Source organism: Tursiops truncatus, chromosome 4 (assembly GCF_011762595.2).
Source record: "Tursiops truncatus isolate mTurTru1 chromosome 4, mTurTru1.mat.Y, whole genome shotgun sequence".
NCBI classification, from domain to species: domain Eukaryota; kingdom Metazoa; phylum Chordata; class Mammalia; order Artiodactyla; family Delphinidae; genus Tursiops; species Tursiops truncatus.
The window spans coordinates 123958104-124102282 of record NC_047037.1 but is presented as its reverse complement, the minus strand read 5'-3'; the positions used below and the strand labels follow the sequence as shown (position 1 = coordinate 124102282).

General features: G+C 34.5%; 1 non-coding gene and 1 pseudogene across 1 annotated transcript; both read left to right on the top strand.

Annotated features, from left to right (window-relative positions):
• The first annotated feature begins 27132 nt into the window (after positions 1-27132).
• On the top strand, positions 27133-75858 carry LOC101328152 (large ribosomal subunit protein uL1m pseudogene; annotated as a pseudogene).
• On the top strand, positions 29775-29938 carry LOC117312314 (U1 spliceosomal RNA). Its single transcript, XR_004526568.1, has one exon. It is a non-coding gene; the product is annotated as a U1 spliceosomal RNA (small nuclear RNA).
• Positions 75859-144179: the final 68321 nt, after the last annotated feature.

Sequence of the window (144179 nt, the reverse complement as noted above, 5' to 3'; positions counted from 1 at the left end):
TTACTAATTACTGCTATTGAAATTCTAGAGTTCTAAAAGCACAACCTAAGAAACTTACACATCATACATTGTATCATCTAATTCAGCTTTTATTTCTATGTATATTATTCCTAGTGCAAACACAATAGAATTATACCCCATTGTAAAAATAATTATTAATAACAAAGCACCATGGCCGTATCTGTATAATAGGCATAACTAATACCTAAATTCTGTTATCCAGGAGTTTATAATCTAGTACAAGAGATAACACAGATACACAGTTAACAAGGACAACTATATGTACATGTATATGGTACAGTGTTATAAAGGAGAGGTTACAACTGTGAGGATAGTGATTGAAAAAAATATTTTAAATCCTCTAAAGGAGAGATAGTTTAGATTAATGTTGAAATTTTGATATTCAGTGAAAACATGTATTATTTGTTGAGAAGAAAAGTTAGAATAAGAAATTAGAAAAATCATCTTTTGATATTTCCATCTGTAAAATTATTACAAATGATATGCTTATAAGTTATTCCCATACTAATCATTCAGTGAAGTAGCTACTAAATTACACTAAATTTACACTCTCTAAGAGTTTTTTGTTTTTGTTTTACATGTAGTGAAGGAATTTTCATCATTAAAAAGTTCAAGGTGTTTTTCAGTCTTGGACATACATAATTAGGAGGCTAAACTAATGTCAAATTTCATTTTCCTTATTAAGCAGACTTTTAGGGATACATGTTTGTCACATAGTAAATATATATAAAGAAACTCAAAAATTCTGGCATTTTATTCTTACCACAAGTGACTTTTTAACAGGCAAACACTGCCTTGAAAAGATCCTATATTTTGTGAAATAATTCACCATACTAATTGGACAGAAACAAATCTATTCTCTTTGTATTTTTTTGTACACCGTGGAAGAAGATCCTTTACACTTTGCAGGTTTAATGGCATTTTAAAATACCAACCTTAACAAGTGTAGTTAGCTAGGCATATTTGTCACATTCAGAAAATGAAATAAGCGTTAAAAGAAGACTTCCCTCTGAAGCCTGGGAGCATTCTAACTTTAGTGCTAAGACAGAAGAGTACAGAGTATGACACCAGCATGTGCCTCTCTGACTTCATGTTTGGATGAATAATCTTAAAAAGAAAACTGAGCATTAGAACCATATCTCCTATGACCCAACCTCACTTCCCAGTCATGGGTGGATAGCATTTGTGAAATTGAGGTGATAACCCAGGAAAAAACTAAAGAAACAATAATAGAAGTCCTGAAAGCTATAATCAGAAATCTCCTCCTTCACTTTAAAGTTGCTTGCCTTTAAAGAGTGAAATATTGTGTTGTTTTGATTTCTGATTTAAGTACAGTACATAATCATTGTACAGAGCTTGAATAATATTGATAATATAAGGAAAATATAACATTCATCCATAAATCTATTATATGGTAAGTAACAATACATTCTGTTCATTTATTTCCTTCAGTTAAATCTAGAGGTACTAAGTATGGGCAAAAACTCTTCTAGTTTAAACTTATGTGCAAATGACATTCAACTCTCGTGTTCACTTTTTCTTTTGGTGGGAAACAGAAGAATTGAGATGAGTGAGAGGGTGTTAAATTGGGAATTTCTATTAAATAGCTGAGACAGCATAGATTAAAAACTGTGATTATTTGTCAGATGGAGTAGGTGAAAGAGACGATTGAGGGATAGAGACAGTCTGAGAAAGAATCGATACTGCCTTTGTAAATAACTCCAAATTTCTCCATAACCTGTGAAAGAATCACAGAATTCAAGGACCACATATAGACCCAAGGCAGCAGTGTTCCAGTACTTTAAAACGGGGCCTGCCTAAGAAGACCTGCTAGATAAAAACTAGATCAAAACAGTGGGAGTTTACAATGGGTTAAAATGTCTGCAAATCAGAAGTTGAAAGGACGGTAGGAAGAACCCACTGAGGGCAAGGGACTGCCTGTGAATAGGAGTCATATATGGAAGGGCTCAGCTGGAAGGAGGTGATGAAGCCCTGCAAATACCCACGGGAGAATAATTGTGTATTGTTAAAGCAGCGGTCAAAGAGGAACTTATCGTAAATGCAGAGAGTTCTAATATCAAAGCTATGGGAGAGGAAAGAGGTCAGGAGGAAAGAATGAAGAAGGGCTAGAGCATGGGTCCCTGACCCCCGGGCTGCGGACCAGTCCATGGCCTGTTAGGAACAGGGTGGCACAGCAGGAGGTGAGAGGCAGGCACACAAGAAAAACTTCATCTGCCGCTCCCCATCTCTCCCCATCATTCGCATTACCGCCTCAACCATTCGCCCCCACCAACAGTCCGTGGAAAATTGTCTTCCAGGAAACTGGTTCCTGGTGCCAACAATTTTGGGGACCGCTGGGCTAGAGAGTCCTCTACTGCCAGGCCCTTGAGTGTGGGGTGAGAGATGTCTTACTTTTCAATGAGGATTGAAGTTCTGATAAACATAACTGGATGAGCATTCTAATTTCTGAACTCAGCATTTGTTCCAAAGTTTAAAGCAACTGAGAGATTGTCCTACCTATCAGTGATCAGAAATATCTTGAGCCTGCTGGAATTTTCACTCAATTGCAGAAAAAATATAATACTCCATTGAATACTATCGCGAATTTGAGAGATGAAACTTAAACTATGATTTAATTATTTGCATTATTTGTATCATACTTACTCAACATATTATTTACTATTTCTATAATAATTTGGCACTATAGCTTTGTTTAACTTACTTAAATTGTTTTAATTTACAAAGAAGAGAGAAAATATTTTTATTTATAATTACAATTATTAGAAGTTAACAATATCCCTGAAATACTTAATGACATTTTAAATTATTGTTTAATTTCTTCCTTGCTCTAACTTTTCAAATTCATCTAAGGAAAATACCAATTGGACTCAGTTTTAAGCATGATTATGAATTGGGAGATATATATATATATATGTTCTGTATATAGAGTTGAAAAATGGCATTGTGGTAAAATAGAAAATCAATTGATACAATATGGGAATATTAACATTAAAAGAATATGCTTTTATATTAAATGTACTTATAACAGGGCTTTGGTTAATGACTAGTAGTGGAACTGCTTTATTAAAAATAAATAATAAATAAATAATATAAATAAATATATTTATTATAATATATTTATATAAATATAATAAATAAACATTTTAATAATTATTAAAAAATAAAATCTATTATTATAAATTATATTATTAATTATTAATAAATAATATTATTAATTATTAATAATAAATTAATTATTAAATAATAATATCTCCTATTATTATGAAATAATAGGAGATATAGAGATAACATAGACCTTTTACATCTGAAATAAAGGAGGCAGAGCAAAACCTCCCAATGTTGAGCCACCCACTGGGACTCTACAATGGCCCCCCATTCAAGCTTCTTGCATGATTCCCTATATTCTGTAGAATTTTTAAACATAGGGTATTATAAAATATTACACTCTTATGCATGGCTTTTTGGAAAGAGTGAGGGGCAAAATAAATATATAGAGGTGAGTAGAATTTATAATATTTTTAAAGATTTTCAATGTGCTAGACGCTTTTGTTTTACTTTTCTATTGCTTCATAACAATTTACCACAAAATTAGCAGCTTAAAACAACACGTTTATTCTGTCAAAATGTGCACGGGTCAGAATTTGTGAGGGCTTAGCTGAATCCTGTGCTCAGGGTCTCACAAAGTTGCAATTAAGGTGTCAGTTGGGTCTGTGTTCTCATCTGAGATTTGGGGTACTCTTCCCAACTTATGCAGTTGTTGGAAAATGCATTTCCTTGCATTGGTAGAACCTGTGGCAGTGTGTTTCTTCAAAGTCAGCAAAAAAGCAGATGAATAAGAGAGAGAAGAATGGGAAAAAGTGGAGAGAGAGTTTAGATCCTATTTTAAAAGGCTCACCTGATTAGGTCAGATCCCCCAAGTGCACTCTACTTTTTGATTGAGGACCTTAATTACCTCTGCAAAGTCCTTTTATCATGCAATAAAGTGTAGTCATAGAAGTGATAAACCACTAACTCAGGGGTTCTGCTCACACTCAAGGGGGAAGGATTATATACGGTGTGTACATCAGGGAGTAGAAATTTGGGAGCCATCTTAGAATTCTGTCTCCCAGAATCTGCTTCTTGTTTTCCAGCAGAGTTTAATGTTTTTACTTACTATGATTGACAAGAAGCTAGTAATCTGTATCCTCTAGGTTTTGCTTCTGAAAGTGAAGTTTATGTAACATCAGGGTGTACAATTCCTAATAAGGTGCTTGGACAACAATAAAATTGATGCCTCTTATTTAAGTATCAATTTTGGAAGAAAACTGGGGAGCTGCTAACTATATATAAGACAAAAAGTAGAATATGATAGCTTAAAACAATTTTCACATGAGTTGTAAGGTATGAGGAAATTCTAAATCCTTTATGTTCTACAAGAGCTTAAATGATGCCCCTCTCCAAGTACCCCATGGCTGAACATTTATTGGTCTTTGCCTTTATATCTATCTTGATAGAGAAGGGTTGGACACATTGTACTATGTGGGTAGAATAATCATTGGAGAGATATGAGGCTATGGTATCTGAAAATCATCAAATGACAAAGTTTAATTGGGAAGCAATTTTATTAGGGAAAATAACCATAAAATTATCTATAATCTTCAGGAAAACTAAAAAATAAAATCATTTGGGCAAACTTTTTCTAAAAACATTTAACAAGCAAAAAAAATGAAAAGACACTTATGCTACAATAAGTAAATTTAAATCTTAAGAAAATAAAACAGCAAATAATAACCATCTTTTTATAATAAAATATTGATTTATTCAAAATTAAGAAATAAAAATTCTAATTCTAATGCTCACTTCACTCTTAAGTCTCATGAGCCTTCCCCCTAGAGATGGCTTCTCAGATATCATCAGGAGGCAAAGCAATAATGTTCGAGCCTGAGTCTTAAGCATTGTTATGTTCAATAATTCTGTTGATGGTATTCATATATATCCCTTCAAATATGAGTATTTACACAAGAAATACAGTATGAAATAGCTTTATTCCCAATGCTTATGTTTACAGGCAAGAGTAGTCATAAAAAAAAAATACTTTAAAAATGTCTGAAATCTGCTTGCTGATTCCTGTCTCTGCAGTCCATATGTGCTAAGTTGCTAGCTTTCTTAAGCTACACTATGACATCTGTGGTGCTCAGAGCTAAAGTCAGTGCTTTTTTTTAATTAACAGATTTAGTTAGTTTGTTTATTTTAATGCAGCTCTACAATATGTCAAAAAATCCTATCAGGCAACTTCTGAATGAAAAGTTTACATATAAATCCATGAGTTGAAATATATTGTTGGCCAAACACTATTGGAGAGCTGAACATAATCATTTATCAAAATTAACAACCCAAAGAAATAATCTAAACTTTTTAACATAAAAGATGATTCACTATTAGGCTCTGATGTTGTGCTTATTGGAAATTTAAGAAAATAAAGTTGAGAAAAGTAAAGTCATTTTTACTCCCACTAAACCAATATGACTATAACCTCTGATACATACTAATATGTAATATATTCCTTATGTAATCTCAAAATTTTATAAATTAACATATTTTATAAACTGCAAATAAAATATATATTAATATGAAATTAATATATATATATTCTTACTTTTAAATCACATTTTTATATTTCATTCTAAATGAAATTTTTTTTTTTTTTTTTGCGGTAAGCAGGCCTCTCTCACTGTTGTGGCCTCTCCCGTTGTGGAGCAGGCTCCGGACGCGCAGGCTCAGTGGCCATGGCTCACGGGCCCAGCCGCTGCGCGGCATGTGGGATCTTCCTGGACCGGGGCACGAACCCATGTCCCCTGCATCGGCAGGCGGACTCTCAACCACTGCGCCACCAGGGAAGCCCTAAATGAAATTTTTAATCATGTTACATATTTCAAATATCAGAAATTAGATACAATGATATATTAATATGAAACAAATTCTGAAATATTTGAAATATTGTCATATAATAGCTTCAATTTGTGGCTTTATTAAAGAAAATTGGAGAAAGCATCCACAAATATACTTCATTACAGTTTATAGTGGATATTGTCAATCATCTTAAGGCTGAGTGACTCTGTCACTTTTCATTTGGAAAAATAAAACAGTTTTCTTAATATCCATATGATAGTTGCCATCCATTCAAAATACCCAGAGACAAATTCACTAAGAAACAGACACACACATACTGTAAGCATGTCTTCATAGTGCATGTTTCATAAGATTCTAATTCAAAAACAAATTTTTGACTGTTTGCAGTGATCTGCAAATAGGGAATATTTTTATATGTTCAATTAAAGTTTCATGGATTGTTGAAAACCTCTGGATTTTTTTTTTTGGGGATCTTAATTAATGAAAATAAATTAAGGAAATCTATTAAGAACTTAGTAGACTTCTACTGAACTTTTTATATGAAATTATACTTCTTGATCTAGGCTATGTTATTAATGTGGTTGATATTTTATGTATTTAGGAAAAAATAATTTTTATCAAATATATTATCATATTCATTGTTAAATAATAGCCTTATATAATAATGGTGGCATTTTGCAAAAATTTCTATTAGAAATATTCCCTTGATGTGAAACGTATATTTTTAAAATTTTAATTAAAGATATTTTAGATAATTTACACATTGGTATATGATGCATACTTATAGAGTCAGTTTCCCCCAATAAATGTTTGCAAATAGGCTATAGTAAGAAGTGAGAAAAGTATGAAGGAAACCATTACATTTAAATGTATGAAGTAACTAGAAATTGGTAAAATTAGATGACAGTCTCTGCTTATTAGAGTGTATGGTGTAAATATATAATTTTATAATTTGTTTTCTATTTGCTTGCTCTTATAAAATCTTTTCTTTCCTCTCTACCTTTTTACTTTTTTGCATTTTACGAATATTTTAAAATATATTCCCTAATGTTATACTGTGTTTGAAACTTTAGATCTCTGTAAAGGATTTACATCATAGAAATATTTTTCCAATACTCACATAAATAAATGACATTTCAATCTCTGAAAAAAAATAATTTAATACATTTTTTAACAGTTTTAGACTTATGGATTATTTGCATTGGTAGTACAGAGAGTTCTCATACACCCTGCAGTTTCCTTTCTTGTTCATATCTAACATGAGTATAGTATTGTTACAATTAACAAACTAATGTTGACTAAAGTACATACTTTTTTTAGATTTCCTTAGTTTTTACCTACTTTGCTTTTCTGTTTCAGCTTCTCATCCAGGGTACCATACTGCATTTAGTTGTCATGTCTCTTTGGGTTCCTCTTGTCTGTGGTAGTTTCTCATACTTTGGTTGTTTCTGATGATCCTGATGGTTTTGAAGAGTACTGGTCAGGTAATTAATAAAATGCCTCACTATTAACATTTGTCTGTGTTTTTTCTCATGATTAGAGTGGGGTTACAGATATTTTGGGAAAAAAAAAATACTACAGAGGTGAAGTGCCATTTTACTCATATCTTAAAAAGGAAGCATGGTATCCACACTACTTATCACTGTTGATGATGACTTTGATTATCAAAGTTAGGGTTTGTCGGGTTTACTTATTGTAAAGTTATTCTATTTTCAACCTTCCATACTGTACTCTTTGGAAGAAAGTCACTAAGCCCATGTTTAAGGAGTGATCTCTTCGAGGACAAAGTACCTATATAAATTATTTGGACATTTTCTCCATGGGAGATTTTCTCTCTGCTCCTAGGTATTGATTTAGTCAATCATTAATTGACATCAGTATGAACTCTTGTATATGTATTTTTACTCTTTAGATTGTAATACAATGTCGCTTTATTTTCCTGCCCACATTTTTACAGATTTGGCTATCAGGAGCTCTGTCAGTTGGCATCTGTGTCCCTTTAGCATACCCAAATGGTGTGACTGGCTTTTTTAAAATAACATTTCCTTACTTTCTCACACTAAAAGATGCTCCAGGCTCATCTTGTATATTTCCTTTCATTGCTGCAAGGATCCCTGGTTCCTTTCATTGGAGGAATGGTATTAGAAACTGAGTACTACCAGTTATCTTGCTTCTAAGCTCTCTTAACTTAGAAGGAAATATATGCATGTATTCTAACCAATGGATATACAAACATCTAAAAACATGATATATGTAACCATCTGTATCTATATTAAGTTAAACATCAGTTTATGCAGATGTATCTAATTCTAACCCATTGTTCTATGGATCATTCTAGCCTCCTCCCCTTGTTTGTAAATTCCCCTTCCAACAGTGAGAAACCAGGCTCCTACCACCTGCCATCAATTTACTTGTTTCCATTCCAGTATACATGTGTAGCAGAATCAGAATTTTTAACCAATACTCTCATGGAAAACAACTTTAACAACTAGTTGCCCTTTAGTTTTACAAATTTCACTCATTTCTGAAGTTGCTTAGGTTAGGACATTTTCTTCTACCTCCTTCAGTGAGGTTGTCTCATACATTTGCAATACAGTACGATTATACAATTTCACATCCAATCCTGTGATTTCCCCAACTTCGTAAAATTTTTTTTCGGTGTATTAAGATACGTTTGACGTGTAACATTGTGTAAATTTAAGGTGTATATAAGTGTATTAAATCATCCTATTGTTAAAAAGCATTTTAAATTGCATGCATTAAAGTTCTCTCTTTTCTTATGTTGTAAATTTCCATGTTTTGACAAATGCATAGTGTCACATCCATAATTATAGTATCATACAAATAGAAACACATAAAATATTCCTTATGTTTCATATATTCAACTTTCCCTTCCTCCCCCCAAACCCTTAGCAGCCACCCATTATTTGATGTTTCTGTAGTTTTGCCTTTTTCCAGATCATGGTATAATTCCTTCTCAGATTGGCTTTTTTTTTTTTTCACTCCATAACATGCATTTAAGATGCAACCATATCATTTTATGCTTGATAGCTAATTTTTTAATCTCTGAATATTATTCTGTTGCATGGATGCATCACACTTTGATTATACATTCACCTATTGAAAGAAATTTTGGTTTCATCTAGTAGGTTTTGACAATTATAAATAAAGTTGTATAAAATTTCAAGTGCAGGTTTTGTGTAGACATAGCTTCCAAATTAGTTGGCAAATAAATAGCAGCACAATACTGGGTCTTATGGCCAGACCATTTTTAGCTTTGTAAGAAACTGCCACACTCTCTTCCAAAGTTGCAGCACCATTTTGTATTCCCACCAGCAATGAAGGAGGGTTCTTTTTCTTCTTCATCCTTGTTGACAATTGGTGATATCAGTTTTTTGGTTTTCCTTTTTTTTTTCAATTTTAGCCTTCCTAAAAGGTGTGTAGTGGTATCACATTGTTGTTTTGATGTTGGGAATATCCTCACATTCTTGTTTGCCTATTGTGTTTTCTCTGTTGAGGTGTTAGTTAAGATCTTTGCTCATTTTTGTTTGTTTATCATTTATTTTTCTTACAGACTTTATTTTGGAGCGGTTTTATGTTCACAGAAAAAATGAGTAAAAATTAGAGGAAGTTCCTATATATACCATGTCCCCACACGCTCATAGACTCCCCCACTTTTGACTGTGTTCAACTGTGTTGTTTGTTTTTTTATTGTTGGATTTTAAGAATTCTTTGTGTATTTTGGATACAAATCCTTTTGCCCTTTCTTTTTGCAAATACTTTGAGTCATGGCACATCTTCTCATTCTCATCAGTGTGTCTTTCATAGAATAGAAGTTTTAACTTTAAGAAAGTCCAACTTATCGGATTTTTCTTTCTTGGATCATTCTTTTGGTGTTGTATCTAAAAATTCATTGTCAAATGCAAGGCCAGCTAGATCTTCTATGATGATTTCTTATAGAAGTTTTTTTTAGTTTTGTGTTTTACATTTAGGTCTCTGATCTATTTTGAGTTAATTTATCTGAAATGTGTAAGGCGTATGTGTAGATTATTTTTTAAACATGTGGGCATTCAGTGTTTCAGTACCATGTGTTGTAAAGACTCCTTTCTTCATTGAATTGCCTTTGCTCCTTTGTAAAAGATAAGTTGATTATATTAGTGTGGGTATGTTTTTGGTTCTCTATTCTGATTACTTGATCTATGTGTATATTCTTTTGCCAATATCATGCTGTCTTCATTACTGTAGCTTTATAACAAATCTTGAATCAAGTAGAATCATCCCTCTGACATTGTTTTTCTGCAGTATTATGTTGGCTTTACTAGGTCTTCTGCTTTTCCATATAAACTTTTTAATCACTTTGTCAATATCTACAAAACAGCTCAATGATATTGGTTGGGGTAGCACTGAATCTAGAGATCCAGTTGGGAACAATTGGTATCTTAACAATATTTGTCTTATCTATACACATAGGCTATTACTCTATATGTTTAGATTCTCTTTGATTTCTTTCATCTGAGTTTTCTAGTTTTTTTGCATTCATATCCTGCACATATTTTGCTTTATACCTAAATAGTTTACTTTTGGTTCTATTATAAATTGCTTTGATTTTAACTTCAAATTCCAATTATATGTTGCTCTTGAAAAGGGAAATAATTGACTTTTGTATCTAAACCTGTGTATTAGTTTCCTACGCTGCCATAACAAGTAACTACAAACTGAATGGCTTAAAATAACCAAAATTTATTCTCTCACAGTTCTGGATAATAGCAGTCCAGATTCAAGGTGTCAGCAGAGTCATGGTCCCTGTATAAGACTCTGGGTAGAATCATTTATTGTTTCTTCCTAACTGCAGTTGTTAACTTTCCATTCTTCGTGTTCCTTGGCATGTAGTAGCATTGCTCCAGCCTCTGTCTCTGTTGTCATATGATGTTCTTCCTATTTGTCTGTACAAATTTCCCTCTTTCTATAAGGAGATATATCAGATTTACATCTACACTAATGACCTCATTTTTACTTGATCATATCTACACAGAACCTATTTTCAAACAAGGTCACTTTCACATGTATGTGACTTAGGATTACAACATATCTTTTGGAGAACACTAATCAACCCATAACCCTATGTACCCTGTGACACTGGTATACTAGCTAGTTAGTTCCAGGAATTTTCTGGTTCTTTGAAATTTTCTACATAGATAGTCATGTCATCTGCAAACAAAGATGATAGTGTTTTTTTTCCCCTTTTCCTAATAGATATATATTTTGTTTCCATTTTTTATCTTGTTACACTAGGTAGGACTTCAGATAGGCTGTTAAATAGTAATGGTAAGAACACAACATCATTTTGTTCCCAATCTTATGAGGAAAAGTATTTATTTTTGGTTTGATGTTAGCTGTGGGTTGTTTGTAGATGTTCTTTATGATGTTGAGAAAGTCCCCCTCTATTCTTAGCTTGAATTGAAATTCATCATGACTGAATGTTTCATTTTGTCAAATTCCCTTTTTTCACAGCAATTCACATAATCATATGATGTTTATTTGATAGGGTGGTTTATCTTGATAAATATTAGAATGTTGAACCAGCCTTGAATACCGAGATATTTCCCATTTGGTCATGGTATAAAATTACTTTTATATATTGTTAGATGTAACATTATTACACCTACATTCATGAGAGTTGATGGTATATAGCAGTGATCCCCAGCTTTTTTGGCACCAGGGACAGGTTTTGTGGAAGACAATTTTTCAAGGGACTGGGGCAGAGATTGTTTTGGGATGATTCAAGCGCATTATTGTGCACTTTATTTCTATTATTATTACACTGTAATATATAATGAAATAATTATACAACTCACCATAATGCAGAATCAGTGGAAGCCCTAAGCTTGTTTTCCTGCAACTAGATCATCCCTTCTGGGAGTGATGAGAGACAGTGACCCCTGAAGTTCGTGGCTTATGTCCAGTCTACTCTGTAATCTCGTTATCATTGCTGTCACTGCAGAAAACACTGCTTCACAAAGATAGGATGTTGGAAATGGAAGTAAGTTTCTCAGTGCTTCTGTGGCAATATCAGGATACTCCACCTTGACTTTAATCTAGAAGGCATGGAGATTTGAAGTTGTCTCAAACATACTTTTATGGCCACCATCATTTGTGATCTCAAGCAGTTGATCTTCTTCTAGCATGGACGATGTTGATTCACCTGGCTTATTCACAAATGGGTCACGGATCCATTCCTTCCCAGTTCATGGGGTCTTTTGTGGTTGGGAAGTAATGATCAAACTCTTCTGAAAGCTGAGATAGGTGATCATGTACCAGCTGGGAGAAAGAAGGCCCTGTCTCAGTCTCTTTCAAAATATCTGCTAATGTTTGAAACATGTCAAAAATCCCAATGTTCTCTCGTCGCCCCCTTAATTCCAGTTTGGCTTTGAATGCAGCCACTTTATCTGCCGACTTGAATACAGTTGTCATTCTCCCCTGAAGTGAAAGCTTGAGTTCATTGAGCAGGTTGAATATGTCACACAAGTAAGTAAGTTTTGAGACCCATTCTGTATCACTGAAATGTGCTGCCAGTGGTGACTGTTTTACTGAAAGAAATCATCTCTGGAGTGGCTGTCATAACTCAAAAGCTCTGGCCAGTGATCTCCCTTTAGAAAGCCATCTCACTTCTGTGTATAAGAGAAGACATGTGTGCTCTGCGTCCATCTCCTCACAGAGCTGCGCAAACAGACTTAAGGGCATGCATTTTAATGAGGTTGATAATTTTGATCACATCCTACAAAACGTTAAGTTCTGGTGACATTTTTTGGCTAACCAGCATTTCTTTATGGATGACACAGCACATAGACTCACATTCAGAAGTGACCTTTTGACCTGAGTAGTGAAACCAAAAAGCCATCCAGTCATGGAAGCTGCTCCACCCGTGCATATACTGACACAAAGTGACAAGTTCGATTTTCCTGATATGTAATCATTCAAAGACTTGGATAGTTCTGCAGCTGTGTGTGTTGGTTGGTAATAAAAGTGTACATAACATAACCTCATCACATCCTCCTGAAAAATATGTCACACAAAACAAGCATTGTTGCCTTGTTGTCAACATCAGTAGACTCATCAACCTGGATTGATTAATGAGTCAACGGTGACTCATTAGTCCTCTCTAACAATTGTACCTCAATATCCTCTGCTATTTTATCAATTTGTCTAGTTATGGTGATAGCCGAAAGAGGAACATGTGCCACCTTTTGAACTACAGCCTTTCTTAAAAGTTCACGACAACTGTCCTTAGCATCAGGCAGGATCAACTTTTCACCAATAGTAAAGGGCTTCTTAGCTTTAGCCATGAGGTCAGCCACTAAGAGTGATGCTCTATGTGCAGGTACATTTGATGAATGGTGGCATTCAATAATTGCTTCTATTCTTGCTGTTCACGTTTTTTTTTCCTTTGAAAAACTCCAAAGGCTTGTCTTTAAATGCAGGGTGCTTGGTCTCCATGTGGTGAAGCAGTTTTGAAGGTTTCATGGCTTTGTTGGATAGCCAGTTGCCACATATTATACAAAGCAGGCTTGGAGAATGTGAATCACCTGTTACAATGAACCCATAATTTAAGTAGGACTCTTGGTATTTTCTTTTAAATGCAACTTTCTTCTTGTTGGCAGTCTTAGAGTCTTCTGCTGTCTCACGATTGGGTCTTTTCCCCTTTTCAAAGAAGCTCTCCAGTGATGCTTGTTTTTTAGTCATTTCAGCTAGGGTTAGCTTGTGGGCTTACCAAAACTGTGACTGAGACAAGTGCACAGTGTGGGAAAGAGGCACAGACAGAAGTGGTAAATAAAATAATGGGCAGGCCACGTGTGGACTAAAATGTGTCAGATTCTGACTTAAAGCCTGCCACAAGATGTGGTTGTACAATTGAAGTGCATCAACTCACTTGCCACTAAAAAGCCTGCCACCAGATGCAGCTTAACTGTCATTTGCAACTCACTGATAGGGTTTTGTTATGAGTCTGCAAGCAATTGATTTATTACGGTCTCTGTGCGGTCAAACCTCTCTGCTAATGATAATCTGTATTTGCAGCCGCTCCCCCAGTGCTAGCATCACCGCCCCAGCTCCACCTCAGATCATCAGGCATTACATTCTCATAAGGAGCGCACAACCTAGACCCCTCGCATGTGCAATTCACAGTAGGGTTCACACTCCAATGACAATCTATTGCCGCCACTGATCTGACAGGAGGTGGAACTCAGGTGGTATTGCAAGTGATGGGGAGCAGCTCTAAATACAAATGAAGCTTCACTCACTTGCCTGCTGCTCACCTCTTGCTGTGTGGCCTGGTTCCTAATAGGCCAAGGACTGGTATCGATATGTGGTCCAGGGGTTGGGGACCCCTGGTATATAGTTTTCCCTCCCTGCTGCAATGTTTTTATCTGATTTTGGTATGAGAGTAATTCTGGCCTCATAAAATACAATAGTTGTGTTTATTCTCCTATTTTAGTTTGTGAAGAATATAAAGTATCATTTCTTTCTTAAATGTTTGGTAGAATTTATTAGTGAAATCTTTAGTGCTTAGTGCTTTCTTTAGGAAGGTTATTAACTATTAATTCTGCTCTTTAATAGATCTAAGACTATTCAAATTATCTATTTCTCATTGTTTGAGTTTTTGTGTTCTTCAAGAAATTGGTCTATTTCATTTAAGTTATAAAATTAGTTGTCACAGTGTTTCTCATAATATCCCTTTATTTTTCTAATAACTTGTATCATATCAAGCTTCTACACTACTTTTTCTAAATTTATAAAGACTTCTAATTTCAGGCCATTTATCACATATTAAAGAAAATAAAGGGACTATTATCCTTGCTATCTGGGGTCTATCTTGTTTTATATATTTGGCTGTCTTAAAAATGCAAGAAATAGAAGATGATATAAAAGTTGATGACAACCATAGACTTCATTTCAGATTTCAGTGAATGGATGAACTATTACTGCCACAGTATTACACTAAGTTTGAAATGTGATGGGGTCTTCTATGAAAAACATTATTTGAGCACACCACTGCATCCAAGGCTGAAGAACAATGCACATAATTTGTATTATATAGGGTCACTATTGCTCTGTAAAGGTGAAAACATAATAGAATAGTAATAAGAATAATAGTAACAATAATTTACATTGATGAGGTAATATATATTTTTACATATTTTCACATCCATTATCTCATTTGATGCAGTTTATTTTTTTTTTTAGAGATCCACATTCTATGAGAAATGAGAGTATCATATAAATACTTACTTGAAAATTTCCACATTCTCAGCTTGAAATTCTCTTATAAAACACACATTTTTAAGTGGTAAAAGGTATCTTGTTTAAGGGGTTGATTATTTTCGGACTATTCTTTAGTTATCTTTCATAGAATTACAGGGAGACTATAAAGATGCAGTAGCCTAAAGTAAACTTATCAAGTTTTACCATTTCTAATTTACAAGAAGGAATTCACTTTTTTGAATATTTTACAGTTATTGCTATTCAGTGTACATAAAGCAAGCTTGCTTACCAGATGCAGAAAATCCTAAGGCATGGGCTGAAACAATAAATATATAAAGCTAATTATTGCATACTTTTTAAAAATACACCAAAATCAAATATCTTCACATGGATAAATCTGAATAAAACTTTTTTTTATAAAGTATAGTATAAATTTTAAAAAACACTTTGTATATGCCTGGGTTTAGGAATATAAATTCAGCATATTGAGGTCATTTTAAGTGAAAATTATAGCATTTAAAATAATTTTGAGTATATTAAAACATCTATAGAAATATTGTTAAAGAAATAGATCGTATTTAATTAACCTAAAATTGCAAAGCTTTTAAAGTCAATTTAAGTGTGTGTTCGTATATTTTAGTCTTCTTCAGTTCCAATAGAGTAATTCCCTGATGTTTTTAAATATCCCTTTCTAAGCCAATATTTAGCAGAAAGTCAAATCTATTTGGTGATTTAGATGTATTCATTCATTAGTTCAATAAACATTCAGAGATGACAAGGATTATTAGATGTTACTAGAGTTATTATGCACTAAAAATTATCTAGGGTGGTGGATTCTGTCCTGACTGGATTAAAAAGGATGTCTGATGGAATTATGAGGGCAGACCATTAAAATTAGACCAAAACAAAGCATAAAGGGAAACTGAGTCAGGTAGCAGAAACTACAACTCCAAATCAATAAATAGGAGAGACAGAACACATCTGTGCCCTGTGATCTTCTATATAAATACCTTTCTCCATTTAGCATCATTTGTCTCAACTAAAAAGCAAGAGGTTTGAATTACATGTTTTATAATCTCATGTCAATGATTAAGAATGCTTGGAATCACAGGTTTGAAGTGAAGCAATGATTTAAAATATATCTTATCTTCATTTAAAAGATCAATCAGAGGCAAGGCACTGAGTTCTACTTGAAAGATGAAAAAATACTCAACAAAATACTAGCAAGCTGAATCCAACAATACATTAAAAAGACGATACACCATGATCAAGTGGGATTTATCCCAGAAATGCAAGGATTTTTTTAACATATGTAAATTAAAAATGTGATATACCACATTAACAAATTGAAGAATAAAAGCCATATGATCAATTCAATAAATACAGAAAAAGCTTTTGGTAAAATTCAACATCCATTTATGATAAAAGCTCTTCAGAAAGTGGGCATAGAGGAAACATACCTCAACATAATAAAGGCCATATATGACAAACCTACAGCAAATATTATACTCAGTGGTGACAGGTTGAAGACATTTCCTCTAAGATCAGGAATAAGACAAGGATGCCTACTCTCGCCACTTTTATTCAACAAAGTTTTGGAAGTCCTAACCACAGCAATAAGAGAAGAAAAAGAACTAAAAGGAATCCAAACTAGAAACAAAGTAAAACTGTCACTGTTTGCAGATGACATGATGCTATACATAGAAAATTTTAAAGATGCTACCAGAAAACTACTAGAACTAATCAATGAATTGGATAAAGTTACTGGATACTAAATTAATATACAGAAATCTGTTTAATTTATACACACTAACAACAAAATATCAGGAAGAGAAATTAGAGAAACAATTCCATTTACAGTTGCATCAAAAAGAATAAAATACTTAGGAATAAACTGGTCTAAGGAGGAAAAAGACCTGTACTCAGAAAACTATAAAATACTGATGAAAGAAATAAAAGATGACACAAACAGATGGAAAGATATACTATGTTCTTGGATTGGAAGAATCAATATTGTTAAAATGACCACACTACCAAAGGCAATTTACAGATTCAATACAATCCCTATCAAATTACCAAAGGCATTTTTCACAGAACTGGAACCAAAAAAGAAATAAATTTCTATGGAAACACAAAAGACCCTGAATAACAAAAACAATCCTGAGAAAGAAGAATGAAGCTGGAGGAATCATGCTCCCTGACTTCAGACTATACTACAAAACTATACTCATCAAAAGAGTATGGTACTGGCACAAAAGCAGATATATAGATCAATGGAACAGATAGAAAGCCCAGAAATAAATTCACACACTTATGGTCAATTAATTTATGACAAAGGAGGCAAGAATATACAATGGAGAAAAGACAATAAGTCTCTTCAATAAGTGATGTTGGGAAAACTGGACAGTTATATGTAAAATAATGAAAATAGAATGTTCTCTAACACCATATACAAAAATAAACTCAAAATATATTAAAGACCTGAATGTACGATTGGATACTATAAAACACCTGGAGGACAACGTAGGCAGAACACTCTTTTACATAAATCATAGCAATATTTTTTGGGATTTGTTTAATTTTGTTTTTAAAGACAACCCTTTATGACTGTTTGTTTCTTGTGTTTTGAAATTTGGGCAAGTAGATATTTGGATAATTTTAAATGAATTCCTAAGGCCTGGGTTGATAGGGACCTTCTGTTAATAGAAAATTTCTTTGTTGCTGCCAAGTGCTCCAGGGTGCTACCAATCTGAAAACACTTTAAAGCCATTAGTGGGCCTAGATTTCCAGTAAAATTTTTAAAGCTCAAATATGAGTAAGAGTATGGCTAAAGTTTCATATTCTCTTGGGAAGGTAGCCTCCCCTGCCCCCAGCTAAAACTAGTAAAGATCTTATTTGATCTTCTTAGTAGTGGGTGGATTTTTAACATTTACCCTTTCATTGCCTGTGTATCCTTTTGCAGTCCACAAATTCTTAAGGGCTATTGTTCTGACTTTTCACCTTATGATACCGTCATAGGAAACTTATAAAGTCATAGGGCTTTGTCTCCTTTCCACTGGGCTGCTGTTAAGATGCTGATATTGGCAAATTTCTTCAGGAGGGTTTCTATTTTAGTCTACGTTTATGCAACTTTCTTCGGTTTGCACTTTTCTTTTGGTTCCTGAGGATTTTCTTGATTTTATTGCAAGCTTCAAAAAAAAATTTGCTGTTTTCAGTGTCTAGTAGTTTTAGCGAAGAATGTTTTTAGGTTATGTAAATATCCATGAAATCAGAAGCAGAATATATTAAGTGAATTGATAACACTTATATTCCACCTCTGATATAGCATCTTGCAATCAGCCAGTGTTAAAGTTAGGCATTATTTTATGTTCCCCAGTTTCAGATATTACAATAATAGGAATAATGATTTGAACTTATGTAAGTATTCATAATTTATAAAACACTTTTCCTTTATTTTTAATTTATCTTCATAATCTCAAAGGGATACAAATTATGTGCTTTACATATCTCATGATTTTGAACAAAAGAGCTTAGATTTAAATTGGAACTTCTTAATCTGGTCAACCATTGTTATTGTTCTAATTTGGATTTTTAATGGAACTAAGAATAACTCAAAGAGCCTATTTTTAATACAGAATGCCAACATTATATATATATATATATATATATATATATATATATATAGTGTGTGTGTGTGTGTGTGTGTGTGTGTGTGTGTCTGTGTCTGTGTGTGTGTGTGTGTGTCTGCGTGTGTCTGTGTACATATATATGATGTATTTCAAGCAGTCAGGCAGTTTGGGCTACCTGAGTTAAAAATACTTGCTTTAAAAAAAAAAATACTTGCTTTAGCTTTAACAATACAGCCTATTTACAGAACTGTTCTGATAAGGGATATTTCAACAACACAATAATAATCCATTTCAGTGTGCTTTGCTTGTAAAGATTTTAGCTGCACTTTATCTTTTCTACAGACATGTGGTTCTTATAGAAAGAAATAATTCTCAAATAAAATGTCAGGGTGTTTGATATTTCTTTTGTCCTCTTTAAAATTGTGTCAGGTGTTTCAGTAACACAATGTAAATGATGGAAAATTTGGATTTCATTTTCTTGATCTGATTTTTTATTCCAATGTGCCTGCTCACACAGTAACCACCTCAGGTGGTGATACAGCAGTCTTCTGGTGAGGAAAGTTTACAGAGAACATTCATCCTACTTTAGTAAGAGATCTGGGCAAATGAACACCTTAAAAGCCACATGCAAAAGCCTTAACCACAAACACTTACACAATCACTGGACAGAGACATCCAACAATTTTTTAAAGGTATGTGACAAGAGCATTTATGTCTTAAGGAAAAGTAACTCTGTGAGGAAAGTCTTATGAATAGTGACTCAGTAGTTCTATAAGATGACCTTGTCAATCAATTCAAAGGTGATCCAGCAGCCTTGGGATAACCTGAGAACTTGTTAGAAATTCAGGATCTTGGGTCTTACCAGAGATCTATCAAATCAGAATCTTCATTTTAGCCTATGCCCATTAATGATTGAGAGCATTGCTACTGGCTGATTTGGGCCATGGATTTCACTATTAGTAAGTAGTTTTCAAACACTCTCCTTAATATATGTTGAATAAGTTAATTTGCTAAAAGAAACAGTTTATTATTTTACCTTGTCCATATCCTGTTTAATTCAATCATTTTTTTCTGATAATGGGTCATGATCACTGAAATGGGATCTAAGTTGAAATGAATTTGCTGTGTGCGATCCCCCTTCCTTAAGCAGAAACAACAATTCATCACTTTTATTGTCTCCTGAATGTCCAGTTCTGTGAGCAAAGACTCTCAGGTTTACGAATGCATCCCAACTGAGTAGCACATTAACTGTTTCAAAGTATATGGTCAGTAAATATTAGTAAAATAGGTGAATGAAAGACTTGAAATAAATATAATACCATTGAATAAAATAATTATTTCTCATAAGGAGTTCATATAATGCCATAGACTTTTCAATTTTTTTCTTCATAAAACTTGTATGTTTAAATTTTTATATTAAAGAAGTTGTATAAAATTTGTAGGGTACTTTTCCCTACACAGGTATTGACAATTAACTATTGTGTATATATAAACCTGTTTGAACACACTGTTATCTTAAATATTTATATTGTTCCTTCATATAGATTAAAAATCTATTTTTAACTTCATTTTCAAATGAAATTCACATTTAATTACTAGGGAATATGGAGGAGAATGCAATGATATGGTACCCTTCCTGTGAAGTCTCATGTGGTTCCAGTTTGGTAATTGCTTGTTGAAAGGCAGTGTGTTTTGGGATCTTGGGGTCTAACTCTTTGGGGAATACTTGTCTGTAAAAGTTCTACTCAAAAGAACCAGAGCTTCCAATCCAACTGTCTGTTACTTGCAGAAGGGTTTGTCTTTATGGGGCTCTTAATGCACACTCTGATGGAACTTTGAACCACATTTTCCCTCCTGGGTCTCTGGTTTATGTTATTCAAAATGACTTGGCTTTTCAGATGTAAGAATTAAGACAGCTAAAAACTGTATTTACCCCAAAGACAAAACTCAAGTTTGTCTCATATTAGATCCAATGAGGTGCTCTTTGTAAGATTATTTTCTTAGAAATAAGTTGCTTAACAATGGATGTCTTCAGATCATAAGCTGATTATTTGAGCATTAATATAAGTTGTCATAAGTCATTGCCAAAAATGTCTCCTCCTTTAAGTATGCAGGCATGTGTACATCAAGGCAGTTTAGAGTAATGTAAATTTCACCTAGAGATGCTGTCAAAATACAGATTCTGGGGCAAGTCCTAAGATTGTCAGGTGCTGCAATTCTCCAGAAGAAACTTTGGAAAGATTTTAGAGGATATTAAAACAAAACACTGACATAGAACTTATTTTTCAGTCTTATTTACTTTAGGCTCTTGATTTTTTTAGGATCATACACCCTACTGCATGCCTCCACTAATATGCTGTCCCTTCTTCTCTGCCACTTAATTATTCAAAATATTTAATTGCAGGAACGTGGATTGACCTAATGATTATAATACTAAGTGAAGTAAGCCAGACAGAGAAAGACAAATATCATATGATATCACTTATATGTGGAATCTGAAAAAAATAGATACAAATGAGCTCATTTACAAAACAGAAATAGACTCACAGACATAGAGAACAATCTTATGGTTACCAAAGGGGGGGGGTGGTGGATGGATAAATTAAGAGGATGGGATTAACATATACACACTCCCATATATAAAATAGATAACGAACAAGGACCTACTGTATAGCACATGGAACTATACTCAACATTTTGTAATAGCCTATAAGATAAAAGAATATGAAAAAAGAATATACATATATAACTGAATCACTGTGCTGTACACCTGAAACTAACATGACATTGTAAATCAAATATACTTCAATAAAAAATATTTAATATCATTACTGCTTTACTTACCTAATCTCAAACTAAATGTGGATCATCCACATTGACTTTTAAGATGTTACAAAATGACTTCTATCTTCAAATATTTTCCCAAAATGGTCTTTTAAAATGTATTTACTCTTACATGTAAAATTCAATAGGTAATCTTATATTGTTCCAGTGATTGATTTTTTTTCCCTTCCAACATCCATATTTGACATGTTGAAGACCGCTTCCTTCATGAAACTGCCTTGGCCCCTTATTCAGTACTCAGCTATTTCCTTGTTCTCCACCTCACATTTTGATAATTACCTCTCAGGGGCTTTCCCTGCAATTCTAAAAGTGGTTTTTGAATATAAACTCTTCCTTTAGAAAAAGATATTCATTCATATGGCTTCAGCTATCTTCTGCATGTTGATGATTTCCCAATATCAAACACAAAATATCCAAACTTGAATTTTTTGCCTTGCTCTGCAACCTTCACCAAACATCACCTCTTATATTCCTATTTCAAATATTTTCTGCACAATTTGCCCAACTGATGTTATTCCAAATCAATATTTAGTCCTTGACATCCTCGTTTTTAAATTGTGTATCATATTCTATCGATAACTCCTTCTTAATATTCTAGAAGGTATTTCCTCTTTCTTATAATTCCTAAAATTTCCCAGTTCATACTTTTCACTATTTATTTTGGTATATTTCAATAATCTCTTAACTGCTGTTCCTATGTCTTATCCTTTAAGCCTAATCATTTTATATTGTCACCACTATTATATTTCTAATTCAAAAACTGATTTTGGATACCATTTGAAGTGTAATCCTGCATAACTCCTAACTACTTCAGAATAGAATATCCTTAATGTAGCATGCAAAACTCTTTATACTTTGCACCATTCCTACTCAAAATCTATTCTTTTGATTCACTCTTTTTTCCCCCTACATCCAACCTAAGTATTACATGCTTTGATAAAACACACCTTGATATTCTCTTCCTTCTGATCTGAGGCATATTTACAAAAACTTCAAATCATGATATTATATCTGTTTCCTTCTTTTACTTATAATTGTATTCAGGGCTTATCTTTAGTTTCAAGAATAATATTGGACATAAAGAAGGTTATTTAAAAATTTTATTGACTAAAAGATATAAATCCTTTCTTATGGCAAAGTTAACATTTCTAAAATGACTATTGAATGGAAGGGACATTAAGACACTTCATTTGGTGAGGAAATGGCCTTCTTAATCTTTTATGTCAATTTAACTAGGACTTTTGTGATTTATTTCTTATTTCTGTCTAACAATAATAATGATATAGCTGCCATTTAATGTTCAGTTACTATTTAAAACATTTTATTGATATAGGACTATGATTCCCAATTGGCAGAATTTACTAGTAACAGAAACCAAACTCAAACTGTATTACTCAAAGCAAAAGAAGATCAAAAACTTAGAGTTTAATGGCCATAGAATAAAGCAGCACAACATGTATACACATACATTGATATGGTTAAATTGGCATTAGTCTCATTGCCCCCCACAATACCTAAACGTATTTACTTCTATCTCACTCTTCTCTTTCTCTCTCTCACACACACAAGCTCCATTTACACACACACACACACACACACATATTTCTCTCTGCTCTTACGTTTGTTTTCCAAAATTTCTCTGTCACAAAAACATTCTTAAGGTGCCCCCCACCCCATGGTCACTCCCTCCTAGTTTTTGCTCCTTTTTATCATCCTCTTTTCTTGAGCAGACATGGCATATGACTTGCTTCTAACCAACAGAATAAGGCACAAATGATGAGACATAGAGATTAATGTACATGATTACATTCTATAAGACTGTATTGCTCATTTTAGGAAGAGACTCTTCCTTGCTGGCTTGATGAAGCAAACAGCTATGTTGGGGGCACAAGACAAAAATCACTGAGAGTGTGCTCTGGGAACTGAGGGTGGTCTCCACCCAATAGACAGCAAGAAAATAAGGTCCTTCTTCCTATAACCATAAGGAATTAAATTCTATCAACAATTACAGAAGCTTGAAGCAGATCCCTCTATAGTCAAGTTTCCATATTCAAATGCAGCCATGGTGGATATGTTGATTATAGCTTTGCAAAGGACCCAGATAAGCCATGTTAGACTCCTGGATCTTAGAAACTGTGACCTAGTAAATGAATGCTGCTTTAAGCTGTTAAGTTTGTGACAATATTTTTATGTAACAATAGAAAGCTAATACATCCCTTTCCACAAACATTTTCCATCTGTGCCAGTGATGATTCTAAAATGGCTACCTTAAGATTCCAGCTGTAATTTCCAGGACTGTGAATATGGTGAGATATTCAGCCATATTATATTATGTTACATGACAAAGAGATTTTGAAAATGTAATAAAGTTTACTAACCAGTGGACTTTAATTAGTAAACTCTCAAAAAGAAAACTGAGTGGGCAGAAATTACTCTCTGCTTTTTCAAAGCAGAGTTTGTTGTTGTTGTTTTTATAATGACCAACAGAAGAAAATAAAGTCATAGCTATTCCTAGTATGAGGACAATTTGATATCACAGGATTGACTTGAAGATGAAGGGGTATAACATGTCAAGGAATGCAGATGGACCTCTAGAAAATGATAGTGACTCCTTTCTGACAGCCAACAAGGAAATGAGGACATCAGTCCTACAACCACAAGGAGCTGAATTCTGTCAATGACCTGAAAGAACTTAGAAACAAATTCTTCTCAAAGTCTTCAGATATGAACTCAGCCTGATTGACACTTTGATTTCACCTTTGTGAGATCATAGGCAGAAAGCACAGTTGAGCTTACCCAGACAGAAGTCATTCAATGAAATTATATAAAACATTTCTGCCTGTTGTAAGAATTGGCTATTAGATGTGAATGAGATGGACGTACATTGGAGTGATTTTGGAAAAGCAGTGACATGACTAAACTCATGCAGAAGAAGGAAATCTCTAGGTGCTGTGCAGTGTATTACTTTGAAGAGAAGATAGGATTGGAAACAAGAAGATCAACTTGGCTTTCATTACAATAACCAGGTAAGAGAAGATAATGTCTTACAGTAAATTAATAACATTGAAGATGGTGAGAAACAGAGATGATATGCAAAATCCTAATGCCTGGTATAGCATGGATAATGAAAATTCACAATGGATACCATAGAAATTAGCATAGTTATTAGGTAACATACCATATTGGAAAATACAAGATGAATAGAAAAGTTCAGTGTCAGAAAATATTTTGAAAATATATCTCATACATTTTGCTTATAGATTGGATAGAAGATGTATTTTCATGTTAAATGATATTTAAAGGACAATTTTAACAAACATGTCCTGCTAAGGGCAAGGCAACTTAAAAATAAAAATCCAGGTAACTTCACCAGGAAAGGTATTTATACAAGGTAACATGAGATATCTAAAATATATGATGGAAGGAAATGGTAAATATCAGTTAACAATCATGCTCAGCGAGAACTGCAGGGGTTCTTAATCATTTTTGATCCATGCACCTCTTTTTTAGAGTGGATTTATGAATTCATGAAAAATTTCCTATGAAAAATTTCATAGAAAATATACAGTTATACAAAGGTTTACAACATAATATATTAATGTAAGTATTTCTTCATTAACACATTAAGTAATAAGAAATAGTAGCACTTCTAAAACCTACCATAATATCAAAGTAGTGGTTAATTTATTATTTTGAGATATCTGCAACAACTGTAAGTTTACATGGAAATATATGTGTTATATTGGTGACAAGTAATAGTTAATCATAATACATGTATAATTTGTTACCTACATTCATTTAGGAAATGTGAAATTTCAATTAGAGGATAGTGAACAAAAATATTTTTTTTTTCTGCAGACAAATTTATGATCCCTCTGAATTCCATCCACGATCAACTACTGATACTCTAGTGATTGCTCTGCTGATCACCTTTATGATGTTTGGCTGCCCTTTCTCACCTTATCATGCTTCAACAAACCTTAACATTGAAGATTGTGCAAAAACAAAGGCACACATCCCTGACCTAAGAATGTTGGAACTTAAAGGGAGAAAGAAGTCAGGAAACATAATGAAGGAGCTAATTTTTCCAAAGACATGAGCTGAGGGTTTATATGTGTTGCAGCCTCTAAGTGGCAATAATTAATTTATTCACAATTAAGTCTTCTCTGAACCATTATTTTAAAATTCACCTAAAGATGCTTTTATTTGCAAAAGACAGAAGAGTTTTGTTAACATTCCCTCTGCCATTGACTTTATTTTGAGAGAGATGAAGATTTAAGAGCACTGATAGTGCATACAATAGGCATATATTTGTATTTGTCTAGAAATAAAAACTTCTTGGCAACTTTATGAAATTACATTCATCTGAGAAAAAATTTTCATAGAGCAGAATATGTCTCAACCATACGTCTCATCCTTGGAAAGTTATTCAGTCAGTGTGCCAAGAAAAGTATTGAATAAAATTGATGTTTTTTTATGGTTAATGAACCTGTAAAATGAAGTGAATTAAACACAAAACGCTAGGAATTACTTCTACTGAATACAGCAAGAATTCTTCAGTTGATCCGTTGCCCTAGTATTTATGGTTCATTGATTTAATTAGAACCTACCAAAATGATTTCGTTATGAAAGAAAAAAAATGTTTGAAAAGCAAGAGACATTTATGTGAATGTGTTTTATATGCTTATAAGACCATAAAGAACAATATTTTTAAAGAGCTTTATAAACATATAAAGGAAAATAAATAGATGTTCAAAATTGGGAAATTTAATTGCTCTTGAACTATTGAAGCAATTGAGACGTTCTTAAAAGTTTTGTTTTGTTTTGTTTTGTTTTTGTTTTTTCATGGAACGTGGGCCTCTCACTGTTGTGGCCTCTCCCATTGTGGAGCCCAGGCTCCAGACGTGCAGGCTTAGCGGCCATGGCTCACGGGCCCAGCCGCTCCGCAGCATGTGGGATCTTCCCAGACCGGGACATGAACCCGTGTTCCCTGCATTGGCAGGCGGACTCTCAACAACTGCACCACCAGGGAAGCCCTTAAAAGTTTTAATTTTGCTTTTATTTTGTAGATTTTTTCTAAATTAAAATGTTAACATTCATTAACAGTTAAGCTTTATTGTTTTATTTGAAAGTGAATTTTAAAAATCCCCAAATATTGAAAAACAGCTATAATAAGAACCTAATTTATTTTTAAAATGTTTATTCAAAAATTTTTTTCTTCTATGCTAAATTCTCAAAAGCTAACCTAGCTATACAGCACAAGTAAGATCCTGGTAAATACTTTTCAATGAAATTAAGCCAGATAACTTTCAGGTTTTCACAAAATTAAACAAATGAATAATAGATGAAAATTCTGGTTTGGGATTTGCAAATTAGTCCCAAAAGAATTTGCCCAATGACACCTCCTCTACTGTGCACATGCTCTGTACCTAGTTCAAGACCCAAAGCTTACTTTTTCCTCATGTCGAATATGGACCATCTTTGTGGCTGCCTTGGACCGCTGGACCATATTACAAGTGAAAATTTGGGATTTCTGAGCTCAGGCACTGAGAGTGTAGCAAGCTTCATTCCTGCCGTGTGGAATCAAGTTGCCATGCTGTACGAAGCCCACATAGCGATAGTGGAGAAACCACCTAGAGAAGAACTGAGCAGATGTTGAGAAAGGTTCCGGAAATATGGCCTAAATCAAAGCATTCCATCTAGACTCAAGGCCTTCCAGTCACCCAATCTAATACACTAGGCACATGAGGGAAGTCATATTGAATGTTGTAGCCAAGCAGACACTTGGCTACAAGAGGTGAGCTGTCACCACTGGACCCACAGAATTGTAAGACATAATAAAATGGTGGTGTTCTAAGCTACTGAATTTTGGAGTAGCTTATTCTGAAGCAATTGACAACTGAAGAGTGAAACACCAACAATTGCAGCCTTATCCAAAGATTAAGCTTTTATACTCTACTTTTCTTGTGTGTGATTTAAGTGAGGAACTTGTAAACCTTGGAAAGCATTGACTGAAATCAATCCCCTTTCTCCAAAATGAAACTTTCAGCAAATAACTTATTAGCATCTACCAACATACACTGCAATCTAGTAAGAGAGATGAGAAAGAATTTGAATAACTTCTGTTTATCCTGCCCCAATGGTTGCCTGAAAGCTACAAGTTTTAATAAATTATCATGAACACCTGGGAGATGTAGAGCACTGAATAGTACTTGAATAATAAACTTGAGAGATGTAAAGTTATTTTTGCTTAACTTTGTTTCAGCAGGAAATAGTCATATTTACTAAGCCGAGAAGAATATATTTTTTAATAATTTAATAAGTAAATCATCAATCATTTAAAATATTATATTTATACAATCAATGTTATTTCCATTCTACTAACATTTCTTATGTGGAGACCACATTTGTTTCATTTCTATTATGTCACCATGTAAAAACTACAGATAAAACCACTGCTAACATGGTTGGATAAAACAGACCTCATCTGTTTTTTTTTTTTTTTTTTCTTGTAATAGTTTAGTCTTTATTTGCCCTTATATGTCATTCAAAATATTGCATTAGTTGGTCGCATATGAAGTATCAGACATGAATTACTTAGCCTTATAAACAACAGCACAAGAAATTTACATAAGCTAAACGCAATAAGTAGTATTTTATGACACCTTTCATAAAGCGATATTAGAATTGTGTTTCATCAATATAACTAGGGAGAGGAGCTTCAAGATGGCAGAAGAGCAAGATGTGGAGATCACCTTCCTTCCCACAAATACACCAGAAATACATCTACATGTGGAAAAATTTCTACAGAACACCTACTGAACACTGGCAGAAGACCTCAGATTTCCCTAAAGGCAAGAAACTCCCCCACATACCTGGGTAAGGCAAAAGAAAAAAGAAAAAAAGGAGACAAAGAATAGGGACGGGACCTGCACCTCTGGGAGGGAGCTGTGAAGGAGGAAAGGTTTCCACACACTAGAAGCCCCTTCGCGGGCGGAGACTGCTAGTGGCGGAGGGGGGAGCTTCGGGACCACGGAGGAGAGTTCAGCCACAGGGGTGTGGAGGGCAAAGCAGATCGATTCCTGCACAGGGGATCGGTGCCGACCAGCACTCACCAGCCCGAGAGGCTTGTCTGCTCACCCGCCGGGGCGGGCGGGGGCTGGGAGCTGAGGCTCGGGCTTCGGAGGTCGGATCCCAGGGAGAGGACTGGGGTTGGCGGCGTGAACACAGCCTGAAGGGGGCTAGGGCGCCATGGCTAGCCGGGAAGGAGTCCGGGAAAAGTCTGGAACTGCCTAAGAGACAACAGACTTTTTCTTGCCTCTTTGTTTCCTGGTGCGCAAGGAGAGAGGATTCAGAGCGCTGCTTAAAGGAGCTCCAGAGACGGGCACGAGCCGCGGCTAACAGCATGGACCCCAGAGACGGGCATAAAACGCTAAGGCTGCTGCTGCCGCCACCAAGAAGCCTGTGTGCAAGCACATGTCACTATCCACACACCCTGCTTCCGGGGAGCCTGTGCAGCCCACCACAGCTAGGGTCCTGTGATCCAGAGACTTTCCGAGGAAACACACTGCGCACCTCAGTCTTTTGCAATGTCACGCTGGCCTCTGCTGCCGCAGGCTCACCCCGCATCCGTACCCCTCCCTCCCCCCGGCCTGAGTGAGCCAGAGCCCCCAAATCAGCTGCGCCTTTAACCCCGTCCTGTCTGAGTGAAGAAAAGATGCCCTCAGGCGACCTACAGGCCGAGGCGTGTACAAATCCAAAGCTGAACCCCAGGAGCTGTGCGAACAAGGAAGAGAAAGGGAAATCTCTCCCAGCAGCCTCAGGAGCAGAAGATTAAATCTCCACAATCAACCTGATGTACCTGCATCTGTGGAATACCTGAATAGACAACGAATCATCCCAAATTGAGGATGTGGACTTTGGGAGCAATGATATATGGGGTTTTTTTTTTCCCCTTTTTCTCTATTTGTGAGTATGTATGTGCATGCTTCTGTGTGTGATTTTGTCTGTATAGCTTTGCTTTAACCATTTGTCCTAGGGTTCTGTTTGTCCGTTTTTTTTGTTTGTTTGTTTTTGTTTCAGTTTTTTTTTAATTAAAAAATTTTATTTTCTATACTTACCTGGCAGGGGAGATACCATGATCACAAAGGTGGTTTTCCGAGGGAGGGGCTTATCCATTGCACTCCAGATGTGCTGACCCCTGCGAATTCCCCAAATGTGGGAAACTCGACTGCATAATTTGTGGTAGTGGGGGACTGCGTTCACGCTTTCCCCTGAAAAAAGAAAAAAAAAATGTTTTCTTAATAACTATTATTTATGTTTTATTTTAGTAACTTTATTTTCTTTTATTTTACTTTATTTTATTTTATTCTATCTTCTTCTTTCTTTCTTTTTTTTTTCTCCTTTTTATTCTGAGCTTGTCTGTGTGGAGGACAGGCTGTTGGTGCTCCAGCCAGGCATCAGGGCTGTGCCACTGAGGTGGGAGAGCCCAGTTCAGGACACTGGTCCACAAGAAACCTCCCAGCTCCACATAATATCAAATGGTGAAAATCTCCTAGAGACCTCCATCTCAACGGCAAGACCCAGCTCCACTCAACGACCAGCAAGCTACCGTGCAGGACACCGTATGCCAAACAACTATCAAGACAGGAACACAACCCCATCCATTAGCACAGAGGCTGCCTAAAATCATAATAAGGCCACAGACACCCCAATACACACCACCAGACGTAGACCTGCCCACCATAAAGACAAGAAACAGCCTCATCCACCAGAACACAGGCACTAGTTCCCTCCACCAGGAAGCCTACACAACCCACTGAACAAACTTTAGCCACTGGGGACAGACACCAAAAACAATGGGAACTACGAACCTGCAGCCTGTGAAAAGGAGACTCCAAACACAGTAAGTTAAGCAAAATGAGAAGACAGGGAAACACACAGCAGATGAAGGAGCAAGGGAAAAACCCACCAGACCTAACAAATGAAGAGGAAATAGGCAGTCTACATGAAAAAGAATTCAGAATAATGATAGTAAAGATGAAATCTTGGGAATACAATGGAGAATATACAAGAAACATTTAACAAGGACTTAGAAGAACTAAACAGCAAACAAACAGAGATGAACAACACAATAAATGAAATTAAAAATTCTCTAGAAGGGATCAATAACAGAATAACTGAGGCAGAAGAATGGATAAGTGACCTGGAGGATAAAATAGTGGAAATAACTACTGCCAAGCAGAATAAAGAAAAAAGAATGAAAATAATTGAGGACAGTCTCAGAGACTTCTGGGACAACATTAAACACACCAATATTAGAACTATAGGGGTCCCAGAAGAAGAAGAGAAAAAGAAAGGGACTGAGAAAATATTTGAAGAGATTATAGTTGAAAATTTCCCTAACGTGGGAAAGGAAATAGTAAATCAAATCCAGGAAGCACAGAGAGTCCTATACAGGATAAATCCAAGGGGAAACATGCCAAGACACATATTAATCAAACTGTCAAAAATTAAATACAAAGAACAAATATTAAACGCAGCAAGGGAAAAACAAAAAGTAACACATAAGTGAATCCCCATAAGGTTAACGGCTGATCTTTCATCAAAAATTCTGCAAGCCAGAAGGGAGTGGCAGGACATATTTAAAATGATGAAAGAGAAAAACCTACAACCAAGATTACTTTGCCCAGCAAGGATCTCATTCAGATTTGACAGATAAATTAAAAGCTTTACAGACAAGCAAAAGCTAAGAGAATTCAGCACCACCAAACCAGCTTTACAACAAATGCTAAAGGAACTTCTCTAGGCAGGAAACACAAGAGAAGGAAAAGACCTACAATAATAAACCCAAAACAATTAAGAAAATGGTAATAGGAACATACATATCCATAATTACCTTAAATGTAAATGGATTAAATGCTCCAACCAAAAGACATAGACTGGCTGAATGGATACAAAAACAAGACCTGTATACATGCAGTGTAGAAGAGACCCACTTCAGACCTAAGGACACATACAGGCTGAAAGTAAGGGGATGGAAAAAGATATTCCATGCAAATGGAAGCCAAAAGAAAGCTGGAGTAGCAATTCTCATATCAGAAAATATAGACTTTAAAACAGACTATTACAAGAGACAAAGAAGGACACTACATAATGATCAAGGGATCAATCCAAGAAGAAGATATAACAATTGTAAATATTTATGCACCCAACAGAGGAGCACCTCAATACATAAGGCAAATGCTAACAACCATAAAAGTGGAAATCGACAGTAACACAATCATAGTAGGGGACTTTAACACCACACTTTTCACCAATGGACAGATCATCCAAAATGAAAATAAATAAGGAAACACAAGCTTTAAATGATACATTAAACAAGATGGACTTAATTGATATTTATAGGACATTCCATCCAAAAACAACAGAATACACTTTCTTCTCAAGTGCTTATGGAACATTCTCCAGGATAGAGCATATCTTGGGTCACAAATCAAGCCTTGGTAAATTTAAGAAAGTTGAAATTGTATCAAGTATCTTTTCCAACCACAACACTGTGAGACTAGATATCAATTACAGGAAAAACTCTGTAAGAAATACAAACACATGGAGGCTAAACAACACATTACTTAATAACCAAGAGATCACTGAAGAAATCAAAGAGGAAATCAAAAAATACCTTGAAACAAATGACAATGAAAACATAATGACCAAAAACCTATGGGATGCAGCAAAAGCAGTTCTAAGAGGGAAGTTTATAGCTATACAAGCCTACCTTAAGAAACCAGAAACATCTCAAATAAACAACCTAACCTTACACCAAATGTATCTCATTCTCTTTCTCCAGGATATTTTAGTTGGCACATCAATAACTGATAATTTGACAAAGAGTTAGTGGGTACATTTTGTAGCATCACCTTTCTAGGTCATATATTTGCTATTAAATTCTTGAATCTATCTCTAGTTAGAAAAGTGTAATAGATAAAAATAATTTGTGGTTTTTAATTGTTCTTCACCTGCATTTGCCACCAACAGTGAAAATAGAAAATGGATTGACTGTATTTCCTTTCCTACCACTTATTTACAATGTGCTAAATATCTAAGGCTATTAGATATAAACATAAGCAAATGCAGTTATTTGACTATTATGAGCATATAATCTCTAAGTGATACCAGATATTGATTAGCTGTATACTTATTTAAAGCAAAGGATCCTTTAGTCTTAGAACAGTAGTGGCTAATACTTTCTAGAATGCTGTGTTCAACACTGTTCTAATGAATTAATATAATGAAACCTTCATTAGTTAAAACTAAGGTACTTAGAATTATCCTATGAAGAGACTATTATACACCCATTTTAAAGATGAAGAAATGGAGACAAGGGGTTTAAAATAACTTTTCCAAAATCAAATCGTGAAAAATAAGTGGTATAGACAGGGTTCAAACCAAAAGTTGCCGTTGCACTATTTATAAGAAATTATGAAACGTAAATAGGAGATAATCATAAATCAGGAATTGCAATACTAAATCTCCCATGATTATCTATATGACTTTGGTGACTTTAGATGGGTGTGTTTTGAGAATAGTTTTGAAAAGTTTTTGGGTTTCATAAATATTCTCAAAACACACCCATCTAAAGCCTCAAATTTCTACTCAATAGAGAATATTTGTCTACTCAAGATAGTTTTCTCAGTGGCCATTAGACATCATGTCTTCAAATATGTTATGGCTTTCATCCAAATAATAATAATTGTCACAATCATTGTGAATGAATAACAAGTAATAAAGAATGCAAATTCAGCATAATTCTTTGCCAGAGTGAACCCTTAATAAATCATAACTAATATTACCACTACTACCTTTATCATTAATAGTCCCATCCCTAATACTATTATTGCTAGTATTCATAAAACTACAACTAAAATTAAACTCTGACATTTTAAAAGAGCAATTAATATTAAGATTTTGATAAAATATTGTATTGTGATTTAAAGATTAGTAGGGAACTTAAAATACCTAAAATTCTATAATCCTGAAAACAACATGGTTTATGCAAAGATACCAAAGAAGTGATGAGATAGCACCAAGAGGTGAGTGATGAGATAGCACCAAGAGGATGAGGTGAGTGTGTTACACTGTCTGGTTGTCATCCTCACAAATTTTCTCTCCACCTCATTTATTCAGCCAGTACTATTAACTTCTTTCATTTTATTTTACCCACTCCTACCCCCCAATGGTAAAATATCCCTCAACCCAGGTGGAACATGAGGAAGTCTGGGAAATTACTTAGGTTATTCATTACATATCAAACTGGAAAAAAACAATTTGGAATTTTAAGAATTTCTTTATGCAACAAATTATATTGACTTCTAGAGAAGAATTAGAGAAAATAATCTTACCCAGGGTTATACATCAGGACTATATATTTTTTAATATCATAAAGTAAAGAATTGTGAATATTGCAGTAGCTATTAATGATTATTTATTACTAGTGTTATTTGTACATTTTACTTCTTTTTTAAAATAATAATGATGATAAGAAGAGTAAAAAAACAGTATTGGGATTTAGTACTTAGTTGAAATTTAATAATATTTCTGAAAAGAGCTTCAGTATTAATCCACATATTGTTTAGTTAGCTTTTAAATTGTTTCATTATTTTATAGAGGCAAATCAACAAGAAAATGGAAGGGAAGCCCTTAGAATGCTAGCTTTTTACAAGTAAAACTCAAGTCTCTCATTCTTCATTGTGTTCTAGTCCTGGGCACCATGATTGACACATAATTGGTGCCTACCACATGCAGGTTGAATCAATTCAGGAGCATTTTATTTGAAATCACATAATGTTTGTTACATGTATTTAATGTCTATTTAAGTGCAGTTGATCTTTGAACAACATAAGTTTGAACTACACGGGTGCACTTACACTTGTTTTTTGTTTTGTTTTGTTTTGTTTTAAATACTACAGCACTACATGATCTGTAGTTGGTTGAATCCACAGATGTGGAACTGTGGGTTGCGAGGGCCAACTATGGGACTTGAGCATCCTAAAATTTTGGTATCTGAGGAGGGTCTTGGAACCAGTCCCCAGGGAATAGCAAACGACAACTCTATTCGCAATTAAATAAGTCACTTCAAATAAGTTAATTTGTGTTAATAATCAGTTTTCCTATAATTAATTCAAAATCAAATATTAAGGGAGATTTTCATTTTCCACAGACTCTTTAATGTAAGAGCTTTCTGATTTACTAGTTCATGAAATATTCACCATTAATAGCAAATTCAGAGACCATTCTAGAAGGTTAAACACTTCATTTGATTATTGGTAGCAGTCAGTACAGCAAGCATTAAGTTAAGCCTGGGTTCAACATCATTACTTTTATTTCCACAACATTAAAGAGTCAATTATTGAAAATACCTTGAAAATAATGTTACTTGTGGATAAAAATTCCTCATTGAATAGGCAAAGGACTTTGAAAGAGAAACTCTAAAAGCCAGGTATGCAACTATAATTTAAATTTAATTGAAAGAATATGCTAGTGCAGTCCTAGATGATATAGAATGTCTCATTATGTTTGAACCAAATATGAAACCCAGCTGGGGAAGAAAGTGAATGGGGGAAGTTAAAGTGTGAATCACCTACAAGCAGGCCTGATGTTTTTTTAGACAACCTGTATCTTTTCCTAGATATCCCTTCTATCTGCTGACAGGTTTCTGTCTTGCTAAATCTGAGATGTAAACTGGGTTTCCTATTAACAGAGTTTTTCCAAGACATTATTCTATCACGAAATAGTAATGAATATGGTGTTTAGGAAATCTATTAGTAGGACATGCAAATAGAGTAGATATTTTCTTGTTTATATAGCTAATAATTTAGGAAAGAAACTGAAATTTGTATCCAAATTTCACCCTGTTATTTTCCTAATTCCCTACCTTGCTCTCTTACATTTGTAAAGAGCCAGTGAGTTGATTTGCAGTGTGATGGCATCATAGTGTTCTCCTGTGTTTGAAGATGGCAGTCTTGCATCAAGTTTGAAGCACACTTTGATCTCATTAGCGATAGGATTTTTGTAGCCTTGTTGGAAATATTAATAAAAACTGCACAGATTGCTTAAAGTTAATTGGTGAAACACTTCAAAATGCTGTGCTGTCTCTATAGAATGACTAGATCAAACTTGGAAAGCCAAAATTGGAACTTTCAATTCACTCTAACGGAGTCTAGCTATATATGTATTCTGACTTCAGAATTCATTGCAAACTGATTTTTCAAATGTCTTAAAAATACTGTCCAACTTAGGTCCCTTTTTGTTACCTCTTTATGTATATTTTCACCAAAAGCCTTGCAAATGCTTTCAAAAACTCACAGAAGTGCCTGGATAAAAAATAACTTTATTTTCAGCTCAGTTACTCATTTTTATTGGGCACATTTCCACTTCCAACTTATCTCTAAGCACTATCTACCTGAGGATTCAACTACTTCACCTCAGACAAAAAAACAAAAATACCCTTGATAAGAAACTAAAGCATACAAGAAAACTAATTCATTCAATCTAGCCAACAAATTTGCAATGAGAACCTGTCCTGTAATAGGCCCTGTATGTGAGCCAAGGATGCGGGAATGAACAGAGGAGAGAAATTACTTGCTCCTGCGGAGTTGTCTTGTTTTTTCAGTTCAATCATCTGAGTTGGAAGTGATCTCAATAGGGGCAGGTGTGAGAAACTGCTACCCATTAAAAAAAAAAATCCATGGGGAAGATCCAATTTAAAAGATAAAATTGTTCATTTTTCCACTCTTCCTTTAATTTAAGTTCATATTACTTCTGTGAAATAATCCATTTTCATTAATTCAAAGAGTAACACAGAGATCATCTAATTAATATGAATTATTAATTGCATGTGATTTATATTTATATATGAATATATAATGTAAATATGTATGCTATGTAATATAAATATGCTTTTTACTATATATAATAAAATATATATTATGTACTATTTATATTTAATATTTATACAATATGTTTATAATATATTATGTAGTTATTATATATTTAATATATACTATTTACAATATAAATTTATATGCATATTTATTTATATGTTTTATATTTAGACTCTGCTTTGCCTCAGGGGTCAAGCCAAGAAGACAATTAGACAAATGTTCTAAGATACAAATGCAACAATTTTTGAAATTTAGCTCTTTCACAGATTCTTGAAACACAGGAAGTGAATACTTGTTCAAAACAAACATGTGGAACAAACTATCTACCATATTTAAAGTAGGATGGCTTGTAGATGACAACAAATAGGAAAAGATCAGCTTTGGGGCTAAACCTGCCAATTCAGATTCTTCTAGAGTTTGTAAAATGTATTTCCCTATAGGCATTGCCTGTTCTATCAAATACTCCAAAGATAGTGCTGTAATGATTAAAAATTAAAAAGCAGTCTACCAACTTCAGTGTATTTATTCAAAAGAATTAAAGTCAGGATCTCGAAGAGGTATCTGCACTCCCATGTTCATTGCAGCATTATTTACTATAGCCAAAACGTGAAAACAATCCAGATGTCCATCAACAGATAAATGGATTTTTAAAAGGTGGTTATACATACAGTGGAATATTATTCAGTCTTAAAATAAAAAGAAAAAAATCCTGTGCTACATGACAACATGAATGAACCTAGAGGATACTACCCTAAGTGATATAAGCCAGTCACAGAAGAACAAACACTGCTAAGTGGAAGGTGGAATGGTGGTTGCCAGGGCCTGGAGGAATGGGGGATATGAGGACATGTTGTTCAATGGGTAAAAAAAATCCTGTAATGCAGGATGAATAAGTTCTAGAGACCAGCTAAACAACGTAGTGCCTGTAGTTAACAGTACTGTATTGTGAACTTACAAATTTAAGAGGATACATCTCATGCTGTACTCTTACCACTACATCAATCAAAGGGTCACAAGGAAACTTTTAGAGGTGTTACCTCTGGCTATCACTTTGTAGTAATGGTTTTACTGGCATTTACTTGTTTATATGTCTAAACTCATCAAATGGTGAATACTAAATGTGCAGTTTTTAATATATCAATTATACCTCAATAAAGCTCTTCAAATTTTTAAAGGAAAAATAGGTAATCTTCACTAAGGTTTTAATAGTGAATCACTTTACATATGTTTGTAATGAACAACAAAGCAATACATCCTGTGCTCATTTTAATAGAGAGCATGAATATCAATTTATTAAAAAAAAACAAAAATTCTGTTAGAAATGTCATGCTTATTTTAGCCTGAGACTAGGAACTCAACTCAATGTGAACAAATCTAGCTATAGACCCATGGCTGCTGTCAGCCAGCACAGCAGTGTTGTCTCTCCTTGACCCTGAGTAGCATAATCAATCACCCACTCAAATGGACAAGCTCAAAAATCAACAGATGCTCTATCCAAAAAGTCAAGATCACACTAGGATTCAGCCTGTTGTTCTTCTTTTTTTCTGATGCTTAGGGGAATTAAAAAAAAAAAAAAACAATGAAAAAGAAAACAAGAAAAGGAAAGAAAATCTAAGTGAACAGTATCTAGTACCATTTATTCTCTGCAATTTACTCAATTTTGGAAACAGCTGCAGGCTTCTAACTTTGTTAGTGTTAACTGTATTTCACAGTTTCACTACTCATTTATTGTCTACTTGCCCCTTTGGAATTAACAAATTTTCTACTTCCTTTAAAAAAGCCCAATGTATTATTGATGGAGTACTCTCTCTCTAATGTGGTAAAAAATACCCCAGACACAAAGATATATTTAACAGTATATTTACTCTCATGGGGAAGACAATTATTTTGATTTTGTATTCATTGCATACATTTTCCAACTAAATCTAAAAGGCTGTATAGCTTTTCTACACAAGCAGTATCTAAAGTTCTTCTAAAGCTACGTGTGTTTCAATGTTGAAACTTTTTTGCAGAATATTCACATTTCAAAAGGCAAATGTGAGTTCTATTCTATTAGGTTTAAATACTGGTAGTTGTGGTGAAGTCCCACTACACACTAGTTACTGTGCTCTTGGGGTCAGGAATCTACAAAACTCTTCAATGCCACATGCAACTTGAATGATCTTAGGCAAGTCTTTAATTTGTCTAAGCTCCAGTTATATAACGTATAAAATGATTTTAAATTCTTGGTGTTAGCTCGCTAAAGTTGCTGCCAGTAAAGTCTAAGCAAAGTGCCATATAATTAATAAACATTAGCTAACATTCTTTATTCACTGCTATTATTATTCCACTTATTGTGGTGATAACTTGTTGTTTGGTTTGAAATAAAATTTAAATAAGATTGCTCCCTGGTGAATATGTAAATTTAACATTTTATTCTCCATTAAGGAAATAGCTAAGTAACTTCCTGCCTTCACATTTCTACAAATAAGTGGCAAAAGACGATATTGGAAGTTGGTGGTGTTCTTTTTGGTAACTGTAGATTTATGAGCAAAGATCTCTACTCTTTCTTTCTAGAAGCATCCCCTTCTGGTTCCCTCCATTCCTCCTCTCTATGTAGAGGTTGTCTAAGATCTTGGTCCTGACAGGCTTAGACACTTCTCATAGAGTCTCTGAAAGAAAATAAGATAAGCCTGTAAAAGCTGACCTAAGAAAAAACATACACTGATCTTCTCTTGACGTAGTTTGCTTTATTTCCTGCACATAAAAAAAACTGAAAAGAGCATTTGTAACTCATTGTGAATTAAAATTTTCTAATAGTTTCTGTGACATTGTTCAGTTTTTATATAGCAATTACATCATAACATGGCAATAAAATATTTAATGGTATATAATATGAAGAAAATATTTAATAAATGTTAAAAAGAGCAACATAGGACCTAATCTATTTAAGGGTAGTATAACAAAGGACTTTATAGAATAGTGAGGTTTCTGACACCACAATTACAAAACAAGATGTTTTGTTGTTGTTTCATGACTTAGTCAGAAATGACATTCAGATATCTGTCAGTGAATGAAAAGGATGAATGAAAGTAAAATTTTAATTGTGTTTTTTTAAATTCTAATCTTTATTTTATTGTGGTAGGAACACTTGAGATGAGATCTCTACCCTCTTAACAAAGTTTTAAGTGTACAAAGCAAGATCGTTAACTACAGGCCCAATGTTGTACAGCAGAGTTTCACATTTATCTTGCATTAAAGAAATTTACACCCACTGAGTAACACCCTCCCCTTCCCCTAATTCCTGCTCCTGGAAACCACAGTTCTGCTCTCTGCTTCTAAAAAATTGACTATTTTAGATACCTTATATCAGTGAAATCAAACAGGATCTGTCCTTCTGTGACTGGCTTATTTCACTTAGGATAATGTCTTCCAGGTTCATTCATGTTGTCATATTTCACAGGATTTTCTTCTTTATATAAGCCTTAAAAATATTTCATTGTATGTATATACCACATTTTCTTTTCTTTTTTTTTTTTTAAAGAAGATGTTGGAGGTAGGAGTTTATTAATTAATTTATTTATTTTTGCTGTGTTGGGTCTTCGTTTCTGTGCGAGGGCTTTCTCTAGTTGTGGCAAGCGGGAGCCACTCTTCATGGTGGTGCACGGGTCTCTCACTATCGCGGCCTCTCTTGTTGCGGAGCACAGGCTCCAGACGCGCAGGCTCAGTAGTTGTGGCTCATGGGCCTAGTTGTTCCACGGCATGTGGGATCCTCCCAGACCAGGGCTCGAACCCGTGTCCCCTGCATTATCAGGCAGATTCTCAACCACTACGCCACCAGGGAAGCCCTATCACATTTTCTTTATCCCTTCATCTGTCGATGGACATTTTAGTTGTTTCCATGGCTTGGTTATTGTGAACAGTGCAGAAATAACCACAGAAGTGCAGATATTTCTTCAAGATCTTGATTTCAATTCTTCTGGACAAATACCCAGAAGCTAGATTGCTGGATCATATAATAATTGTATTTCGAATTTACTGAGGAACTTCCATATTGTATTCTGTAGCAGCTGCACCATTTTGCATTCTGAACCAACAGTAAGCAAGGGTTCCAATTGCTCCACCTTGCCAGAAACTTGTTCTCTCTCTCTTTCTTTTTCTTTTTTTTAATATATGGAGATTTTGTTAAAAACAAGAATTTCATATGAGACAGAGAGAGAGAGAAAGAAAGAAGGAAGGAAAGAAAAAGAAAGAAAGGAAGGAAGGAAGAAAGAAAAAAGAGAAAGAAAGAAAAAAAGAAAGAAAGAAAGAAAGAAAGAAAGAAAGAAAGAAAGAAAGAAAGAAAGAAAGAAAGAAAGAAAGAAAGAAAGAAAGAAAGAAAAAGGGGAAAAAAGGAAGAAAGAAATCCAAATTCAGTCTGTGGTGGTGTACCTGGGGGCACTAAGTTAGAGTTCTGTCACCAAGTGATGAAGGGGGGTGAAGTCGTGAGTGTCTTCTCCATCGCTACCACTTATTATTCTGTAAAAATAGCTTGAACATCTGAGTTTAACTGTAAAACAATAGCCTCCAAAATCCTAGTTGTTCAAGCAGACAAAAATGTTTTTAATTACACTTTATACCATTCCCCTTCAGACTTAATCAATATGCATTTTGACATAAATATGTTATTCTCCTTATATAAAGTAATATATTTTTATTAAATTAATATATTTTGTATACAACATTATACATGACATTACGATGTCACTTGTGTATCACAAACCAGTGACAGAGCAATGAATGTTTCTGCTGAACACAACTCTGTAAAAGATAAAAACACAAAAATCTTTCTGTATCAAGGCAACTTAGCACTGCTGAGGCAAAGAAAATTGGAGGAGGTAAATGAAAAGAAAAAGCAAATCCCATGGACCTGTGAGCTAATATTTTTATGTATATTTTCCTTCAGGGCCTTGGCTGATTCTAGACTCAGGACAAGCATCTGAGGATCAGGTCAGTGACGGAATAGTAAGAAACTACTAGTGAGATACCCAAACTCTGTCGGATTTCGTCAAGACATCTGCTGAATTCTGAACCTGCACAAGCCAGAAGGCTAATTATCCAAGCAATTAGGAGTTTTGGGCAACTGTATGCTACTGAGAAGATAAAGATTAAGATTTTGGAACGGCCAAGAGGAGAGGCCATGGTGAACACTTAAAACTCTGGTTGAGCATCCCTGCAGGACGGTGCCCTCAGAGCATAATGGTGGAACTGCAAACCAGCTGCTCTTCTGCCCCATTGCTAATTGGTTTTAAGTAATCAGGTCCCCCTCTATCAGTTTACTAAAGGAAAGTGTAAGTCTTCTGTAATAGTTCTCAATTGCTTCATAACAAATTACCACGCATTTACTGTTTTGAAACATTATCACAGTTCTGTTCTGTAGATCAGAAGTCTGAAATGGCATGGCTGGGCTCTCTGCTTGTGTCAAAAGCCTGAAGGCATAGTGTCAGCCTGCCTGAGTTCTTTTCTGGAGGCTCATTCTTATTGGCAGAATTTAGTTCCTTGCATTTTTAAGACTGAGATGCCAGTTTTCCAGTTTTCTTACTGGCTGACCACCAGGGTCCACTCTCAGCTGCGAGAGGCCAGGTTCATGGTACTTGTCCCACTTCGTTCAAGTCAACAATGGTATATTTAGTCCTTCTTATGCTTTGAAACTCTGACTTTCTTATCTGCAACCAGCCTGGTAAATTCTGTTTTTAAAGGGTTCATGTGATTATGTCAGACTTACCTAGAGAATCTCCCTGTCTTAAGGTCAATTATGCCATCTAACAAAATCTAATGAATGGAAGTAAAATCCATTATATCTATTGTTCCAAGGATTATGCAAGGCATGTACACCAGGAACATGAATCTTGGAGACATCTTAGAATTCTGCCTAACACAGGCCACATTCTGGCCTGCAATGATACTTGTCCCTCCCAAATGCAAAATACTTTTACCACAAAACCTCTTCCTATTACAACAATAGTTCAAAGTCCTAAATCTTTTCATCTCAACAGTCTAAAATTTCATCATCTAAATCACTTAAATCAGAGTACATCAGACTTCTGGGTAGAATCCATTGTGTATAACTCTTGGGACACAAGTCTTCTCCATCTATGTATCTATGAAACTAAACAGACAACTTATCTGTCCCCTGGCATCTTCTCTCTGAAAAGAAATCTCATGCAAAATTTTTCTATGCTTTTTGTACAGGGTTGCAACATTTCATCAAAAATAATCTGTTATGATAAGAAAAAGGATCATATGATCAAAAACCAGTCCTCAGATGATCAAATATGAGTTATCTGGCAAGAACTTTGAAATATTTATAATATATGTTATGTATAATGCATAATCATATATATGCCAAATGAGAGAAAATGGTTAAAATAAACAAAACATGGGAAATTTTCATCAGAGAATTGAAATATACTTGACAAATCAAATGAAATAATAGTAATGTAATGAATAAAATATTGGGAATTCAGATCTCAATAGATGAGTTTAACAATGAGCTAAAGTCATCACAACAGAGAATTTTTCGATTGGAAATAGCAATTGAAAATATTCAGATAGAATCACAAAGATCTGTGTATTTGAACAGTTTCTGCTTAGTGACTATTAGGAATGGTTCTGCACATGCTTTTTTGGAACTATGTGCACATCTCTGTTGACTACAGAGACGTTAGTGGAATTTCTTGTTCAGGCTTAGAAAATATTGCCAACAGTTTTGCAAAGTGGTTGTACAAGTTGACACGCTCATTAGGAAGGTATGGAAGGTCCATTTACTCCATATCCTCTCCCTCACTTGGCATTGTCAGGCTCTCCCCAGTCAGACACATGCCAAGATTTTCTTTCTCTCTCTCTCTTTCTTCCTTCCTTCCTTTCTCTCTCTCTCTTTCTTTCTTTCTTTTTCTTTCTTTCTTTCTTTCTTTCTTTCTTTCTTTCTTTCTTTCTTTCTTTCTTTCTTTCTTTCTTTCTTTCTTTCTTTCTTTCTTTCTTTCTTTCATTTTGACAGTGGTGTGGCCTTGTACTTTTATCCCATTGTGAATTTAATTAGAATTTCTTTGATGAGTCATGACCTTATCTTTCACATAATTATGAAAATGTTCATTTCTTATAACTTTTTAAGAAATAGAATCCCTTTATCACATTGAGAAAGTTCTTTTCTCTTCGTATTTTACCTGTCTTTAAGCAACAGTGCTGTTAACTGTTAGTTTTATCATCATAAAAATGATTTTCTCCATTATTATGTGAATGCAGTGAACGACATTGACTTTTGAATGTCAAACCACCCTTACTTTCATGATATATTTTCTTAACTCCACATATATGTGTATTTGAAATATTATGTACATTATATATGTATATGATATCATATGTATACATGTATATCATATTTATATATGATGTAGACACACACATATGTACGGGTTAGATTTGCTAATATTTTTAGGATTTTCATACCTAATTGAAGTTAAACACATTATTTAGATTTACGGAGGAAATTGTCAGAAGAACTACAGCCAGAAAGGGTTAAAATATCTTCTGGGCATGGCGGGATTGAAATGAGGGAAAGCTGCTAGTTTCCATGACAAGTACTTATAAAGTCCTTTATAAAATAAATGTTAACACCTATTAGAAACATTTTTGAATAAGCTTTAATCAAATCACATATTTAAACTTTTGTCTGGATTCAAATGCACAGTTAGGTAATATCTTCTTGATTAACTAAGAGTCTTCTTGATTCTTAAACTGAAATTAAGAATGATCAGAGTTATAAGCTGCTTGGTTTTTACTGTGTAAAAGCCAATTATATAGTGCATTTTCTATTAAAATTTCTAATAAAATTAATACATTTTAAACCCAATGTTTTTGCTACAGAAAGAAAAAGAGTGTTTCCAAGAACAATAAACCTTCATGACTCCATGCTGTATTGGAAAGTATACTGGATTAATATTCTATGTCCCGAATCTGGTACTTATTATCTGTAAGTTGTTTTGGAAATAACAACATTCCAGATCCTCAGTCCACCTAAAAAATAAAACAGTAATGCTTTACCTACTTATCTTTATAGTACAGTTGACAATAAGTTAAACACAGCATCTGGCATATAATATAGATTCAATAATTACTTATATTTGAAAACAATCAGTGAACGAAGAGGTGATTTAAATGAAAGTAACCAGGTTAACAGTAAAATGTTATAAAAGGTTAAGATATTTCTAATGTCAGCTATGAAGTAACAAAAGTTATTTACATATTAGTAAATGATCAGCCATAATTTTTTTCTCAACAAATGGGATAAAAAGGTAAATATATATAAATCCAACCTTAAATATTTTGAGACTAGAGCTAAAATGTATTCACATATAAAATTCAACCAACAAATATTTCTTTAAAATTTTGGTTACAGTGTTTCTAACTTTAGAAAAGAAAATCAAATCTGTTGTTTATTTATAAATGAGCTTTCATGCATAGATAAAAACAAATTCAATATTAAAATACTTGGGGAGAAAAAAAATAGCATAAGTTAAGCTATGTATTTTCTAAATACTTCCATATACCTATAACTGAAATTTATTCTTATAACAGTCCCATGATATAAAGTCAGTGAATTATGTTTTAAATTTTATAATGGGTCAGGTGAGAAAATAAATGAAGTTATCTCACTAATTGGTACTGAGATCAGCTAGGCTGACTACTTCCTAAAGTGTGAAGGTGTAACAAAATATAATAATAATTGACACTTTAGAGTGTTTTAGAGCTCCCAGTCTTTTTCAAGTGTGTTATTCCATTTATATAAATATAATGACTAGTTAATCTGCTGGGTTTTTTAGCAGAGAAATCATTTAACCACCAATTCTATATTGTGTAAAGGAAAAATTGGGTCAAAATAAACTCAGTGGGAAGTGGGTACTATTAGTCTAAATAAGTCCCCCATTAATGGATATAATTCTTATAAACTCTCACACACTGAGTAGTATTAATACATTATACCTTTCAAATTATTAAAGGAAACATGTTTAAAAAGTGTGTTACACTGTCATAAGCTCTCATGCTTAGAAACAAAGACAACATCTTGCATGAATGCCAGGCAAAACTAAGATAACCTAAGAAATTTTGATTTGAAAATAATCATATAGCCTAGGGGGAAAAATATTGAATGGGAGGAGGGAGTTGGGGAACTTCACCAGTCTCAGTTATGATAAACTCCCAGAATCAATTAAATTAACTTCTGTGACTTGTGATCTATTGACTTCTCTTGGAACAAATGTCATTAATTTCAAATCATTTCTTTCAGGCTTGGAAATATAAACATTTTCTGTGTTGTTTTATGAAGGGCAGAGTATGTCTTTCCTATTGGGCAGAATTTTTTAAAATTTTCACAAAATAGCAAATTGTCACAAAATAGCAAAATCATGAAGAAACAGGCCAAAAGAAACAAGTTTTGCATATGTAATGACAAAATTAAGAGGGCAGAAATATATTTGCAAAGACATTTCAATCAAGGCTTTTCAGACAATTTTTATTTAAAATATACATGCATGCTTCATTTATGCATGTATGGCATGGAGAAATGACCATCTCTTGATTTTCTTTCATCATACTTAAGCCTTTTAAGAACTAAACAGATTCATAAATATTATGCTAAGTGAGAGAATGCTAAGAGTGAGCATGACTGCCAACTCTTTGTCACCAATGATGATAGATTTAATTTAGTTATGATCGGTAAGTTCTAGATCATTTTAGCATGCTAGTTCCTTTCCTCTTATTGCTTGAAAATTCTTTTTCCTGTGTTTGAGCCAACTCCCTAGTTTTGAACAGAGTGAAGATATTTGCTAGAATCAGCCATGCTCATGGACTCTAATTGTACTACTTACTCATCAGTTACTAAAACCTTAATTTTGAATTGTTCAATGTAATCATCTGAAACTTGGATTTTCTGTTAAATTTTATGCTTTTGAAAAAACACTTTAAATACTTCGAGCTATGTTTGATTAATTACATTTTGATATGAAGAAATAAAAATTTTGTGCTTAATAAACTATATATTTTGGTTCATCAAGATCTGAAATCATCACCAATACTTCCTTTACTATTATCAGTTACAGATATGTAAACCACTGCTAATACAATGTGTGTATAGATTGCCATGTATATTCAACTTTGTGAAAAATGTGAATTAATAGCATTATTAATATATAAAATAATCCACTTAGTTAAAATTAATAATAAGATATTTCAGAGGCGAGTTCCAGGATTTAATAATATGATGTCTCTCTAGGAAAAAAATTACTCATTTTGTACATAAAAATAAGTGACTGAAATGTATACATAACTAACAATATCTTTTTTAGTTGTATTAGGCTGAGTTTCCCTTTGTATCCAGTTTATTAGTTACCTCTCTCACAACACTGGTAACTACACTGAAGGAATTTGTAAGGATCTTAAAAATTCTCAGAGAAAGTTTCTCAGAATGATATGTTAGACACTGTCTAAAGGAAGGTAATTTATTAGTTCTTTCAGACTTAAAGCATTTATTATTATTGTCCTTTTTATCTGTAGTTAGTTTTTATCTATTATTCTAAATGAGTAGGGTTTCTTCCTATTTCTTTTTAATAATAGAACTGAAAATTGACTATATAATATGTTTAGCATTATCAAAATAAATGGCAGAATAAATGGAGAACTATAGAGATGGATGGATGGATGGATGGATGGATGTGATAGGGACAGAGTAAAGGGACAAAGTAAGTGATTAAATAGATAATCCCACTAAGGGACTGTAAGTAAAGAAAAAAATATGGGAGACCACTGTAAGTTAATGATCACTCAAGAAAGCAAGTTTGCTTAACCACAAAACCAAGCAAGCTTGCTTACCAATAAAAGCATGCAATAGAAACATGAGACATGATCCAAAACAATAAAAAAGAAATCATGGAACAAGACCCACATCCTGCCTTTTGAGTTCAGTAAGTTAATGATTCCTAGGACATGCTCCTCTGCACACACTAAAAATAAAAAATATATATATAGGGAAAAGATAATATTATACTAAGTTTACCATTTTTAGCATATGTTGCTGCCTTTTTGATCATTTCCATTGCACTATGAAAGTCCAGGCTTGACCATGTAGGGACAAGAAAACTCCTCCGCCTGACATGGAGGAAGACGTGATAATGGAAGCTTGACATGTACTCCAGAATGAGGAAGAATATGGTCTTCTCCTCCTCCCTATTTTTCCTTTGATTATAAAACTGTAGCCCACTAAGCACTCTCAGCATGGCATCCTCTCACCCACCTGTTTATAAACCTCACAAGCATCATATTCTAATAAATCACTTCTTATCTATCACCTTGCCTCTCGCTGCATTTTTTCTGTGCTGAGACAAAAAGAACCAGAGCTTCTTGGAGCCCCTCAAGATGCATTTCTGCAGTTTCAGATGGATGGAGGGAATGAGAAAGAGACCTCTCTAGGGAGGGAGAGAGAGATAGAGAAAGAAAGAATTAATAAAGGAGTTTCCATAATACCCATAATTTTCTCTTTTGCAGATTAAAGTGTATTTAATTATTTTTCCTCATAAAACCTCTGTTGTTTTGTAACTTTGGGAGATTCCCAGGTGAAATCTGAAACTGGCCCTCATAAGAAGACTACAGAAAGAGACCAAAGAAGGAGGCAGACCACCCCAGATTGGTAGGTGGCAGTTTTACTAAGCAAGAGATTTCACACATGAGCCTTGTCTTGGGGGACTGCAAGAGGATTAGATCTCTGCACCCATCCTCTAAAATTTAAAAAAAAAATTATAGAGACCTTTATGAGGATTATATTCTGCACAGCCCAGATGGCCTCAACAACACCTTGTTCTCTCAAGGCTACACATCTTTGGAACCGCTCCGGCTACAGGAATGTGGGCAAATACACACCCGAAGAACAGGGGAGTAGGTGAGGAGTCTCTGATTGCCCAGGTCAACTGGTGGTCATGATCATATACTCCCTGATGACCTCTTCCAACACCATCCTTATGGTATATTTTTAAGATACTTTTGAAAACCTATTTGGAAATTGTGGCTAAAGTACAAGGGTAGAAATTATTTTTAAAAGGTTTTAAGCTAAGCAAAGTTACAAATGAAAGCTACAAACAAAGTCCCTTCTGTCTCTAGCAATGCCCAAATTTCCTATGCCAGGATGGACCTGAGAATAACAAATAAAAGACCAATATCAGACAGCATCTCTGCAGGCCTTATTCCATGGAGGAACTCTCAGCGGGCCTCAAAAATTATTGGGGTTTAATTTTAAATGTAGCCAGATCAGGCTACACTTAGCAGGATCATCCACACTAGATGCAGTGTTGACATCTCTATGGAGTGGTTAGTACTCCTGTTATTTCTCACTGTAACTTGACCCCATGGATCTCATTCTGTTTGATCATCTGAACTTTCTGAGCAACTCCATACCTGTCTCCGCCGGATATGAACTCTGCCATAGCTAGACCTGGAATTTCCATTCTTTTCTTCTCTGGGTCTTAATCTGTTTACAGAAATCAGAGAGAAGAAGATATAAATAGATGTAAAAAGACACACACATAAAAAAATTTTAAGGATAGAAGTGTTTCCAAACACAAGTCCATGTGCCTGACACACAGTGAGCTAAACCAATGAAGAAACATTGGAGTTTGGAGCAGAGAAAGGGCCATGCACGGAGATATGGGTGGCTTGTGCTCAAAAAAAACCAGAACTCCCTGAAGGGTTTCAGCAAAGTATTTTTAATGGTCAGGTGAGGGAGGAGGTCACAGGGTATGTGACCAGCTCCTGCATAATTCTCTGATTGGTTGATGGTGAGGTAACAGGGTGGTTAACATCTTAGGTGCCAGAAGTTCTGGGGGCTACATGTTCATGATCATCAGGTAGTTAATTTCTTCCATTTGGTGGTGGTTTTAGCACCTGAAAAACTCAGGAAATATGTATCAGATACTATTATCTCAGTACTTCAGAGAGGAGCTGCAGCAGAGGATATAGGGTGGCGTCTGTCCCGGGAAGGCCCCATGGGGTCCTGCTTGGTTGCAGGAGTAGTGTGTTCAAACATAAATCGGAGATGACATGGGATAAATTCAAGGTAAATAGCAATAGTATGGTAATTTGGATTAACAATTTCTTCAGAACTAGCAACCAATCCTTTTTCACTCTTTCCACCCCCATCAACAAATTTGTGTTCCTGAGAACAGCATGAATACTGAAATTCTAATGTTTTGGCCCCTGAATATTCACTGCTTCCTGGCTTACCAAACTCATCATGCTGCCCCTTCTGATTGCCCCTAAATCTGTGGCCACTTAAATAATAGTCTAGGCTTATGTCAGCGTTCAAGAGGCAGGAACCATTTCTATGCTGTTTCATTAGGGAGTAGTGAAGCACACATATATATTTTAAATATTTTCTTATTTTAAGAGCATTCTTAAATCATGTCAAAACTTTATTGAATGCCTTATGTAAGTCAGACACTGTGAAAATCACTTTCACTTTTATTATCTTTTATTCCTTATAGCAAACCTCTTACAAAGGTTTTTATTATCCTTGTTTTATGGATGGGGAAACAGAGAGGCATAGAATTTATTTAACACAGGAAGTATTTTACCTATGAACTCTGACTTTAAATACAATTCTTGAAGACATTCCATCCATAATATGTCAGTGACATTCAATCATAATTTTATAGTACATAAAGTTTGTAACCTGTATTAAGCAAAATGAAAATGCAGACTTTTAGTGCTTTATTAAATTATTTTCCTGAGTCCCATGAAAATAATCTAGTTTGCCTTAATTTTTAAATTTTTGGTGTTGAAGTTAATATAGCCATGTGATAAATAGATGAATAATTCAAATTCCAATGATGACGATTATCCATTAGACATTATCTTATCTGCATTGCTGTGGATACTTTTTATTATGTACAATTACAAAATTTTTAAACCTTTCCAATTTTCTTTCAAATGCATGAAATTTGTCCTTGCTTCAAATTTCAGTTTTCATTTTCATTGTTCCTATGACTAGAATTTTGATTATATTAACCTATTTGTAGTCTACAATTGAATGCAAACATTAAAATTAATAAGAAGAGTTTGAGAAAAATTAATGGTTATCAATGTGCCTGCCAACCAGCTTAAGAAATATAACATTTCCAATCCACTGAATATTTTCTATATGTTCTCTATATATTTTCTATATATTCTATATTCTTATACAACCCCAATTGCCTAAATAGCCACTCCTCTGAATTTATGTTAACCTTAAATTGCTTTTATTTATATTTTTTCCATATATATATATACATATTTCCATGTATATGAAAATATATATATTATGTTTATATTATATATAAATAATATATGTGTACTACACACACATATACATGCATACATACACACACATACCAAGACAATACTGAAAGTTTTATTACTCATAATGAGGTTTTCTGAAGAGAATAAATAGGTCTGAAAATGACTTGAGGACACAAAGAGCAGGGAATGGTTTTAGCTATTATTATGGTTGGGGTGGAGCCAGGGTGAGACTTCCTGTTCAGACCAGCAGCTTACATGATTTGAACCTCTTATCAGTGCTGAAGGAGGAAGCAATTGGTCTTTATTTTGAGGTTGCCCAAAAATAAGAAGTTGAAAAGTAAAACAAATGTGTGCCTTGGTCATGACCAATGATATCTTGAACTCCAAAGCAGATAAGGGGTGTCTTGATGAAACCTTGTATTGTGACTTTAGTGTAGGCAGAGATATGTATGATTGTGCTTTATATTTTGGGTATGTGTGAAATAAGATATTTCCAATGTTCTTTATTCCAGATGGGGCAACCCTGGATAAGGAATTGCTGTTTTGGCTATTGGCCAGATCAGATGGCCATACCATTGGAAATGGTCCAAGAGTCTGTAAAATTGTGCAGATGGGGCTGTTGTTGCTCAAGCCATCCATTACTAAGAATGGCTATCCAAAGTTTGGCCAATTGTGCTGACCCATCTGTCTTGCTCTCAATCAGAAATACCATGGTTAATCAGAGGATGGGAGAAATTGCCCTTTTAGGGCCCTAGCACATGTAATGGTGGTGCTACCATTCATAAATTATATGAATTCCCTTTGCTGTTCTGTTAGCTAATCCCAAAGGACTCTCATGTAGCCAAGAGATTTGGTAGAGGAATGACTTCATCCAGCAACATGGCATCTAAAAGGGACTAAGGATGGGCAGGCCATCCCTCTTGCATAGCAGATATACTAAAGGGCTCAGTGTTGGTTCTATCCTATTAACACTGTTCTCATTTAGCAAGAGGCCAAGTTTATGGAGTGCTTCCTCCATGACCTAAGTTACAATGGACAGCTGGATATAGAAGTTTCCATGTCTAGTGCCTGTGAAAACTTCTATTTCAATAATACCCACGTGTATGTCCAGCAATTATTGCCCTAAAGGCAGGTAACATGCAGCCAAGAAGAGCAGTTTCTTGCATTAGGAAGCCCATGGATATTTTCTGGCCATAATAGGTGGCTCAAGGAGTCTAGGAGGTATGCAAGTAACTTCCTATATGCTGTAGAGTGAAAGAGTCTCTGGGGGGGCACTGTTTGAAGTATCTATTATATTGTAATTTGGACAGACTCTAGAGTTTTTGTTGGAAGGAGGGCCATTCAAAGATGGTCAAATTATGAATAAGGGCATTTCTGGGCTTTAGCAAAATTTTAAATAAGGAATATGTTTCTTTTAAAACCCCAGAAGCCCTAAAAGATATTGAGTTCATTTTAATACTGTGGGTGCCAGTTCAGCAGTTATTTCTTAACAAGTCAGGATGAAATGTCTCATCAACTGACCAAATGATGTCACAAAATTTATTGAAGTAGTGGGGACCAGTACATTATGTGTGACAGTAGCCTGTTCTTTTTTAGAGCTCCTTTGTGAGTATTTGGATGTCCTGACTTTGTATGTCAAATGAACGTACTCACAGAAAAATGTTACTGTTGTGATGATATATCTGTGTTCCTGGAGAAAGTTGGATGCAGTTGAGCCTTTGTCTGCAAATATTGTGTGTGATGGAACAGCTATTACACCCCATGGGTTGACAGATAAAGGTGTACCATGTCTTTTTGAAGGTGAAGGCACACTATACTTGAAAGGCATAGGTCCTGAAAGGAATATAGCTGAATCTATGATGGCAAGGTATCCACCAGTTGCTGATTAAATGGTGTCAGTAATTCCTTTTTTTTTTTTTTTAACATCTTTATTGAAGTATAACTGCTTTAAAATGGTGTGTTAGTTTCTCCTGTATAACAAAGTGAATCAGCTATATGCATACATACATCCCCATATCTCATTCCTCTTGCATCTCCCTTCCACACTCCCTATCCCACCCTTCTAGATGGTCACAAAGCACTGAGCTGATCTCCCTGAGCTATGCGGCTGCTTCCCAATAGTTATCTATTTTACATTTGGTAGTGTGTATATATGTCCATGCCACTCTCTCATTTTGTCCCAGCTTAGCCTTCCCCCTCCCCGTGCCCTCAAGTCCATTCTGTATGTCTGCATCTTGATTCCTGTCCTGCCCTAGGTTCTTCAGAACAATGTCTTTTTTTATTAGATTCCATATATATGTGTTAGCATACAGTATTTGTTTTTCTCTTCCTCACTTACTTCACTCTGTATGACAGTCTCTATGTCCATCCACCTCACTACAAATAACTCCATTTCATTTATTTTATGGCTGAGTAATATTCCATTGTATATATGTGCCACATCTTCTTTATCCATTCATCTGTTGATGGACACGTAGGTTGCTTCCATGCCCTGGATATTGTAAATAGTGCTGCAATGAACATTGTGGTATATGACTCTTTTTGAATTATGGTTTTCTCATGGTATATGTCCAGTTGTGGGAGTGCTGGGTCATATGGTAGCTCTATTTTTAGGTTTCTGAGGAACCTCCATACTGTTCTCCACAGTGGCTGTATCAATTTACATCCCCACCAACAGTGCAAGAGTGTTTGCTTTTCTCCACACCCTCTCCAGCACTTATAGTTTGTAGAGCTTTTGATAATGGACATTCTGACCAGTGTGAGGGGATACCTCATTGTAGTTTTGATTTGCATTTCTGTAATGATTAGTGATGTTGAGCATCCTTGCATGTGTTTGTTGGCAATCTGTATATCTTCTTTGGAGAATAATCTGTTTCGGTCTTTTGCCCATTTTTGGATTGGGTGTTTTTTTTTGTTTTTTTTTTTTTTTGATATTGAGCTGCATGAGCTGCTTATGTATTTTGGAGATTAATGCTTTCTCAGTTGCTTTATTTGCAAATATTTTCTCCCATTCTGAGGGCTGTCTTTTTGTCTTTTTTATAGTTTCCTTTGCTGTGCAAAAGCTTTTAAGTTTCATTAGGTCCCATTAGTTTATTTTTGTTTTTATTTCCATTTCCCTAGGAGGTGGATGAAAAAGGATCTTGCTGTGATTTATGCCATGGAATGTTGTGCCTATGCTTTCCTCTAAGAGTTTTATGGTGTGTGGCCTTACATTTAGGTCTTTAATCCATTTTGAGTTTATTTTTCTATATGGTGTTAGGGAGTGTTCTAGTTTCATTCTTTTATGTGTAGCTGTCCAGTTTTTCCAGCACCACTTATTTAAGAGGCTGTCTTTTCTCCACTGTATATTCTTGCCTCCTTTTTCAAAGATAAGGTGACCATATGTGCGTGGGTTTATCTCCAGGCTTTCTATCCTCTTCCATTGATCTATGTTTCTGTTTTTTGTGCCAGTACCATACTGTCTTGATTATTGTAGCTTTGTAGTACAGTCTGAAGTCAGGGAGCCTGATTCCTCCAGCTCTGTTTTGCATTCTCAAGATTGATTTGGCTATTCGGGGTCTTTTGTGTTTTCATACAAATTGTAAATTTTTTTTTCTTGTAGTCCTGTGAAAAATGCCATTGGTCGTTTGATAGGGATTGCATTGAATCTGTAGATGGTTTTGGGTAGTATAATCATTTTCACAATGTTGATTCTTCCAATCCAAGAACATTGTATATCTCTCTATCTCTTTGTATCATCTTTAATTTCTTCATCAGTGTCTTATAGTTTTCTGCATACAGGTCTTTTGTTTCCTTAGCTAGGTTATTCCTAGGTTTGTTTTTTTTTTTTTTTTTTTTCTTTTGGTTGCAATGGTAAATGGAAGTGTTTCCTTAATTTCTCTTTCAGATTTTTATCATTAGTGTGTAGGAATGCAAGAGATTTCTGAGCATTAATTTCATATCCTGCTACTTTACCAAATTCACTGATTAGCTCTAGTAGTTTTCTGGTAGCATGTTTAGGATTCTCTATGTATAGTATCATGTCATCTGCAAACAGTGACAGTTTTACTTCTTCTTTTCCAATTTGGATACTTTTATTTCTTTTTCTTTTCTGAATGCTGTGGCCAAAACTTCCAAAACTATGTTGAATAATAGTGGTGAGAGTGGGCAACCTTGTCTTGTTCCTTATCTTAGTGGAAATGGTTTCAATTTGTCACCATTGAGAATGATATTGTCTGTGGGTTTGTCATATATGGCCTTGGTAATGTTGAGGTAAGTTCTCTCTATGCCTACTTTCTGGAAGGTTTTTTATCATAAATGGGTGTTGAATTTTGTTGAAAACTTTTTCTGCATCTATTGATATTATCATATGTTTTTTGTCCTTCAATTTGTTAATATGGCTTATCACATTGATTGATTTGCATATATTTAAGAACCCTTGCCTTCCTGGGATAAACCCCACTTAATCATGGTATATGATCCTTTTAATGTGCTGTTGGGTTCTGTTTGCTAGTATTTTGTTGAGCATTTTTTGCATCTACGTTCATCAGTGATATTGGCCTGTAGTTTTCTTTCTTTGTGACATTTTTGTCTGGTTTTGGTATGAGGGTAATGGTGGCCTCATAGGGTTTGGGAGTGTTCCTCCCTCTGCTATATTTTGGAAAACTTTGAGAGGGATAGGTGTTAGCTCTTCTCTAAATGTTTGAGAGAATTTGCCTGTGAAGCCATCTGGTCCTGGGCTTTTGTTTGTTGGAAGATTTTAAATCACAGTTTCAATTTCAGTGCTTGTGATTGGTCTGTTTATATTTTCTATGTTTTCCTGGTTCAGTCTCAGAAGGTTGTGTTTTTCTAAGAATTTGTCCATTTCTTCCAGATTGTCCATTTTATTGGCATTTAGTTGCTTGTAGTAATCTCTCATGATCCTTTGCATTTCTACTGTGTCATTGTTACTTCTCCTTTTTCATTTCTAATTCTATTGATTTGAGTCTTCTCCCTTTTCTTCTTGATGAGTCTGGCTAATGGTTTATCAATTTTGTTTATCTTCTCAAAGAACCAGCTTTCAGTTTTATTGATTTTTGCTCTTGTTTCCTTCCTTTCTTTTTCATTTATTTCTGATCTGATCTTTATGATTTCTTACCATCTGCTAACTTTGGGGTTTTTTAATGCACTTCTTTCTCTAATTGCTTTAATTTTAAGGTAATTCTTAATTCTAGTTTAATTTAATGTAATCTATTACTACTTAGTTACTCTTCATAACTGTTTGATTTAATTTTTTGCTTGGTGAGTCAGAGTGCCTTTGTCTATGACAGAATATTTTATGACTATGATGAATTTGGGCAAAACAAGAGTTCTCATGGTTAAGGTGGAGTATACCTGTTTTCCTCTATTTTACCTTTGGTAACTCCTCTCAGGTTAAAGAGGAAACTTTGTTTAAAACCATTGGGATTCAGGGACTTCCCTGGTGGCACAGTGGTTAAGAATCTGCTTGCCAATGCATGGGACATGGGTTCGATCCTTGGTCTGGGAAGATCTCACATGCCACGGAGCAACTAAGACTGTGTGCCACACCTACTGAGCAACAAGAGAAGCTACCACAATCAGAAGCCGGCACACTGTAATGAAGACCCAATGCAGCCTAAATAAAGAAATTATTTATTTTTAAAATTTTTGAGATTCACAGAATAAACTATAATTTATGCCCTAATATTAATTAAGGCCATGAAGTTTTGCAACCTGGTAAATTTCAACACAATTTAAAATTAATTCACGGGCTTCTCTGGTGGCGCAGTGGTTGAGAGCCCGCCTGCCGATGCAGGGGATGAGGGTTCGTGCCCCAGTCCGGGAGGATCCCACATGCCGTGGAGCGGCTGGGCCTGTGAGCCATGGCTGCTGAGCCTGCGCGTCCGGAGCCTGTGCTCCGCAACGGGAGAGACCGCAGCAGTGGGAGGCCCGTGTACCACAAAAAAAAAAAAAATTAATTCACAACCTATGTTTGTGAACTATGTTGTAGAGGCAGCAAAACCATCAGTGCCATTTTATTTTTCTTTTTATATAAATTCTTTTAGTAAATTTTGAATCTCGCATCGAAATTAGAAAATTGCAGACATATGACTCAGTTTTCTGTTTCTTCACCCTGTATCTAGTTTCTTTATATATATTTTTAATAGTTCTGTATATAATGCAGGGGGTTTAGATGAGTTCTCTTCACTCTGCTTATATGTATATCTTTCCTCCTCCAGAGAATTTCAAGTAATTATTATAAAATTTAAGAGCTTCTCCTATAGTAATTGTAGCTTTACTGAGTTTAGGGACTTAGGATTAAGTCAATTTTGAATTCATACTTTGGCTGTGCCAGGATGGTGTCTTGGATTTCTTTCTTGTAACCAGAAGGATCATGATCTTCTGGTAAAAGAGGAATAGGTAACACTGACAGAAAAGACATTTTTAAAATTTATTTATTTATTTATTTATTTTAGTGTCTTAGCAAGCCACCTGCTTTTAGGAATGTAAAAATTAGTACACCACATAGTGACTACCCTTCCTCCATAGGAGTTGGCACCCAGTGGGTCTTGCAGGGTTGTCAGTCTTCCTGTGTGCTCTACAGGATGGAAGTCTTAACCTAGCTGGGACATCAATCCAACAGTCACATGGATAGAGTATTTCTCTGGAGCCTAGTTTCAGTCACTGCTTATGATGGAATTGAGAAATGTTTCAGTCTGAGATATTAATAAATCCACATTGAGGCACTTGCCCCAGGGTCAGTGTAAAGAGAGCCCTAATCCTTTAATGCTGTTCTTAAAAACTAGTATCAAGGGCTTCCCTGGTGGCACAGTGGTTGAGCTTCCGCCTGCCGATGCAGAGGACACGGGTTTGTGCCCCGGTCCGGGAAGATCCCACATGTTGCGGAGTGGCTGGGCCCGTGAGCCATGGCCGCTGAGCCTGTGCATCCAGAGCCTGTGCTCCACAACGGGAGAGGCCACAACAGTGAGAGTCCCGTGTACCACAAAAACAAAACAAAACAAAACGAAACTAGCATCAAGACTTCTGATTTAGATAAGCTACATCTGTAACAGAAGCTTGATGGACCTAAGTAAATTCAGCACAAAGCAGCATAGTTCAAAGTGCAAAACAACTCAAAAATAAAATACTCTAGACAGCAGGAAATACAGCCAGCTAGCAAACCAAAGCAAGAGAAGAGAGACTCCCAGTGGTGGTGATCATCTATACATGGCTGTCTGAGGCAATTATCTTGTAGTTGTCACATGGCAAGATGGAATTTCCCACCTAAAATCTAGTACAGATATTGAGATGCCACACTTGGACTAAGAGGTTTGAAAAGGTTTATACTCAAATAAGGTTTTCTGAAAGAGTAAGGCAGCTAACACACGGGTCCAGAAATATGTTGAAAGAACAAGGAGGGAGAACTGGCTTTGTCTGTTACTATGGTTAAAGGCTGGATTTGCCTGTATGAGGCAAATGAGTGTTTCCATGACTGATCTGGGGTTTGCAGGTTCTAGTACCATTTTCAATATTTGTGTCCCCCCTGCTCCCCTCCCAACCACCACCAAGAAATTCTCAGACACTATCTAGGGGTCCTACAATTCAACTCAATTCTGATACTATCTGCCCAGAGATAGCATCAGATTCCACAGATTGAGGGCTTAATCCCACAAGACAGCTCCCCCCCATTCAGAGCCCATCACAAGTTTAGTTTGTGACCTTTCTTCTGACCAATGAGCTGTAAGTCAGAGGTCCCCACCACCCCCTCCTTTGGTTTGATTCACTTGCTAGTGCGCCTCACAGAATTCAGGAAGATGGTTTACTCATTAGATTCCTGATTCATTACAAAGGATATCAAAAGATGTGAATCAACCGCCAGATGAAGAGGTATATAAGGTGAGGTCCTGAACAGAGGAGCTTCTGTCTTCATGGAATTTGGGGCCTGGTATGGTAGCACGTGGAAGCAGTCTGCTTTTCCGACCTGGAAACTCTTTGAACCCCATTCTTTTCTGTTTTTACAGAGGCTTCATTACATAAGCATGATTGATTGAATCATAAACCCTGGCAGTTGATTCAGCCTCCAGACCCTCCTCTGTCCCCAGAGGTTAAGGGGATGAGATTAAAAGTTCAAATCCTCTAATCACATGATTGGTTCTCCTGATAACAAGCCGAAATATTTAATTGTGGTTCCAAAGTCGCTTCATTAACATAACAAAAGACACCTTAATTATTCTCACCACTGGAGATTCCAAGGGTTTTAGGAGCTGTGTGCCATAAGACAAAATATATATTTCCTATTATAAATTACAGTATTACAAATCTGAACTTCCCACTGGCACCAAAGGAGGGAGAACCTGGGCTTTTTTTTTGATTTGTTCAGATTTGGTCAAGAAGGGTGAGGGAGGAGGTGTCAGCACTCAAATGTCAAAAATGGAATCAGACTCCTCAATAACTTTTTAAAAATTATCAGGTTTAGGGCTTCCCTGGTGGCACAGTGGTTAAGAATCTGCCTGCCAAGGCAGGGGACACGGGTTTGAGCCCTGGTCCAGGAAGATCCCACAAGCTGCAGAGCAACTAGGCCTGTGTACCACAACTACTGAGCCTGCGTTCTACAGCCTGCACTCTAGAGCTTGTGATCCACAACTACTGAAGCCCTCGTGACTGGAGCCCGTGCTCCGCAACAAGAGAGGCCACCACAATGAGAAGCCTGCACACTACAATGAAGAGTAGCCCCCGCTCGCTGCAACTAGAGGAAGCCCACACTCATCAACAAAGACCCAACACAGCCAAAAATATACAAATAAAATAGATAAATTTATAAAAAAAGAATTATCAGGTTTATTAATTTATTTTAATTGCCATATAACATTCTTTTGAACAAATGTAACATGATTTATCCATTCTATTATTGATATAAGTTAGAGTTGTTTCACTTTTCTTAAGAAAATCAGCTGCTGTATGAATTTCTGAAATGCTGCTCCTCCAGCTCTCTAGGCAATCACGTTCCAGCAACTTTGCATATGCTCTTTCCTCTGCCTGGAATCCTGGTTCACAGACATGCATAGCTGCCTCATTCACCTCATTCAGATCTTTTCTCAAACTGCCATTTCTAAAGAAAATGTCTCATCAATTTCCACTATTGAGGTACCCTTTTTTGCTTTATTTTTCTTATCAACATCAGAATTATTTTACTTACTTGGTTTAATATTTGTCTCTTCCCACTTGAATGTAGGCTCCATGAATGCAGGGAACTTTGTTTTGTTCACTGTTATATCTTCAATATCTTGATCAGTGCCTGGTGCAATGTAGAAATTCAAACAATTTTCAGGGAATGAAAATGCATTTTTTGTGTAAATGAGCAAGAGTTTCTCAAGACATATACCTAACAAAGAAGTTTCTGGGTAGTAGTGTATAGTCGTGTTTACCTTAATAGGTAATGCTAGTTTTAAAAAGTGTACCAAATAAGAGCTCTGAACGCTCACAAATACAGGTTAATGACCATTTTTCCCCTTTTTTCTCCTCTTTTTCTCCTCCTCCTCTTCTTTCTTCTCACTCTTTCTTTCTCTTTTTCTTGTTGTCATTTGTCAATCTGAAGATTGCAAAATTATATCTTTGTGGTTTTAATTTGTATTTTCCTAAAAATCAATATGGTTCCTTGCTAATAAAAGTATAGTTCATATGTTTTGCCTCTTTTTTTTTCCAGATATTTTTCATCTCAGTGCATTATAATTGTTATATATTCTGGACATTAAATTTGTAGCTATCATTATTATTGGAAATATGTATTATACATTTGTTTTGTCTTATAATTTTCACCTTAAAGATTTTATATAACTTCAGATTTATTTCTAAATATATCACATTCTATCAATATTTTAAATGGAATATTTTTAAAAGGACATTTTACATATTCATTGTTAGTATATAATATGCACTTTTTTACACTGATTTTATATAAAACATTGATAAACATTTTTATTATAATAAATTAATATAGCTATATTAGTACATTAACTTTGGATATGGCAGTCTGATTTTCTTCCTTGCAAAGCATATGTTCTATTCTTTAACTTTCTGATATTAATGCACTGGTTACTATCTCTGGTTCAGTGTTGGATAGAAGTCATAATAGTAGGCAACATACCACTGAGTATAATGTCTATTGTGCTTTTGGTTTATTATTTTTATTGTTCAACAGATTTAGGAAATTCCTCTCTATTTCTGTTTCATAGGAACTTTAATCAGATGTGTCTAATTAGGTACATCAGATTATTTTTTCTACATGCATTTTTATGATCGTATAACATTCAATAAAGTAAATATAAAAATGTAAACCATAATAGAATATCATCAAATCTGAATCAGAAACTTTGTTGTCCATTTTTTTCATTTCTAATAATCTTCCCTCTTCAACAACCCTTCATGACATGTGTTCATCAGGACTCCTGGCTTCATTGAGAGATACTGATACCTTCTTGGGAGCATTAAACCTTCTTTTGTTAGCTTATTACATCTGACTTTCCTTGATGTAATGATGATTGTCTTTGGTTATTTAGTTTTCTATTACTTGTTTTTCAAGACCTTCTGTGCCTTCTGTGACAGTGTGAAAGGTTGTTTGGATGAAGCTGGTATTTTTAGAGTATTTCTGTAGGTAATACTTGAGGCATATTGTAATAGTAGTGTACACATCTATATTTGTGTCTACGTGAAAACTTTCTATGAAATATTTTTCCCAAACAATATTATATTATTGACAACAAGGAAAACATGATGAGTGAATGATTATTAAATCCTTTACTTCACTGTATTCTTAATAGAGGAGTTTCCTGAAATATAATTACTGATAGGCAGAGTCTGTTCACTGAATGTGTGGAATGTGCTAACAGACAATCTGATAATTATGTCTTCAATCATTTGTCTCCCTCCATGGCCTTTCACATATTTTATCAGAATTCCCTTTTCCATCCCTTGTCTATAGATCTCACACATTACATGTTTTCATAGTTTTCTAGTACCTTTTAGCTTAAGTTCAATGTCATTTTCAGGTATGTGAAAGACAGTCCAATCTAAACTGATGCTTTAATCTTGTATTCAATTTTAAGTTTCTTCCATCCTCTAGGTTAAGCCTGGCCCATGACCTGTATGGGGAGGTCATCAAGGAGATGTGGTCACTGCTCATCTTTGGTTTACCCTCTCTCCTTCCTATCCTGCTACTCTGGATACTCAAGGCTTGAGGAAAGGAAAGGGATTGGTAGAGAAAAGTAACAGTGTCCTTTACTTGGTTGTAGGTTCTCTGATCTGTCAGAGGACTCCCTCAGAGAATAGGCTCAAATTTGAATCCTTTGTTATGAGCTCTTTGGAGAAGAAGGTGAAAAGTAGACACTAGTCTCTACTTTCTCTGAATTCCTGAAGACTCATGATGGTTTCCCAAAGTTTTTGAGTACCCTGCTAAATGCCTGGGTTCATATAACCGTACAGACAACACCTGTCGTGTTTAACTCAGCAACTTCCAGATAGGGAAAGAGAGAGATGCTTTTCCCATTTTCTTGTAAAAATCTGCAAACATGTCTCCTCAAGGACTAAAAATGGGAGGATTCTTCACAAAATCTTCCATTGTAATGAACGTTTACCTTTCTTTTTGTAAAGGCTAAACATAAGTGACTAATGTGGTCACTTCTTAATAAGACCTTAATTGTAGTTCTGGGTTTTTTGTTTGTTTTTCTGTTTTGTTTTTGTTTTTTCGTGGTACGTGGGCCTCTCACTGTTGTGGCCTCTCCCGTTGTGGAGCCCAGGCTCCGGACATGCAGGCTCAGCGGCCATGGCTCACGGGCGCAGCCGCTCCACGGCCTGTGGGATCTTCCCAGACCGGAACACGAACCCATGTCCCCTGCATTGGCAGGTGGACTTTCAACCACTGTGCCACCAGGGAAGCTCTGTTTTTTTGTTTAATAATATGGGAGTTACTTGTTTCCTTTCTCCTCTGCTTTAGGATTTAGGCAAAATCCTAGAAGACCAAAAAGCAAAACAAAACAAAACAGCAACAACAGATTTCTATTCCAAATTCTGTTTTATAGCTATGGAGGGTGTGTGTAGACTAGTTTTGCTGGTATTTAATTTCTTTAGTAATTCAAGTGTCTGCCTCAAGGATGCTCTTTAAAAAAAAACAAAAAAAAACCTTTTCTTTTCCAGGTGCTGGTACAAATGAAAAAGAAAGGTAAGATAAACAAAGTTCATGAAAATTTCATTTTTACTATCCCAAACATATAATGAAAATTATAACTTATAAAGAGTAAAGCACTGTGAGAAATATTGCATTTGTATTGCTTATTTTTTAACCTGATGGCCAAAAATAAAATGCTAGGATTTGTTTCCACAAGAAAATAGTAACCTTACCAAAATGAACTGTACTATAAGTTATGTAAATACTGAGATATAGAGGCAAACAAATAGATATAATTTTATATTATTGAGTAACTTGCAAAGATGAATGTGGTCATATTATACTTGTGTTGTACAACTGGGGATTTTTTGGAACTCCAGAGAAAAAACTTTGATTGTTATTGATCATTCCTATTATCCTCCAGCCATTATTGGAAAATTTTAACTATTAAGTGCTGGGGCCATAAAGTTAGTTATCACTAAGCTCGAAAGTATTATGTTTTATATTTGTGAGTTACTTTCTCAAATTAGGACAAAAACTCTGCAACAGATTTCACGAACACATGCTCTTTTCCCCTTCCTTCTTCTAGCATCAATGCTTCTGTGTTGCAGTTAATTTAATTAGTGCTTTAGTGAATTGCTCTCCATGTCAACTTGGACAATTTCTTCCCTATATGTTTTTATTTCTAAATGTAATTTGGCTTAGACTTTATAGACATTATATGGAAATTTCCAGCTAACTACATGACACCATGTTTTTTGGGGAAGGAAGAAAACAACAAATGAAAGAAAAAAAATCATTAATCCCTGTAGATAATTTACTTTATATAAAAGTTTTTTTTTAAATGGTTTTACCACTGCCTATGTGTGAAACTAGCATCATTACATCAGTCTGTTTCAGTCATTGTGTCTGTGTCTGTGAATCAATAATTATTCAATTACTTTAAATAATTTTGAAAGAATCTCTCATTTGGGACTATCAGGAAGCTAATTTTATAGAAATTGAACTGACAAAATATTTTGTCCCTTCCTACCTGATGTATAAGTAAAAAAAAAAAAAAAATCAATAAAAATCAATTGAAATGTGTTTTCAATTCAAACAGTCATATTATTATTCCAGCTGCTGCAGTACAGAAGATTATTTTACATAGAAGCAACTGTGCCTGTATGTGTGTTTGTATACTGCATCCATATGTAAATAGGAAGGAAACAATGACTAACACAGATCCTACAAGTTGATGATGTCTTTCCTCCATAAGCTCTTTGGTTGCAAATACTATTTATCATTTTGTTTTACAAAAATCAAGGAACATTTGGAAATCTTAAAATGAATAGTAAATTTGGATTTAACAGATTTGCAACATATGTAATGTATGCACATCTACCATCACCCATATAACATTGACTAAGAAGTTAATGGGCAATACTGACCAAACCTAATGCTTCAGGGAGAACCTTTTAAAGTTTAACAGGCATTGTCATGGCACTTCACACAAGGAGATATATTTTCAGCTCTGTCTTTAGTCAGGAGGTTACTCTTCCTGCTCAAGAAATTTAGAATATCTTTACCATCACCTCATCCTATAGAGTGAAGACACATACAGAGTCTTCTTGCATGCAACAACCATCCCCAAGTTTAATGAACAAAGACTGAGCATCATTTGTAACTGAGCAGAGCAGACTGCTTTATGTGACAACCTGGCCAAGTCAGAATATATACTTACCCACAAGTTAAAACGTATCAGGTTTCATTTAATAAAAAGGACCTGGGACATTAATTAGAGCTCATCGGTGTTTTGTAGTTCTGAGGACCCAGTTGTGAAGATCACATAATGGATCTGAAGTCACACTGACTAGATAAGGATATGATAGTCAAGATGGAAACAGAGGGGCAAAGGAATAGGAGGAGAAGAGGAATTGACATATGATTGCAGAGATTCTAATTTTATTTTTATTTCAAGGATTAATACATTATGAAAAATAACTAATGAAAAAAAATAAGGTCATGATTGAGCTGTTGTGATTCATGGCAAAACAATCATGACAATCTAAAAGTAGAAGAAATATCATTGGTAATAAGATATTATTATTATATTACTATAATAAGAAGTACATGGTAAAATGAAAAATCTTAGCATAGTTGGAGCATAGATACCTACAAGCAATTATTTCCTAGGGTATTAGGTCATTAAAAGAAAGGGGATGTGATTAAGCTAATAAACACATATCATTAAAAAAAAAGTCAAAGCCTCTCTCTTTTTTTTTTTTTTAAGTTTAATGAATTTTACTAAAATTTCATGATTTGGCAGGTGAGAAAAATCCAAACTCACCATTAAGGGCCTACTGAAAAACACACCTGCCTCATCCTTTCATCAAAGGTACATCATTATCACATGGCTCCTATGCAAATTTTGAACCTGGAGAGGGGTAATAACCTTATTAGTATATCAAAATCTTGAAGCCATTCAAAGTTCTGGAATTAGAGACAAAGGAAATACTAAATAAGTTTTTTAATACTTTTTTTACATGCACTATAAAATAGAAAATATATGACAGAATATCCTGGATAGACAGAAAAGTCTGTTTTATCTGAAAATTCAACAACATAAACATTCTGTAAAACATGAAAATAATATGAATTTGTTTTATTTATCTCTTGATTTATCCTGAGTTAATTGTAATCAACAAGTATTGTACTTTACATAATTACAAATAAACATTTTGTCTTCCTCTTCCTAAGAAAGATTGGAAGACTGTTTCAGTTCCTTAGTGGAAAAAGCATACAGACATTGCAGGCCAGTGTATGTTGATGTGCCTATGAAAGACATGGGATGACTTGTTCAGTCTTTTCATACATACAAGTTATACTACCTCTATTAGGCTTTAGTTAGAGAATTTATGTACAAATATATGGCATATACATAATGCATATAATCATATCTATGTATTAAAATAAATGCAGATCCTACTACATATGAAACACTAGGATTAGTGTTTTAAATACTATATTAAAAAGTCTAATCTGCATAGCAATCTAAGCAGTCTAAGATGAATGATATTATACTACTGGTTTATGTTTTTCAAAATGTCTCTAGAAGTTTGGACATGGTAGAAAATATCACAGGTATCAGAACATAAACTTAATGGGAATCAAACCCAGCAATTTATGAGTTCAATTTTATATTTTCCCTAGTATTATTTAGAATATCTATAGGTATTATTGTTCTTTCTCATTGTCAATATCCTTAAGTGTTAAAATATGATTTTATCAGTTTATGAATAACATATAATTATAACCCCATTGTTTTAGATATTTAATGTAAAATCTGGCATTGAACAATCCATTCCATCATTTGCTAAGAGGCTATTGTATTTCAGGATTACAGCAAAAGAAAAATATATACATGTGTTCATATGTAATATATAATAAATATACATTATATAAAGATAAAGCCAAAAGTTAAGTCAAAAATTGTCTAGTCCAATAGTAAAATGCATGTAATCAATAAAATTACTACATGTATGACTTACATATAATGTGTCTCTCTCTATATATGTATCTATCTATCTATCTATCTATATATATATGTCTTTAATATTTTTTTAAGAAAAATATTGTTTAGCAGTTATAGAAAAAATTTGCTTGTCTGGAAATATATTCTGGGGGAATACCTTTGATGTTCTTTCAAAGTAGACCCTCAAAAAATTGACAACATACTATAAAAATTCTGAGCTGTAAAGTTCATTTTACAATACTTTGAAATGTATCACCACTTATCTTCATGCCAAGTGACCATTTAGAAATTACAAGTTTCATTCTTTTTCTCCAAAATAAATAAATAGAATTATAGAACATTACATAGAATTATTCTACTTATTCAGATAAGTAGAGATTCATCAGAGTGGGAACTAAGATTTTAAATTTATATACATAATTATTCTACTGGGCTTACTGACATTGTCAATAGCTTTAAAAAATCCATTGAAAAACTAGTGTTCAGTAGAAATACTGACAACAAAGAATACTTTTTTTAAATTTTATTTATTTATTTTTGGTTGTGCTGGGTCTTCATTACTGCACGTGGGCTTTCTTTAATTGTGGCGAGCCGGGGCTACTCTTTGTTGCGGTGTGCAGGTTTCTTATTGCAGTGGCTTCTCTTGTTGTGGAGCACAGGATCTAGGTGTGCGGGCTTCAGTAGTTGTGGCTTGCAGCTCAGTAGGTGTGGCTCGTGGGCTCTAGAGCACAGGCTCAGTAGTTGTGGCACACAGGCTTAGTTGCTCTGTGGCATGTGGGATCTTCCCGGACCAGGGCTTGAACCCATGTCCACTGTACTGGCAGGTGGATTCCTAACCACTGTGCCACCAAGGGAGTCCCAAGAATAATTATTTTAAAGAATACATTCATGAACAATTTGAATGTTATGAAACAAGATAGAGAACTAAATAATGTAAAAGCACTTCTGAAAATCATTAAAATGAAGAGGTTTCCTAGTGAAATTTGTTGGAACCAAGATTGAGTAAAATTCTTAATGTAATTTATTTTCATTTTATTATTACAAAATATTAACTTGTTTTTTGTCTACTAAAAACAATATTGGTCTCTAAACTACTGTTAAGAGATGGTCTACCCTAACATGATAAAGGCTGAAGCTTCATTAAAGCTCTGAAATTTCATAATTTAGAGAAAGAGATATTTTTGTTGGGGTGAATAGGATATGACTATATTTTTCCAAAACCTTTATAATACTGTTAATCTCAATGAAAAAAGTAATACTATATACTTCATTTTAAAACGTTTTACATTAAAGTTAAATTTAGTACTAGTCACAAGAAGAATCAAATATTTATACTAAAGAGAATTTAATATGGTAAAATAAATTGAATTTTAAATTGTATCCAGTTATAATATGGAACATTATTCATTTTTAGAGATTCTTATAAAAATCAATTAAGAAATGAAAATATAAAATGCTAATGCACTTAGATGTAATATCTCATTTCAACTCAAATATTTGACTCTGTGAATATTGTATACATACACACAAAATTTGTGTTTTCATTTTTCTGAGGGTATTGCAATTATGAAATTATATATATATATTACACACACACAAATACACATATCTATGTGTGTATATTTAATATAAATATGTGTGTATAAATGTAACCACAGAAAAATTATCTTAAGTATATTATATACAGAATAGATGTGAGGATGAAATCCACATATAATTCTTAAATATTTTTGTCTGTTGCTTTAAATTTTCTCTGCAAGTAAATTTTTAAAAACTTATTTTATCTTTAATAATTACCACCATTTTATTACAGTATGAACTTGTTTGAATAAGACATCTCAATAGCCTTTCTTGAATGTGTGTATTCCTATGAGCAGACAGCCACTTTTACATCACCCCCAATAAGTTTCTGCTCATGTGGAATATTCAGACATCTCTCCAATTTTTTTATGAGTTCCCAAATGGCAACTACTATAATCATATTCCCCCAGATCCAGTTGTCACCTGCCATATTTTTTTTCTCTGCCTCAAGACTCCCCTTAGTCAATGCATCACTTGTAAAACTATGCAAAGGAACCTCACCATTGCTAAGGCCAGTAGACAATTTTCCCTGACACTTCTGATTTGAAATCACTAAGAACTTTCTTTCAAAACCCTGCAAGCAAAAACTGGATAACTTGATATAAACATTAGAAAAATCACCACAACAGATCATGTATGGACAGCCTCAGTGCCTACTATTTATGGGTCGCTCATAAAATTCACTGGAATACTGGATGCCATTGCCAGACATTTGATCTGTAAACCAGGAAATTTATCAGATTGCCACTACTATCCTCAGTCCACCACTGAAAGATGCTTAGAGTCCAATATCTAAAAATTTTCTAGGCTGACTGCCATGTGAACTAAAAACTGAGTTTTCTACAACCATGAATTTTAATTTTTTCTTTTGTTTCCATAGAAATGGCCCTCATTAAATGCCTGATTGGTAGCACCATAAAAAGGCCTAATTTAGATACCCTCACCCTACTTTCATTTACAACACTGCCCCTTGAAATAAGACACTACTGTTTAACTCAACTGAGCTATTCTCAAGACTAAGACTGTTTCAGTGAGGTTTGGAACAATCCATCAACTCTGTTTCTGGATGGCAAAATTTCTTGGGGAAATTTCAAAAGTGGAGTGGGGGGCAGGAATGAAGGATAGCAGAGTATGCCACCCTCAGAAATGCTACTTTGGCATGAAGATTATTTTGAGCTAAAGGTACATGAAAAACAGCAGATAAAAGAAGAATGTTTTGACCTCCCCTTTCCCTTCTGAAAACAGAAGACAAAACTCCCATGTGAAAGAAATCTTCCCTATACCAGGAGGAAAGAAACATCCATAGTATCAGAGATGGAACTCAAATCCCAGAGAATTTTTCTGGTGAATTAGAAGCTAAGATGAGCATAGGATAATCTGATATTATCATCTTCTGTACCATAGGAAACTGTGAGCCTGATTATTGAAGTAGTTTATGAACTTCCATATGAAACATCCTTACAGTATCGATTTACTTACCTCTCTCCTGTTCTCTCTCTCTGTTGCTCACTATTTAAAAAAAAAAAAAAAACTTATCTTAAGTTATCCATGTCAGTGTTGCATGCTGAGATCATCAGTGGGAAGTACCCAGAAGTTTCTCAGTTTCCCAGCACCATCTAGTAGAGTTTTTAAGGCTCATCCCTTCAGTGCTACAATCTAAAAACATCTTTTTGTCTGTAGGATCCTTGCTTCACTAATGACTGTGTGTCCCTCTCTTTTCTTCTATTAAAGCCTTTCATACTACAATAAATAGGAGTTCTACTTTCTTGTCTAATCTCTAATAAATGCCCGAGGCTATTCAATTGTTTCAGTAAGAAATAAATGGCAGCTGAATGTATGGAAGTGATGCTAACTAAAATATAACAGCATAAATTTGAAGATAGAAAATTGAATTGACAAGAATTGCTGGTTTATTTCTATAACCAGAATACTTTCTCTGGGCCTATGCTTGGTTTACCCATTTTTCTTCTTATGTGGTTAATGCATAACAAAGCAGAGTTAATGGGACTATTTTTCTGCATTTTTAAAAAAATATGCTCAGAGGTTTAACAGTTTTTTAAACTTACTGTCTCGTTTGACAATGCTCTAGTCATTCAAACTAATTGCTTTTAGTCTCTATGAACATTTTGACAATTGAATCAAACATGGAGTGGAGTTTGCCACTGAGAATTTCTTGGGTTTCCATTATCTACACTTTTTTTTTCCTTCTTCTCCTCTACTTCTTCTACACCAACCCCAAAAGAAAACTAAGCTAAAAAAAAATGTAAACAAAGAAAACAACACAACCAACCCCCCCCCCAAAAAAAAACACACACACCAAAAAAATCAAAGGGATAACTCTCATGAATACTTAAATATTATTTACAGGGATAAGGATGTGGCTTAGTCCACCCAGGCTGCTATAACAAAATACCACAGACTGGGAATCTTATAAACAGCAGAAATTTATTTCTCCCAGTTCTGGAGACTGGAATTCCAAGAGTAGGATTCCAGTACAGTCTGGGGAGGGCCCCTGTCCAGGTTGCAAATTTCTTGTTGTATTTTCACGTGGTAAAAAGGTCTAGGGAGCTCCCTCAGACTTTTTGTAATCTCATTTATGAGGGCAGGGCCCTCATGACCTAATCACTTTCCAGAAGTTTCACCTCCTAATGTCATTACATTGGGCATTAGGATTTCAACATGTGAATTTGAGACAAACATTCAGACCATAATAGAACTAATCCTTGAACATCAGTGTTCTAAAGGAAAGTATGTGAATTGGGAAGAAAAGATAATCTATTTGGCACAGCAAAGATGCAGTTTTAGCAGATACAAAAATAATGTCAATGGGGAATGTCTGAAACCATTCTTGCTTGTCATCACTGGGACTATGAAGGTGCTACTGGTATCTAGTGGGTAGAGGCCAGGGCTACTGCTAAACATTCTACAGTACACAGGACAGCTTCCACAACAACAAAAACAACAAAATTCTATTGTCCAAGATGTTGACTATAAATGTTGAGAAAGATTAGATCACTCCCTAACACCATACACACAGAAATCTCTGGCATTCCTATACACTAAGGATGAAAAATCTGAAAGTGAAAACAAGAAAACACTCCCATTTACCATTGCAACAAAAAGAATAAAATACCTAGGAATAAACCTACCTAAGGAGACAAAAGACCTGTATGCAGAAAATTATAAGACACTGATGAAAGAAATTAAAAATGATACAAATAGATGGAGAGATATACCATGTTCTTGGATTGGAAGAATCAACATTGTGAAAATGACTCTACTACCCAAAGCAATCTACAGATTCAATGCAATCCCTATGAAACTACCACTGGCATTTTTCACAGAACTAGAAAAAAAAATTTTGCAATTTGTATGGAAACACAAAAGACCCCGAATAGCCAAAGCAATCTTGAGAACGAAAAATGGAGCTGCAGGAATCAGGCTCCCTGACTTCAGACTATACTACAAAGCTACAGTAATCAAGACAGTATGGTACTGGCACAAAAACAGAAATATAGATCAATGGAACAGGATAGAAAGCCCAGAGATAAACCCACGCACATATGGTCACGTTATCTTTGACAAAGGAGGCAGAAATGTACAGTGGAGAAAAGACAGCCTATTCAATAAGTGGTGCTGGGAAAACTAGACAGCTACATGTAAAAGTATGAGATTAGATCACTCCCTAACACCATACACAAAAATAAGCTCAAAATGGATTAAAGACCTAAATATAAGGCCAGAAACTATCAAACTCTTAGAGGAAAACATAGGCAGAACACTCTATGACATAAATCACAGCAAGATCCTTTTTGACCCACCTCCTAGAGAAATGGAAATAAAAACAAAAGTAAACAAATGGGACCTAATGAAACTTAAAAGCTTTTGCGCAGCAAAGGAAACCATAAAGAAGACCAAAAGACAACCCTCAGAATGGGAGAAAATATTTGCAAATGAAGCAACTGACAAAGGATTAATCTCCAAAATTTATAAGCAGCTCATGCAGCTTAATAACAAAAGAACAAACAACCCAATCCAAAAATGGGCAGAAGACCTAAATAGACATTTCTACAAAGAAGATATACAGACTGCCAACAAACACATGAAAGAATGCTCAACATCACTAATGATTAGAGAAATGCAAATCAAAACTACAATGAGATATCATCTCACACCAGTCAGAATGGCCATCATCAAAAAATCTAGAAACAATAAATGCTGGAGAGGGTGTGGAGAAAAGGGAACCCTCTTACACTGTTGGTGGGAATGTAAATTGATACAGCCACTGTGGAGAACAGTATGGAGGTTCCTTAAAAAGCTACAAATAGAACTACCATATGACCCAGCAATCCCACTACTGGGCATATACCCTGAGAAAACCATAATTCAAAAAGAGTCATGTACCAAAATGTTCATTGCAGCTCTATTTACAATAGCCCAGAGATGGAAACAACCTAAGTGTCCATCATCGGATGAATGGATAAAGAAGATGTGGCACATATATACAATGGAATATTACTCAGCCATAAAAAGAGACGAAATTGAGCTATTTGTAATGAGGTGGATAGACCTAGAGTCTGTCATACAGAGTGAAGTAAGTCAGAAAGAGAGAGACAAATACCGTATGCTAACACATATATATGGAATTTAAGAAAAAAAAATGTCATGAAAAACCTAGGGGTGAAACAGGAATAAAGACACAGACTTACTAGAGAATGGACTTGAGGCTATGGGGAGGGGGAAGGGTAAACGGTGACAAAGCAATAAAGAGGCTTGGACATGTATACACTACCAAACGTAAGGTAGATAGCTAGTGGGAAGCAGCCGCATAGCACAGGGAGATCAGCTCGGTGCTGTGTGACCGCCTGGAGGGGTGGGATAGGGAGGGTGGGAGGGAGGGTGACGCAAGCGGGAAGAGATATGGGAACATATGTATATATATTACTGATTCATTTTGTTGTGAAGCTGAAACTAACATACCATTGTAAAGCAATTATGCTCCAATAAAGATGTTTAAAAAATATATATATAAAATAAATAAATAAAATGGAGAATTCTAACCCTTGGGTTAGAATATGAAAAATACCTGTCTATGAAATCATACGTTCTTTAACTGGACCAAGGAAAGTAAAAGAATCTCCTTGGATAAAGTGATTTTTTTTTCTTAGGTTTTCAAGCCAATACACCTCACAAAAACCTCTAAAACAGTATTAGAAACAGGCTTAATGACATGCAGACTATAAATCTGATAGGTGGATTTAAGAGATTTTTCTGTCTAGAGGAAAAGGTGTTTTATATGTTAAGGCATTTCTAGTGCTCTGAAAACCATATAAAGAGGCACCTCTGGGGACCTTCTCTACCCTTTCAGCTGACAGTAATAATTATGTATGTGCTGAATGCTTAGTCACCAATGGCTTGATATTAATGACTGGAGTGCAGGTTTATTTGTGGCCTTAACCATTACACTGTGTATTCCCCTCCTCATTCTAATCATCAAACACCAAAATGCAGTAAGCTTAATGGGGAAAAGACAAATTACCAGATCTTAACAATTTAAATGATTTTGCATTCCTGGTATGCTATTAAGTCAGTTAATTGTGCTTAGAGATACTACATAGAATTCTTGCTCATTGGTTTCTTGTTATTATAGTGGGAAGTTCCACTGATATGACCAGAATCAGTGTTATTATGGACAATGAATTTAAATTCTACACTTAAATGGAGACAATGGTATATAACATAGAAAAGCGAAAGAAAAAAAAATAAAATATATTTATAGGAAGCAAAATGATTTTTAATATATATGTGCAAAAGTCAAAATGTGAAACGGATTTGGGGCAACCAAGAAGAATTTAATTGTTCATATGAGGTAACAAAGAGAAAAACCTTCTGTGAGCTGATCATTATAAATCCATTGTAAGTTAAAGGAGTAGAAAAGATTAACTTAGGGATTTTGGGGCAATTTCTCAAATAAAATTAGGAGAAAAGAAGGAAACTTTAATTTTAGTGTTGAATGAAACCAATAAATCCTTTAAAGAGTGTGTGTGTGTGTGTGTGTGTGTGTGTGTGTGTACATATATAATTCCCCCCCTGAGAAACAGCGCTATGGTTTCATGCTTCACCAAAACAACAAATTTGAATATATATATATATATATATATATATGTGTATATATATATATATATATATATATATATATATATATATATATTTGAATTTTAAACAGGTCAGGTACCAGATTACTTTCCAATAATACATAGTATCCAATTAAATGTTATGTCCCCTTTCAGTGCACTCCACTCTCACCATCCTCTTGGCATAACACTAGTCTATTCCTTGCTTATTAAAATGTACCATATCAAACTCACAGAATATGAAGTTCAAGAAAAATTACAGTAGCAAATGTAACATATAAAATAAAAGAAAGCACCATTCCATGGCAATGTGAGAAAGAAGTCCAATTATTTTTCTGTTATCTTGTAGAGTTTAGATGTCTACATAGTGTTGCTGATAGAGAGAACAGTAGCAGAGTAACTAATATTAGCCATACTTTTTTTAGCCTCAAAATCTTCTTAAAGATGTGCTTCTAAGGATGGCTAGAGAACTGAGAAAAGTGGTGTCATTTCTGATAGGAATTATTGGAATGGTCAAGTTATGTAAAATTCATCAAATCAGCCACATCCTCGTTCTATTTCATCAATATAAAGAGAAGAACATAAATTGTTTTTAACCTGGAGTTTTTCATATAGCAATATCCCCATAATAATAGTAAAAAACTCTAAAAGTTAAAATTATAATGCATAATAAAGTGATCTTTGCTTTGGCAAATTTGAAAATAAAAAGGTTATAGGTCAACATAATTCAAAATGGTCAACATGATGATATCCCTATGACACCTCAGCAGAATCTTGATACATCATCAAAGCCATAGTCTTTTCAAAGATGGTTTATCAGTTATCTCTTTATTCTTGTCCTGTAAACATTCACATACTCAACAGACCTTGTGTTGCTACTATAAAGTCTGCAAATTTTTTTTAAAGGTTAAAAAACATAAAAATGGTGCCAAAGGAAAAGCATCAGATTGAAAAAAAGAAAAGAGTTAAAAAAAAAGTCATACCACTATATGAAAATAAATCCTGAGTGTATGCATTTAAAACACTTGTACACACAGCAAATATACAAGGTTAATAAAGCTATTCACTTACTTAAGAAATTTCAAATTCTGGACTCTATTAATCCAAAACAAGGTGTTTATCTTGATTTGACACTGGTTACAGTACATGAGGAAAAGAAAAAAGTGGAGTCATTTGCCAGTGTTCTTTGTTTTCCATATCCATTGGTTTCAGAAACCAATAAAGTTGCTATATTTACAAGGAATGCATCAAAGATTAAAATAGCAGAAGAAAATGCAGCTGCATTTGCAGAAGGAACTAATCTGATTCAGAAGATTTTGAATTATAAAATTCATGCAGATTTTTAAGTGGCTGTTCCTGAAGGAATGCCTGAGATTATTCCATTAAAGAAGAAACTGAAAAAAAAGATTTTCCAAGCTTATTCAAAATTCCATTGGCCATTACATCCCCCAAATTTGAGTTACTTAAAAATGGGCATAAAATTAAGGTAGATGAAGAAAGAGAGAACTTTCTGGAGACCATAATAGCAACATTGGATCAAATGACCAGATAGCTGCAGTGTGCAAACAATTATCAGTGAAGTTTGTAGGACAGACCTCTGAGTTGGGGATCCTCTGTGGTACACGATTTACTTCATAGTCCAAGTGAAGACTTTTACTAAAGATGGAGTCTTTGATGTCTAAACAAGCAAAAATCAACGAAAGAAAAATAAATGTTGCCTAGAAGTGTTGGTTTATGAAATTACTTTCAGTAGATTAAGGAGCAAGAGAGAAAATAATAAAACTATGAAATTTCTATATTTGGTGCCTTGTTATTTCTTGATGTGCACAGTTGAAAGTGAATTTTAACACCAATAAAGAAAGTCTTATAATTGCAAAAATAAGAAAATAAAAATTTCTGTGTCCAAACCTTAATAAAAAGAAGTCAGGATATTGAAAAGGACCCAAATGTCAACACTTATTTTGTTGATGTTTTGAAATTGTGAGAAAAATCATTATACACTACATGCAGCCCCTGCGGAATCCATATGCATTTAAATTTTAATTCCCATTTTTTATTGAGAATCTATAAACTATGTCCTGCAACATAACAACGTAATCCCTCCAACAACTGCCCTGCTCAGACTTTGTCCTACTCTCACAGGTCACCATGAACCTTTGTGTATAATTTAGCAGGCATAACATTTCACACTTATATTATCAATGTTTGGCAAGCAGTGATTTTGCCTTGTCATTTTTAGTCCCCAGCAAATAATTTTGAGGAAATTGATTAATTTGTCCCCAAATAAGTTCTAGGAGTCAGTAGGTTTCAACACAGCTTTTTATTGTTAACATCATATATTTCTGAGAAATTTCAGCATCACTTGTCACTTGGTATATTCTATTTGTATTGGAATTTAAACTACATCCTTTTTAGAAACAGTATCTTCATTTTATGTCTCTGCACCACAGCTGATAAAGTAAAAATGTTTTGTTAATATCTTGCATCTTAGTCTGCTCTGGCTGCCATAACAAAATACCATAGACTAGGTAGCTTAAATGACAGAAATTTATTTTCTAACAGTTTTGGAGGCTGGTAATCTGATATCAGGGCGTCAGCATGACTGGGTTCTGGTGAAAGCACTCTTTCTGGCTTTCAGGTGGCCACTTTCTAGGTGTTTGCTAGAAGAAAGAAAAAAGATATCTCTCTCTTTCTCTTCTTATAAGACTACCAACCCTATTAGAATAGGACCCTGCCCTTGCAATCTCATTTAACATTATATACCTCTTAGAAGCCCTATCTCAAAAAAATAGTCACATTGGGGATTAAGGATTCAACATACGAGTTTGGGGGGGAACATAATTCAGTCCATAGCATCTTCACAAAAGAAAAAAAAATATTTTGCAAGATCATAGAGATTCCAATTTTGTTTAATTTTACAGGTCTCAAAAGATACCTCATTTACTTTATACTGTCGACTGAAACAAATGCACAACCTAAAACTGCAGAATTATGTTTTATTTGGCAGACAAAAGTGAGGACTTAAGCTTAGGACGCAGTCTCTCATCTCTGAGAGACTGCTCTGAAGAGGTTAGGGGGAAGCCAGGATATGTAGGAGTTTTTGCAACAAAGACCAGCTAGCCAGAACTTCAAAAATTTACTGTTAAAAAATTAAAGAAAAACAGATATTTCAAGTTGATGAATTTAACACTTTTCTATGTATGGGAAGATGTGAAAGTCTGGGCTCACTGAAATCATTCCTTTGATATGCACCTTAGCTATCTAGGACCAGTATCCTGTTCCTTCCCATCCTGAATCCCCTCAGGGTGTACAGTTGCCAGTGGCTACAGTGGTTGAGGGCTTTGCAGTGGGCAGCGCGTTTGTCTGTCCTAAGTTCTCCCAGGGCTCACCTGCCTGGTGTCTTTAGTGGCTTGATGGCTGTAACATCCTTTGTTTACTGATATGGTATGCAGCATTTTTCATCCACAATACCTAGTTTATTTATTTAATTTTTTATGTATCTATTTATTTTTTCAGTTTTATCTAGAGGTTAGCTAGGACAAGAAATTGTTATAAAATAGTATCTAAGAAATTCTCCCTTTAAAATCTACATGACAATTTTCTCAGGAAAAGACAATAGCATTAAGCATATTGATTCAATCAAATAGTTTATCATTCTTTTATCTCACTTACCTTGATCATTAAGAAAATAAGACTGAAATCTTTATTTTAGTAGATAAGTTTGACTCGTCCTTTTTTAAAATTTTATTTATCTGTGAAGTTCTTTGTGAATAGAATTAAAAGGCAAAAGGAAAAAAGCACATTTGAAAAATAACAAAATAAATATAAAAATCTTGAAATACATAAAGAATTCTGCTGTCGTAGCAGGTTTTATCAATAAAATCACTAGATTGAAGGGAGGCAAGAAAAAGATGCCTTGTTCCAAAAATCTTACTTTGTGAAATCTCGATGAGATCAGACCATCACTATCTCAGACAACATCAGTTATAGTAAAGAAAATAATAATATTGTATGAAATCAAGTGTAATTACTCTCTCTGGAATGAGGATCAACAGAAGCAAAACAATGCTTGCTGCCAATTACCTTTCAGCAACAATTGCCCAACCAGAGTTCTGACATTCTATTAGCATTTTGCAGTTTGCAGTAAGGGACCTGAGCTCCTCGTCATTTTTATCTAATCCTACCCACATGCCTTAGTGGCAAACACAGATTTACCAGCCAAAATGTACATTGAACCCAGGGTTGTAGTAAAAATTAGATTATTTTGCTTCTTAGTTCATGCAGTTGTTATTTCTGAACAAATTCTTATCATTCTCTTAACAATTTATACACAATTATTGTAGAAATAATTTAAATTGTGCAATAATTAGGAAAATAAAGAAACAAAACCCCTATCATAAGAAAATAAACATTTTATTATTCTCTTAATCTGGTCTTTTTCTAAGCACATATCTATTTTTATCTATGGCCAGATTTTATGTTGAAATTAGAATACTAAGTTTTCATTATATTTCAATCTAATTTGTAATGTTTTTTGAATTTTCATCTATCTGTGCATTATCATATTAACACTTGTTTAATATTAAACAATTCATTAATTAAACCTCAGTCAGTTGTGGCAGATTAATCTTTTAGTTTATTGCTTAATTTAGTTAAGATTTTAAATCTACTAATGTAAGAGAACTTACTACTTTTCTTTTCTTTTTTTTTTTTTTGTGATTTGTGGAGCTTTTGTGAGGCTTTAAAATCTAACATATACTAGCTCCTTAAACAAATCTGATGGCTTTTCAACCCTTTAAAAATTACTTTAAACAATTTATATGTCAACGGATCTATCTGCTTAAAAAAAAAAAAAAGAACTCTTCCATGTTATTTTTAAGTAAATTTAGGTCAGATTCCATAATATTTGTTATATGTTTTTCTCAACTATACAGTTTTATACTGTATCTGTCCAACACATGGCATGAAATGCACCAAAATACTATTAATAATACTACTATGAGTATCACTCTGTAATCACGGGTCCTTGGAGTTTTGAGGGCAGTTTGCCAGCTCTATTTATTAATAACAGTAAGACTGATGACTTACACAGTCAAATGCAAAACAAACCCAGGCTTAGATAGAGAGACTGTAGTCAAAAGGTAAGTTTCTAGAGGGAAAGAGGTCTATTGTAATAAGGCAATGTGGACAATTAGAATAAGGGGAACACTCAGAGCAGAATGTCTGCAAGCCTCTCAATGGTCAGGCAGAAAGGAATTTTCTCTCTTAGGAGAAACCAGGTCTAGAAAGCATCAGACATGGAGGAGTGTTCTGTGCCACCGCATAATCAGACAATTAAGCATGAAAGTTTAGTGTGTTTTTTTCCCCTTTTCTAGAATTTAGGTCAGTAGATTCTAGAGAAGGGTCTTTCTGGAGGGATTGTTCTTCAATCCAATGCTTGCTTAAAGGGTAGTCAAAGTTCAGGGGGCTGTTGAGGAAGCAGAGAAGCTTAACTAAAGTCAAATAAGTCAAGTTTGCAGGTATGTTGCCCAGATTGGTCAGTGAGTACAAACATTTCAGCAAATCATTCTGAGAGAAAAAAAATGGAATTTGGAGTGTCCATGAATGGCCTTGTCATAGATAAACCAAGCGTTACCCACAAGTCTTATCTTAAGTCACATAGGGAAAGATAGGTCTTTGCAATAGCCATTTCCTGGAACACAAAAGGATAGGGGATGCTCTAACCTTCGTTGTTTTCCAGGAGCACAGGGCTTAGGGAAAGTTTAACATTATTAGCATGAGTTTTCCATAAGACTCTCAGAGGCCTGTGACTTTCAGGCTAGTTACATAGCAAGAAACATGCCTACATGGCCCACAGTGTGAGAAATTCTTGTTGAGACTCCATTCTAAGCTCTTGATTCTAAAGTGTTCTGTGCATATCTCAGGGGTTCATTATTCAAGAGATAAAATGCATCCTGGTACAGACCTTATAATGGACCTGGTTCAGGCCTTTCTGAACCCCTTTACTGTGACAGTTTTTGGCTTTGATGTGTATTCTTACTTTAATACTGTTCCTGTATTCTTGTACTGTAAGAAACCATAGATTAGTAAGCACTGACATTTTAGATCCTGTGAGTTTTCTGTAGCAATTGAACTTTGTCCATCTGTCACTGTGACTACAATCCCTTGGTTCTTGGAGGTTTTGTCTTTTTCACAACTGTGACTAGGTATCATAGGAAAAAATATATTTTTTCTCTGCTTGCAACGTGAACTTAATACAGCAATAATGTTTTCTTTTCCACAAAAACTCTTCTTGATATGCCAGTGCTTTCTCTTCAAGATTACTTATTCTTGCCATATACAGGCAACAGAGGAAAAATTTAAAAAGCATCTGAAGGCCAGAAATTCAGAACTTCTGTGGTGAAGGGAGATGGAGTGCTAATAAGATCTGTGGGAGCCACCATAGCAAATTGTTCTGTTGAATGGAGCTTACCAGTGTCTCTGGTCATTGTCCTTAGAATCTGGCTTTACCTTTTTTCAGTCCTTTGTGTGGAGTGGCCACTTGCAAAAGAGCAAATGCAAGACTTACTATATGCCACTGCATATATTTAAATGCCATCTATTCATGAGCTGGAGTGAAAATACTTGTTAGTTTCTCACTCACCTCTCTGCACAGGGTTATGGCCTATCTGCCTGTCAGGCCATTTCATCTAACAAAGTGTCATTGGAAGAGTTTGTGGGAGAAATATCAGGGCTCCTTCCTGTACAGACACTGCCTCATGTGTACCTGTTAATGGAGCGGAAGGATAAGTCAAAGAAGACCTTACGTTTGTTTGCTAAGGCTGCCATAATAAAATACCACAGACTGGGTGGCTGAGATCACAGAAATTTATTTTCTCACAGTTCTGGGGGCTGGAAGTCCAAGATCAAGTGCCAGTAGGGTTGATTTCCTCTGAGGCTTCTCTCCTTGGCTTGCAGATGACTGCCCTCTTGCTGCCTCTTCACATGTTGGTCCCTTCGTGTTATGTGCATCCCTGGTATTCTCCTACTGTCTTTTTTTAATGTTTATCCCATTATTTTATTATTATTATTTATTGAATTTATTCTTAATTGAAGTATAGTTGACTTACAATGTTGTGTTACTTTCTGGTGTACAGCAAAGTGACTCAGTTATATATATATATATATATATATATATATATATATAATTTCAGATTATTTTCTATTATAGATTATTACAAGATATTGAATATAGCTCCCTGTGCTATACATTAGGACCTTGTTGTTTATCTATTTTATATAAAGAAGTATGTATCTGTTAATCCCAAGCTCCAGGTTTGTCCTTCCCCCCATTTCCCTTCTTTTAATCTCTCCCCTTCTTATAAGGGTAGCAGTCAGCCTGGATTAAGCCCCTCTACCCAGTAGCATCATTTTACTTAATTACCTCTTTAAAGTACCTAGCTCCAAATACAGTCACATTCTGAGGTACTGGTAGTAAGGACTTCAACCTGAAAATTGGAAGGAATACAATTCAGCCCATAATTGCCCCCGATGTCTCTCCAATTTATTTCCACCTGAAAGAGGCAAAAGCACCTCACATCTTCCAGCTTTGGAAAATTATCTATTTTTATTTTTTCAAGTATTGTTTTCTCATAATTAATATATTCTGATGAATATTTATCAGAATATAACAGTAGGACTATTGTTACTTGATGATCAACAGTCATTAGCCTGGTATCAAGGGCAAAGTTGGGGCTTCCCTGTCACCCTGATTGAATCTCAATCTTAAGCAGGGACTATTTTCTGGAGTCTTGGGTGTACAGCATTACCATGATCCTGCTCTGCTCCCAGCTATAGGTCAAGGTCCAGGACTTATTCCTGCTCTCCCATGCATGTAGAAGGTTTTGCTTTGTTTTGTTTTGTTTTTGTTTTCTGTTCTTTTCCTCCAGTTGCAATAGAATTTTACCAGTAACCTAAAGGTGACAGTGGTACTTGCCCTTCATCCAGCATTTTAAGGTTTTTCTTCCATAATAGAGTTAGAAGGGAAGGATCCAGGGATCCAGGGTTGACTTCTGTCTTCCTTGTTGCTGCATCTCCCCTAAGCCAGCATCACCTCTTGCCCTGACTCTAATCCTTTTTGAAAGCACTGATGAAGCCAATGGTAAAGAACCTGTGAATGAGTGCAAATTTCCCTCGTATATCCAGCCCTCAGAGGTTCATATATTCTTGCTACTCCACATTTAATTTTAGCAATTTATTTAAAAATTCAGCTAAACTCTTTTTATCAATGCTCAGTGACATCTTTCACAGGTAAGCAAATGCTCCTCTCTTATTTATTTTAGAGTGACTTGTCTTATATTCAGGGTTAACTGTCTGCCCTGAAACTTCAGCTTTCTGATGGATTCAAGAACAGTTATGAATATGCAGATTCCCCTTGCTTTCCTTGTTGTTGTTGTTTTGTAAGGGAGAGATTCTTTCCAAGTCTCCACATCCTCAAAGTCCAATTCATATATTCTTTTCTTTTTTCTTTAATGAATAGGCAGATTATGTTTAGAGCAGTTTATGTTTACAGAAAATTTGAAGGAAAGGTACAAAGAGCTCCTATATACCACACACCCACCCATCACACACTGTTTTCCTTATTATTAAAAGTTTGCATTAGTACGGTGTGTTTGTTAAAATTGATCAATCAATATTGAAACATTATTATTAAATAAAGTCCATAGTTTACCTAAGGATACACTCTGTGTTGTATGTTCTATGGATTTTAACAGATCCATATTGACACATACCCATTATTATAGTATCATACGGAAGAGTTTCACTGCCCTAATAATCTCCTGTATGCCATCCGTTCTTCGCTCCCTCCCTCTCACTGAACTCTGGCAACAACTGATTATTTTACTGTCTTCGTAGTTTTGCCTTTTCCAGAAGGTCATAGAGTTGGAATTATACAGTATGTAGCTTTTTCAGATTGGCTTCTTTCACTTAACACTATGTACTTAGGGTTCTTCCATGTCTTTTCATTGTTCCTCCATGTTTTTTAATGACTTGTTTCTTTTTTTTCTGCTGAATTATACTCCATTACCACTCACCTATTTATCCACTCACCTATAGAAGGGCATCTTGGTTGCTTCCAAGTTTGGGGAATTATCAATAAAGCTGCTGTAAACAGCCATGTGCAGATTTTTGTGTGGACATAAGTTTTCAACTCCTTTGAGTAAATACCAAGGAGCACAATTGCTGGATCATATAGGAAGCACATGCTTAGTTTTGTAAAAAAGTCTGCTAAATTGTCTTCCAAAGTATCTGAATTATTTTACATTCCCATAAGCAATTAATGGGAGTTTTGTTTGCTCTACATCCTCTCTAGTATTTCCTGTTCTCACTGTTTTGGAATTTAGCCATCCTCAAAGGTATGTGGAGGTGTATTATTATTATTATTTGAAATTCTCTAGTGACATATGATGTTGAGCATCTCTTCATATGTTTGTTTGCCACCTTGTATCTATTCTTTGGGGAATTTTTTGTTCGATCTTTTACCATTTTTTATTTGGGTTATTTGTTTTCTTATTGTTGAATTTTAACTGTTCTTTGTATATTTGGATATTAGTTATTCAGCATATGTTTTGCTAATAATTTCTTACAGTCTGTGGTTTGTCTTTTTATTTTCTTAATAATGTCTTTCCTAGAGCAGAATTTTTTTTTAATGAGGTCCAAATTATTTTTTCTTTCAATGATTGTGCTTCTGGTGTTGTATCTAAAAGCTATCACCAAACCCAAAGTTACCTAGATTTTCTCCTAAGTTATCTTTTAGGACTTTTATAGTTTTTCATTTTACACTTAGGTCTATAAGCCTTTTTGAGTTAATTTTTGTGAAAGGTATAAGATCTGGGTATAGATTCATTTTTTGTGTGTGTAGATGTCCAGTTTTTCCAGTAGATTAGTTGACTATATTTGTGTGACTCTATTTCTGGGGTCTCTATTCTTCTATATTGATCTACTTGTCTGTTCTTTCACTAATACTACACTGTCTTGATTACTATAGCTTTATACTAGGAAGTCTTGAGGTCAGCTTGTGTCAGTCCTCTGACTTGATCTTTTCCTTGAATGTTGTGTTGGCTATTCTGAGTTTTTGCCTCTCCATATACATTATAGAATCATTTTGTTGACATCCACAAAATAAGTTACTGAAATTTTTATTAGGATTTCCTTGAACTTATAGATCAAGTTGGGGAAGACTCTGGAATATCTCTTTATTTAGTTAGTTATTGATTTGTTTCATCAGAGTTTTGTAGTTTTCCTAATACAGATTTTTTTTCTGATTTTTACCTATGTATTTTATTTTTTGTGTATGAATGCAAATGGTATTGCACTCCTAACTTCAGATTCCAATTTTTCATTGCTGATATATAAGAAAGTGATTGACCTTTATACATTAACTTTACATGCTGAAAACTTTCTGTAATCACTTATAAGTTCTGGGACTTATTTTGTTGATTCTTTGTAATTTTCTGCAAAACAATCATGTCATGTGCAAACAAAGACAGTTTTATTTCTTCCTTTCAGATATGTATACCTTTTATTTACTTTTCTTCACCATTTCTTTTTAAGTCTTTATGATACCTCTTCTCTATCAGGTAGTTTCTTATTTCTTCCTTTTTTCTCGCTAAATCCTGTGGCACATCTAACATGACGTTGCAGTTACCTGTGTATTACCTTTCACTTTCTCTCTACAATAGCATGTGCATTTTCTTCTTATGAACTGAATCCCTCATTATATCAAGTCTCTCAAAATCCAGAAATATGTATTACTATATGTCCCTCCCTACTACCTAGACAAATGACCTGTTACAATGCAGACAGACAGAAATTGTTAGGTGAATGAAGAAAGAAGTGAAGCCTCACTTGAATAAGCAAATTTAAGGCAGAGGAGAGTAGAAAATTTCCTTCTAGAGTCTGTCATACAGAGTGAAGTAAGTCAGAAAGAGAAAAACAAATACCATATGCTAACACATATATACAGAATCTTAAAAAAAAAGGTACTGATGAAACTAGTTGCAGGGCAGGAATAAAGAGGTAGACATAGAGAATGGACTTGAGGACATGGGGTGGGAGGGGGAAGCTGGGGCTAAGTGAGAGTAGCATCGACATATATATACTACCAAATGTAAAATAGTTGGCCAGTGGAAAGCAGCAGCATAACACAGGGAGATGGGCTTGTGCTTTGCCATGACCTAGAGGGGTGGGATGGGGAGGATAATAGGGAGGTTCAAGAGGAAGGGGTTATGGAGACATGTGTATGCATATGCCTGATTCGCTTTGCCGTACAACAGAAACTAACACAGTTTTGTGAAGCAATTATGCTCCAATAAAGATCTATTAAAATAAAAATAAATAAAATAATTAGAAACAAATCAAGTCTTTAACTATATTTACTAAATTTCTTTAATCTTGATTTTTGCCTCAGGTTTATTAAACAAAGATTAGGAGAGAATATACAACCAAATGTGTAAGACATTTTAAGATATCATTTGCAGTTTAATATACATAATAAATTGAAACTAAGTTAAACATTCAACCAAATCTAAAGACTGCAAACTTTGGTGTCACATAGGCATTCCTTTCATATTTTGGATAATATGATATAAATAGTATATTTAAACCATATAAATTAGCATAGAGTTAACTAGTTAGAAAAGTATATATGTTATTAAGCTTATACTTTGATAAATAAGAGAAAATTTCACAGTAAATTACTCAAACATATGACCTGACCTGTGTAGTTAATAAGGCTATTTATCAAAGACAAGCATTTGTACTTAAGTTCTGGGTTGTATCCACAAGTGAAATCAGTTGTAAGAGTTTATGATTCTGTTCAATATGGTAGCTACAAAGTAAAATATAACAGTGATTGCTTGTGACTACCAGCAAGGAAAATTTGTACTGATATCAAATCTCTGAACTATATATAGTCATACCTTGGAGATATTGAGGGTTTGGTTTCAGACCACTGTAATATAGTTAATATCACAATAAAGCAAATCGCATGAATTCTTTGGTTTCCCAGTTAATATAAAAGTTATGTTTGTACTATACTACAGTCTATTACATGTGCAATAGCACTGTGTCTAAAAAAAGTTTACATACCTTAATTTAAAAATATTTTATTGCAAGAAAATGCTAACCATCATCTGAGCCTTCAGTGAGTCATAATCTTTTTGTTGTGGGAAGGTTAGAAATACTGTAAGAATTACCAAAATGTCAAACAGAGACACAAAGTGAGTGAATGCTGTTCAAAAAATGGTGCCAATAGATTTGCTCAACACGTGGTTGCCACAAACCTTCAATTTGTAAAAACAATGCAATAACTGTGAATCACAATTAAATGAGGTATGCTTGTATCCAGTTTCCACAGATTAAATACTTTCTGTTTCTTTTTTTAAAGCTTATTTCAAGATCTCTGATGTATGTTTCAATTGCTAGAATTAATAAACTTGAACTACCACTATCAGTGTAAAAACACGAACAATGTTATGTTATAGTTGAGATAGAGCTCCCTTGGAGACAATCTAAATCCACATGAAGATATTACAGTCCCTGGCACTGTACTCATGTTGTACTATGGACTGGATGTTTTTACCCATGTTCTACTATGGACTGGATGATTTTACCCTCCCAAAATTCTTATGTTGAAACTTAATCCAAATGAAATTGTATTAGAAGGTGTGGCTATTGGGAGGTGATTAGGTTATGAGGTGGGAGCCCTAAAGAGTGGGATCTGTGTCCTCATAAAAGAGGGTCAAGACAGCTTCCTTGACCCTTCCACCACTTGAAGTTAGAGAGAAAATGGCCATAGATGAACCAGGTAGCCAATTCTCACCAGACACCAATTCTGCTTGTACCTTGTTCTTAAACTTCCCAGACTTCAGAGCCATGAAAAAAAAAGTGAATATTTGTTTTTTAAGCCATTCAGTCCATGGTAGTTTGACATAGAAGTCCTAAAAGGCTAAGACACGTTGCTTAGTGTTGAGATGTTGCTTTAATAATAAGGTTCATGAGAATTCCTTGTAAATAAGCCCTCTAGGGCAGGTTAAAGGCAGATCCCATTTATAGGAAATCCAACAAGTTTGGATTTTTTTCAGTTAAGGTGCTTTGCTATTATAGTTAGATTACTTTATGAATTACAAAAATATTAATTACTACATATAATAAATATATAGTTAAAATATTTTGGAGTGTTCCTAGTTCTGTTAGGCAAGAGAAACAAGTATACATTTTTTAAGAGGCATACATGGTATTAATACTCTTCCTAGAAATTGTCTATATCTAACTCTAAGTCTATAATGTCAAATTACATTTTATTAACACATACTCATTGAAATAAATACTCTGATGTAACACTAGGGTATCTTGCCCATCTAGTCCTTAGCAAAGTGATTTTATTATTGTTTCTATTGCTTAATATGCTCTTCCATCCTCTCTCTTTTAAAAATTCTAATACACATGTAATATGTCTCCATAATAATAAGTTAGAGATCAATAATAAAAGGGATAGATAGAATAAAAAGAGATAATGCAGGTCTTCATTCAAATACTAAATTCATTCAAATACTAACAGCCATAAAAGGGGAAATTGACAGCAACACATTCATAGTAGGGGACTTTAACACCCCACTTTCACCAATGGACAGATTATCCAGAGTGAAAATAAATAAGGAAACACAAGCTTTAAATGATATATTAAACAAGATGGACTTAATTGATATTTATAGGACATTCCATCCAAAAACAACAGAATAAACATTTTTCTCAAGTGCTCATGGAACATTCTCCAGGATAGATCATATCTTGGGTCACAAATCAAGCCTTGCTAAATTTAAGAAAATTGAAATTGTATCAAATATCTTTTCCAACCACAATACTATGAGACTAGATATCAATTACAGGAAAAGATCTGTAAAAAAAGACAAACACATGGAGGCTAAACAATACACTACTTAATAACGAAGTGATTACTGAAGAAATCAAAGAGGAAATTAAAAAAAAAAACTTAGAAACAAATGACAATGGAGACATGACCACCCAAAACCTATGGGATGCAGCAAAAGCAGTTCAAGAGGGAAGTTTATAGCAATACAATCCTACCTTAAAAAACAGGAAACATCTCGAATAAACAACCTAACCTTGCACTTAAAGCAATTAGAGAAAGAAGAACAAAAAAACAAAAACCTAAAGTTAGCAGAAGGAAAGAAATTATAAAAAAAAGAAAAGAAATAAACGAAAAAGAAATGAAGGAAATGATAGCAAAGATCAATAAAACTAAAAGCTGGTTCTTTGAGAAGATAAACAAAATTGATAAACCATTAGCAAGACTCATCAAGAAAAAAAGAGAGAAGACTCAAGTCAATAGAATTAGAAATGAAAAAGGAGAAGTAACAACTGACACTGCAGACATACAAAAGATCATGAGAGATTACTACAAGCAATTCTATGCCAATAAAATGGACAACCTGGAAGAAATGGACAAATTCTTAGAAATGCACAACTTGCCAAGACTGAATCAGAAAGAAATAGAAAATACGAACAGACCAATCACAAGCACTGAAATTGAAACTGTGATTAAAAATAATCGAAGAAACAAAAGCCCAGGACCAGATGGCTTCACAGGCGAATTCTGTCAAACATTTAGAGAAGAGCTAACACCTGTCCTCCTCAAACTCTTCCAAAATATAGCAGAGGGAGGAACACTCCCAAACTCATTCTACGAGGCCACCATCACCTTGATACAAAAGCCAGACAAGGATGTCACAAAGAAAGAAAACTACAATCCAATACCACTGATGAACATAGATGCAAAAATCCTTAACAAAATACTAGGAAACAGAATCCAACAGCACATTAAAAGGATCATAAACCATGATCAAGTGGGGTTTATTCCAGGAATGCAAGGATTCTTCAATATACACAAATCAATCAACGTGACACACCATATTAACAAATTGAAGGAGAAAAAACATATGATCATCTCAATAGATGCAGAGAAAGCTTTCGACAAAATTCAACACCCATTTATGATAAAAACCCTGCAGAAAGTAGGCATAGAGGGAACTTTCCTCAACATAATAAAGGCCATATATGACAAACCCACAGCCAACATCGTCCTGAATGGTGAAAAACTGAAAGCATTTCCACTAAGAACAGGAACAAACAAGGTTGCCCACTCTCACCACTCTTATTCAACATAGTTTTGGAAGTTTTAGCCACAGCAATCAGAGAAGAAAAGGAAATCAAAGGAATCCAAATTGGAAAAGAAGAAGTAAAGCTGTCACTGTTTGCAGATGACATGATACTATACATAGAGAATCCTAAAGATGCTACCAGAAAACACTAGGGCTAATCAATGAATTTGGTAAAGTAGCAGGATACAAAATTAATGCACAGAAATCTCAGGCATTCCTATGCACTAATGATGAAGAATCTGAAAGTGAAATCAAGAAAACACTCCCCTTTACCATTGCAACAAAAAGAATAAAATACCTAGGAATAAACTTACCTAAGGAGACAAAAGACCTGTATGCAGAAAATTATAAGACACTGATGAAAGAAATTAAAGATGATACAAATAGATGGAGAGATATACTATGTTCTTGGATTGGAAGAATCAACATTGTGAAAATGACTCTACTACCCAAAGCAATCTACTTATTCAAGGCAATCCCTAATAAATTACAACTGGTATTTTCACAGAACTAGAACAAAAACATTCACAATTTGTATGAAAACACAAAAGATCCTGGATAGCCAAAGCAATCTTGAGGACGCAAAACAGAGCTGGAGGAATCAGGCTCCCTGACTTCAGACTATACTAGAAAGCTACAGTAATCAAGGCAGTATGTTACTGGCACAAAAATAGAAAGATTGATCAATGGAACAGGATAGAAAGCCCAGATATAAACCCATGCACATATGGTCCCCTTATCTTTGATAAAGGGGGCAGGAATGTACAGTGGAGAAAGGACAGCCTCTTCAATAAGTGGTGCTGGGAAAACTGGACAGGTACATGTAAAAGTATGAGATTAGATCACTCCCTAACACCATACAAAAAAATTAGCTCAAAATGGATTAAAGACCTACATGTAAGGCCAGAAACTATCAAACTCTTAGAGGAGAACATAGGCAGAACACTCTATGACATAAATCACAGGAAGGTCCTTTTTGACCCACCCTCTAGAGAAATGGAAATAAAAACAAAAATAAACAAATGGGACCTAATGAAACTTCAAAGCTTTTGCACTGCAAAGGAAACCATAAACAAGACCAAAAGACAACCCTCAGAATGAAAGAAAATATTTGCAAATGAAGCAACTGACAAAGGATCAATCTCCAAAATTTATAAGCAGCTCTTGCAGCTCAATAACAAAAATCAAGCAACCCAATCCAAAAATGGGCAGAAGACCTAAATAGACATTTCTCCAAAGAAGATATACAGACTGCCAACAAACACATGAAAGAATGCTCAACATCATTAATCATGAGTGAAATGCAAATCAAAACTACAATGAGATATCATCTCACACCAGTCAGAATGGCTATCATCAAAAAATCTATAAATAATAAATGCTGGAGAGGGTATGGAGAAAAGGGAACACTCTTGCACTGCTGGTGGGAATGTGAATTTGTACAGCCACTATGGAGAACAGTATGGAGGTTCCTTAAAAAAACTTCAAAAGAACGACCATATGACCCAGCAATCCCACTAGTGAGCATATACCCTGAGAAAACCATAATTCAAAAAGAGTCATGTACCAAAATGTTCATTGCAGCTCTATTTACAATAGCCTGGAGATCGAAACAACCTAAGTGTCCATCATCGGATGAATGGATAAAGAAGATGTAGCACATATATACAATGCAATATTACTCAGCCATAAAAAGAAACTAAATTGGGCTATTTGTAATGAGGTGGATAGACCTAGAGTCTGTCATACAGAGTAAAGTAAGTCAGAAAGAGAAAGACAAATACCGTATGCTAACAAATATATATGGAATTTAAAGAAAAAAAAGTCTTGAAGAACCTAGGGGTAAGACAGGAATAAAGACACAGACCTACTAGAGAATGGACTTGAGGATATCGGGAGGGGGAAGGGTAAGCTCTGACAAAGCGAGAGAGATGCATGGACATATATACACTACGAAACGTAAGGTAGATAGCTAGTGGGAAGCAGCCACATAGCACAGTGGGATCAGCTCTGTGCTTTGTGACTGCCTGGAGGGGTGGTATAGGGAGGGTGGGAGGGAGGGAGACGCAAGAGGGAAGAGATATGGGAACATATGTATATGTATAACTGATTCACTTTGTTATAAAGCAGAAACTAACACACCACTGTAAATCAATTATACTCCAAAAAAGATGTAAAAAGAAAGTACTTAATATGACACTATGAAATCAGAAAATAAGGATGAGTTGCATGTAAAGAAAATAAGTTTTATAAATAGATTTTCTTTTTAATACTGTCACATTTTTCTTTAACTTCTCTTGGGAAGTTTTAAATCCCCATTATGCTCAGATAGAGCAAGAACATTATGCCAGGAGGGGTCAGATACTCTCACCACACTTACTAGAAAGAAAGGTCCCCATGCTGCATGCCAGTTATTGCTAGATATGCTGTCTGTCAGCAAGTGCTGAACGAAATGAAAATTTTCCCTGAATTCATGTTGTGCTTATTTTCTCTACTCCCCAGTGCCTTTCCTCCTCTGGGAATTATAGGAATAAGAATCTCTCCCTTTTATAATAAACACTTTAGAGCTCACAGGAGGAGCACATCATCTGCCCTCTCTCTGGGGAGTCATTTATCTTCTCTGAAGCTTATGTTTATATTTTGTTGTAAAGAGCAAGGTTTGGGTGCATGTAACCCATTCAGTTATTGGGGCAGAAGCAATTGTTTTCTTATCCATTAGTGCATGCCTTTCCCACATGATGAGTGCCTTATAAATGCTGCATTCTGTGTTTTATGACTTTACTACCTATCCATTTAGAGAAAACTGTTATTAATGCAAATGCACACTGCAAACCTTGTAGAAATCCACTGAAAATTATTTTTACTGACAATGCTTCAATTACCTGAAATGGAAAGAAGGGAAATTGGGTGGTCCATGCAGTTCTTGAAACCTCATTTTCCCAGCATTGAAAAGAAAGTTGTCCTGGTTATCACCAACATTAAGGGATGGAGAAGAATCCCACCTGGTGATACACTCAGGTCACTGGAACAGACTGTAGTCCAAGAGCAAGTCTTAAAATCTATAGCAGTCCTCTCATGCTGGGCAAAGCTGCTTCCTTAAAAAAGAAAGACGTCCCATAACCATGCTGGAAGAGCCCAAGACACCTCCTGGGCTCTCTCTCCTGTTTATCCTTCAGAACTTGTTTGTTCAGACTTAGCACTTTTTTCTGTCCTCATATTGTGAGTGTCTCTCTCTCTCTTCTCTCTCTCTTTCACCTCCATCTCTTCCTGTCTTTCTGCTTAGTACCATTATATTGGTGATTCTGTTGGACTTCTGGAATATTCTGGATCTGCCACTGGACAGTATCCTTGAGATCATCCTCTTGCAAATACTCTCTGATCTTGCAAATTTGTATTATGTATTTATTATGTATAACTTCTTACACTAAAGCTGAAAATGGAATGAAAACCCAGATATGACTGGACCTATCAGACACCATGTTATTTTAAGCCTTTACACAGCAAGTAATTTTCTTTTTACTAATATACTTAGAATTGTTACTTAATTATTTTAACTGATAAAAAAATCAAGATTTTTAGGCAAACAAGTCTATCAAGTTTTGCACTTTGTTAAAAAATAATACAGGTAGAATTTTTTAAATCACTATCTTATTTATTACACCACTGAGAAATTGAGTTGGAGACTGGATGGTGACACAGTCCAATCTGAAACCAACTTCTCAGTTGCTTGAAAAAAAGAAAAATTAATCAAAGATAATTCTCAAAGATAATTCAAGTCTCAGGAATGCATTTACTTGCTTTCTAAATATGTGGCATCCCATCTCTGTGGGTTTCTTTACCACTTTGTAGGACTTAACCTTGTTTGTTATGGGATGTCCACAGATATCCGTTCATTTCCTGTTCTATGCTAAACAAATACCTTGGTGAGAAACTGAAGTAGAATTGACACCACAGCATTTAGGGTCTTTGGATCTGTGAGGTATCACATAGTTATTTTTCTCTGACGGTAGAGAGGCCCACCCTTATGTGTGTCATTATCTCTGATCCTACTGTCAATTAAACTTGTTTTCACACCTTTTACTTTTTTCTTAAGATTCCAAGTCAAAAAATTAATAATTTAGATGATTGAATTCTTCTTCAAAACATTTTCTACATGTTTACAAGAACATGGCACTCTAGTGTCAAGTCAAAGAATTGCTTGTTGGTTACAGTTCTTCTCTATAAGCTTCTTCTAAATTTCTTTATGTCATGTTGATATTTCAAAATACGTAGAATGTTGGTGAGACTTTTCTAATTTTACTCTAGATGAGAATTTGATCTCTTTCTTTGTTTTTGTTTTTTTTTTTTAATTTAGGTACATTACAAAGGAAGAATTCTAAATATATGAAATAACTCTTCACCTTCCGAGATGATATCCCAGTGCATTACATTTCTATTATAGACTAATGCCAATGAATTGTAACTTCTTTTGTCTTATAATATAAACTTTCTAGCAATGTTAAGATTTTAGGTACAATTGGGAGATATTTAACTTGTTATTCCACTGAAATGGAAACTTTTCTTAGGGGTTAGTTCTCTTTGACAGCAGAGAAGTATACAAATTATGCTGGAAAATATGGGAAGCTTTTTCCCTCAGGACTGAATGAAATGAGACGGCTGTTGCAGAAAAGTACAATCCTGCTACAAACCTAGAAGGCTTTAGAGGCACACATTTGATTTTCCCGTCTTGCTAAGTAGTCTTCAAGTAATATATTAGTTTTCCCTAACTGTCACTTATAATGAAGAAGAATGATGCTCAAGATGACCTGAAGAATAAACTGACTCTGATGTTATATAAAAGGAATGTATATAAAACAACTGTTCATAGAGAAGCATCTGTTCTGGCAGATGAGACCTAGAGGAAACACTACCTTCTGTGCTGCTCTGAGAAGATAAATCGTGAACCAGCATTCTCAGGAGAATTTCCAGTTGCTTCTTTTGAAACAAACACGTCAACCCAGAAGTGGCTTCCCAACTCACACCTTTGCTGGCCATACAGACTCACTTCTCTTCCTCCTTTGTGTTGTCATTTTCCCAAGTAACCCTCTACTTTTGCTGGGTTTTTCTTTCCCTTCACTGTATGCCCTCAGTAGAACAGGTAATAGGAACAGGACTGAAATCCAACTTTTAGAGATGCTTTTATTGAAAACATAATTGTCTTCCTTAGCTATGTGTCATATAAAATATATACTAACTCTAAAATAATTGTCAGAAAACTCAACCTTTCTATTAAGTGATATTTTCACAAAAATATCAGATATCAATTTAAAAATAGTTTGACCTTTCTGCATGTACTTAGGTCACCCACTGAATAACTAATCATTGATTGTGAATATTTTTTTTCCTGCTCTGACCCTATGGCTAAAGTGCCAGCTATCACCTCTCCCCTTGGAAATATGGACTTTCCCATAAAAAATACACAGCTGTCCAATCAAGAAATGCCATGTGCCTTGTGAAGAGGACTTTAGCTTTTTCCATATCTCTGTGTGTTTATGTGTGTGTGTATGTAAAAATTGATTTATTATTACTCATTATAGAGGCAAAAGTTGTAAAGATTTAAACACTTTTACATAAATTGAATTCATGTTTATGTGAGATTTTGAAATTGAAGGAACATATAAAGAAAAAATCATAAAAAATCCTAAGTAGAAATAACTCTTTGGATATTTTCTCACCTATTTACCCATTCTGTCTGTGTTCTCTCTAGTCTCACTTCTGTTCATGTCGAGTTTATATTAAACATAAACATCTTATGTATTGATTATTCTTCTCAAATTCAATTTAAAGACTACACATTCTGTACGGAATAACAAACAACTAAATTTTTTCAAGCCCTCAGTTTTAGACATTTTAAGGTTATTTTCATTGTAAAAATAATTTTTGAAGACAAATGACTAACAGTCACTCTGAATATGAGCATAATCATTTTGTGAGTGCATGAACTCAGTATGTAGGAATCCAACTGCTCTCTGGCTGATACAAAATGTTAACCAAAATAATTCCAATTAAGTATTTAAATAAAAATCGGATTAAATATATCAGATTAAATAGGTAAATTTAAATATGTAACATAACAATGCTAAATCTTATGCTAGTACTCTTTAGACTGAAGATATGCTAGGAAAATTAAAGTGCCACAAGAAGGAATTATTTTCAACACTTTATGAAACATAATTCAATTTGAGAGTACTATTTTTATAATGAAAGTTAAGTAATCTACTGCAAATCTTGCATTTCAATGAATTCGAAGGTAACCTACTTTAGTGAGACAAATGCAAATTTTGTATTGTGACAGCAATGATCATGAGTTTCAGTACTGTACTTTCCTTTGGGTAATTTGATCAAATTTCTTTGATTCTCTAAGGATCAGTTTCCTCATATGGATATCTAACTGAATACTTTTTATGAGAATAAAATTCAAAAAAATTCTGAATACTTAAAAAAGGCTTTCTTCATTGACTGTATATTTGGTTTATTCACTCAAAGAAGATGATTCATGACACACAAGAAAACAAAACAACTCTAGTTCTTGTACCCTGTACTCATAGATATTTCAGATAACTCTTTTTTATTGAATTATCCAGTTCAATCTCGCAAGACTTCCTTTCGCATTTATGTATGTATGCTAATCTTTGTAGATGTATACCTTTGAAAACATTTTATCATATTTGTTGATTCAAGAACAAATCAGTGTTATGAATAACACATGTATTTGCCATATTTTCCACTTGGATAAGTACATTTACTTTTCATGTGGCCTCAGATAGTGTTCTGCTTGTCTACCCCTGGGGAAATATTAGTGCCTGCTGCTTCTGTCTAAGAAAGGACAAGATATTGATAAATGGAAAGAAATAGAGTTCATAGTAAGTAGTTTTCATGTACCATATTTTAGGAATTGATTTCTACTGGAGTTTTTTAGTTATAATATCAGCAATAGTTTATGTATTTTAAATGTAATGTTAAATATAATTTTTAGAATAAATTAGTTTTTCTATTACAACTGTTGACTGGAGGGGTGGTTATTTACACACTTAGACATAGGAAAAAAAATTTCCAGTATTATAGTGATCTAAAGGTGCTGAAACTGATCTTACTAACATTATGTTTCTGCCCTCTGTTGTGTCATAAACTGAACATGAGTATATAAAATATAGACACACTTGGGCCTCTGGACAACTAAAGAAGTCATATATATATATATATATATATACACACATGTATATATGGTCTCTTTTGATTATTTGTGGTAGCAATGTTCTGTAGAGTCTTTATGAATACCAAATTAGTGAATTGCTATTAATGGTAAACTTAAACATGTCAATATCTTACAATCCAGAAATGTTTCTCCTTAGTATTTCACTCAAGAACTCTTGCATATTTATATACATTCATTTATATAAAGTCCATAAACAAACAACATATATATATATATATGTTTTATGTACATATATACATATACATTTCTTGAGGGAACACATACGTCAGTGTCAAAAGTTCAAAAAAGAGAAGAATAATGCTTAATAGATAATTCAGATTCAGAATAGCATTTATCCTTGGGGGTACAAGAGTGGAGAAGGAAAAAGAAAGAACTGCTAGCATAGAATTAGTTCTAAATGGGGCTTGAACTGTTATATATTTAATGTAAGTCGGTCTAGTTTAGTGGTTAGAAGGATTATCTGTGTTTGTGTCTTAGTCTGATTGGGCTGCTATAACAAAATACAATAGACTGGTGGTTCATAAACAAATAAATCTATTTCTCACAGTTCTAGACACTGGAAGATTAGGCCCCAGCATGGATATTCTTGGTTTGCAACTGACACCTTCTCTGTGTCCTTCATAGTGCATGGGGTTAGGGATTTTTCTGTAGTCTCTTTTATAAGGTGCTAATCCTACACATAAGGGCTCCACACTCATGGCTTAAGAACTTCCCAAAGTCCTCACCTACTAATTCTATTACATCAGGCATTAGAATTTCAATATAGGAATTTTGAAGGACACAAACATTCAGACCATAGTAGTTTATATTTCAGCTTTGGTTCAATAAATGTCGGTTGTCAGAGTGATTAATATGTTATAGGTGTGAATCCAAAATATATCCTTGGGATGTATCTAATTTACAATCTTTTCCAATGTAAACATCTTGAAATGATAAGACAGATATTGATGAAATTAAGAGAATTTCAGCATATGCTTTGTTGATAATTTTAGAGTGAGGGTGAAGTTTGTGACTTATTTTTTCCTTAAAAAAATACTTAGGAGCAGATAAACTGCAGATTTTCTTTGCTGTTCTTTAGCTTCTATTGGAAACTCATTTAATGTAAGCTTGGAAAAATAAAATGCTGTTAAAGGAAGAGTACTTGGGTATCATTTTGGCTTCAGAATTTTTTTTAATACTTAAATCAATCTTTTATTTGTTTCCACACATGGTGAAATTTCCTGATGTCCCATTTTCACAGACACGGAGGCATGGCTCACAGTGTTTTTAAGAGCCTTACATTTTACTTATAGATACTACATCAAAATAGACAAAAAAATTGCTTACACCTGTGTTCATAAGCATATTATTTCAGTTTTAAAAATAAATTTTAAATGTATTTATTACAATAAAAATGACATAGCAATCATTAATTGAAAGATTGCTCAAAAATCTTAATTTTTACAGAGTATTTCTATCTGCTCTGATAGAAATTTAACAATATCTAGCTCAAGGAAAGGACATTCAAATTCAAAAAGATAGACTAATATAAGCTATATTAGTCTTTAGCTTTATTTTTTTTTATTTTTATTAAGGACTATGAAAAGATTCATTTGGCATGGTAGAAAAAATATATATCATATCTTTCCTGAAGAAAGCTTAACACTTAATAAAACATTGTTTTTACTTTGAGAAAGAAAGCATACATCATGCAATGTTAGCTCTTCTCGAATTCATCCTTTTTCTGTGACGTTTTTGGATATATTATCTTTTTTGGTGGTTTCTATCAAATTTATACATAAATCCATGGTGATCCTTAAATTCTTATTCATAACTATATTATATGCTGTTCCGTGTTTTACTCCTTAAAATTTAGAATTGTAAAATAAAGTTTAAAAAAAATGTAAAATTCTAAAATGTAAGATCTTGTTATTTAAAGCTTTGTCCCTGGGAGGTTCATATTGTATTGGATAAAATTGGATTCTCCTCTAATTCCTCTAATTCCTCATTCTTTGCATCAGAACTTTGTGATCAATGTCATGCTTTTCCTTCATCTCTTAAATTGAATTCACCAACCATTGCTGTGGTTGTTTTCTACTTTTCAGATTTTTTTTCCCTACGGTAGCATCAAGTAAAGCATGCACTTAAAAAATTAGACACATTCATGGATCTGGATCTCAGTTCTTATAACTATTCCCTTACCTCATAACTCACCTACAGGACCTGAGCAACAGAGCCGCTAAAGAAACATCTGCTGAAATAATGAGTTTGCTCTAAGCTCCTTTCGATCATCTTTAGATTGAGGCTTTTTGATTAACAACACTGTGTAATATTTTCCAGGAATAATTTCAGATAATGGGCTCCAGCCTTTGATGTTTTTACCCTTTTCAACTCTATTGTCCCTGCCTTGCTGGGTTGAGCTCAGTGTATCTGTCATCCATCCTAGAATTTGGTTTGAGGCATTAGAAAAATAGTTACATCTCCTCCCAAATTATACACAAATATGTTTTTTTAACAAACTGTCCACCTAAAACATATCACTTTACTTTTTGGAAACCTTTAAGTCCTTATACCAATATTTAGCAGTAGAGAAATGTTTTAGGCATAGCTTTTCCAGTATTGATTTTTGTTTCAAAACATATTATTTTGTGAAAAAGATGGTCAAGAAATAGTCAGATTCGCTTTTAATTGGGTGATATTCAATTGAGAAAAAGTAAAGGTGGTCAGTAAAGAATACCTCAAACATCTCCCTGCCCCAATCCCCAAACTTGCCATGTGATAAATATTTATGTCTTGTGGAGACATAGAACTTCTCTGGATTTCTAAGTGCTCTTGTAACAAGCTGTGGTTCCCTAAGACTCTTCTTATAGAATGAGAATTATATCTGTAGTGATTTGTCTAGTTATTTGCTTTGATCCAAATGGATTATAAAACTTCTCTTATCTCTGAGAGGACCAAGTGGTTGCAGCCTGGACTAGGTCTCCAGGTGAAGCTACACATGACTGGGTGACTTGTGTGCCATCTGCCTGGGTCCTTACGTGTCAGGAAGGAAGATGCCCTAGACCTGGAAGACATCTCTAGGTTGTAAAAGTCAAGACTTACAGAGTTATATGGCTCCTGGAGAGATTTTATTTACCTAAACAGGGTTTTAGGTAAGGAAGAAATATTTTCAGGAAGGGAGAGGGATAGTTTCCTCTTTCTACTTTGCAAGCAGAGGAAATCATTTTTTCTCACTTCTCTTATGTGTGATGTCCCACTACTCAAAAACCAGCTTCCAACCTCTCTGGCTGGTGGTTTTCCTTATGTTACATGGTCTGAAGGGAAAGCCCTTAGGCAAAGAAGTTAGGGTATAACATGTTTATTATTTTACTGCAAGGTAATTAGTAAGAAATTTGATTCAGAATACCTCTGCACACATTCAGGATAAAACTAATAATGTGTAATATTAAATACTCAACACATATCTCTTCAAATACTGTGTCTTCAGTAAAAAATTTTATCCATCCTATCTAAAATAACACTTACCCATATTCATTTATCCTCAGTCCTCTTTCTCTCTTTCATTTTTTTAGCACTTATCTAAAATTATGTAATTTATTTCTTTTTTCTTATTTTCTGTATTCTCCACAGAAGTGTAAACTCCATGACGCCTAGGTCTTGTTTTTTTACTCTATCACTAGTACAAACAAAGCTGCCTTGTCTGACAATACAGGGTTCAGACACTCTCTCAGATTTCCAGAAGTATTATCAACCTTATTCCAACTCACCTGAGCACATATTCAAATGGTTGATTTTGATTATATAGATATTTGTCAGAAAATATAATAACCAAATATATCCATATATACATTTGAAGAAATAATATTAAAGGAGGTTTTTGAAGGAGACAAAACTAAATGATCCCTTTACTTATGCTAAAGTGTATATTTATACATGGAGAAGGGATTTGCTACAGACTGAATGTTTGTCACCCCAAAATTTGTATACTGAAAACTATTTCCCAGTGTGATGGGATTTGCAACTGGAGCCTTCAAGAGATGAATTGGTCATGAGTGTATAATTCAAACTGCATGTTTGCAATCTCTCTATTGAATGAATGAGATAGTTATGTGCTCCCACTGTTGGGGCCTTTAAGATTTATTTTAATTTACACACACTTTAGCAATGAATCATTAGCTCTTGGGGGAACATCCTGAGAAATCCAGCTATAAAACCCACCATTGTATTTACTTTAATGAAACCTACAGGACTTTGTCCAGCGTGTTTTCTTTGAGAAATGTCTCAGGCCACACTGTACGTTTAATTCTGATTAATAGGTGAATATTAGAAATCAGGTAATATAAAAAGTTTTTTTTTTGTTTGATAGCTGTGGAGAGGTCATTATCAGTTATTTCAAGCACATAGGTAGAATAATTTTGTATATGTTTTCAACAGTAGCTTAAATTTATTACATCAATGAGGCCTAGTTAAACATAGGAAATACTCTCTAAACATCTAACATAATGTTCTATTTTACTGAGATAACTGCCTACAACATATTGATGCATCCCTATAATGTATAAAGTCCATGGGCATCGTCTACATTCTTCACTGCTGCATTCCTAAGAACCAGAAGAGAACCTGGCATATGCTAAGTTCTAAGTAAGTATTTGTTGAATGAATGAAAAAAAAAAGTCTCTTGCATTATAACTTAAATGCCTAATGCGTTCTAAATATTGCTAAGAAACTTCCAAACAAATAGGTGATAAATAAACCTTCTAAAGGTATGATAGCTCTCATCTTCTACACGAGGAAATTGAGATGCAAAAGTTATCTGGGGTCACACACTTCATACAATAGTGTATGTCTCAAAAATCTGTGAAATGCTCATTTTTCCATTATTCTATGTTGCCAAATGATGAATGATGTCATTATAATTATAATTTATATACTATGTGTTTATGGAAGTGATTGCAACCATTTTAGATCTTTTCTGCACAGTAATATAAAATATGAAAAAGGGGGAGAATGAGAGAGAGAGAGATGGAAGGATGGATGGAAGGAAGGAAGGAAGGAAGGAAAAAAGAAGGAAAGAAGGAAGGAAGGGAAGGAGGGAGGGAAGGAGGGAAGAAGGAAGGAAAGGAGAAAGAAATTCCACCCATGAATCCAGAGTCATGCTCCATAGAGAGCACATGCTCCGAGCAAAATAATAAAGCAAAAAACAGTACCTGGATGCCAGGATTCATGGTAATTAGAAACTGAACATTCAGGAAACACATAAACCTATGTATTTTATTTTTTGATAGTTCTTTCAATTTTATTAAGTTGACTAAATTCTCCAATTTATATAGGAAAAAAGTGTTCTGCAGAGCCTCTAATTGTTATTTAACATGCCCAGCTGTTTCTCTGTCCAGTATAGAATTCCTATTTAGAAACATAGAGGCTTAATATAATTTTCCTATAAAATTTCTAGATTACCAATATTAATATGAATGTCAAATTCTAAGTAAAATAAAATAGCTAATATAGTTTGGTTTCACTCTAAAGTAAGATTTTTAATATAAATGTATATTTCTAAATAACAGGTGTCTTTAGAGTTACTGTAAACTTTTTCCCAATTATACAACATGAAAACCAAAAGGCATTCTGTGATACACGTTCAGGAGAAAAAAAATGACTACTGTTTCCTTTTTACTATTTATGTAGAAATATTTATAATTCATTAATTTAGTAAGTAAAGTAAAATAGTATCATATATATATATATATATATATATATAAATCACCTATGATCTAACCAATTAGAGTAACCCATAGTAATGTAGTATATTTCCTTCTAAAATGATGCACATGCATATATTCACATGCAGAGGGTATCATATTGTATATAAGGTGTGTAATCCTCATATCATTCATGATTGTAATCTGATCATTGTTTTGGGTAAATGTACCTCTATAAAATATCCATTATTAAACATCTACTGGTATAAAAGTTATTAAATATATAAAATAAATAATTGTAGAATATAAAATTGTTAATTTAATTATTGCCAAGTTTGAGATATCTGAATCTGTGTTCATTTATCATGCAATCTTACAATATTAAAATAAACCCTTATATGAAAATATTTGTGAATGTCTATAATTATTTTACTAGAATCATTTACAAAATTAGGAATGTACAGATAAATGTATGAACACTATAAAAACATTTGAATTTGTATAATTCAATAAAATTTACAAATTTATCACTATATACTCCAGAAACCTCCCACAGCTGAATGCTTTCTATAATAAAGGATCTGACATTGTTTTTGATGCTTGACTGCTAGCAGCTTTCAAGCTCCACCCCTCTCCCTTCCCCTTTGCTCCACACCTGGATAAGCCAGTTTACCGCAAGCCCCTGAGCTCCCTCCATTGGTACCTTTGGGAAATTCAGATCGTTCAAACACAGGCCCAGAAAAGCTTCACCTTGGCTCCAACATCTAACCACAATAAAAGCCAGAGCCAACTGCCCGACCCCCGACTTTTGTTTTATTCAGGATTTGACCTGGTGGGTTCTTTTTGGGGAATCATTTTGCTATTTACTCTGTGAACAAAAAACTTATTTCACATCCATTGGTGCCTGTAAGTTATTCTTCCTGACCTATTCCTGAGGAGGGGTGTAGGAGGCTGCAGGATGTCCATCCAGGATGTCAGGCCCTCAAATAAAACATTTACATTAAGGACCTATTTTACTACAATTTTGTGAATTTGATGAGTGTAAATAGCTTTTAATTATTTTAAATGGCTAAGGAAGTGTAATTTATGACTGTAGCTACCATGTAACATTTCAAACAAACTCACCTATTAGATGAGATGTAGACTGTTTTAAAATAAATGTACTGAAGAAACAATCTATTTTCATATGTAATATGTGAGGGACATAGCCTTCAAGCTACCATTTCTACTCATAGCGACTGTGCTTATTTAATGAGAGTCTATTTGATCTGAATGATGTGGATAATTGCTTCAATCTCTCATTTCATTGTCATTTTGCAAGCACATTTTTAAAAAGACAAAATGAAAATGAATTGGCCTTATTTGGGGAAAAAAATTGGGGCCTACTTTTTTCTTCAACCACACTCAATTTCAGCAACACTTTGCTTTCAGTAATCAATGTTTGTCTTAGGAAGAAGAACATATCCATTTCTGATATGCAAAATGCAACAGTTACCACATCCTCTCCAGCATTTGTTGTTGTCTCATTTTTTTTTTTTTTCCACTACTGGGCATATACCTTGAGAAAACCATAATTCAAAAAGAGACATGTACCACAATGTTCACTGCAGCACTATTTACAATAACCAGGACATGGAAACAACCTAAATGTCCATAAACATATGACTGGATAAAGAAGATGTGGCACATATGTACAATAGAATATTACTTACCCATGAAAAGGAACAGAATTGAGTTATTTGTAGTGAGGTGGATGGACCTAGAGTCTGTCATACAGAGTGAAGTATGTCAGAAAGAGAAAAACAAATACTGTATGCTAACACATATATATGGAATCTAAAAAAAAAACAAAAACAAACAAATGGTTGTGATGAACCTAGGGGCAGGACAGGAATAAAGATGCAGATGTAGAGAATGGACTTGGGGACATGAGGAGGGGGAAGGGTAAGCTGGGACAAAGTGAGCAATTAGCATTGACATATATACGCTACCAAATGTAAAATAGATAGCTAGTGGGAAGAAGCTGCATAACACAAGGAGATCAGCTTGGTGCTTTGCAATGACCTAGAGGGGTGGGATAGGGAGGCTGGGAGGGAGGCTCAAGAGGGAGGGGATATGGGGATATATGTATTCATATGGCTGATTCACTTTGTTGTACAACAGAAACTAACACAGCATTTTGAAGCAATTATACTCCAATAAAGATGTATAAAAACAATTTTTTTAATGTTCACTAAGCTTAATCATTCTAATACATATTGTTGTCAAATAGTATGAATGGCAACACTGAATCTCATTGATTGTTCTTTCATCATTTGCAGCATAATAAACCACTGATGATGTTTGCAAAGCTGAAGATCCCATACTATTCTGGAAGGGTGGGAGGGAGGGATAGTTAAGGAGTGTGAAATTGACATGTACCAACTGCTATATATAAAATGGATAACCAACAAGGACACTGTATAACACAGGGAATTCTGCTGAATATTATGTAACAACCTAAATGGGAAAATAATTTGGAAAAGAATAGATATATATATAATGTATGTATAAGTGAATCACTTTGTTGTACACCTGAAACTATCACAGCATTGTTAATCAACTATTTTCCAATATAAAATAAAAAGTTGAAAAAAACCCAAAATGCAACAGTTACAATTGTTAACATTGCAGTTTTTAATTTAGAAAAAAAAAATCATGTCTCTTTGCAAAGTTTAATTAAAGGGGAAATAGAGAGTTAATGGCTTTAAGTATGAAAATATTGTTATCAGAAGAAAAGAATAAAAATCATCAAGGAAAATTGAAAAAAAGTTTAGGTTGAGTCTCCGTAGTATGAGAGTGAATCCTCAAGGGAAAAGGGGGGAAGATTGACAATAACAAGGTCTTGGATCAATCAAATTTCGGATGTGTTTTGTAGTGATTTCAACATAATTGAGAATAGGTTTGAAGAAGCTAAACTCCTGAAACTTATGAGTCATCCCTTAGTCCCTACCTTAAGATGCATTTGAATCCAGAAAGAGAGCCTGAAGCTTTAGAGATCTGTTATGGACTGAATATTTGTTTCCCCACTTAAAATTTATATGTTGAAGCCCTAACTCACAATCTGCTGGTATTTGGAGATGGAGACTTTGGGACGTAATTAAGGTAAGATAAAGTCACAAAGATGGAGCCCCTATCATGAGATTTGTGCTCTTATAAGAAGAGATACCAGAGTTTGCTTCTGCCATGTAAGTACATAGTGAGCAGGTGGCAGTCTGCAAGCCAGGAAAAGAGCTCTCACCAGAACCCAAATATACTGGAACCCTAATCTCCAACTTCCAGCCTCCAGAACTGTGAGGAAATAAGCTTCTGTTGTTTAAGCCACCTAGTTTATGGTATTTTGTTACAAAAATTTGAGCTGATTAATTCAAGGTCTGACTCTAGGATCTGGGTCACCTGCAAATGAATTTTAATAGCAGGAAAGAAACTGGACTCTTATCAAAGATTTCAGGGCTTCAAGATTGGAGAATGATATAAGAAAAAAAAAGTTGTTGTAAATTAATTTTTGACAGTTGGAGGTACTTATTATCATATATAAATATATAGAAAATAATTGTGTGGTAATTTTAGAAATTATAGAGTGCTAAGATTTATTTCACAATATTTAATTGTTATAGCATCATTAAGTTTATGGTATAAGTTATATTTCATAGCAAGTGCTTGAAAATATAAACTATAATGTAAGCATATGTTTGTTTTGTAAACAGCTGTTGTTTCAACTTTAAATTTTTAAGCCAGTAGCTATATATTTTTGAGATTCAAAAAACTTCACATTTCTAGTCCCATATTTCTATGAATTTCTGTAAACAGAAAGTTAATGGTTAATTCAAAGCTTATTTTATAAAACTATTTTAGCATTTCTGTGTAATCCAAACTAAAGTTATGCAAATAAGCAATAACAGAGCTTATATTATAGCTACAATGTAGCTTCTTCATAGCTTCTACATTCTGTGGAAGTGTTTAAAAACTCACAAATAGACTACAGAATTTTGGGTAATTCTTAACTTTAGATTCAGTCTAATGCATTGGTTAAGTGTACAAACTACAGAGTTAGATTGACAAGGTTTAAATTCTGGCTCTGTTACCTGATAGCTTTAAGACTTTGATATATTTCAGAGTTTAATTAAGTAATTTAACCTCTCAAATTGCTCAACTCCCTCATCTTTAAAATAAGAACAATAAGAGGCACTCTCTCAAAGAGTTGATTTTTGGCTAAAATAAAGCACTTAGAATTGTGTTTCATACATGGTAATAATTTGATAATTAGCATGTATTTTACCCTTTTAACTCATTCTTCTGTGTGAATATACTTTAAGACTTTTAGCAAACTCAGTTGCATTAGATTCTGCAAGGGTCTAGAGTAGATCTCTGCCTCCCTGTTCCTATACATAGGTTTATTGTTTAATCGTGGAGAAAATTTCAAGAAAGATTAAAATATATGTGGAAATAAATGAAGACCAAGCAGAGACTATTTATTCAGAGCTTGCTGTAGCAAAGGAGTCCACCACCACCATTTTGATTTTGCCAGAGACTCAAAGACAAGCAGAGGAGTTTATGGTGGAAGAAGTGAAGGCTGCAGGTGTACCCTGATTGGAGGCTGTTGGCATGGAGAAGCTGGAGGTGGGCTGACTAGAACCAGGCATCCTATGTAATTGGCTTGGGGTGCACATTTGTCTTTTCTTGGTTAGTCTTATGTTGGAGACAGGGACAAAACTAAGGAAGCTGTCAGGTGTTAGTTAGGTCCTGGCAATTTGAGCCCCCGTGTCACAGAGGTTTTTGTTTGGATTCCTGGATTATTACTAGAGATAGTGGTCTTATTTACTACTAGTCTGACTTATAAATAGAAGGCTGGTTTCCTGTAGATAATGAGTTATTTTCCTAGTCTGGTTGCTGCATGTTGAGGATCAGAGTTCTACTTTTGTATATGGTCCTTTTGTTTACTTAGTCTCTCACATGTTTTGACCATACAGGGAGAATATATTTCTAAAATTCTCAAAGTCACAGAGTGTGCAATCATAATCATTTTTAAAAGTAGACCATTTGTTGTAATTATAGTTATAAATTAAGTAATAATGTAATTAATATTATTTTAATTTAATTACATTAATTTATTTAACTAATTATATTAATGATATATTTTTCTACCAACATCCTCAATTTTAACTACATCCTCAATTTTAGCTACTTTGTTATATACCTTTATTCACAAAATGATGAATAAATTTAGGAAAGAATGACTGAGCTGTTGTTGTTTATGTGTATGTATCTATAAAATGAGAGGATACATCACATATCCCTAGGATAGAAAAAGTACAGACACTGAAAAAAACTATGCAACTATTTAATAAAACTTTTACTAATTTGAGAGACAGTCCACTCAGACTTATTCTTGAGACCAGATTTCAAAGGTTATTTTTTCCTGCTTATTTATTCAATTACTAATAAAGTAAACCTCTACAAAACTAAAGACTCATGATGATATAACATTCTCCTATTTAAAAGGAATATAAAAAAAAATATTTAAGAGAGTCCATTTTTTTCCCCATAGTATGTAATTCCTTACTTGTTTAGAGCTGCCAAGCAGGGTGCAAAAATATCTTACTTTTGCAGATAAACTCTTTATGAAATCACAACTCATTCAATTGAATTCATCCATTTTATCAAAGAAAAAGTGTAACAAACAATAATAAGCTCATATTAAAATGAGAAAAAGACACAAAGCCAGTAAATGGGTAGTAAGGAAATCTTCAATTTAGTAATAAAGAATAACAAGTTATCATTACCAACAATTACTGCAAATTTTATTGTAATGTTGGGGAAGATTTTCTGAAATAACTTTTTAAATAGATTGACTGTTTTGGTAGAGGTTAGGCATCTTGATGAAGTGTCATACACTGAAAATCTTTTGGCCTTTTAGTTGTGGAAATGGCCCCTGTATTTCTGGAAGTGCAGCTGTAAAATAATAAAAGTAAATGGAGCTACTCTAGTATTCATGCCAAACCATTTAGAAGCATATTAAATTATCATTTGAATAATTTATGGATAGTCATTGTCATGATGTGATGTGTGCTTTGTGATTATGGGCAGCTTTTTTTTTTAAATTAGGTTTCTGGGCTTAATTTTGTGAAATAAATCAAAGGTTAAAGCTAAGGGAACCTCATCTATAAATAAACCTTAAACCAGTGCTTTGAGTGTACTGAACCCAACTGTGGTCCACTCGCCTGACACAGCAAAGAAAATCTACTGACAAGAGGTTGTGGTGAAGGAAAGCACAGTGCTTATTGCAGGGCACCAAGCAACGGAGTAGGAGACAAGCCTCAGATGCTCTTCAACTTGGTCTTTGAGTTTGGAATCTTTTTTTTAAGTGGAAAAACAAAGAGGCTGGGATTAATCTTTGTCTTGTGACAGTTCTGTGACATTTCTTAATCATAATTTCTGGATTCAGGTTGTCTCTGGTTTATGATTCTTAGGCTAGGTGGTCCATGGCTCCAGGGTCTGTTATCTCTTCTTGTCCTGAAGAAACAACCTGAGTTGGTACATTAATAATTATATCTATAGTAGCAATTTTAGTGCATTAACAATGTTATCAACAAAAGTTTTAGTCATCTGACTCTGGTTAATTAGTGCTCAGTTCGTACAGGATTGAGGTCAGAGGAGACAAGAAAGAGAATGAAGTTTTGGATAGAGAAATTAATAATAAACAGTAATGGAACACAGTTTTAGGGGGACTGAGTTTCATTAGTAGAGTCAAGTACTACTGGCATTAGTCACTATTTTCCAACCACAGGTCCTCATTCTAAATGACCTGACTCGTTTGAGACACTGTGAACACTCAGTGTATATAAAATCACTTTTTGTTACATATGTCTTACTCCATCTAAGTAACTCTTCATATAAGATCAAGGGTTGTGTTAAAAGATGCTTTTCAGGAAAAAAGATAAAATTATGACTCTCATACAGATATAACAATGAACAAATCATAAAAGCTTTTTTTACTTCATTCTATGAGGGAAACAGAAAGCCGTTGTAACTTGGCCAAGACAGAATGAGAAAGAACAGCTATATTTGTACAGAATTGTAAAATAGCTCAAAGACAATAAAAAAAGTTTTAATCAGATAAACCAGCAGGGAGTGCTGAATGTAGACAATGCACAGTTGTAAAATGGCTCAAAGACTATGAAAGACTAGAATCATGTGACATGGAGTGGGCTGTCCTCTAGTCACTGCATAGTTTTCATTGAATGACATTTTTTTTCTATAAAAAGTTTTTCTGTCATTAACACTGATATAATTTTATAACTTTTATCCAACTAATTAAGGCACTTTGAATGTTCACATTTAAGTATCCTTGATATATAATGTTCTGATTGATGAGGAGGTTGGTTAAAACAGATGTAAATCAGTTCAGAACTGGTATCCTTTGAGAGACAAAAGATACAGAAAAATGGCCAGACTACATATCACAATAGAACTTCGACCCACAACCTCTATAGTAACAGTCCAAGAAGCCAAAGCACAACATTTGAAGCAATCGACCCAGGAAGCTCAGAATTGATTGATGACTGCCACTTTCCCTGTTTTTTGGCCCAGCTTCCAACTCAGGATCAAATGGAGAAGGCCAAATATGTTCCCCAGACCAATCATGTAGGATGGCCTGCTTCTTATAAGTCAGCTTGCAACTTCCTCGTCCCAACAACCTCCAATTAGAGGAGAGCTGAAGCCTTGCCTTTTCTCTCTACAAAGTTTTCCCACTTCCCTGCTTGCCTCTGAATCTCAGTCAGGTGCAAGTGTCAATGGATAACTCCCTTGCTAATGTAAGCTTTGAATAAATACCTTCTGTTCATTCTTATGTGGGTGTACTTTGCTAACCTCCACAACTCATAACTACGAAGATCAGTCAATGTTTAGCTAACTCATAGAAGGGAGAAAACTGAAATAGTTAAAATAAATGCAATATTCCAGAAACTCACCTTTGAGGCACATTTTTTCTTGATTGACAATCTACATGTACTAAAACTCCTGATAATTTAGACATTTTCAACCAATACAAGTTTGACCTAAATATTGATTCTGTGCAAATACTGGATTTTTGAAAAAATCTGATTATGATGCATCATGCCTAAATTAAATATTGGATTTAAAAAGCTAATATTTATATTTTCAATTTTATTAATATATACTTAATTTCATTTAAAATATTATTTTGGTGTGTTTATAGTTATCTTTATCATTCTATATTTTGTTTATTGCACCTTATCTGTTATTTTCTCATTAATTTATGCCAAATTTCTGTTCATATATTTTTGAAATAAGCAAATTTTGGTTTTATTCTAAAACCAAATTTCTAATTTTGTCTTTCTCCCTTTATTACTTTTGTCCTTAACTTTACTATTTTCTTTATTTTATTCTCAACTTTTTGTAATAAAAGCTTATCTTATTTACTTGTAGTTTCTGCTATTTCTAAATCAATATTTAAAGCCATAGATCTTCCTCCTGTGTATTACTTTACATATTTCTTAGGCATTTGACATGTCATATCTCATCAGTATATTTTCAAAATATTTTAAAATTTATAATGGAATTTATTTTTATGTAGGGATATTTAATAACTGGAAATTTGGTTTCCAAATATATAAGATTTTTCTCATTAATTTCTTTTTTTTTTTGAGTCAAAAAGACATAGCATATCCTTTCATCATAATTCACTGAAAAATTTTATTACCTAATGCAGGCATTATTTTCAGATTATATTATCATTTCCAGGAAAAATCAACAGATCAGAAAGCAGACTTTTAGAAAATAATATATTTTTTAAATTAAACATATTTGTTTTTCAACATCTTTATTGGAGTAAAATTGCTTTACAATTGTGTGTTAGTTTCTGCTTTATAACAGAGTGAATCAGCTATACATATACATATCTCCATATCTGTTCCCTCTTGCATCTCCCTCCCTCCCACCCTCTCTATCCCAATTAAACATCTTTTAAGCATATATGCTAAGCTTTCTTCTAAATGTTGGAGCTATAGCATTGACCAAAAGATCCAGAATTCATGACTCACATGAAATCTTCATAGGAACATTTTATAGTAAAATATATCGAATATAAGAACATCATAAAGTCAATAAGGGAGAAAAAAATCAGAGATGAGATATGATTAGAATAAGATTCTTGGAGAATGTCTCACTGAAAAAGTATATCTGAGAAGAACTCTGAGGTGTATTAGGAAGCCATCCATAAAAATATCCTAGAGGAATGCTTTTCAGAGGGAGATAAATGCAAATTAATAGTGTATTCTAGGCAGTGGTGAAGGTTTAATAACCATGTTAAAAGGAGATTCCTGACTTATAGATTTCATGATTTCTTATGGTACAAATATTATGACCATGGCCAATTTCAACTTATCAACATGAGTCACTGGATTCAGACATCATTATATAATCTCTCTATCATACATATATAATAGATCTGGACAGAGGTATGATATATGTAAATAACCTGCAGAATAGAGATCATAGTAAAATGTAGTAAAATGATTAGTAATTGATGAGTTTTAAGTATATTTTACTCATTTTTTAATATAATTTATTTTACATTTAGTATATAATTTATTTTTTAACAATGACTGGGTTTGACAACTGTCTTTCTAAATGTTTTATTTTTTTCTTTTTTTTTTTTTGACTACACTGCTTGTGGATCTCATTTCCCTGACCAAGGAGTGAACCCAAGCCACAGCAGTGAAAGCCCAGAATCCTAACCACTAGGCCACCAGGGAACTTTCTCTCAAAATTTAATAATCAACACTAACATGCAGTTTTGGGTTACCACTGGATCCAGGAAATCAAGGCCAGTCCTTGGGATGGAGTGAGTGTACAGGAAGAGTAGGAAAAGTTAAAGAGGTACATGGGCATTAGAACAGGTAGGGCTGGATTAGGTCTATATGTAGAATTTTGCTGTTATTCTGCATGGCTAGGGATCCACTAGAGGGTTTTTAGCAGGAAAGGAACATGATCTATTATTTTAAAAGTATCATTCTGACTTCTATTTTGAGAATAACTTGGATTACAGCAAATGAAAAATGAGTAAAACCAACTAGAAGGATGTTTAAATAATCCAGGGAAGAGGGAAACGTGTTTTGGACTAGAGTTAGTAGAAAAAATGGAAACAAATGACCAGATTCAGGACAACTGTTAAAGATAAAGAAAATACAATTTACTAAAAAATTAATGTGAAGTGTGAGAGTAAGAAAAGAGTCAAATGATGTTGACCTTGAGCTTCTGGAAGGGGGAACTTGTCATTAACCGAGATGGGAAGGCAAGGTAGAAGATTATGATGTCACGTTAACTTTGGAACATGCTAAGTTAAGAGTGGCTATAGTGCAAATAGAAAGGTTGAGTAGGAGTTGGATATATGAGTCTGGAGTTTAAGCGTCTAAATCACTAACTGTAACAGAAGACTGTACTCCCAAATGGCTTTGATAATAAAGGCTTAATAGCAATTTAATTACTAGGTAGATAAGACAAGCAATGTCTTGCATTAAGCAGGACTTATTTAAATTATGGCCTATGCACATATATAATAAGTGAAATTATTCTGTCCTTTTGGGGGGTGTAGAGGGTTATAAGTTAGTGATATTGGTGAAATGTATAGAAAATACCTTCTTTTTTGTTTCAAATGTTGTCTATCAACATTTATTCCTCAATGGCTGGTGAAGATTACAATCACTCAAGCCAGTTCTGTGCTTTCTAATGGGCACTTAATCTATTTCCCCACTGTCTTCAAAGGGGAATTAAAACAACAACAACAACAAAACATGGATATCTTGGTTTCTCCACCCAGTTACAAGAAAAAAAAAATTAATGACTGCTCTTACATATATATATGTACATATATATATGAGATTTTTTTTTTTAATTCTGTGTTTCCCTTTATCAGCAAATGTTATTTCAGGGTCCTAGCAACAAAATTTTGCCTATTTTTACAACTAGAAGTAAGTTTTTTTAAAAGCACATTAATATTCCTGTAGTAATTTCATAGCTGTTATCTAATTTAATACTTAGAATAAGTTAAAAATAATTTTGATTTTGGTACCACTTACAGCATTAGAGGACCAGGTCTTAATGCTATCTTTTCTGTCTGATCTTATTTGCAGAAGTCATTCTTCACTCTGGCTACTACTGAGTGGTAACCAGAAGTTAGACTCTGAAAAGGAACCTGGGAGCTATTTGGTTCTGATACACAATACCAAAAATTACCAAAATGTCCACAATTCTGGGCATATAGGTAGACCTCATTTCCATATTGTGCCGAGCAGAAGAGGACTATATAATTATCCATACACTTTGAGAAATGCAACCTAGTTCAGGGAATATAAGAATATCTAATCACTTCTATTAAAAGTCAAGTAAGTTGAATCTTTAAAAAAAAAATAAAATGTATTGAGGTCAAAAGAAGGGAGAAACCAGAGTTGCTTGGATAAATCAAGACCTTTAATAGAGAGAGCAGTATTGAGTTTGAACTTGAGGAATGACTAAAATGTCAACAGGTAGAAAGAAAATAGCTAGAGTTCACTAGGCAGACAAGTATAGTGTGAGCAAAAGTTCAGATATTGGCAAAACAAACAATGTATGAAAAAAAATCAAGTTTTGCTGCAATAAAGGTCAGCATAGAGGAACCATACACATTAAGGCTGGAAAATAGTGATGCTATTGGGAGGCTTGAAAGCTAGCGTGAGGTCTTTTCATTTTAGTAGGAATTGTAATTATTTCCAGGTTTTTATTAAGAAAGTGAAATGATTGTAACCAAATTTGGAAAATAACTGGTTGAGTACTGAATGTTGCAGAATCTCAATCAGGAGGATAGTGACATAAGAATGGAAATATGGGAAATAAAAACAAAAATAAACAAATGGGACCTAATGAAACTTAAAAGCTTTTGCACAGCAAAGGAAACCATAAACAAGATGAAAAGACAACCCTCAGAATGGGAGAAAATATTTGCAAATGAATCAATGGACAAAGGATTAATCTCCAAAATATATAAACATCTCATGCAGCTTAATATTAAAAAAAAAGCAAAAAATCCATTCAAAAAATGGGTAGAAGACCTAAATAGACATTTCTCCAAAGAAGACGTACAGATGGCCAAGAGGCACATGAAAAGCTGCTCAACATCACTAATTATTAGAGAAATGCAAATCAAAACTACAATGAGGTATCACCTCACACCGATTAGAATGGGCACCAGCAGAAAATCTACAAACAACAAATTCTGGAGAGGGTGTGGAGAAAAGGGAACCCTCTTGCACTGTTGGTGGGAATGTAAATTGATACAGCCACTATGGAGAACAGTATGGAGGTTCCTCAAAAAACTAAAAATAGAATTGCCATATGACCCAGCAATCCCACTACTGCGCATATACCCTGAGAAAACCATAATTCAAAAAGAGTCATGCACCCCAATGTTCATTGCAGCGCTATTTACAATAATCAGGTCATGGAAGCAACCTAAATGCCCTTCGACAGGTGGATGGATAAAGATGTGGTACATATATACAATGGAATATTACTCAGCCATAAAAAGGAATGAAATTGTGTATGTGTAGAGACATGGATGGACCTAGAGACTGTTATACAGAGTGAAGTAAGTCAGAAAGAGAAAAACAAATCTCTTATTTTACCGCATATATGTGGAATCTAGAAAAATGGTATAGATGAACCCGTTTGCAAGGCAAAAATAGAGACACAGATATAGAGAATGAAGGTATGGACACCAAGGGGGGAAAATGGGGGAGGGGAGGTGGCAGTGGTGGTGGGATGAATTGGGAGATTGAGATTGACTTATATACACTAATATGTATAAAATAGATAGCTAATAAGAACCTGCTGTATAAAACTAAGATAAAATTCAAAAAAAAAAGGATGGAAATGTGAACTACAGTACGAATTTTAGAGGTAGAAACCACAGGAGTTAGAAAATAATTGGATATGAGAGGCAAAAAAGAAAGTTGAGCCAACACTAAATGTGTGGTTCTAAGTGACAGAGAATGGTCCTGCAATTGGGAGGAATAGAGAAGTTGGAAACAGATGCAGAAGTCCAGTTTTGGACATGTGGTATATTGCACAGATAGCATCTGGGCATCAGATATCCACTTTCTCTGAATAGTGAATGAAAAAGAGAGGGTTACAGTTATGTACCTTGAGTATTTTCAGAATAAAAGTATTGAAACCTGTGAAGATGGATATGATTTTGGGAGACATAAAAGGAAGATTCAACATACTACTTAATCTTTTCAGCCCTATCCAGGCCATCTTCCACTTAAAAATATACACTCAGTTTTGAACTTCATCTAATTCAGTTATGCTATTCTTTCTTTATGAGAACTAAACTGGTTTCAAAACAAGATTCTCTCACACTAATAAATGTGGCAAGACTGCTAAGTGCCCAGCTAATATCCTCTCTTCTTTCTTACCACTGAAGTCTGATGTTATTTGTAGTGTTAATGAGGTAAGTTTTTTTAAAAAAATGATAAAAAATTGTTTTCCCACTTCTTGTCATGTAACACATTTTGGCCAATGAGATAAAGGTGGAAGTCCCAAGGGAACTTCCAGGGGCTCACGGGCATGCTTCCCTTTTGCTCTTTTCTTTCTTTATAGCTGAAACATTGATGTGATGCCTGGAGTTCTGACAGCCATCTGGAGAACATAGAAATGAGACTTACACCAGAATCAAGGACAGGAAATGTGTTAAGGAGCTAGTGTCACTTGATGGCACTGTGACCCTGTGGTCTAATCCTGAACTCTCTACTCTAACTTTCCTGTACTTGAGGAAACAGTACAGTTACAACATGTTTAAGGCACTGTTTTGTAGCTTTTTCTTGTTCCTAGATGGATACAATTCCAAGGGGATTGAATGAATTCAGTGATTTCCTCTGCCAACCTGTCATAATATGAGTATGTGGATTGACTTATCATTACCATGAAAAATGTATCAATTTTAAGGGAAAAATGTAAACATTTCATGTTAAGACCCATAATTGAAGTGGCTTAACAGTATGCATTAAACTAAACATAGATTTTTAAGTGTGCTTTTTGGATGACAGGACTGTTTATCACCTTTAAAAGACTTCTGTTTCCTGTTTCAATCACCTTGGTTCATGAGTAGGAACAAACTTGTTTTCATCTAAGTAAATATTATATCAGTCACAGATACCAACTGAGAAGATATCACACCTTGACGTTTTTTGCTTTCATATTTCTAGCATGTTTGCTTGGGGCAGTGTGAAATGCATGCAGATACATAGGGGAGAGTAAAAGAAATTTAACTAACAAGTGGTTTGCTTCCCTTGAGATAGACTACATATTACAAAATTGTGACAAATTAGAGAAATGGAGGCATGAAAAAATATATTAAAAACATAAAACCTCATTACTTTATCTTGAGTAATTTATCATTTTTCCCAGGGTTTATCTTATTTGCACAGTAATTAGGTGATGTTAAAATAAAAACCCTAAACTTACTCTATTAAAGTAAAAAAGGAAAAAACAAAATAAAATACAAATTTAAATATTAAGGGCACTCTAAAACTCCCAAACTAATGACTATTCTCTTATTTGATCAGTGAGAAGAATATTGCTCATATTGGGTAAAACTTTGTATACTTATTTTTTATATCATCAAATGAACAGAAGGAATAGAGAAACATGTTTAAAGTCCAACTCATAGTCAAGCATATTTGTCTTAACCATTCAAAAAAAAAAAAAAAGCAGGAAGCTATTCTATTCTTTTTTGTGGGTAGGAGGAAGCTTTACACAGAAACATTTATTGATATAAATAGAAGGAATTATATGACATTATGACTATGGGTAAATTTGGACAGCCATTCTATTCTAAATGCTTCACACATCTCCACAAGAAAATAGTATACAACCCTAAAGAATGTTTGGCAAAATGCTTAATAAATACTAGCAGAAATTTTGATAACATATCCATGAGTTATTTATTCCCTTTTCTTCACTTCTGGCAGAACCCAAATTTTGTACAGGTGTTTACCCCTTCACCATTGGACTTAAGTAAGGTCATCTTATCCTCAACTCCAGTTATCAAATCTTATAAATTTAAAGCAATTATTAGGGTTCATTAGCCTTTTCCAGTGATTGAGTTAGTCATGGACTTGCAAATATGTTTTAATCAACAATATCATTAGGGATATCTGCTAGAAAGCTGTATGAAAGTTAATTTCACCCTAGAGGAAAGAGAGAGAGAGCAAGAGAGAGACAGGGAGGAGAAAAAAAAGAAGAAAAGAAGATGAAGGAGAGGAAGGGAAGGGGAGGGATTTTTTAATATATAATACATATTTAGCAACTTATCATGAAAAGTAAGAGTCTAAAATATTTTTTCCATAAACACATATATTTGTTCAACTTATTCCAATTTACATTACCAATTTTATGTAAGTTTTGGGGAAGGAAATTCTCAGGGAGTCAGAAAAATAGTTCTAGTTTCTCTGGATCTGCTACAGACATTCTCTAATAATTAGTATTTATAAATGGAACTTTTAAAACTGGAAACATAAAATATAAATATATAATGTAAAACAAGAACTTTTGATTTTTAATGAATGTGCTTATTTGACTCATGTCTTATAACAGGGATTTCTATTGCATGTTACAGTTTTCTTGAGTAAAATGACTGAGATCTATTATATGCATCTGTTAAGGGTATATACACCATCACATATTGCTTATAGTTGTATTTAAAAAGCACACAAAAAAAGGCAAAGAAATAGTCTTGGTAGTTAAATTAATTTTGTAGTGGTCAAAAGCTGGTCCTTAGCTTTTTTCACTCCAGTTTCCAGGTTAATGACATGTAAATGTTCTTTCTGTAGTTTTAATACAGAAACTCCTTTTACATTTGAAGTGTTTTAAGTTGAGCCATCTTTACTTTCTAAACAACTTAAAGATATCTGATGTTAAAATTAAAATTAAATTACTTTCTTTACACATCAGCAGTCTTACTGTCGGACATGACCATTTGCTACACAGCTAAAATTCAGACCAATTAATAATAAAAATGGACTATGACCACCAGACCAGGGACATTATTGGACATAAGAATATTACACTGTATTAAAAAAAAAAGTGGCCATCATAAACACACACGGGTTCTGCTCACCAAGCAGGCTAATAGAACCACCAGAAATTCAGAGTAAATATATATCAAAGTTCTCAGTCCCCCACAAACAATAGTACCACTTTGGTGTCAGTGTTTTTTCCAGTTAACTGCCCTGCTCCCCCCATCTTCACTCAGCTCCACCAAAGCTGTCTCCTTCTATCCATAGCTTCTAGATCTTCCAATGACCAGCTGCTTCACCTACCCCGTGAATCCTCTCTCACATTCTAGTCAATGCTGATGTGTTTGATTTTAAGTTCCTACAATGCTATGTTTTTTCATTCATTTTGAAAGCTAATCATTCTTACTCTTATTAGAACCCTTTCAAGCAATAGCAACGGAGCATCTGTTATGGGTTAGAGATGATGGATATAAATCTATAAAGGCAGGTTTAATGGGTATGTGCTTTCTGTCTAACTTGTTTCTTTTCAGTAACTATCATTTTATAGAATGCTAAACAGCAAATAAAAGTCAACATCCATTCCTAACAGTACAGATAAAGATAGTTATTATTTACTAAATTCTTCCTATCTGTCTAATACTACAGTATACTAAGACTGTTTTATATATTGTATTCTTCTAAATGGACTAAATTCAAGAGAATGTAAGCATTATTTTTCTCACTAGCCCTTTAAAGCTAATCTGAAGATCATTATTTCTACCAAGCCATTAGATGAACAATTGAACTGGCCTAATAGCATTCTCAATCACTCCTGGAAAAAACAAAATCCTCTAGGTATTTTAAGCATAAATAGTCCATGTCAATCATTAAAATTCCAGTGTAAAATAAAATTGACTAAAATGAGAACTTCTTTACTTCTCCAGCTAAGTACTGTTTCAGGCCTAGGCATGAGGAGTGACAAAGTGGCTATGGTCAGTTTCTGATCTCCATCCTAGCTTTACTTTCATGCTCCATATATTTCTGAGTTTCTCTACCCCTCCAACATTTGAGCCAGGGAAAATATGACTCATGAGAAGGAGATTTTCTTGCTTGCAAGTTTTCTGGGGGTCTGGTATCAAGGCATCGTGGGTGGTTAGAGCTTCTTTTTTTTTTTTTCTATGGGTACTTTCAAGGGTCGTTTTTTTTGCTTTTTTAAAGATTTTTCCTCCCCTCAGACCCTCTTATTGACATTTCTTTGAGTTTTTTCATGGCTGTTTCTCACAATCATCTCCCCCAAATGGGGTGCTTGACTCTTCCAATGGAGTCAACTTGCACAGCACATTAAAAACTCTCTCCCCCAAAGAACACTTCCCTCTATATCTGTTCTCCTGAACCTCATACAAATTTGATGGGTGATGGGGTAGGTAAGTATTCCCCAATCTAAACATTCCTCAACAATCCAATATAAGTTCATTCATTAAATCAACAAATACTGAGTTCCCAAGAACTGCTCTGGGCAGTGGGGAAACTTAAGTAAAGGAACAGACATCAACCTCTGTTCTCATGGAAATTAAATTTTATTGAGAAAGGCAGAAAATAAGTCAGACTTAAAAAAAATGATATATACTATGTATGATAGTGAAATATTATGTGACAACTTGGCTAAGCTATGGTGCCCAATTGTTCAGTCAAACGTTCATCTAAATTTTCTGGGGAGGTATTTAGTAGATATGACATCAGTTGACTTTAAGGAAATTACATGGGCCTTGTCCAGTCAGTTGATTACCTCAAGATTGTAACCTAGAAATCCTGCCTGAATTTCTAGCCTTGTGACCTGACCCTTACTAAGTTTCAGACTCAGGACTATGACATCAAGTCCTGTGGCACTTTTCAGACTGGCAGCCTGCCCTATCAATTTCAGACTTACCATTTCCCCACAACCATGTGAGACAATTCCTTAAAATAAATCTCATAATATATATTAAGAGGATATAGAGAATAATGTTATATATATATATATATATATATATATATATATATATATATATATAGTGTATATATATATATATATATATATATAGTTCCTATTGGTTCTTTTGCTCCACAGTACTTTTGGTTCTTTTGCTCCACAGTACTCTGAGGTATATATTGTTAGTAGGTGATAAGCACTCAGTAGAAAAATTAAAACTGAAGAGAATGTAAAGTGCATGTGTATGTGTGTGAAAGCATATGGATAATTTTTAGGTGAGGTATCTAGGAAAGGCCTCAATGAAAAGGAGCCTTTTGAGTAGAGATAAGGAAAGGGAGCCAGTCTTGAGACTATGTTGGGAGAAGAGCATTCCAGATAAAGTGAACAGTATTTGCAAAGGGCCCTAAGCTAAGCTCATAACTAGCTTGTTCAAGGAACAGTGGAAAAGCCTGTCAATGAGTGAAGTAAAAGAGATAGAAATAGGATATGAGTTCAGAAAAGTAACACAGGCCAGATCATGGCTACACATGCATGGCTTAGTCCTGCACACGTGTGAGTTACGGGAGTCTGGAGAGAAGCAGCAGATAATCTAATAGCAAAGTTTTGGTTCTAGCTTCTGGGCTCCACCAAAACAGCAATTACAAATGTTCTAACATCCTGTTATAAGAATATTTGCTGGTTTGAGCCTTACAAAAAACCTTGAGGCCATCAATATTTCTCCAATTTCATAGATTAGAAAAAAAGGAAACTATAACAGTTTATGTTATATTGTTTTATTCAGATAAACTAAATCAGTGAGTATATTTGATACACAAAGTCTCAGCATGCATTGATTACATATATTGGGATTTTGTACATTATTAATGATGAATTGATAATATTTTTTTATTATTTGTTTGAGATAAGATGTTTAAAAAATATACCAACGTCAATAATAATATATTGTACACTTAACATTTTGTTGAGGGTAGATCTCATGTTAAATATTCCTATAACATAAAAAAAATTAAAGAATGGTCATTAACAACCTCTTTTAAACTCATAACATGACTGACATATTATGTATTCAATAACAATACTAGAAAATATGTTTTTTTAATTTTTAAAAAGAAACACACTAGTGAATACATCACAATAAAAAGCTTCTGTACAACCAAGGAAATCATCAACATAATGAAAAGTAACCTATGGAATAGGAGAAAATATTTGCAAATCACATATCTGAAAAGGGGCAAGTATCCAAAATACACAAAAAATTCATACAACTCAATAGCAAAAATAATCAATTTGATTTTTAAAATGGGAATAGCAACTAAATAGACATTTTTCCAAAGAAGGCATTCAGGTGGCCAACAGGTACATGAAAAGGTGCTCAACATCATTAATCACCAGGAAAATACAAATCAAAACCACAATGAGACATTACCTCACACCCATTTGAATGGCTATTACCAAATGATAAGAAATAGCTAGTGTTGGGAAGAATGTAGAGAAAAGGGAATCCTTCTACAGTTTTTGGGAATGTAAATTGGTGCAGCTACTATAGAAAACAGTATGGAGGTGCCTCAAAAAATTAAAAATAGAACTACCATATGATCCAGGAATTCCACTTCTGGGTATTTATCCAAGGAAACAAGAAACACTAACTGGAAAAGGTAATCACATTCCCATGTTCATTACAACATTATCTACAGCAGTCATGACATGGAAACAACATAACTGTCCATCAGGGGATGAAGGGATAAAGAAAATGTGGTACATATATACAATGGAATATTATCCAGTCATTAAAAATAATGAAATCTTGCCATTTGCAACAATATGGATAGACCCTGAGGGCATAATGTTAAGTGAAATAAGTCAGACAGAAAAGACAAATACTATATGATTTGACTTATATGTGGATGGAAGTCACTGTGATTTCCAATGTGTGACAAATCAAGGGCAATAGTTAAGTTTTACTTTGAAGAACAAAAAAATCAAAAGTTACACGTTATGTTCCTCTAATTACTCACATGTCTCAAGCTAGATGCAACATTGGTTGTATAAGTACTGTACATGTCTGACACACCTCAGGCCAAAAAACCTTCTGAAGATGAATTTGGAAAACCAAAACAGAAAGTGCTAACCAATTTCTTAGCATGTTTCAAGTGCTTTATTACATTTTGCAAATTATTTGAATCATGAAGACTCTCCTATTGGAACAATAGCCAAATCATTGCTGTGTTTTTTCTATGATAAGCTCAGCTGGGGATTAAGTGACAAAATTCTTCTCTAGCAGAAACAGAACCGATAATAAATGCTGCTCTTCTTTTGTATGATTGATCACCTGGCTGAGCATTACAGTTATGAAGAATTAAGTATTGACTTCAATTCCTTATTTGTAAACAGAAAAAGAAATTGGTGACCTAAATAATTACAAACTATTCCTAGGAAACTCTGAGAGCTTCTGGAAAAATATGAAACATAATAAATAAGTTAAGCTGTAATTTGGTCATGCCTAAATGTCTTGGCATGATTTATTTTTACTTAACATTAGCTTGCAAAAATAAGAGAAAATCCATGAGGAGAAAAGAAAATATCACAATTATTCCAATAAGTATTATCTCAATCCTAAATGATGAAATTGGTGCATTTAGAACCTTAGAATGCTATTTAAATTGATGTTATAATCACTTTTTATAAACACTTCCACTTAAAAAAAATCATACAGGGAAATCTGAACTGTCCATTCCCATAGTCTCTAACGTATATCTGAAATATGACAAAATACACTCAATTCCAACATTTACAGCTGGGTTCAGCCTTCCAGCACTAGCACGTCTAGGTATGTTTTCTACCTCCAAGTTATAATCTAGGACTGCAGATTCCACAATCAGACACACCACATTTAAATCTGGGTTCTGACACCTGATGACAATACAGTCTTGAACAAGGTTATTCATCATTCTGGGTTTCAACTTCCTTATTGTAAAATAGATATAAAAATATCATCCTCATAAGGTTTTTGTGAGATTCAGTGAGACAGTCTATGAGAAGTGTTTAGAGTAGTGCTCTGATTTATTATTCATCTGCTGCAATTAAGTTTGTGTTCATCTGTTTTATTGGGTGGTGACCATATGACTCCTTCCAGGCAGTTTTTGAATAGTCCGCACATGATTCATTTTAAGCACACCTCTGAATCCCTATTCTTGTTTTCACTGTCATTCTTCCTTCACTTGCATTCAAGTCTTTTTTTCTCTGTTTTTTATGATTCCTCATGACTGATTTCTTTCTTAGATCTGTCTTTTCTTTGGGCAATTGAATAACTGATATAGAGCAAAAAGATCTTAAATTCCTCTCTCAGTTAAAGACACTTTTCTTATCTAAGATCCCTGTTAGTTTCTGCAAACCCTTGCCTTCCCTATGTCTCCTAAAAAGAAAAACAAAAATGGAAAGCTTTATCTGATTGCAAAATAGTGTATATTATCTTGAAAAGAGAGCTTAAACTCAGCAGGATAGCAAATTGTTATCTGTAGAGATATTTCCTTTTAACCAAATATTTGGCAAAACTGTCAATACACTCTTTTTTTAATAGAATTCCTGGCACAGATTAAGAAACATGAACTTTCTTAATGAATCACAAGAATCTCTCCATCTTCCATGAAAACCTCAATAAAAAAGTTTTATAGATATGAAAATGGAAAATAGTAGTAATAATATAAACATTGCACTTAACACTTGACTGAGATATCAGGCTTTCCTTTATTTACAGAGCTGTTATTTATAACTCACATTTCCATGGCATAGAAAAATGAGCTATTTCCCCTTGGCTCATAGACAACACTAAAAACATCTACAGTTGATCATTAGTTACCTTAGAGAATTTACCACTTTCTCAAATCTTGCCTTGCCAGCTCAGACACCAGATAAGATTTTCAAATAGAATAAATCCACATCAAAATCTGAGCAAAAATATTTATCAAGCATATGAGACTGACAAACTTTTATTCATTTCAAACGAAAAAGTAAAGTTACATTTAACAAAGTAAGTTTTATGTTAGCATAAAAATGCATCATTTTTCTCAAATCACATGAATAATCCAGTCATCTTAGTAGGTTCTTTAAAGACTGTGTAGTCAGAACAAAGAAAAGTATGCACTGTTTAATGGTATTAATGTACTTATCAATATCTCTGCAAAAAGTGCGCCATTGCCAATATGACCAGAATATTTCAATTCTTTCAGTTAAGAAGTTATCTCTCCTGGTGTATTAGTCACAGTTTTGGTTATTGTTTTCATTACTCTTACCTGCAATAATGCTACATAAAAATAAGCTATAATCTCAGTGATTTATAATAATTACTATTTTTTCCCAGTGTTGAATATGCAGATAGCTCTAGTAATTCTGGTTCAAACTGTTGGGTGGATTTAGCTTTGTCCTACCAGTTTTCTAAGTCAGGATTCAATCTGACAGGACAGTGGCTGCCAAAGGCATGCTCTTTTCAATACAGATGGTAGGAACAAAAGAAACTAAGTCCACTATCAGTGGGGTAGGGAAGAATACTTCTTCCATGCAGGAAGGAAAAGGACAGTAGATATTTGCTCAACAATAATATAATCTATCACAGATGACTTCTGAAAGCATTAGCCCATGTGAATCTTATTTTTTTCTGTGTTTGGTAACAAAATTACCAAATTTCTCATTGATTGCCCTTTCTTTATATGTTTCTGTACTGGTCTATTCAACCCTGCAGACCAGAGAACTGTTTAATTTCCTAAATGGAATTTCACTCATTCCTCTGATGAAATCTGTGTGACACAAACTTATTTTCCTTAAGTCAGTTCTTGGTTTGTTGATGTCTCACAGTAGATCCCAAGTAATAATTAATAAAACATGATTCAGTCATTATACTTTGAAAAATAAATAGATATGTATTTACTAAATGAAGACCAATGTTAAAGTCAGCATAAAATATATTTTAACTCTAATGCACAGTTATAAGAGAGTAAAGTTTTGGAAATAAAAACAAAACACAAGTCAGAGATTATAATTTTTGTGATAAGCCACCTAGCAGATCTTGGTGTCCATGGCCACAGAGTTGATGAATAACATTGTGTTCTAATAAATAGCGCCCCCTGTAGAGTTAATCATAGAGACCTCACTATTTACAACCCCCCAATTTTTTAAATGATGCTTCTAAAATTATCCTCAAATAGGTCAGCCTGTAATCCTTCACTATGATAAAGTTTTTCCTATATTACCTTAAATTATCATTGCTGCTATTAAATTACCATTACTATAAACTATTAAACTAGTTTTTATTATGCTGAAAACAAGCACAAACCAGGAGTCAATAATGTTATAAATTATATTGACATAGTATGACACTTGAAATCCACAAATTCCCCTTCTATGCTTTTTGTTTGACTTCTGTTTTATAGTCCCATATTTCCAAATGCTTGATGAAATCTTCATTGGATGTCCAAACAATGTGTGTTCAAACTCATAGTCAAAGTAAATTTGTAGTATTTTCTCTCAGTTTGCTTCATTGTGTTCTTGGATCTATTTGTTATTCTCATTTTCCCAGCAACAATGGATGGGTTAAAAGATAAATTACATAGAACTAAAGAACATATTTGTCAACAAAAAGATAAAGCTAAAATTATTATCCAGAACTTGGCAGAAAGAAAATAAGGAAAAAAGAAAAATAAATAAACAAGATGTTAAAAGAAAAGGTGATAAAAACTTCTAACCAACTGGAGTCCTGAAAAGTGAATAAGAGAGAGAAGAGCAATGTTCTAAGAGAAAATAGCAAAAAAAAAAGTTCCAAATTTATAAAAGATATGACTACTCAGGAAAGATGAATCCCCAAGCAAGATAAATGAAATGAAATCCACAACTTTACACCTCATAGTGAGAAAACAGGGCTCCAAGCACAAAAGATAAGTTTACAATGCTTTGGCATCTGTTTATGCATCAATTCCAAAAACATACCAAATTTAAGAGACATCAGATGTAGCTCTATGAATGGATGCTCTGTAGCAGGGGTTTTACATTCTTGACTTGTGGAAAATTTTGTTTTCTGGAAAGTTGAAAAACCAAAGAGGGTAATTACTATAGATATTCACTGTCAATTAAAAACCAGTTCCTAATAAGAAATGGGAGAATAAATCCACAATGAATTAACATTAATGATAACCAAGGGGAGAAAAATAACTATTAGAAGTCCAGCATATATCCTAGATTTAAGAAAGATTTCAAAAGTTTCAGAGAAAATATAGTTATAAAACTAAAATCTGAATTTAAAAGATGATATAAAAAGTAGTAGATATAGCAAGGCAACTATATTCAATATCTTATAATAACTTATAATGAAAAAAATCTGAAAAGAATATATATATATATATATATATACGTGTGTATATATACACATATATATATACTCATATATAACTGACTCACTTTGCTGCACACCTGAAAGTAACACAACATTGTAAATCAACTATACTTTGTAAAACAAGAAAAATAATTTAAAAAATTGTAAAGCTCCTCAAAATAATATTGTGAAAATACAATTTTGAATGGAAAAATAAGAAAGAAGAATGATTAAAAGATATCACATCTAACACAAAGCCCTAGAAAAAATACATATAAACAATTAATGAATATGGACAGAGAGGGTGTAATTAAGAATGAATAAGAATACCTTAAGCCCTTAAGAATGGCATTAAAAGGGTGGAAACCCAGATTAAACTACTATTTGCAAAAACACAAAGGATAGGAACAGATTTTGGCAATATTTAGAGGGGGAGAAAAAGAACAATGCAATCTAAGACCTGCTGCTTGGAATGGATGCTAAGGTGTTAATAGAAAATACAGCAGCAAAGTCTTCAAATCCATTTAATTTCCCTCCCTCTTGTTTCTGTCAATTATATTAACATGAAAAATGATAGAGAATAATTATTAAGAACAAAATTATATTCAAAAAGAATTGAGAAAACCGTGTAAAGAACAAGAAGCTTTCTAAATTAGTCTAAAACAAATGGCTCAGACCGTTTACCCCTTAGTGCACTGAAAGAACTTGTAGATAATATTAAGACAATGTCAATTGTATGGTAGGAATTATGTGAAACTAAGAATATGGTGGAGATGCAAAAATACAAACTGAATTTCTCCCCTAAGAAGAGTAAATCTAGAAACTCCAGTGAGAGGCTAATATTGGTCATATTTAAGATTGTTTAATATAATATTAGTTGGTTGATTTGTGGGCACCTAGAAAAGGAAATAATTAACATTCTAAGTGTCTAATAGTGAAAAATTGTTGGGACAATCATGGATTGAGTTTAACATGAGAGATAATAGTTGCATTATTCTCTTTGGAGATTATTGTCATCTGGAAAGTTGAATTGATTTAATGGTGATGCAAGCAATTGGAGCCATAAATTTTAGGAAATGGTGGAGGGTGTGGAAGAAGGTTAGCTAGGAGAAGGAAATATGTAAAAGACTATTATAATTGGAAAAAGGAATTAGAAATATTTGGCATGATTCTGGCAAGAAAGAAGACAAATACAATAATACCAGGTAGATGCAATCCAGTGAGCTGCCTGTAAGGGTAGAAAATTATTTTTGGAAGGAGTTAAAACTGAGGCTGTACTGGGGATGTTTAGAGAATGCAAGAAATATTGAAATGTTAGAACTTATGACCTTAAAGATCTTGGCCAAATATAATGTTAACAGAATGTTTGATTGTGTGCTAATGGTTACAATTATTGGGGTAACCTATGCAACATTGGGAGAGGAAAGTAAAATCAGCTCATTTTTAGCTATTATTTACATCATCATTATCACTATAAAATGCTTTACTCAGCTATGAAGTCATTTACCAAGACTCAAGTCATTTACCAATGATACAGTTTGTATCATTTAAAACTGGACAGATTCCTGGAAAATATGCTGTAAGGAATAGTTTTGCATGACAAAGTGATGCCCCAGTTGACCCAATAAGTCTTAACTGCCAGTAATTTCTTCAAAATTGTAAAGTAATACTTAGGGCAATTATACTATATAGTAAATTATTCTACATACCTATTATAGGCATTATGTTGCCAAATGCAATACATTTTGTCCCATTTTATCTGTAAATTAACATAATTAATCTTATACTATATAGCTGCTTTAGCTCTTATATTTTCTAATTCATGATACTTAGTAGCAAGATAATTACATCTCTTTTCTATAAAAGAACACAAGACACATTTTCTTATAAAAGGTGTTTGTTCAATAGGTGGACAAATATATTCAATAGTAAGTATATTTTTTTAAAAAGGTTTTTTTGATGTGGACCATTTTTAAAGTCTTTATAGAATTTGTTACAATATTGCTTCTGTTTTATGCTTTGGATTTTTGGCCGTGAGGCATGTGGGATCCTAGCTCTCTGACCAGGAATCAAACCCACACCCCCTGCATTGTAAGGTGGAGTTTTAACCACTGGACCACAGGGAAGTCCCAATAGCAAGTATATTTTTAAGATAAGAATAAAATTCTGGTCAGGTAACATGATAAATACAGTGGCATGATTTGATTGTCCTGAACTCCCATCCCACTCAAAACACAAAGTCGTAAAAAACAAAATGCTAAAAGAAAAAAAATGTAAAAGGAACAAATTAAAGTTCAAGATAAGCACAGAGCTGCCAGTGGGTAAAATATATAGTTATAATGGGTTTGAATCAGAAAGAAGGCATAAGAGGCTTTACCTCTTTGGGGTAACAAGCATTTAAAGCATCCTCTGAAAGGTGGGATCATGGTGCTGAGTCCTTGAAATAAGAAACTGAATTCTCTCTCTCTCTCTCTCTCTCTCAGAGAAAAAAAAAGTGTAGAGAATAAAAAGTCTGATAGTCTGTGTCCTACTTTTTTACAATGTGTACGTAGTATCCTTCTAAATAGTTTAGATCACTGTTTTTAAAAATTATTTAACAGTAAGAATCTCTGTTTGACAAGGATCTTGGATGCCCATTTATAAAACAAAGTCAAACCTGCCTTCATTTAAGCACAGGAAGTGTTTAGTATTTCACCTTTCTCTCTATATATTTCTTCCCCTCTACTATAAACGTTGATGAGGTTTGCAAAATGCTTTCAGTTCTAGAGAATTAAGTTTAAAAAAAAGTAATATATTAGAGTTATAGAAAGACCATATGTAATAATTTTTATGAGATATAAATGATATATTTATAATATTTTCAGTTTTTCTAATTTAAACACACACACACACACACACACACCCATACACACACACACAAAATAACCTAAACCGAACAAAAAAAATCACCTCCCCTGAACTGAAATCTTTCTTGTTTCTTAAACTCCAAATCCTATTTCCTTTATTTAATTATTTTATCTATTTTTGAAAATAAGTTTTAAACTCAAGGAAAATGATTATCTAAACTTAAACAATTGGGAAACTTTGTAAAGGAAGACTTGTTGTCTTTTTCCCCTCTAGGTCTGAGGAACATAGACTGAAATGAGCTTGAACATTATTGTACAAATGTTTTATTAAAATAAACTCCAAAATCTCATTTACTTATGGTATTTTATTTTTATGTTACTATATTTAGTTTTAAAAATTACTTTAGAGTTTGTTTACTGATAAACCATGAAGAATTTCAAAAAATTACTGATTTTGCCCTGCAGGATTTTTTTTAACTCCGAAATATGCATCTGAAGCTTTTCGATAAAGTGAGAATACTTTCCATTCTAGGTAAAGAACAGTAATCAGACAGGTAATATCTGAACCACAATATGATATACAGCTAGGTAGCATAATATATCACAAGTACAAAACTGAGTACAAAGGACAACAGTGCTATCAGCTTGAATTGTTATTGATGTCCTAGCAATGCTAACATGAGTATCAATTATAATTTCATGGGAACAATGTTTGTTGAGACATTTTAACTATGAGATTTTGTTTTTTATTGTTAGTCAAACCCAGGCTTATGCAATGCATATAAACATATCAATTATGATAAAAGTTTTATTGACTATTTCAAAATCCTTTTTCAAGGATAAATTATTTTATTTATTTTGCCGAAATAGAGACAGCTATTTTATCTGTTCCAGTGCACATTGTATTTTTTTGTGAAATGTTTCTACTGTGCTATATTTACTTATAGCACATTCAAATCTTCATGCTTAAAATATATATTTATAAAATTTCTCTGAATTATTCAAAGAAAACATGGTAAGGTTCTTGGTGAGTTATCTGAGATGTCATATGATATAAAGTGTCCAGACTGTGTCTGATGCTCATTAGATGTGTCTTTTCAATCTCCTATATTCCTTAATTCTCAACTTTATGATTCACATTCTGTAGTAGTCTAGGGAAAAAAATAATGTTAGTGTGACAGTATTGTCCCTTTTGCCTCATATTTAAGACTATTCCCTAGTTCTTAGTAATCACATTTATACCTAGAGTTTTAGCTGCCATTTCAAGGCTGATAACTTTTAACTTGCCTATTTTATTAATTTATCATTTAAATATACACTGTATGTATATTTTAAGCTTTGTGCAATGCTAGGTAGATAATATAGTGGTCAATACAACAAATGCATTTCTATTTTCATGAACATTATATTCATATGGGGGTATCCGAAAAATAAACAAGCAGAGCCAGGATTTTAACTTTGAATAAGGTGTGGTGAAGATGTTTGTGAAACATCCAAGTGGAAATGAAAAGAAGATTAATTAATATAACTGAGCTGAATTCCACAGGCTGGTCCATTACCCCCACAGGTAGAACATGGCCAAACCTGAACTTGTTATTGCTGACACAATTGGATTCTTTTTACTCACAACCTTTGAGAATAGTAGCCTTCTTCATTCAGTCAACAAAGAAAATTGGGGTATCATTCTAGACCCTCTATTTCCTGCACTCCCTACATTGAACCAGTTACCCAGTCCTCCAATCCTAACTTCTTAAGGTCTTTGCATCTGTTCTTCTTGTCATATTTATGTGTAACCTGGAGCACCATAACAGATTGCAAACAGGTCTCTCTGGTTTCTTTATTAGGCTTTTCAAAGGGTCTTCCCCAATGCAGATTTAGGCAGATCACTTGTTTGCATCAAACATGAATAATCATACTTTATGTACCAAATACAAACTCCATAGAATGAAATAAAACTCTTTCCATCATCTGGGCCTGTTTCTACCTCCAACTATATCTCTCACTTGGCTTTATTTAGAACTTTATGCTTCAGGCACACTAACGTTATTTTAATTCCCTAAATTTCTTGATGAGGTTTGCAAAATGCTTTCAGTTCTAGAGAATTAAGTTTAAAAAAAAGTAATATATTAGAGTTATAGAAAGACCATATGTAATAATTTTTATGAGATATAAATGATATATTTATAATATATAATATAAATTTACTTAGGCTGTTATCTTTGCCTTGAATATGCCTTTTACAGTCTTTACTTTTCCAACTTATCCTATGTATCACTCCCTCACTGTTTTTTTTTTCCTACTTCCTGTTGACCATATTATCAGTTTTGAACATACTTATTTCAGTTTGCTTTTTTCAGTGCAAGGAATGGGCTGTGTTATTAGAACTGTGCAATGGTAAATAAGAAAGACGTGCTTCCTACAGTCAGAGTCTACAACTCTTCATTCTCCCATGGCCTGCATGACCTAGCTATAATCTGAATGCTTTTTTTCTTTTTATAACTCAGCTTACTCTTTAGCTTCTGTGTCTCACTCCAAACCGCCTCCCCATATCACACTGATGTGCACCAGGCTCATCATGGCCTTGTCCCAAGGCTTCCTCATGGTTTCTTTGTTATAGTTCCCATGATTCACTGCCATAATATGTTTGTCTCTTAGTTTAACATTTGAAAGACATTATGAATGATTCAGCCAGTCTTTTTCTAAGTCAAGCCACAGAATCCACATAGATCACAGGGTAGTCTCCACATTGATTGTTCTTTATTGCCTACCCTGGTGTAGGACCATATATTAAAAATTGTGACAAACTAGGCAAAAGGGACAATGGCTCAAAAAGTTTCCATTAAGAAGGTGTATGAATGAGATTGAGATCAGTCCAACACATTTCAAATTTTAATTATTATTGTGCACATGTTGTCTTTTCCAGTAACTAATACACTTCCTAAACCTGATCTAACCATCTTGTATACCACCAAAGACATTCATATCCCCACTGCAAAAAGAAAAAGTCAGGACTATATCCAGACATAAAGTAACATAGATGTTTGAAAGGTGTCTCTTAGAGCCCCAAATCCTCAAGACATATTCACTATTTTTACAATAGTTCACTCATATTCAGTCATCTTTTCTAGTTAGGTTGGGGGTTTGTAAAACAAATAGCAAATGTGAACACCAAAACCACACACATATACAGCAATTGGAAAAGAACAGAAAACTGCATTAGCAGTTCCCATTCAAGAAAGGAGACAATGAGACATTCAGGGCAGCCTTATAGCACTCTGGTTGGCACTAAAGCAACCACTTGTCAAGATGAAGTATCTAGGGGGGGACCCTGAAGATGGCGGAAGAGTAAGACGCGGAGATCACCTTCCTCCCCACAGATACACCAGAAATACATCTACACGTGGAACAACTCCTACAGAACACCTACTGAACGCTGGCAGAAGACCTCAGACCTCCCAAAAGGCAAGAAACTCCCCACGTACCTGGGTAGGGCAAAAGAAAAAAAAAAAAAAAAAGAAAAAAACAGAGACCAAAGAATAGGGACGGCACCTGCACCAGTGGGAGGGAGCTGCGAAGGAGGAAAAGTTTCCACACACTAGGAAGCCCCTTCGCGGGCGGAGACTGCGGGGGGCGGAGAGGGGAGCTTCGGAGCCGCGGAGGAGTGCACAGCAACGGGTGCGGAGGGCAAAGCAGGGAGATTCCTGCACAGAGGATCGGTGCCGACCGGCACTCACCAGCCTGAGCTTGTCTGCTCACCCGCCGGGGCGGGCGGGGCTGCGAGCTGAGGCTCTGAGGCTCGGGTTTCGGTTTCTGACGGAGCGCAGGGAGAGGACTGGGGTTGGCGGCTTGAACATAGCCTGAAGGGGTTGGTGCACCACGGCTAGCCGGGAGGGAGTCGGGGAAAAGTCTGCACCTGCCGAAGAGGCAAGAGACTTTTTCTTCCCTCTTTGTTTCCTGGTGCGTGAGGAGAAGGGTTTAAGAATGCTGCTTTAGGGAACTCCGGAGACGGGCGCGAGCCGAGGCTAAAAGCGCGAACCCCAGAGACGGGCGGGAGACGCTAAGGCTGCTGCTGCCGTCACCGAGGGGCCTGTGTGCGAGCACAGGTCACTCTGCACACCCCTCTTCCGCGGAGCATGTGCAGCCCGCCACTGCCAGGTTCCCGGGATCCAGAGACAACTTCCCCGGGAGAACGCACAGCGCGCCTCAGGCTGGTGCAAAGTCACGCCGGCCGCAGGCCCGCCGCGCACTCCGTGCCCCTCCCTCCCCGCCGGCCTGAGTGCGCCAGCGCCCCCGAATCAGCGGCTCTTTTAACCCCGTCCTGTCTGAGCAAAAAACCGACGCCCTCCAGCGACCTACACGCAGTGGCAGGGCCAAATCCAAAGCTGAGCCCCTGGGAGCTGTGAGAACAAAGAAGAGAAAGGGAAATCTCTCCCAGCAGCCTCAGAAGCAGCGGATTAAAGCTCCACAAACAACTTGATATACCCTGCATCTGTGGAATACCTGAATAGACAACCAATCATCCCAAATTAAGGAAGTGGACTTTAGGAGCAAGATCTATGATTTTTTTCCCTTTTCCTCTTTTTGTGAATGTGTATGTGTATGCTTCTGTGTGAGATCTTGTCTGTATGGTCTTGCTTCCACCATTTGTCCTAGGGTTCTATCCGTCCATGTTTTTTTTTTTTTAAATTTTTTTCTTAATAATCAATTTTAATTTTAATAACGTCATTATACTTTACCTTCTTTCTTTCTTTCTTTCTTTCTTTCTTTCTTTCTTTCTTTCTTTCTTTCTTTCCTTCCTTCCTTCCTTCCCTCCTTTAGACAACGAATCATCCCAAATTGAGGAGGTGGTCTCTGAGAGCAAGATTTATGATTTTTCCCCCTTTACCTCTTTTAGTGAGGGTGTATGTGTATGCTTCTGTGTAAGATTTTGTCTGTATAGCTTTGCTTCCAACATTTGTCCTAAGGTTCTATCCGTCCCTTTTTTTTTTTAAATAAGAATTTTTTAATTCAATAACTTTATTATACTTTATTTTATTTTTACTGTATCTTCTTTCTTTCTGTCTTCTTTCCTTCTTTCCCTCCTTCCTTCCTTCCTCCCTCCCTCCCTCCCTCCTTTCTTTCCTTCTTGCCTTCTTTCCTTCTTTGCTTCTTTCTTTCTTCCTTCCTTCCTTCCTTCCCTCCTTTCCTTCTTTCTTTCCTCATACTTCTACTAATTCCCTCTACTTTTTCTCCCTTTTATTCTGAGCCATGTGGATGAAAAGCTCTTGGTGCTCCAGCCAGGAGTCAGGGCTCTGCCTCTGAGGTAGGAGAGCCAACTTCAAGACACTGGTCAACAAGAGACCTCCCAGCTCCACATAATATCAAATGGCGAAAATCTCCCAGAGACCTCCATCTTAACACCAGCACCCAGCTTCACTCAATGACCAGCAAGCCACAGTGCTGGACAACCTATGCCAAACAACTAGCAAAACAGGAACACAACCCCACCCATTAGCAGAGAGGCTGCCTAAAATCATAATAAGGCCACAGACACCCCAAAACACACCACCAGATGTGGACCTGCCCACTAGAGAGACAAGATCCAGCCTCATCCACCACAACACAGGCACTAGTCCCCTCCACCAGGAAGCCTACACAACCCACTGAACCAACCTTAGCCACTGGAGACAGACATCAAAAACAGCAGGAACTACGAACCTGCAGCCTGCAAAAAGGAGACCCCAAACACAGTAAGATAAGCAAAATGAGAAGACAGAAAAACACACAGCAGATAAAGGAGCAAGACAAAAGTGCACCAGACCTAACAAATGAAGAGGAAATAGGCAGTCTACCTGAAAAAGAATTCAGAATAATGATAGTAAGGATGATCCGAAATCTTGGAGATAAAATGGACAAAATGCAAGAATCAGTTAACAAGGACCTAGAAGAACTAAAGATGAAACAAGCAACGATGAACAACACAATAAATGAAATTAAAAGTACTCTAGATGGGATCAATAGCAGAATAACTGAGGCAGAAGAACGGATAATTGACCTGGAAGATAAAATAGTGGAAATAACTACTGTAGAGCAGAATAAAAAAAAAAGAATGAAAAGAACTGAGGACAGTCTCAGAGACCTCTGGGACAACATTAAATGCACCAACATTCGAATTATAGGGAATCCAGAAGAAGAAGAGAAAAAGAAAGGGACTGAGAAAATATTTGAAGAGATTATAGTTGAAAACTTCCCTAATATGGGAAAGGAAATAGTTAATCAAGTCCAGGAAGCACAGAGAGTCCCATACAGGATAAATACAAGGAGAAATACGCCAAGACACATATTAATCAAACTGTCAAAAATTAAATACAAAGAAAGCATATTAAAAACAGCAAGGGAAAAACAACAAATAACACATAAGGGAATCCCCATAAGGTTAACAGCTGATCTCTCAGCAGAAACCCTACAAGCCAGAAGGGAGTGGCAGGACATGCTGAAAGTGATGAAGGAGAAAAACCTGCAGCCAAGACTACTCTACCCAGCAAGGATCTCATTCAGATTTGATGGAGACATTAAAACCTTTACAGACAAGCAAAAGCTGAGAGAGTTCAGCATCACCAAACCAACAACAAATGCTAAAGGATCTTTTCTAGGCAAGAAACACAAGAGAAGGAAAAGACCTATAATAACGAACCCAAAACAATTCAGAAAATGGGAATAGGAACATACATATCGATAATTACCTTAAATGTAAATGGACTAAATGCTCCCACCAAAAGACACAGATTGACTGAATGGATACAGAAACAAGACCCTTATATATGCTGTCTACAAGAGACCCACTTCAGACCTAGAGACACATACAGACTGAAAGTAAGGGAATGGAAAGATATTCCATGCAAATGGAAACCGAAAGAAAGCTGGAGTAGCAATCCTCATATCAGACAAAATAGACTTTAAAATAAGGACTATTAAAAGAGACAAAGAAGGACACTACATAATGATCAAGGGATCGATCCAAGAAGAAGATATAACAATTGTAAATATTTATGCACCCAACATAGGAGCACCTCAATACATAAGGCAAATACTAACAGCCATAAAAGGGGAAATCAACAGTAACATATTCATAGTAGGGGACTTAAACACTCCACTTTCACCCATGGACAGATCATCCAAAATGAAAATAAATAAGGAAACACAAGCTTTAAATGATACATTAAACAAAATGGACTTAATTGATATTTATAGGACACTCCGTCCAAAAACAACAGAATACACATTTTTCTCAAGTGCTCATGGAACATTCTCCAGGATAGATCATATCTTGGGTCACAAATCAAGCCTTGGTAAATTTAAGAAAATTGAAATTGTATCAAGTATCTTTTCTGACCACAACGCCATGAGACTAGATATCAATTACAGGAAAAGATCTGTAAAAAATACAAACACATGGAGGCTAAACAACACACTACTTAATAATGAAGTGATCACTGAAGAAATCAAAGAGGAAATCAAAAAATACCTAGAAACAAATGACAATGGAGACACAACGACCCAAAACTTGCGGGATGCAGCAAAAGCAGTTCTAAGAGGGAAGTTTATAGCAATACAAGCCCACCTTAAGAAGCAGGAAACATCTCGAATAAACAACCTAACCTTACACCTCAAGCAATTACAGAAAGAAGAACAAAAAAAAACACAAAGCTAGCAGAAGGAAAGAAATCATAAAAATCAGATCAGAAATAAATGAAAAAGAAATGAAGGAAACAATAGCAAAGATCAATAAAACTAAAAGCTGGTTCTTTGAGAAGATAAACAAAATAGATAAACCACTAGCCAGACTCATCAAGAAAAAAAGGGAGAAGACTCAAATCAATGGAATTAGAAATGAAAAAGGAGAGGTAACAACTGACACTGCAGAAATAAAAGAGATCATGAGAGATTACTATAAGCAACTCTATGCCAATAAAATGGAAAATCTGGAAGAAATGGACAAATTCTTAGAAATGCACAACTACCAAGACCGAATCAGGAAGAAATAGAAAATATGAACAGACCAATCACAAGCACTGAAATTGAAACTGTGATTAAAAATCTTCCAACAAAGAAAAGCCCAGGACCAGATGGCTTCACAGGCGAATTCTATCAAACATTTAGAGAAAAGCTAACACCTATCCTTCTCAAACTCTTCCACAATATAGCAGAAGGAGGAACACTCCCAAACTCCTTCTACGAGGCCACCATCACCTTGATACCAAAACCAGACAAGGATGTCACAAAGAAAGAAAACTACAGGCCAATATCACTGATGAACATAGATGCAAAAATCCTCAACAAAATACTAGCAAACAGAATCCAACAGCACATTAAAAGGATCATACACCATGATCAAGTGGGATTTATTCCAGGAATGCAAGGATTCTTTAATATACGCAAATCTATCAATGTGATAAACCATATTAACAAATTGAAGGAGAAAAACCATATGATCATCTCAATAGATGCAGAGAAAGCTTTTGACAAAATTCAACACCCATTTATGATAAAAACCCTGCAGAAAGTAGGCATAGAGGGAACTTTCCTCAACATAATAAAGGCCATATATGACAAACCCACAGCCAACATCATCCTCAATGGTGAAAAACTGAAAGCATTTCCACTAAGATCAGGAACAGGACAAGGTTGCCCACTCTCACCACTCTTATTCAACATAGTTTTGGAAGTTTTAGCCACAGCAATCAGAGAAGAAAAGGAAATAAAAGGAATCCAAATCGGAAAAGAAGAAGTAAAGCTGTCACTGTTTGCAGATGACATGATCCTATACATTGACAATCCTAAAGATGCTACCAGAAAACTACTAGAGCTAATCAATGAATTTGGTAAAGTGGCAGGATACAAAATTAATGCACAGAAATCTCTGGCATTCCTATATAGTAATGATGAAAAATCTGAAAGTGAAATCAAGAAAACACTCCCATTTACCATTGCAACAAAAAGAATAAAATATCTAGGAATAAACCTACCTAAGGAGACAAAAGACCTGTATGCAGAAAATTATAAGACACTGATGAAAGAAATTAAAGATGATACAAACTGATGGAGAGATATACCATGTTCTTGGATTGGAAGAATCAACATTGTGAAAATGACTCTACTACCCAAAGCAATCTATAGATTCAATGCAATCCCTATCAAACTACCACTGGCATTTTTCACAGAACTAGAACAAAAAATTTTGCAATTTGTATGGAAACACAAAAGACCCCGAATAGCCAAAGCAATCTTGAGAACGAAAAAGGAACTGGAGGAATCAGGCTCCCTGACATCAGACTATACTACAAAGCTACAGTTATCAAGACGGTATGGTACTGGCACAAAAACAGAAAGATAGATCAATGGAGCAGGATAGAAAGCCCAGAGATAAACCCATGCACATATGGACACCTTATCTTTGATAAAGGTGGCAGGAATGTACAGTGGAGAAAGGACAGCCTCTTCAATAAGTGGTGCTGGGAAAACTGGACAGGTACATGTAAAAGTATGAGACTAGATCACTCCCTAACACCATACACAAAAATAAGCTCAAAATGGATTAAAGACCTAAATATAAGGCCAGAAACTATCAAACTCTTAGAGGAAAACATAGGCAGAACACTCTATGACATAAATCACAGCAAGATCCTTTCTGACCCACCTCCTAGAGTAACGGAAATAAAAACAAAAATAAACAAATGGGACCTAATGAAACTTCAAAGCTTTTGCACAGCAAAGGAAACCATAAACAAGACCAAAAGACAACCCTCAGAATGGGAGAAAATATTTGCAAATGAAGCAACCGACAAAGGATTAATCTCCAAAATTTACCAGCAGCTCATGCAGCTCAATAACAAAAAAACAAACAACCCAATCCAAAAATGGGCAGAAGACCTAAATAGACATTTCTCCAAAGAAGATATACAGACTGCCAACAAACACATGAAAGAATGCTCAACATCATTAATCATTAGAGAAATGCAAATCAAAACTACAATGAGATATCATCTCACACCAGTCAGAATGGCCATCATCAAAAAATCTAGAAACAATAAATGCTGGAGAGGGTGTGGAGAAAAGGGAACACTCTTGCACTGCTGGTGGGAATGTGAATTGGTTCAGCCACTATGGAGAACAGTATGGAGGTGCCTTAAAAAACTACAAATAGAACTAGCATATGACCCAGCAATCCCACTACTGGGCATATACCCTGGGAAAACCGAAATTCAAAAAGAGTCATGTACCAAAATGTTCATTGCAGCTCTATTTACAATAGCCCGGAGATGGAAACAACCTAAGTGCCCATCATCAGATGAATGGATAAAGGTGTGGCACATATATACAATGGAATATTACTCAGCCATAAAAAGAAAGGAAATTGAGCTATTTGTAGTGAGGTGGATAGACCTAGAGTCTGTCATACAGAGTGAAGTAAGTCAGAAAGAAAAAGACAAATACCGTATGCTAACACATATATATGGAATTTAAGAAAAAAAAATGTCATGAAGAACCTAGGGGTAAGGCAGGAATAAAGATGCAGACCTCCTAGAGAACGGACTTGAGGTTATGGGGAGGGGGAAGGGTGAGCTGTGACAGGACGAGAGAGAGTCATGGACATATACACACTAACAAACGTAGTAAGGTAGATAGCTAGTGGGAAGCAGCCGCATGGCACAGGGATATTGGCTCGGTGCTTTGTGACAGCCTGGAGGGGTGGGATAGGGAGGGTGGGAGGGAGGGAGACGCAAGAGGGAAGAGATATGGGAACATATGTATATGTATAACTGATTCACTTTGTTATAAAGCAGAAACTAACACACCATTGTAAAGCAATTATACCCCAATAAAGATGTTAAAAAAAAAATTGGAAAAAAAAAAAAGATGAAGTATCTACTAGGCCAGTTAATTATATAGGCTTTCCCTCTTTTTCTTTCCTTCCCTTTTTTCTTCCTTTTGGTTTTACAGTAGAATTAGTTTATTGGATGGCACATTCTGCACACTGGGGGAATTCTTCCATGAAACAATGTTTCTCAATAGCATCCTCCTTATAGCTAAAGCTGACATTCTTTATTCTGAGACCTTAAGTTGGCATGATGAACAATTGGTCAGTTTAGTTTGACTTTGAAACAGACTAATGATCACCAAATTTAACTAGATTTGACTGTATAAATTCTTCATAGAGTTAGAGCATTCTCACCAGGATTATAGTCCACTTAGGCACCATTCATTTCACTAATCATACCTGAAAACTTTCTCTTGCTCTGTAGCTGCCCTGCCCAATGCACCCCCACTTATCCATCCCTGACTTCAAAATGCTAGCATCACTCAGGATCCTAATGGGGAGTAAAGTAGTCTCCCAACTTCCAGAGACATGTGTCCTACAGTTGTCTCTTCCATCCTGACTTATAGCCTTTCAGATGATTCTTCACCACTGGAAGGAAATTTTTCATATATCCTTTTTTATTTTTAGATTTATTTTTTATTGAAGTAAACTTGATTTATAACATTTTGTGAGTTTCATAGGTTCTTAGTGCAAATTCCTGAGTAAGAAAATCTACATAGGGGATATCTTTTATCTGAGCACAACATAGTCACTATTTCCATGGATTACACATCCTTAGAAATATATATATATATATATATATCTTCTGGTCTGATCACTGTGATTATGAAAGTGAAGTTCTAGGTTAAATGGTATAAAATCAGGCCATTGAGGAAACAGGGCATGTATTATAGAAAAATAGGGTGGGGAAAAATCAATGCAATAAATCAATGGTTTTCCTTAGAAGGAAATATGGGTAGGGAAGATGTAAAGAGTGTAATCCAGTTTGATTTTATAAAGATTATATTTAAAATATGTTGTTCTCCTACTATATTTTCATTCTTTTCAAGATCTTAGATCATGTCTGATTCACAACTCTATACTGACAAGTACAGGAATAATAAAGGATAAAAGAAATCTATATTGTATTCTTCATAATGACTATCATAATATTAGAAAATAATTGACATTAATACAAAAATGGGAAACAACTTTTATAAGTTTATCACAAGTATTTACAAGCATATTTTCAAGTATACCTTGTAAAATGAGACAACTTCCTTGAACTTTTCAAACACTGATTTCAGACACTACCTATATAAAGGAAAACAACTGTAAAGCAATGTTTAATTCAGTAGTTAAATCTGTCCTATTATATACTGATCAAATAACGTGTTCTGATCTGCCTATTAAACTTAAAAACAATAATTTTAAAAACAAAGTAATTAATTAGGATTTAAGCATTATGCTCTTCACTTTTTATACTCTTATAAAAAATATGTGAATACTATTTTTAAAATAGTGACATTGATAAGGAATTGATCATAATCTTGGAATACTCCTAGTCAGTTCATACCCTACTTTCAACATCTTGTTTATATTACATGCATGTTAGTTCTCTTAGAATGAGGATAGGAAAGTATGAGACAGGCAGGTTGGGAGGTGATGGTTTCAAATGTTATAGGTAGGTAAGAAATATTTACTTAGTATAGATATATTGCAAATGAAAAACAATGAGATCAGAAATAAGAAATGTATGCACACTTTCCTAACTAAATGCACAAAATGCCACATATTAATTGCCTTTGTTGCTTTCAACACATGGATTTTGCTTGGATTAAAACAGCAATGGAATACAAACCATAGTAGCAAAGAAATAATTCACATTAATTATTTTCATGAAGAATTGAAATCTGTCCAAAATTAACATTTATATAACTAGAATGGTGGATATGAGATTGGAATCCTGGCACACAACATAGAAATTATAAAGAAGATTTAAAGGATGCACTTCTGTGAGAGGGCATGAACAGCTTTAACTCACTGGTTATAGTTACTGCATACATTGGCCTTCCAATGAGAGTTAGTACTAAATAATTTTTCTGATACAGAACACTTGTACATCTGAAAATTATTTAATTCTGTTAACAATCACTAACTACCCTGAAGCTTGGCAAGGCTGTTTGTCCCCACCAGACCTGAGCCATTGCTCAGTGTATAACCAGATGTGCCTGAGAATGTGGTCATACCACTGTGATTCAACTATTCTTAGGAAGATTAGGAGGGCTGGAAACACTTGCTTTCCTAAAGGGAGTTTGATGTTGATCCGATAAACATATTTTTTGTACAAAAAATGCAGTATTTTAGATCATTATGTATCTTATTTTGAATTTTCCTATGCTTAATGAAAATCCGTGATAGTTTGCAATTCAACTTAGAAAGATTAGTCTACAGATAACATGATGTTTGTATCTCATTGCCTTCAGGCATTGGGAAAAAAGGTGAACATGATGCATATTTTTTAAATCAAGCTATGAAGGAGATCATATATATAAGAAATTTCTAGATAAAAAATAACCTAGTTATGATTCATGAAGATTATTTTTAATTGATTGATAGGATTTGCCTCTTGCTTATCAACTCCTGTAAACATAATTTTTAATAGATTATTTTTCATTTTTTCTATCATTCTGATGAATATAGTTTTTGAATTTAAAAAAAACATCAACATTAATTTTTACTATTAATTTAATTTGGGAGTGCTTCATGTATTTTAATTCAAAATCCTACAAGAATGGATACTTCTGAAGAATTTTGACGTGACTTGTTTTTAAATTCCATATATTAATATGTGCATTAACTTAAGCATCTGAAGATTAAGTAATGTCTCATCAGTTTAAAAATGACTTTTAAGTGTGATAAAATATAATTTTATGGAGAAAAGTCAGTAGGGATATTATTTCACTTTTAGATATTGCACTCTAAACTACAATATTTAATAATAAGGTAAAAAAAGGAAAAATGCCTTTTATTTGTAGAAAAGTGGTGACTTAAGAAAGTGTAATAAAGTGTTACAAAAGACAAGGAGGCCGTATGGAAGTATTCTTAACTCTCTTTTTTAGCATTTGAACTCTATGATTTTTTATTTTTTATTTTTTTTTTTCGGTACTTGGGCCTTTTTCGGTACTTGGGCCTCTCACTGTGGCCTCTGTCGTTACGGAGCACAGGCTCCGAACACTCAGGCTCAGCGGCCATGGCTCACGTGCCCAGCTGCTCCACGGCATGTGGGATCTTCCGAGACCAGGGCACGAACCCATGTCCCCTGCATCGGCAGGCGGACTCTCAACCACTGCGCCACCAGGGAAGCCCTCTATGATATTTTTAATCACATTTATCCCCTTAGGATAGAGCAAGTAAGAACTGACCAGGAAATCAATTTATCAATTCTGAAGACTTTTAGGTTAGCATCAGTATAAACCTAAGTTATTGAAATGAAAGATACATATTTCAAACCAGGAAAATGGTGGAAAAGCCATTTGTAGACACTGAGAAGACATATCAGGTATTGAGAGAAGCCTGACTCTTGGTGGACAAACCAGTACCCAGAAATTGTCTATG